General features: G+C 42.5%; 7 protein-coding genes and 2 long non-coding RNA genes across 9 annotated transcripts in view; 6 read left to right on the top strand and 3 right to left on the bottom strand.

Moving 5' to 3' along the window:
- LOC135527746 (myelin transcription factor 1-like) overlaps nucleotides 1-7835 on the bottom strand; it is a 148382-nt gene extending 140547 nt beyond the window's left edge. Inside the window, exons 1-2 of the mRNA XM_064956280.1 lie at nucleotides 7470-7835; nucleotides 5746-5855 (exon numbers count right to left, since the gene is read on the bottom strand). Of these exons, the coding sequence (XP_064812352.1) occupies nucleotides 5746-5845 (100 nt within the window). The 5' untranslated portion in view covers nucleotides 5846-5855; nucleotides 7470-7835. The remainder of the gene's footprint in view (nucleotides 1-5745; nucleotides 5856-7469) is intronic.
- Nucleotides 7836-11507: 3672 nt separating this feature from the next.
- Nucleotides 11508-31421, top strand: LOC135527753 (TBC1 domain family member 22B-like). Its single transcript, XM_064956296.1, has 12 exons — nucleotides 11508-11781; nucleotides 14250-14611; nucleotides 14804-14971; nucleotides 15083-15153; nucleotides 16224-16352; nucleotides 23621-23686; nucleotides 23857-23971; nucleotides 25963-26069; nucleotides 26227-26302; nucleotides 26473-26600; nucleotides 26733-26828; nucleotides 27087-31421. Exons 1-12 carry the CDS (start codon nucleotides 11726-11728, stop codon nucleotides 27213-27215), a joined length of 1503 nt encoding a protein of 500 aa, XP_064812368.1. The 5' UTR covers nucleotides 11508-11725; the 3' UTR covers nucleotides 27216-31421.
- Nucleotides 31422-31864: 443 nt separating this feature from the next.
- LOC135527758 (uncharacterized) lies at nucleotides 31865-39746 on the top strand. The gene is made up of 2 exons (XR_010453471.1): nucleotides 31865-32029; nucleotides 36547-39746. It is a non-coding gene; the product is annotated as an uncharacterized LOC135527758 (long non-coding RNA).
- A 574-nt stretch (nucleotides 39747-40320) lies between these two features.
- Nucleotides 40321-48884, top strand: LOC135527757 (small nuclear ribonucleoprotein G). The gene is made up of 4 exons (XM_064956306.1): nucleotides 40321-40430; nucleotides 41165-41187; nucleotides 48435-48559; nucleotides 48695-48884. Exons 1-4 carry the CDS (start codon nucleotides 40399-40401, stop codon nucleotides 48743-48745), a joined length of 231 nt encoding a protein of 76 aa, XP_064812378.1. The 5' UTR covers nucleotides 40321-40398; the 3' UTR covers nucleotides 48746-48884.
- Nucleotides 48885-49611: 727 nt separating this feature from the next.
- Nucleotides 49612-58957, top strand: LOC135527755 (pyridoxal phosphate homeostasis protein-like). Its single transcript, XM_064956304.1, has 8 exons — nucleotides 49612-49735; nucleotides 52623-52730; nucleotides 54856-54891; nucleotides 54980-55055; nucleotides 55241-55381; nucleotides 57494-57636; nucleotides 57736-57834; nucleotides 58001-58957. Exons 1-8 carry the CDS (start codon nucleotides 49646-49648, stop codon nucleotides 58154-58156), a joined length of 849 nt encoding a protein of 282 aa, XP_064812376.1. The 5' UTR covers nucleotides 49612-49645; the 3' UTR covers nucleotides 58157-58957.
- A 48-nt stretch (nucleotides 58958-59005) lies between these two features.
- LOC135527756 (transmembrane emp24 domain-containing protein 4-like) lies at nucleotides 59006-62557 on the bottom strand. The gene is made up of 5 exons (XM_064956305.1): nucleotides 62334-62557; nucleotides 61930-62030; nucleotides 61493-61618; nucleotides 60890-61036; nucleotides 59006-60625 (listed from the first exon to the last, which is right to left on the bottom strand). The coding sequence occupies exons 1-5, from the start codon at nucleotides 62470-62472 to the stop codon at nucleotides 60476-60478; spliced, it is 663 nt and encodes a 220-aa protein (XP_064812377.1). The 5' UTR covers nucleotides 62473-62557; the 3' UTR covers nucleotides 59006-60475.
- Nucleotides 62558-69512: 6955 nt separating this feature from the next.
- Nucleotides 69513-81906, top strand: si:ch211-207e14.4 (interleukin-17 receptor D). Its single transcript, XM_064956294.1, has 12 exons — nucleotides 69513-69787; nucleotides 70899-70983; nucleotides 74968-75123; nucleotides 76301-76419; nucleotides 76706-76829; nucleotides 77017-77055; nucleotides 77188-77348; nucleotides 77464-77538; nucleotides 77657-77723; nucleotides 79424-79564; nucleotides 79688-79857; nucleotides 80329-81906. Exons 1-12 carry the CDS (start codon nucleotides 69617-69619, stop codon nucleotides 80863-80865), a joined length of 1845 nt encoding a protein of 614 aa, XP_064812366.1. The 5' UTR covers nucleotides 69513-69616; the 3' UTR covers nucleotides 80866-81906.
- Nucleotides 80100-82107, bottom strand: LOC135527759 (uncharacterized). The gene is made up of 2 exons (XR_010453472.1): nucleotides 82020-82107; nucleotides 80100-80703 (listed from the first exon to the last, which is right to left on the bottom strand). It is a non-coding gene; the product is annotated as an uncharacterized LOC135527759 (long non-coding RNA).
- Nucleotides 82108-82827: 720 nt separating this feature from the next.
- On the top strand, nucleotides 82828-103784 carry LOC135527749 (SRSF protein kinase 1-like). Its single transcript, XM_064956293.1, has 15 exons — nucleotides 82828-82899; nucleotides 83590-83644; nucleotides 87088-87224; nucleotides 87901-88009; nucleotides 88211-88298; nucleotides 88488-88682; nucleotides 89373-89538; nucleotides 89664-89689; nucleotides 89830-90067; nucleotides 90372-90839; nucleotides 91016-91116; nucleotides 91856-91963; nucleotides 92578-92647; nucleotides 98990-99082; nucleotides 99382-103784. The coding sequence occupies exons 1-15, from the start codon at nucleotides 82887-82889 to the stop codon at nucleotides 99567-99569; spliced, it is 2055 nt and encodes a 684-aa protein (XP_064812365.1). The 5' UTR covers nucleotides 82828-82886; the 3' UTR covers nucleotides 99570-103784.
- Nucleotides 103785-133178: the final 29394 nt, after the last annotated feature.

The raw sequence follows: 133178 nt of genomic DNA, 5'->3' as shown, positions 1-133178 counted from the left end.
CTATAGTCATCCTGTCCACTATAGTCATCCTGTCCACGAGAGTCATCATGTCCTCTATAGTCATCATGTCCTCTATAGTCATCCTGTCCTCTATAGTCATCATGTCCTCTATAGTCATCATGTCCTCTATAGTCATCATGTCCTCTATGTCCTCTAAAGTCATCCTGTCCTCTATAGTCATCCTGTCCGCTATGTTCTCTATAGTCATTCTGTCCTTTATAGTCATCCTGTCCGCTATGTTCTCTATAGTCATCCTGTCCTCTATAGTCATCATGTCCTCTATAGTCATCATGTCCTCTATGTCCTCTAAAGTCATCCTGTCCTTTATAGTCATCCTGTCCTCTATAGTCATCCTGTCCTCTATAGTCATCATGTCCTCTATAGTCATCATGTCCTCTATAGTGATCCTGTCCTCTATAGTCATTCTGTCCTCTATAGTCATCATGTCCTCTATGTCCTCTAAAGTCATCCTGTCCTTTATAGTCATCCTGTCCTCTATAGTCATCCTGTACTCTATAGTCATCATGTCCTCTATAGTCATCATGTCCTCTATAGTCATCCTGTCCTCTATAGTCATCATGTCCTCTATAGTGATCCTGTCCTCTATAGTCATTCTGTCCTCTATAGTCATCATGTCCTCTATGTCCTCTAAAGTCATACTGTCCTTTATAGTCATCCTGTCCTCTATAGTCATCATGTCCTCTATAGTCATCCTGTTCTCTATAGTCATCATGTCCTCTATAGTCATCCTGTCCTCTATAGTCATCATGTCCTCTTTGTTCTCTATAGTCATCCTGTCCTTTAGATTCATCCTGTCCTCTAAAGTCATCCTGTCCTCTATAGTCTTCCTGTCCTCTATAGTCTTCCTGTCCTCTATAGTCTTCCTGTCCTCTATAGTCATCCTGTCCTCTATAGTCAAACTGTCCTCTATAGTCATCCTGTCCTCTTTGGTCATCCTGTCCTCTATAGTCATCCTGTCCTTTAGATTCATCATTTCCTCTTTAGTCATTCTGTCCTCTATTGTCATCCTGTCCTTTAGTGTCATCCTGTCCTCTATAGTCATCCTGTCCTCTATAGTCAAACTGTCCTCTTTAGTCATCCTGTCCTCTATAGTCATCATGTCCTCTATAGTCATCCTGTCCGCTATGTTCTCTTTAGTCATCTTGTCCTCTTTAGTCATCCTGTCCTCTATAGTCATCCTGTCCGCTATGTTCTCTATAGTCATCCTGTCCTCTGTAGTCATCCTGTCCTTTATAGTTATCCTGTCTTCTTTAGTTATCCTGTCCTCTATAGTCATCATGTCCTCTTTGGTCATCCTGTCCTCTATAGTCATCCTGTCCTTTAGTGTCATCCTGTCCTCTATAGTCATCCTGTCCTCTATAGTCATCCTGTCCTCTATAGTCATCCTGTCCTCTATAGTCAAACTGTCCTCTATAGTCATCCTGTCCTCTTTGGTCATCCTGTCCTCTATAGTCATCCTGTCCTTTAGATTCATCATTTCCTCTATAGTCATTCTGTCCTCTATTGTCATTCTGTCCTTTATAGTCATCCTGTCCTCTATAGTCATCCTGTCCTTTAGATTCATCATTTCCTCTTTAGTCATCCTGTCCTCTATAGTCATCCTGTCCTTTATAGTCAAACTGTCCTCTATAGTCATCCTGTCCTCTATAGTCATCCTGTCCTTTAGATTTATCCTGTCCTCTATAGTCATCCTGTCCTCTATAGTCATCCTGTCCTATTTAGTCATCATGTCCTCAATAGTCATCCTGTCCTCTATAGTCATCCTGTCCTCTATAGTCATCCTGTCCTTTAGATTCATCATTTCCTCTTTAGTCATCCTGTCCTCTATAGTCATCCTGTCCTTTATAGTCAAACTGTCCTCTATAGTTATCCTGTCTTCTTTAGTTATCCTGTCCTCTATAGTCATCTTGTCCTCTATAGTCATCCTGTCCTCTATAGTCATCCTGTCCGCTATGTTCTCTATAGTCATCCTGTCCTCTGTAGTCATCCTGTCCTTTATAGTTATCCTGTCTTCTTTAGTTATCCTGTCCTCTATAGTCATCCTGTCCTCTTTGGTCATCCTGTCCTTTATAGTCATTCTATCCTCTATAGTCTTCCTGTCCTCTATAGTCATCCTGTCCTTTAGTGTCATCCTGTCCTCTATAGTCATCCTGTCCTCTATAGTCAAACTGTCCTCTATAGTCATCCTGTCCTCTTTGGTCATCCTGTCCTCTATAGTCATCCTGTCCTTTAGATTCATCATTTCCTCTTTAGTCATTCTGTCCTCTATTGTCATCCTGTCCTTTAGTGTCATCCTGTCCTCTATAGTCATCCTGTCCTCTTTGGTCATCCAGGCCTCTATAGTCATCCTGTCCTTTAGATTTATCCTGTCCTCTATAGTCATCCTGTCCTTTAGTGTCATCATGTCCTCAATAGTCATCCTGTCCTCTATAGTCATCCTGTCCTCTATAGTCATCCTGTCCTCTTTGGTCATCCTGTCCTCTATAGTCATCCTGTCCTTTATAGTCATCCTGTCCTCTATAGTCATCCTGTCCTCTTTGGTCATCCTGTCCTCTATAGTCATCCTGTCCTTTATAGTCATCCTGTCCTCTATAGTCATCCTGTCCTTTATAGTCATCCTGTCCTCTATAGTCATCCTGTCCTCTTTGGTCATCCTGTCCTCTATGTTCTCTTTAGTCATCATGTCCTCTATAGTCATTCTGTCCTCTATAGTCATCTTGTCCTCTTTAGTCATCCTGTCCTCTATAGTCATCCTGTCTGCTATGTTCTCTATAGTCATCCTGTCCTCTATAGTCATCATGTCTTCTATAGTCATCCTGTCCTCTTTGGTCATCCTGTCCTCTATAGTCATCATGTCCTTTAGATTCATCCTGTCCTCTATAGTAATCTTGTCCTTTAGTGTCATCATGTCCTCAATAGTCATCCTGTCCTCTATAGTCATCATGTCCTCTATAGTCACCCTGTCCTCTATCGTCATCCTGTCCTCTATAGTCATCCTGTCTTCTATAGTCATCCTGTCCTCTATAGTCATCATGTCCTCTATTTACATCCTGTCCTCTATAGGCATCCTGTCCTCTATAGTCATCATGTCCTCTATAGTCATCCTGTCCTCTATAGTCATCCTGTCCTCTATAGGCATCCTGTCCTCTATAGGCATCCTGTCCTCTATAGTCATCCTGTCCTCTATAGTCATCCTGTCCTCTATAGTCATCCTGTCCTCTATAGTCATCCTGTCCTCTATAGTCATCCTGTCCTCTATAGGCATCCTGTCCTCTATAGTCATCCTGTCCTCTATAGGCATCCTGTCCTCTTTAGTTATCCTGTCCACTATAGTCATCCTGTCCTCTTTGGTCATCCTGTCCTCTATAGTCATCCTGTCCTCCATATTCATCCTGTCCTCTTTTGTAATCCTGTCCTCTTTTGTCATCCTGTCCTCTATAGTCATCCTGTCCTCTTTAGTTATCCTGTCCACTATAGTCATCCTGTCCTCTTTGGTCATCCTGTTCTCTATAGTCATCCTGTCCTATTTAGTCATCCTGTCCTCTATAGTCATCCTGTCCTCTTTTGTAATCCTGTCCTCTTTTGTCATCCTGTCCTCTATAGTCATCCTGTCCTCTTTTGTCATCCTGTCCTTTATAGTCATCCTGTCCTCTATAGTCATCCTGTCCTCTATAGTCATCATGTCCTCTATGTCCTCTATAGTCATCCTGTCCTTTATAGTCATCCTGTCCTCTATAGTCATCATGTCCTCTATGTCCTCTATAGTCATCCTGTCCTTTATAGTCATCCTGTCCTCTATAGTCATCCTGTCCTCTATGTTCTCTACAGTCATCATGTCCTCTATAGTCAGCATGTCCTCTATAGTCATCCTGTCCTCTAATGTCATCCTGTCCTTTAGATTCATCCTGTCCTTTAGAGTCATCCTGTCCTCTTTAGTCATCCTGTCCTCTTTAGTCATCCTGTCCTCTATCGTCATCGTGTCCTCTATAGTCATACCGTCCTCTTTAGATTCATCCTGTCCTCTTTAGTCATTCTGTCCTCTAATGTCATCCTGTCCTTTAGATTCATCCTGTCCTTTAGAGTCATCCTGTCCTCTATACTCATTCTGTCCTCTATAGTCATCCTGTCCTCTTTAGTCATCCTGTCCTCTAATGTCATCCTGTCCTCTATAGTCATCCTGTCCTCTTTCGTCATCCTGTCCTCTTTAGTCATCCTGTCCTCTATAGTCATACTGTCCTCTATAGTCATCCTGTCCTCTTTGGTCATCCTGTCCCCTAATGTCATCCTGTCCTTTAGATTCATCCTGTCCTCTATAGTCATCCTGTCCTTTAATGTCATCCTGTCCTTTAGATTCATCCTGTCCTCTATAGTCATCCTGTCCTCTATAGTCATCCTGTTCTCTATAGTCATCCTGTCCTCTATAGTCATCCTGTCCTCTATAGTCATCCTGTCCTTTAATGTCCTCCTGTACTTTAGATTCATCCTGTCCTCTATAGTCATCCTGTCCTCTATGTTCTCTATAGTCATCCTGTCCTTTAATGTCATCCTGTCCTTTAGATTCATCCTGTCCTCTATAGTCATCCTGTCCTTTAATGTCATCCTGTCCTTTAGATTCATCCTGTCCTTTAGAGTCATCCTGTCCTCTATAGTCATCCTGTCCTCTATAGTCATCCTGTCCTTTAATGTCATCCTGTCCTCTATAGTCTTCCTGTCCTTTAGATTCATCCTGTCCTTTAGAGTCATCCTGTCCTCTATAGTCATCCTGTCCTCTATAGTCATCCTGTCCTCTTTAGTCATCCTGTCCTCTATAGTCATCCTGTCCTCTATAGTCATCCTGTCCTCTATGTTCTCTATAGTCATCCTGTCCTCTATAGTCATCCTGTCCTCTATAGGCATCCTGTCCTCTATAGGCATCCTGTCCTCTATAGTCATCCTGTCCTCTATAGTCATCCTGTCCTTTAGAGTCATCCTGTCCTCTATAGGCATCCTGTCCTCTATAGGCATCCTGTTCTCTATAGTCATCCTGTCCTCTATAGTCATCCTGTCCTTTAGAGTCATCCTGTCCTCTATAGGCATCCTGTCCTCTATAGGCATCCTGTTCTCTATAGTCATCCTGTCCTCTATAGTCATCCTGTCCTCTATAGTCATCCTGTCCTCTATAGTCATCCTGTCCTCTATAGTCATCCTGTCCTCTATGTCCTCTATAGTCATCCTGTCCTCTATAGTCATCCTGTCGTCTATAGTCATCCTGTACTTTATAGTCATCCTGTCCTGTCAAATATTGTACATTTAAAACAAATTTAAAAGTAATTTAGGAGACGCTCTAATCCAGAGCAATTAGGGTTAGGTGCATTGCTCGAAAGCATTGCTCAGATTTTTCATCTTGTCGGCTATGGGATTCAAAGCAGCGATCTTTCAGTTACTGGCCCAATGCTACCTGCCAGCCTATACCAGTGTCAAACTGTAAACACATAAAAGGCAATGGCTTATATAAATAATGTTAGAGAGGGAAAATTGGACAGATGAGTCAACTAATTTCCTCCCACAGAAAGAATACTTATATTCGACACACACACATACAAGAAGTGGTCAATACTGTAATATTGAAGAGTTTAAAAAAAGTATAATAACATTTGGGGTTGCAGCTCTTTGTCAGTAGAAACCTATTACCTTACAATCTGTATTGTTGGGTATGTTTACAGTACATCAGCACAAGGATCCTACCTTTCTCTGAGAATTCACAGACCTCCATGACCTTGGCTGAGTCTCTCTGTAGTGTTACAGCTGACACCATAACCTCTAAATCAGACCACTGACCCGGCATCACCGACCTCCTGATGAGAAGACACGCAAAGTTACCCTGCCTCTTCAATAAACAGCATCTTAAATAAGACATCTTCTCGGCACTCTCCCCCTGCCACACAACAAAGAAACTGCTCTTGTATTTTACGACTAGCGCTAACTTTTGCTTATAACTTCTTTATTGAGGAGACATGTCCTTACTACGACTGTGATCTGTGGTTGTCTCACCCAGCTATCTTAAAAGATGAATGCACTAACTGTACAAGGCTCTGGATAAGAGCATCTGCTAAATGACTAAAAATGAATCAATGTAAACATTTAACTGTACTGTTCACAACACCCAACACTGGCACTAATGTGAGTTCTCTGTTTAAAAACAAAGCTTTCACTTTCTCATACCAACAAAATAACCTGAAAACATCTGACAGTGCCCCCTTCGCCCCCAAAAAATACATTACACTTACAGTAAATCTTGATGAAGTTTAGCATTAAAAGTTCACCGAATGATGTGTCTATAACTAGATTTAAAAAAAATGTAACCTTTTGATAAAAAGCTTACCTCAGCTGCAAAAAGGAGTTAAAAAGTGATTTCCTCACTCTTTCTTTACAGTAAACTATTGCTTACAACATGCAGTGTAGTGGCCTAACAGGATAGAAGAAGAAAACGTTCCTATTTCCTGAAAGAATGCTGTCGGAGTGGTTTTGTTGCTACTTAAACATTCATGAAGAAAAAGTCTCAATGCTTTTCTTTCAGAGGGGAGCGCTCGAGTAAAACAAGGGGGTCACACAAACCCAAATATGTCTGGGGGCTGTAAAGCTCTCCTCAAAGAAAAAAAAAATATACAGAATGCACCTCTTTATAGAAGACCAAACACTCCACTTAAACAAATCCCATCCCAAGTCCCAGGGTTTGTCCAAAGTCCACAACCGTGGCTGAACTACACAATACAATGTGCCATTTAGCAACAGCTGGTACTATATAGATTTTGTCTCTAAACCTCAATTTTTTTTTTTTGAAAGAACACATCTTGGTTGTGATTCTGTGACATTTATGGAACTTTGAAAGGCTTACAAAGGCCTGATTGTTCATATTATATTATACATGTAGGCCTAAATATGTTCTCATAATATGGTAAAATGTCACAGACCTAAAACAAAACTAAGCAGCATGAGTAATATGTCCTCATATTCTCCCAAGACCGTTATAACACATATTCCTGTATCCCTCTGAAGTTCAAACTGACTTAGTGTGGAGCCTCATTCTGCCTCAGGCACCATTAACAGTCTCTCATTTCAGAAAACAGAGTTACTTATTGTCATGTCTTGTGACATTCTTCCCAACCATGTTTTTGTCAATCAAGTTAACCCATGCCAAAAGAAAAGAGGGAAAGAGATCACAAGACCTGTTTGAGAGAGAGAGAGAGAGAGAGAAGAAAAAAAAGTTTCTGAAAGTTTTCAAAATGTTTCCCCAGTTGATTTACATAGAGAGTAGGCAGAGTCAGGCAGAGGCATACATTACTGAGAAGGATGCATACATTACCCTAAAACACACATAACAAACACATTACGCTACTCTTCTCACTGTGTCGGAGAAGTTAAAAGTTATTACAGAAAACATAATAGAGTAGGTAGTAAAAACAGTCTACCTGCATTTTGCCAGTTGAAGCCCGTCAACAGAAGAAGGGGAAGAAGAGGAAGATTGCTGTGATTTCCCTAAGCAACCAGACAGAGAAGTCTACCTGATATTTCCCTAAGCAAACAGACAGAGGAGTCTACCTGACATTCAAATATAAGGTGATGTGGAAAGACCAGCTTATTTATGTATGCACAATTCTCATTTCCCTACATTTAAATATAAAAGAGCATTGTAATTTACATGTTTTGTGAAAGCCATTGAGAAACAATATGCTGTATTAAAGGAAATGGAATTAACAATAGCCTACAACTCTGAGTAACACTAATCTACACACTATTTACTTTCACTGGCTTACACTGCTGTGATCTCGGAGCAAACAAAATGAAGTGTGTGACGACTGAGCTACCCAAGCCAAAACAAAATCTACAAACGATTTGGCATATCAACAATTTACAGTAAATAGAGTGGTTCATCTGGTTTCCAGAAAGCTCACAGCTACTTACCATCAGTAAATGTCTGACCTCTTGTGGTAATAAGAACACAATGCAGAACCTGGAAATGGGGAACAAGGTCAACAAATGAGTGTTTTTTGCTTTGCAGTAATCAAAGTCAATGCAACTGATGCTCAGTGTTTCCCCTATATTCATTTAGCAGCGGAGGCCCACTGCTGTAGAATAATATCATGTAATATTTTAGAAAATACAGTACTAGTCAAAGGTTTGGACACCGTTTTATTTATTTTTCATTTTACTATTTTCTATGTTGTATAATAATAGTGAAGACATCAAAACTATGAAATAACACATATGGAATCCTATATTAACTAAAAAAAAGTGTTAAACAAATCAAAATATATTTTTGATTATATATTCTTCAGAGTAGACACCCTTTGCCTTGATGACGGCTTTGCACACTCTTGGCATTCTCTCAACCAGCTTCATGAGGTAGCCACCTGGAATACATTTCAAATAACACGTGTGCCTTCTTAAAAGTTTGTATGTGGAATTTCTATCCTTTTTAATGCGTTTGAGCCAATCAGTTGTGTTGTGACAAGGTAGGGTTGGTATACAGAAGATAGCCCTATTTGGTATAAGACCAAGTCCATATTACGGCAAGAACAGCTCAAATAAGCAAAGAGAAACGACAGTCCATCATTCCTTTAAGACATGAAGGTCAGTCAATCGAGAAAATCTCAAGAACTTTGAAAGTTTCTTCAAAAACATCAAGCGCTATGATGAAACTGGCTCTCATGAGGACCGCCACAGGAAAGGAAGACCCAGAACTACCTCTGCGGCAGAGGATAAGTTCATTAGAGTTACCCGCCTCCGAAATTGCAGCCCAAATAAATTCTTCACAGAGTTCATATAACAGACACATCTCAACATCAACTGTTCAGAGGAGACTGCGTGAATCAGGCCTTCATGGTCAAATTGCTGCAAAGAAACCATCACTAAACAACACCATAATAAGAAGAGACTTGCTTGGGCCAAGAAACACAAGCAATGGATATTAGACAGGTGGAAATCTGTCCTTTGGTCTGATGAGTCCAAATTTGAGATTTTTGGTGCAAACCGCCGTGAGACGCAGAGTAGGTAAAAGGATGATCTCTGCATGTGTGGTTCCCACCGTGAAGCATGGAGGAGGAGGTGTGGAGGTGTGATGGTGTGGGGGTGCTTCGCTGGTGACACTGTCTGTGATTGATTTAGAATTCAAGGCACACTTAACCAGCATGGCTTCCACAGTATTCTGCAGGGATACACCATTCCATCTGGTTTGCACAAAGTGGGACTATCATTTGTTTTTCAACAGGACAATGACCCAACACACCTCCAGGCTGTGTAAGGGCTAAATGACCAAGAAGGAGAGTGGAGTGCTGCATCAGATGATCTGGCCTCCTCAATCACCCAACCTCAACCCAATTGAGATGGTGTGGGATGTGTTGGACTGCAGTCGAAGGAAAATCTGCCAACAAGTGCTCAGTACATGTGAGAACTTCTTCAAGACTGTCGGAAAAGCATTCCAGGTAAAGCTGGTTGAGAGAATGCCAAGAGTGTGCAAAGCTGTCATCAAGGCAGAGGTTGGCTACTTTGAAGAATCTCAAATATAAAATATATTGTTTACTACATGATTCCATATGTGTCATATTTTTGATGTCTTCACTGTTATTCTAGAATGTAGAAAAAAAGTCAAAAACAAAGAAAAACCCTGGCATGAGTAGATGTGTCCAAACGTTTGACTGGCACTGCATATATTTGTGCCAAGACACACAATGTGTCACGCCCTGGTCTTAGTATTTTGTGTTTTCTTTATTATTTTGGTCAGGCCAGGGTGTGACATGGGTTTATTGTGGTGTGTTTTGTCTTGGGGTTTTGTTAGGTATTGGGTTTGTGGCTTAGTGGGGGTATCTAGCATAGTCTATGGCTGTCTGGAATGGTTCTCAATCAGAGGCAGGTGTTTATCGTTGTCTCTGATTGGGAACCATATTTCGGCAGCCATATTCTTTGAGTATTTCGTGGGTGTTTGTTGTCACCAGATAGGCTGTTTAGGTTTTCACGTTACAATTGTTGTTTTGTATTGTTCGTGTTTATTCGTTCATTAAACATGTATGAAAATTACCACACCGCATTTTGGTCCGATCCTTGCTACACCTCTTCGTCAGAGGAGGAGTTAGAAGAAAACCGTAACACAATGGACACAATGGATATTTGTTGGCTCAATGACAGCTAGCATGTCATTCCGCTATCACTAGTAACAATGCACCCCCCTACCCCACACTAGCTGGCACAGCTAAAAAGGCATAAAATCTGTGTGTATTTTTTACCCTTGCCCCCACTGCTGAAACAAATTCTAGGGGAAAGACTGATGCTGTTTTGTTTCTGTTTGGAAAAATAACACCGTCCCTTACAAAGTAACAACCATTTAGCATAAAGTATCATCTTATTAGTGATATAACTAGAAGTAATAGCCTTGTATTTCTATCAATTTCACAATCTAACTTACCAAATCTGACCAAAACAAATCTGATAAACCTTTTTAGACTTCAGCAGAATGAGGCAATGTGTGATGTAATCACTTCCGCGTGAGCTATATCTGATCTTCACCTACACAGTGGGCCAAGCAGATCATATAGTCATCAGCCTATAATAAAACTCTTTACAGGGTATAATCCCAAACTGTGTACAGTATGAATGGATGATAGACCTATGGACAGATTCAAACATGACGTTGTCCAAAAATGCATTGGTGATAACTGGAGTGTAGGAACAATGGCCGAGGGTAGGCCTCAGTAGGCTAGCTCGTTTAATATTATTATACAAGTAATAATAACAAAGCCAAATGTTTGTTTCCCCCTTTATCTAAACTGTTGCATGTTTAAGCAATAAGGCCAGAGGAGGCGTGGTATATGGCCAATATACCACGGCTAAGGGCTGTTCTTATGCGCGACGCAACACAGAGTGCCTGGATCTTAGCCGTGGTATATTGGCCATGTACTATAAACCCCAGGGGCGCCTTATTGCTATTATAAACTGGCTACCAATGTAATTAGAGCAGTAAAAACACATGTTTTGTCATACCCGTGGTATACAGTCTGATATACTGATATACTGTCCGCCAATCAGCATTCAGGGCTCAAACCACCCAGTTTATAATATAATTTAAAAACTGGGTGGTTCGAGGACCTGAATGCTGATTGGCTGAAAGCTGTGGTATACCAGGGGTATGCCAAAATATTTATTGTTACTTTTCTAATTAAGTTGGTAACCAGTTTATAATAGCAATATGGTACGTCGGGGGGTTGTGGTATATGGCTAATGCACCACAGCTAAGGGATGTGTGCAGGCACTCAGAGTTGCATTGTGACAAAGAACAGCCCTTAGCCTTGGTATATTGGCCATATACCACACCTCCTCGGGCCTTATTACTTAATTATAACATGATGGAAGACGCGTGTTCAGAGAAGGTTGACTTCCTTTCGCTATAGTATTCCTATTGGTAAGTGTCTATGCACCTGTTAAACCCGTCCGCCAATCACACGTCCATGTTAATATACTCCAAGATGGCGACCTCCACCGTTCTGTATTATACGGTATCGGCAATTGCAACAAAAGGACATTATTGACACACGTCAAAACTTTTATTTTTGGTTGCTGCAAAGACAAGCCGGTTTAGTATATCGAATCTGAAACGCTAAAATCTTCTCCAATGCTTTGTACATTTGTAGAACTGCGCGCCGTGTTAGACTGAGGGGATTTGCATTAACCGAGCATGGCCACCGACAACATAATTCATTTCTGGAGGAAAAACGCGAAGGTTCCAGGAAGGTATGTTTCAGTTCTCACTCTCGTTAACGATGAATAATCTTTCGTGATTTTTAAGATTATAAATGTGTATTCTGAGAATGAGTTAACTCTGTATTTTAGTGGGCATAATAGCGTTGGTTTTGCGTAATTACAGTGTCATTAAATGTTCATAAAAACACATGCTTAACCTTGTTTGATAGATAGCTAGTTTATGAAGCAGTTGTGCGCAGGTTATCATTTTTCGCCATGAATCTTGTTCTGGGGGCCGCTGTGCAGAGTGGTCACTAGCTGGCACAGCCAAAAAGTCATACAATCGCATTTTAAACCTAACCACACTGCTAAACCTAATAACTAACCCTAACCTTAAATTAAGTCCAAAAAGCTCTTTTCTTGTTTTCATACATTTTTCCTGTACAGCCAATTTTGACTTTGCAGCTGTTCTATGGGGGAATCGCTCAGTTCTGCCTCCAGGACAAGACTCATGACAATAAACATAAACCTTCCCTTTAGGCAATACGGAAGTGGTGGTCTTTGTTGCACATTGGAGCTCATGAGGTAATCTTCATGCCTTTGTCTTGGCTACCATATGTCCACACAACATGTCAGGTGGTCTGCAATGGGCGAATGTTGACATCTAGGATAAGCAGGAAAGACTGAGAAAAGACTTCAGAAACGTCCCCAATACAGTATTACCAAATTGATTTGCATATGGCCTTTCTTGAGGAAACTCTTTATGGCTGGGAAAATTGACAGAAATTGACACAATGTGTCTCATCTCTGGAGGCAGGTGCCAAGGTAATGTGAGTGGTCTCTAAGGATTGGGTGTTGTCTTTGGTGGTAGCCACAATGCAAACACTCGTGCCAAGAACAGGAAGTAACATTTTTCCCAATCCCTGACAGAACAAGCTATGTAATAAGCTGTTATGAGATACCAACCAGACAGGGTTATTGCCATTGTACAAATGAATAGTCTACTAAAAGGTTACTAGATCATGTCGATATCCTACAAAGACCCAGCTGATGAGCCACTTTACTACAACATGAGCTATTATTGTGTTAAAGAGGCAATCTGCAGTTGCTACGTATATATATATATATATATTTTACTTATACTGTATAGCATTAAAATGTATTGCCTCATGGTTAAAACTATAATGTTGATATAATGGATGGTCTGTCCTTGAATTTAAGAGCAGGTATATTTCTCCAGCCCCATCCCTCATCTTCTTACCGAAACAGTGAGGCTTTGTTCTTGTTTTAACTGCTGATTGCCGTTTTAAAGACCCAGTAACTTGGACTAATTTAGTAATCTACAACAGTAGGGCTATTTCTTCTCCAACCGAGCTTGGTTCACATCAGAAACACAAAGGGAGACAGACACACGTGGGGCCGTTGGACTGTGTGTTGCAGGTCTCAGGTCTTGTAGCATCATCAGATCGGTGGTGAGTGGATACTCTCCATGGGGTGTCACTAAGGCTGTCCCCCACGTCACATAAAAACCCGAAGAGAAGAGGTTCATATTTTAGGGGGAGAGTCCTCTGTCTGCCCATAGTGGCTGCTCTGCTTTATGAACCTGGCAAATTCATAACGAGTCCGCTATAATGGCCAACGTTGTCAATGAAAACATGAAAAGAGGCCTCAGTGAGCCCACGTGCTCCCAGTGAAGTGCTGCTAGGCCACTGCTCTTTCCCCTCTACAGTATACAGCCAGTTTATGGAGCGCAGTATCCTCCCCTTGACCCCAGAATCCACTGCACCGCTCTGCATGCAGCCCACAGGGATTCTTTTTCACCCTTCATTCAGCATTTTCTTTTTAGATGTATTTCTATTTGCATGCTTACTTTAGATCGTGGATGTTCGTGTCTATATTGCCAAAAGGCCTTGAACATGTGTGGATGAGAATGGCACCGTTGGTTTGATTGTGCCACGTTAACGCTTCCAAACACACCGGCAGCATCATTGCTTTGTTTTTGTTTGTTGATACACCAGAATTACATTCATTTCCAATGAAACGCTGCGTTTGCCTTGCAGCTTGGCGCGTTGCAGAGGCAGAGGCAGTTGCAGTGCTCGTTCGGTGTGGTGCACACACACACACACACACACTCACACACACACACACACACACACACAATGGATTTATCGAACTCGGTGTGCAGTCAAACTGTCCGCTGTAGATGGCTTGACAGAAACGGTAGCAGGAGGTGAAGTTGGAACTTGTGTTGCAGAAACATCCAGATGATGCTGCGTACTGTTGTGCGTAACGACGTCGTCGGTGTGTTTCGAAGCGTAACACATTGGGCTTTCTTTTTACGCTATTTGTTTTGTTGGCCTTTTTTATGCCATTTGGTCAGCTGTTCCTTTTTGTATTGTATGTTGTCAATGCATCGTCTTGTCTTTACCATGAGAGTGCTGCAGCTACTCAATGGTATCTTCATTGTATCAGTGACACGTAGATTACATTTTTTTTCCTCCCCCCTTTTCTCTCTGCAGGTTTCCTAAAGACACTCCCAAGGGAAACAATCTCAAGTCTAAAAAAGCATCTAGTTTCCACGAATTTGCCCGTAGCACCAACGACGCCTGGGACATTGATGACGAGGACGATGAGGACTTGTTAGCTCCCATTCACCCCTCATCTCTCCCGTCCACCCTGCACTCTGTGCACCATGTGCCTCCTCTTCCTTTACAACAACCCAGTGACACCACCAGGGAGCCAGACACGGGGCCTGCAGACCGGCTGGCTCCCCCAACAGCAGAGGGCTGTCATCAGCAGGAGGAGGACGCAGACTGTGGACAGATCAATGGCAGAGTGGTGGTGAAGTCCAGCAGTGAGGCCCTGCTCAACACCAATACAGGTAATGTGGACACTGGACACTAAAGTCAGGGGTGGGCTGTATTTTAGGAAACATGTCTTTGCATTTAGTGTTCATATCCCATGTGGATGTATTAAATATTCTTCTCATTATCAACTAAACACTGATATTGTTGATAGTCTGCTCTCAGCGACTTGTCCCATGATCCTCCACTCTGGGTCTCTTCCTCCACAGTGCGCTCCACCCTGCAGAAGCAACAGTCTCTCCCAGTTCGTCCTATCATCCCGTTAGTCGCCAGAATCTCTGACCAAAATTCCTCGGGGGCCCCAATCATGACAGTGCGAGACAAAAGCCGATTGGACAAATTCAAATACCTTCTGTCCTGTCCTAACACCGACCTTGGTGAGAATAAACTCCACCTTATAGATTGAAATAACTAATACAAGGCCAATGTTGTGTTTACAATGTATGTACTGTATTCTCATTCTGTCTCCTGGTCCTTGTGATCCACAGAGGAGCTCCGGAAGCACAGCTGGTCAGGTATTCCACGAGAAGTGAGGCCCATTACATGGAGGCTCCTCTCTGTAAGTACCATGATGACCTTTGACTCGCCCTCTATAAGCACCATGATGACCTTTGACTTCCCTTTGTATGTACCATGATGACCTTTGACTTCCTCTCTGTAAGTACCATGATGACCTTTGACTTGCTCTCTGTAAGTACCATGATGACCTTTGACTTGCTCTCTGTAAGTACCATGATGACCTTTGACTTGCTCTCTGTAAGTACCATGATGACCTTTGACTTGCTCTCTGTAAGTACCATGATGACCTTTGACTTGCTCTCTGTAAGTACCATGATGACCTTTGACTAGGCAGGAGATCACACACAAGGAGTATGACGATTGACCCCCCCCCCCACCCTTTGCCCTCAGAGCAGTCTCAATTTGTCAGGGCAGGAACTCTACAAGGTGTTGAAAGCGTTCCACAGGGATGAAGGCCCATGTTGACTCTACAAGGTGTTGAAAGCGTTCCACAGGGATGAAGGCCCATGTTGACTCTACAAGGTGTTGAAAGCATTCTACAGGGATGAAGGCCCCTGTTGACTCCAATGCTTCACACGGTTGTGTCAACTTGTCTGGAAGTCCTTTGGGTGGTGGACCATTCTTGATACTCACGGGAAACTGTTGAGCATGAAAAACCGAGCAGCGTTGCAGTTCTTGACACGAACCGGTGCACCTACTACCATACCCAAAGGCAGTGAAACCTTTTGTGTTGCCCACTCACCCTCTGAATGGCACACAGACACAATCCATGTCTCAAGTCTTATAAATCCTTCTTTAACCCGTCTCCTCCTTTTAATCTACACTGATTGAAGTGGATTTAACAAGAGACATCAATAAACGATCAAAGCTTTCAGCTGGTCAGACTGTGTCATGGAAAGAGCAGGTGTTCTTAATGTTTTGTACACTAAGTGTATTATATATGACAACTGCACACACATGGGTATTTGTTGTGGTATGATCTACATAATCTTGACTGTAGTATTGACCCTTGACTCGTATCACTCTTCTGCCCTGTTCCGGTACTGTTCACATCTTCAAGAGAATATCCTCTTTTCTTCTCTTTCATTGTCGTCCTCTCTGTCATGGTAGGGTTACCTCCCAGTCAACATGGAGCGCAGAGACCTGGTGCTGAAGAGGAAGAGAGACGAGTACTTTGGCTTCATTGAACAGTATTACCACTCCAGGACAGACGACACTTACAAAGACACATATAGACAGGTAATACATGAGTCATCAAAGCACTAAATCCTAACAAGCAATGCTACCCACTCTGGTGAGTCAGTGTTTAAGTACCATATGCCTACTGTAGTGAGTCAGTGTTTAAGTAGGATATGCCTACTGTAGTGAGTCAGTGTTTAAGTTGAATATGCCTTCTGTAGTGAGTCAGTGTTTAAGTAGAATATGACTACTGTAGTGACTCAGTGTTTAAGTAGCCCTGCCTACTGTAGTGAGTCAGTGTTTAAGTTGAATATGCCTACTGTAGTGAGTAAGTGTTTAAGTAGCCCTGCCTACTGTAGTGAGTCAGTGTTTAAGTAGAATATGACTACTGTAGTGACTCAGTGTTTAAGTAGCCCTGCCTACTGTAGTGAGTCAGTGTTTAAGTTGAATATGCCTACTGTAGTGAGTCAGTGTTTAAGTTGAATATGCCTACTGTAGTGAGTCAGTGTTTAAGTAGCCCTGCCTACTGTAGTGAGTCAGTGTTTAAGTAGCCCTGCCTACTGTAGTGAGTCAGTGTTTAAGTTGAATATGCCTACTGTAGTGAGACAGTGTTTAAGTTGAATATGTCTACTGTAGTGAGTCAGTGTTTAAGTAGGATATGCCTACTGTAGTGAGTCAGTGTTTAAGTAGAATATGCCTACTGTAGTGAGTCAGTGTTTAAGTAGGATATGCCAACTGTAGTGAGTCAGTGTTTAAGTAGGATATGCCTACTGTAGTGAGTCAGTGTTTAAGTAGGATATGCCAACTGTAGTGAGTCAGTGTTTAAGTAGGATATGCCTACTGTAGTGAGTCAGTGTTTAAGTAGAATATGCCTACTGTAGTGAGTCAGTGTTTAAGTAGATTATGCCTACTGTAGTGAGTCAGTGTTTAAGTAGGATATGCCAACTGTAGTGAGTCAGTGTTTAAGTAGATTATGCCTACTGTAGTGAGTCAGTGTTTAAGTACCATATGCCTACTGTAGTGAGTCAGTGTTTAAGTAGGATATGCCTACTGTAGTGAGTCAGTGTTTAAGTAGATTATGCCTACTGTAGTGAGTCAGTGTTTAAGTAGGATATGCCTACTGTAGTGAGTCAGTGTTTAAGTAGGATATGCCAACTGTAGTGAGTCAGTGTTTAAGTAGATTATGCCTACTGTAGTGAGTCAGTGTTTAAGTAGATTATGCCTACTGTAGTGAGTCAGTGTTTAAGTAGGATATGCCAACTGTAGTGAGTCAGTGTTTAAGTAGGATATGCCTACTGTAGTGAGTCAGTGTTTAAGTACCATATGCCTACTGTAGTGAGTCAGTGTTTAAGTAGGATATGCCTACTGTAGTGAGTCAGTGTTTAAGTAGCCCTGCCTACTGTAGTGAGTCAGTGTTTAAGTAGCCCTGCCTACTGTAGTGAGTCAGTGTTTAAGTAGCCCTGCCTACTGTAGTGAGTCAGTGTTTAAGTAGCCCTGTCTACTGTAGTGAGTCAGTGTTTAAGTAGCCCTGTCTACTGTAGAGTCAGTGTTTAAGTTTAAGTAGCCCTGCCTACTGTAGTGAGTCAGTGTTTAAGTTGAATATGCCTTCTGTAGTGAGTCAGTGTTTAAGTAGAATATGCCTACTGTAGTGAGTCAGTATTTAAGTTGAATATGCCTTCTGTAGTGAGTCAGTGTTTAAGTAGCCCTGCCTACTGTAGTGAGTCAGTGTTTAAGTTGAATATGCCTTCTGTAGTGAGTCAGTGTTTAAGTAGAATATGTCTACTGTAGAGAGTCAGTGTTTATGTAGAATATGCCTACTGTAGTGAGTCAGTGTTTAAGTATCCCTGTCTACTGTAGTGAGTCAGTGTTTAAGTAAAATATTCCTACTGTAGTGACTCAGTGTTTAAGTTGAATATGCCTACTGTAGTGAGTCAGTGTTTAAGTAGATTATGCCTACTGTAGTGAGTCAGGTTTTAAGTAGCCCTGCCTACTGTAGTGAGTCAGTGTTTAAGTAGCCCTGTCTACTGTAGTGAGTCAGTGTTTAAGTATCCCTGTCTACTGTAGTGAGTCAGTGTTTAAGTAGCCCTGCCTACTGTAGTGAGTCAGCATTTAAGTATCCCTACCTACTGTAGTGAGTCAGTGTTTAAGTTGAATATGCCTACTGTAGTGAGTCAGTGTTTAAGTAGCACTGCCTACTGTAGTGAGTCAGTGTTTAAGTAGCCCTGTCTACTGCAGTGAGTCAGTGTTTAAGTTGAATATGTCTACTGTAGTGAGTCAGTGTTTAAGTAGCCCTGCCTACTGTAGTGAGTCAGTGTTTAAGTAGCCCTGCCTACTGTGGTGAGTCAGTGTTTAAGTAGAATATGTCTACTGTAGTGAGTCAGTGTTTAAGTAGAATATTCCTACTGTAGTGAGTCAGTGTTTAAGTATCCCTGTCTACTGCAGTGAGTCAGTGTTTAAGTAGCCCTGTCTACTGTAGTGAGTCAGTGTTTAAGTAGCCCTGTCTACTGTAGTGAGTCAGTGTTTAAGTAGCCCTGTCTACTGTAGTGAGTCAGTGTTTAAGTAGCCCTGTCTACTGCAATGAGTCAGTGTTTAAGTTGAATATGCCTTTTGTAGTGAGTCAGTGTTTAAGTAGCCCTGTCTACTGCAGTGAGTCAGTGTTTAAGAAGCCCTGTCTACTGTAGTGAGTCAGTGTTTAAGTAGCCCTGTCTACTGTAGTGAGTCAGTGTTTAAGTAGCCCTGTCTACTGCAGTGAGTCAGTGTTTAAGTTGAATATGCCTTCTGTAGTGAGTCAGTGTTTAAGTAGCCCTGTCTACTGTAGTGAGTCAGTGTTTAAGTATCCCTGCCTACTGTAGTGAGTCAGTGTTTAAGTAGAATATTCCTACTGTAGTGAGTCAGTGTTTAAGTATCCCTGTCTACTGTAGTGAGTCAGTGTTTAAGTATCCCTGCCTACTGTAGTGAGTCAGTGTTTAAGTATCCCTGCCTACTGTAGTGAGTCAGTGTTTAAGTAGAATATGCCTACTGTAGTGAGTCAGTGTTTAAGTATCCCTGTCTACTGTAGTGAGTCAGTGTTTAAGTATCCCTGCCTACTGTAGTGAGTCAGTGTTTAAGTATCCCTGTCTACTGTAGTGAGTCAGTGTTTAAGTAGCCCTGTCTACTGTAGTAGTCAGTGTTTAAGTATCCCTGCCTACTGTAGTGAGTCAGTGTTTTAAGTATCCCTGTCTACTGTAGTGAGTCAGTGTTTAAGTAGCCCTGTCGACTGCAGTGAGTCAGTGTTTAAGTAGCCCTGTCTACTGCAGTGAGTCAGTGTTTAAGTAGCCCTGTCTACTGCAGTGAGTCAGTGTTTAAGTAGCCCTGTCTACTGTAGTGAGTCAGTGTTTAAGTTGAATATGCCTACTGTAGTGAGTAAGTGTTTAAGTAGCCCTGCCTACTGTAGTGAGTCAGTGTTTAAGTAGAATATGACTACTGTAGTGACTCAGTGTTTAAGTAGCCCTGCCTACTGTAGTGAGTCAGTGTTTAAGTTGAATATGCCTACTGTAGTGAGTCAGTGTTTAAGTTGAATATGCCTACTGTAGTGAGTCAGTGTTTAAGTAGCCCTGCCTACTGTAGTGAGTCAGTGTTTAAGTAGCCCTGCCTACTGTAGTGAGTCAGTGTTTAAGTTGAATATGCCTACTGTAGTGAGACAGTGTTTAAGTTGAATATGTCTACTGTAGTGAGTCAGTGTTTAAGTAGGATATGCCTACTGTAGTGAGTCAGTGTTTAAGTAGAATATGCCTACTGTAGTGAGTCAGTGTTTAAGTAGGATATGCCAACTGTAGTGAGTCAGTGTTTAAGTAGGATATGCCTACTGTAGTGAGTCAGTGTTTAAGTAGGATATGCCAACTGTAGTGAGTCAGTGTTTAAGTAGGATATGCCTACTGTAGTGAGTCAGTGTTTAAGTAGAATATGCCTACTGTAGTGAGTCAGTGTTTAAGTAGATTATGCCTACTGTAGTGAGTCAGTGTTTAAGTAGGATATGCCAACTGTAGTGAGTCAGTGTTTAAGTAGATTATGCCTACTGTAGTGAGTCAGTGTTTAAGTACCATATGCCTACTGTAGTGAGTCAGTGTTTAAGTAGGATATGCCTACTGTAGTGAGTCAGTGTTTAAGTAGATTATGCCTACTGTAGTGAGTCAGTGTTTAAGTAGGATATGCCTACTGTAGTGAGTCAGTGTTTAAGTAGGATATGCCAACTGTAGTGAGTCAGTGTTTAAGTAGATTATGCCTACTGTAGTGAGTCAGTGTTTAAGTAGATTATGCCTACTGTAGTGAGTCAGTGTTTAAGTAGGATATGCCAACTGTAGTGAGTCAGTGTTTAAGTAGGATATGCCTACTGTAGTGAGTCAGTGTTTAAGTACCATATGCCTACTGTAGTGAGTCAGTGTTTAAGTAGGATATGCCTACTGTAGTGAGTCAGTGTTTAAGTAGCCCTGCCTACTGTAGTGAGTCAGTGTTTAAGTAGCCCTGCCTACTGTAGTGAGTCAGTGTTTAAGTAGCCCTGCCTACTGTAGTGAGTCAGTGTTTAAGTAGCCCTGTCTACTGTAGTGAGTCAGTGTTTAAGTAGCCCTGTCTACTGTAGAGTCAGTGTTTAAGTTTAAGTAGCCCTGCCTACTGTAGTGAGTCAGTGTTTAAGTTGAATATGCCTTCTGTAGTGAGTCAGTGTTTAAGTAGAATATGCCTACTGTAGTGAGTCAGTATTTAAGTTGAATATGCCTTCTGTAGTGAGTCAGTGTTTAAGTAGCCCTGCCTACTGTAGTGAGTCAGTGTTTAAGTTGAATATGCCTTCTGTAGTGAGTCAGTGTTTAAGTAGAATATGTCTACTGTAGAGAGTCAGTGTTTATGTAGAATATGCCTACTGTAGTGAGTCAGTGTTTAAGTATCCCTGTCTACTGTAGTGAGTCAGTGTTTAAGTAAAATATTCCTACTGTAGTGACTCAGTGTTTAAGTTGAATATGCCTACTGTAGTGAGTCAGTGTTTAAGTAGATTATGCCTACTGTAGTGAGTCAGGTTTTAAGTAGCCCTGCCTACTGTAGTGAGTCAGTGTTTAAGTAGCCCTGTCTACTGTAGTGAGTCAGTGTTTAAGTATCCCTGTCTACTGTAGTGAGTCAGTGTTTAAGTAGCCCTGCCTACTGTAGTGAGTCAGCATTTAAGTATCCCTACCTACTGTAGTGAGTCAGTGTTTAAGTTGAATATGCCTACTGTAGTGAGTCAGTGTTTAAGTAGCACTGCCTACTGTAGTGAGTCAGTGTTTAAGTAGCCCTGTCTACTGCAGTGAGTCAGTGTTTAAGTTGAATATGTCTACTGTAGTGAGTCAGTGTTTAAGTAGCCCTGCCTACTGTAGTGAGTCAGTGTTTAAGTAGCCCTGCCTACTGTGGTGAGTCAGTGTTTAAGTAGAATATGTCTACTGTAGTGAGTCAGTGTTTAAGTAGAATATTCCTACTGTAGTGAGTCAGTGTTTAAGTATCCCTGTCTACTGCAGTGAGTCAGTGTTTAAGTAGCCCTGTCTACTGTAGTGAGTCAGTGTTTAAGTAGCCCTGTCTACTGTAGTGAGTCAGTGTTTAAGTAGCCCTGTCTACTGTAGTGAGTCAGTGTTTAAGTAGCCCTGTCTACTGCAATGAGTCAGTGTTTAAGTTGAATATGCCTTTTGTAGTGAGTCAGTGTTTAAGTAGCCCTGTCTACTGCAGTGAGTCAGTGTTTAAGAAGCCCTGTCTACTGTAGTGAGTCAGTGTTTAAGTAGCCCTGTCTACTGTAGTGAGTCAGTGTTTAAGTAGCCCTGTCTACTGCAGTGAGTCAGTGTTTAAGTTGAATATGCCTTCTGTAGTGAGTCAGTGTTTAAGTAGCCCTGTCTACTGTAGTGAGTCAGTGTTTAAGTATCCCTGCCTACTGTAGTGAGTCAGTGTTTAAGTAGAATATTCCTACTGTAGTGAGTCAGTGTTTAAGTATCCCTGTCTACTGTAGTGAGTCAGTGTTTAAGTATCCCTGCCTACTGTAGTGAGTCAGTGTTTAAGTATCCCTGCCTACTGTAGTGAGTCAGTGTTTAAGTAGAATATGCCTACTGTAGTGAGTCAGTGTTTAAGTATCCCTGTCTACTGTAGTGAGTCAGTGTTTAAGTATCCCTGCCTACTGTAGTGAGTCAGTGTTTAAGTATCCCTGTCTACTGTAGTGAGTCAGTGTTTAAGTAGCCCTGTCTACTGTAGTAGTCAGTGTTTAAGTATCCCTGCCTACTGTAGTGAGTCAGTGTTTTAAGTATCCCTGTCTACTGTAGTGAGTCAGTGTTTAAGTAGCCCTGTCGACTGCAGTGAGTCAGTGTTTAAGTAGCCCTGTCTACTGCAGTGAGTCAGTGTTTAAGTAGCCCTGTCTACTGCAGTGAGTCAGTGTTTAAGTAGCCCTGTCTACTGTAGTGAGTCAGTGTTTAAGTAGCCCTGTCTACTGCAGTGAGTCAATGTTTAAGTAGCCCTGTCTACTGCAGTGAGTCAGTGTTTAAGAAGCCCTGTCTACTGTAGTGAGTCAGTGTTTAAGTAGCCCTGTCTACTGTAGTGAGTCAGTGTTTAAGTAGCCCTGTCTACTGCAGTGAGTCAGTGTTTAAGTTGAATATGCCTTCTGTAGTGAGTCAGTGTTTAAGTAGCCCTGTCTACTGTAGTGAGTCAGTGTTTAAGTATCCCTGCCTACTGTAGTGAGTCAGTGTTTAAGTAGAATATGCCTACTGTAGTGAGTCAGTGTTTAAGTATCCCTGTCTACTGTAGTGAGTCAGTGTTTAAGTATCCCTGCCTACTGTAGTGAGTCAGTGTTTAAGTATCCCTGTCTACTGTAGTGAGTCAGTGTTTAAGTAGCCCTGTCTACTGCAGTGAGTCAGTGTTTAAGTAGCCCTGTCTACTGTAGTAGTCAGTGTTTAAGTATCCCTGCCTACTGTAGTGAGTCAGTGTTTAAGTATCCCTGTCTACTGTAGTGAGTCAGTGTTTAAGTAGCCCTGTCTACTGCAGTGAGTCAGTGTTTAAGTAGCCCTGTCTACTGCAGTGAGTCAGTGTTTAAGTAGCCCTGTCTACTGCAGTGAGTCAGTGTTTAAGTAGCCCTGTCTACTGCAGTGAGTCAGTGTTTAAGTAGCCCTGTCTACTGCAGTGAGTCAATGTTTAAGTAGCCCTGTCTACTGCAGTGAGTCAGTGTTTAAGTAGCCCTGTCTACTGTAGTGAGTCAGTGTTTAAGTAGCCCTGTCTACTGCAGTGAGTCAGTGTTTAAGTAGCCCTGTCTACTGCAGTGAGTCAGTGTTTAAGTAGAACATGCTTTGTTTCCACAGATCCACATCGATATTCCGAGGACAAACCCACTAATTCCACTTTTCCAGCAGCCCACTGTGCAAGAGGTGAGCTTCTGTCTCTCAGGTCTTCATACTAGTTGCCTGGCTTGGATATGGACAGTCTGCCAATCCCACTTTTTGATATTCTGGAGAGAAGTTTTGTTACAACGTAATAGACATGACATTTCACTTTGGATTGAATCCTGTCCTGTCTGTGCCGTCATGTGTTCAATCAGGTGTTTGAGAGGATCCTCTTCATCTGGGCTATCCGCCATCCAGCCAGTGGCTACGTCCAGGGAATCAATGACTTGGTCACTCCATTCTTTGTTGTCTTCCTCTCCGAATTTGTTGGTAAGTTTGGCTGGAGGATAAGGATTTTTTTGTAGGGTTTTGATACATTTTTTGTTAGGGCGAATCAAGTCTGACATTTTAAAGTGGAAATTACAAACTTTAGAAGCCATTTTAACCCACGAATACACTACAAGTTTGCATGTCCTCCTGTGCAGTAAACTATTCTCAGCAACAAAAGCAATCAAATTAAGATCCTATACCTGTAGAGGAGGACGGGCTCAGTGTAATGGCTGGCATGGAATAAATTGAATGGTGTCAAAACGCATCAAACCTATAGAAACCATGTGTCATTTATTCCATTCCAGCCATTACAATTTGCCTGTCCTCTTATAGCTCTTCCCAAGAGCCTCCTCTGATGGGTGTCATAGATTTCTGTCCAACCAGATGAGGCTTGTCCATATGAAAGTAAAATGACCTCTGAATCCTCTGACAGGGTGTCCAATTATCTTGTTTTATATTACATACAGAAGGATTAAAGCATACATTTTTCCTGTCTGGTTATTTGTCAGCATTACAAACCAGTTGGCTTCCCTTAGTGCACATGTCAAACTCAAATATATCTATTTTTTTATCAAACCACCCGTGGGACGAATTTAATTGGGTTTGAGTAATACTTTTTCTTTGTATCCCTCCCGGGAAAACGGTCTCAATCGACATTGAAATGACTAAAACCAAATGGAAACTGTAGAAATGATAATGGGGCTACATTTACAGTCTCTTCACTCTGTCCAGATAGATAAGAGTCATCTATAGTCTCTTCACTCTGTCCAGATAGATAACAGTCATCTATAGTCTCTTCACTCTGTCCAGCTAGATAACAGTCATCTATAGTCTCTTCACTCTGTCCAGCTAGATAACAGTCATCTATAGTCTCTTCACTCTGTCCAGATAGATAACAGTCATCTATAGTCTCTTCACTCTGTCCAGATAGATAACAGTCATCTATAGTCTCTTCACTCTGTCCAGCTAGATAACAGTCATCTATAGTCTCTTCACTCTGTCCAGCTTCCTAGCAGTTATCTATAGTCTCTTCACTCTGTCCAGCTAGATAACAGTCATCTATAGTCTCTTCACTCTGTCCAGCTTCCTAACAGTTATCTATAGTCTCTTCACTCTGTCCAGCTTCCTAGCAGTTATCTATAGTCTCTTCACTCTGTCCAGCTAGATAACAGTCATCTATAGTCTCTTCACTCTGTCCAGATAGATAACAGTCATCTATAGTCTCTTCACTCTGTCCAGATAGATAAGAGTCATCTATAGTCTCTTCACTCTGTCCAGCTAGATAACAGTCATCTATAGTCTCTTCACTCTGTCCAGCTTCCTAACAGTTATCTATAGTCTCTTCACTCTGTCCAGCTAGATAACAGTCATCTATAGTCTCTTCACTCTGTCTAGATAGATAACAGTCATCTATAGTCTCTTCACTCTGTCCAGATAGATAACAGTCATCTATAGTCTCTTCACTCTGTCCAGCTAGATAACAGTCATCTATAGTCTCTTCACTCTGTCCAGCTAGATAACAGTCATCTATAGTCTCTTCACTCTGTCCAGCTAGATAACAGTCATCTATAGTCTCTTCACTCTGTCCAGATAGATAACAGTCATCTATAGTCTCTTCACTCTGTCCAGCTAGATAACAGTCATCTATAGTCTCTTCACTCTGTCCAGCTAGATAACAGTCATCTATAGTCTCTTCACTCTGTCCAGATAGATAACAGTCATCTATAGTCTCTTTACTCTGTCCAGCTAGATAACAGTCATCGAAATGAAAGCTAGGCAGTCTGGGAGCATCGAAAATGCCAAAACTCCTCTTTTTTGTGTGCCCATTTTTACGGCAAGAAAAAATAATCATCTTTAAGTGCGGGCCCCAGGACCTCGGTGAAGACCGAATACGGCCCGCAGGGGAAAGAGTGACACCCCTGCCTCAGTGAACTGGAAGTAGGGTTGTGTTTCGCTGACCGTGCGCTGATCGTTTGGGTTTACATCCACAGAGGAGGATGTGGAGAATTTTGACGTAGCTTCCCTGCCTCTTGACACCCAGAGGAACATTGAGGCAGACAGTTTCTGGTGCATGACCAAGCTGCTGGATGGAATACAGGTTGGTAAATGTTAGTCGGCTATTTTTCTGCGTCTGCTCTTATGGTCTTCATTCTGACCCACTGTTGTCTCCAGCAGCAAACCCCCCCTCCCCTTTACAATCACAAATAAAATCCTCCTGGTGACGTGTTGTTGATATTGTTGTTTAATCTGTGCAGGACAACTACACCTTTGCTCAGCCAGGGATACAGAACAATGTGAAAGCTTTGGAAGAATTGGTCAGCAGAATCGATGGTGAGATATGATCTCCTCATGTTGTTACCGTATCTGAGGTGAGATCTTACCTTTTAATTCATATGAAAGTAGATCTCCGGGCTCCCATCATTTTCAGATGGCCTCAGGGTCAGTTTTCATCCTCTGTGTTTTCTCAACCTGCTGTGTGACTGCGTCTTTTTCTCTCACAGAGGACATACACAACTACTTTAAGAGGTATGAGGTGGAGTACCTGCAGTTCGCTTTCCGCTGGATGAACAACCTGCTGATGAGAGAGCTGCCTCTACGCTGCACCATACGCCTCTGGGACACCTATCAGGTGACACACACACACACACACACACATAGATATTTGCATTGAGTCTTTGTATTTAGTTTTGAATGTCTGAGTGATTTACAGAGATGATCTGTACGTGTTCTACACATGCTGACCTGTCGTGTATCCCTGCAGGCTGAACAAGAGGGCTTCTCCCACTTTCACCTCTACGTCTGTGCTGCTTTCCTGATCGAGTGGCGCAAAGAGATCCTCTCCATGGTCGATTTTCAGGTACAATTAATTCTATCCTTTCTTGAGATTTGTTTGAGTGAAAAATACTCGAGTACTTTCTATTTGAAAATGTGTAATTTCTTTTGTATGACCTGACCCCTCCAGTGAAAAGCTCTCATTAAAAACAGATCTGCATATTTCGGTGATTATGACACTGCAGATTGTGACTGAGGCCCACCAAGTTTAATTCACACACTTCCACCCACCCGGTTCCAAACATTGGTATTAATGTCATCAAATGTCTCTTTGGCTTTCCAGGGTCTTCTCATGTTACTCCAGAACCTTCCCACAATCCACTGGGGGAATGAGGAAGTGGGCCTTCTCCTGGCTGAAGCGTACAGACTCAAGTACATGTTCGCTGACGCTCCCAATCACTACAGGAGATAGGCCTCTATGCAATGGTGTAAAACAGATTCTGATATACTGTTAGGAGGAATGTAAGGTTTCCTTCATCTCTTTGATATGACTGGCCGACATATAGCTTGCACACAGGTACAGAATCATTTGCTCAAAATAGGAACCCTCAGACCTTATTTCTACTATAGTTTTCTTGCAGGTTCTCTCTGTTTGTTAAGACTTTTATTGGCAAGTTACATTCCACTGACATTGCAGCGTATTATCTCTGAGACACTGGCTTAGACATCTCAATAGCAGTCTGTTACAATTCATGCGGTAGGCATCGAGTAGGTTCTGGACATACAACACAGCTAATCCTCAACTGACTAGATATCCCCCTTTCCCTTCAACCTTACTCCTATTAACCATAACCTTATGTGAGTTCTGGTATTGAAGCTCTATACTGTTCTGGTATGGGAACTCTATGCTGTTCTGGTATTGGAACTCTATACTGTTCTGGTATGGGAACTCTATACTGTTCTGGTATTAGAAATCTATACTGTTCTGGTATTAGAACTCTACACTGTTCTGGTATTGGAACTCTACACTGTTCTGGTATTGGAACTCTATAATGTTCTGGTATTAGAACTCTACACTGTTCTGGTATAAGAACTCTATACTGTTCTGGTATTAGAACTCTATACTGTTCTGGTATTAGAACTCTATACTGTTCTGGAATTAGAACTCTACACTGTTCTGGTATTGGAACTCTACACTGTTCTGGTATTAGAACTCTACACTGTTCTGGTATTGGAACTCTACACTGTTCTGGTATTGGAACTCTATACTGTTCTGGTATTGGAACTCTATACTGTACTGGTATTGGAACTCTATGCTGTTCTGGTATGGGAACTCTACACTGTTCTGGTATTAGAACTCTATACTGTTCTGGTATTGGAACTCTACACTGTTCTGGTATTGGAACTCTACACTGTTCTGGTATTGGAACTCTATACTGTTCTGGTATTAGAACTCTATACTGTTCTGATATTAGAACTCTATACTGTTCTGGTATTGGAACTCTATACTGTTCTGGTATTAGAACTCTATACTGTTCTGGAATTAGAACTCTACACTGTTCTGGTATTGGAACTCTACACTGTTCTGGTATTAGAACTCTACACTGTTCTGGTATTGGAACTCTATACTGTTCTGGTATTGGAACTCTATACTGTTCTGGTATTGGAACTCTATACTGTTCTGGTATGGGAACTCTACACTGTTCTGGTATTAGAACTCTATACTGTTCTGGTATTGGAACTCTACACTGTTCTGGTATTGGAACTCTACACTGTTCTGGTATTGGAACTCTATACTGTTCTGATATTAGAACTCTATACTGTTCTGATATTAGAACTCTATACTGTTCTGGTATTGGAACTCTATACTGTTCTGGTATTGGAACTCTACACGGTTCTGGTATTGGAACTCTACACTGTTCTGGTATTGAACTCTATACTGTTCTGATATTGGAACTCTATACTGTTCTGGTATTGAAGCTCTATGCTGTTCTGGTATTGCAGCTCTATGCTGTTCTGGTATTGCAGCTCTATGCTGTTCTGGTATTGCAGCTCTATGCTGTTCTGGTATTGGAGCTCTATGCTTATCTGGTATTGAAGCTCTATGCTGTTCTGGTATTGGAACTCTATGCTGATCTGGTATTAGAACTCTACACTGTTCTGGTATTGGAACTCTACACTGTTCTGGTATTGAAGCTCTATGCTGTTCTGGTATTGAAGCTCTATGCTGTTCTGGTATTGAAATTCTATGCTGTTCTGGTATTGGAACTCTATACTGTTCTGGTATTGCAGCTCTTTACTGTACTGCATAAATGAATGATATTTTAATCCAGAGGGATAAATACTTGGCCATCGGTTTATGGTCTTTTAAATTCAAATTCATACTGGCATTAATCAGTATTGGTTGTCTCAGAAGTTTTAACATATACTTGAAAGAACTCTGAATGGATGATGAATGTTTAAGTGATCATCGTTCAAGTTTCAGATAGAATATATATTGAGTTATTTGGATTTTTATCAAACAGAGTTTTGTGGTAAAGCTAGTCCGCATATTTGACCACTTTGTCCCCACTTGTTCCCTTCATGACTCAATAGTCCAGTAAAAGGCCAGTCTGAATATCTACTGAACAAATTGTCCCAATGTAGTACAACGTGATACAGGAGGTGTCACAGCTGTTACTAATAGCCGCTCTGTAGACCAGGAAAAGGTACTTTATTTCAGGGCTTATCTATAGTGGTGCCATATTGAATCACAAGGCCTCAATGTGAATAGGGTGAGAATGGGGACCGTGTGTTTTTAGATGCTGTATTATTGTTACCACTTTGAGCTACATGTTCAGTTCATCTGTATCTTAGGTTATGTTTATCTCAACTGATTACTAGCTATTTTGCTGTGTAATTCTCAGGCTTAATTTCTTCACATTCAGATTAGTCACACTTTCCTTTTTAGATTATTTGAAACTGTGGCACATATGAAAGTTGCTCAATTGGTTCAAAATGAAGTTGAAACTGATGAGACCTTCAAGTAATGTACATTTAAGAGTATCTGACACTTTACCAAATGTATATTTTGTATGTTTGCGGTGTCCGTAACATGCGCTGAAGATTTTGCATTGTTTGTTTCCTCTTTCTGAATATATATACAAAGCAACCAGTGCAATCTAAATCAACAATCTGCAACACGATGTAATGACCATCCAGGAAGCTCTTCAGAAAGGAGAGAAAATGACTGTTGTTCTTCCCTGTCTGTTGTTTGCAACAGCATCTACTCTTATTTAGTACGTTTAACTTAAACACTTGTATGTAAACTTTAATAATATAGAAGTGAAAATTGTGTATATTAAGAATTCAAATGTTAAGATTTGTTTTTCAGTAAATGAATGTGTTTTGACTTGCCTCTGAGGGTTGTCTGCTAATGCTGATGTTGATATTCAAAGGCAACTTATAGTAGCCCTCCCGAGGCCCTACACAGTTACTTGATCTGTTGGAAACTGTGATATCAACACAGCTGTATTTCAAGTCTGTAATGATGCCTTTGTTATAAGCATTTGTAATGCACTTTGACTAGCATAGAAAACTGAAATGTTATCATTTGCCCTGTTTTGTTTGTACAGCATTTGTGTTTCAATTTAAATATTGGGGTTATGTAGTAGCTTACCTGCTGTGACCACACTTAGGGGACATAAAGCAGGAAATGGTAATTACATTTAAACAATGGAATGTGAATATGTTTTTATTTTACCAACCTTCATAACCATTTCTCTGCTATGGTACGAAAGGTTTGACAATCATTATTTAGATTTTATAATTCTTGTATTGGCATTGAGGTTCAAGTTTGTGAAATGGACATGTGGATATGGCATTGAACAATATGGAATACATTTGTTTTGTCAGATTTTAGTGACCCTATGACAACCTAAAAAAAAACAATGTTTTAACTGAAGTTCGGGTTTTTAAATCATCAGTACGAGGACAGTGACCTTGGTGGTATTAGACCTGTAATGATATGAATTAACTTCATGATACTGAGGAAACAGAAGTGCCATAACTTCTGTACCAGTATTGTTCTCATTTTGGTTTTCAAAGATCACCATGTAGTTCAATTAGGATTTTTCTGCAATTTAAATCATCTAATTTAATCATTCTACTTTTGATTTCTGCATGTTCCCAGTGGACATTTTACCATGTCTTCTCAATTCAGGGTTTTTGTAGAACAAATTCAGACTCATGCTCGTTGTTGGCATTTTCAAATATATAATGATTACTTTGTGTATTTGAATATTTACCTTTCAGCCTTAAAAGTAAACTATGCTCTGTCCTCGTGTGTTTATTTGCTCCCAAAAATGTATGACTTTATTATTTAAATTTAATTCATTCCTCATTTGTATTATTCAATCCGTGTCCCGTGTTGTTTTAGGGTCATTCAAAGGTTTCACTGTATTTAGGTTTTAAAAACATGGTGTACAGCAACGTAACCTGAATTCCTTGTCTAAAATTCATCTGTAGTCTTTCAGTTTTAATTTTCTTATCTTCAATGCCAAACTATTTGGCCAATAATGTTTTCATTCAGTTCAATGCTTCTGTAGTCAATACTGGTTTTAGCCTTAAATGGAGGAAATATTACAGTAATCTGCTGTATATAAATGTTTTGTTTATATTAAACGATTGTTACCCTTTGTTTTGACTTGAGTCATGGTGTTGTGCATAAGAGGGGTCATGGGAGAGGATGCATACCTCACCTCATTGAAATACATATGATAAACTCAGATGAATGGAGGTAAGTGAGCAGATTTTTTGTTGTTGTTGCATTAAATGCCCACATTGATTTCCACATAGAGAGCAGAGTTAATTTGAAATGCCATGCTAAATCTGAACATTTACACTTTGCAACACTTTGAATGTACATACTAAATCTGGTGTTTTTTATATACTCTCTGGATAAATCTAATATTTAAATATTTTACTGTGCACTTCATTCTCTAATCATAAACCATGGGGTTCAACTCTACCATTATTACCAACTTTCCTGAAGCCATTTGTGTTCTTGAATGCCTCATTGGTCGAAAAGAAAGTACCAGAATGCAAAGTTTTGTAGTCCTACCAAAGCTCAAAAGTACACAAACAACTTGGCTTCACTTTGGAACACATGGCTACGGTGCTGCACGGAAATGAAAACAACGTTTTGGTATCCAAGTATTTATCTTAAAAAATTAAAATAAATGACTTCCATTAAACTTGTTGGAAACGGATATGTCGCCAATATTCAGATTTGTTTGACCAAAAAAGGTAGGCTAATTGCGTTGCACGTTTTAACATTCTGCCTTGTTTTAGCTAGCTAGTTAGCCGACTAAACTCCACAATGTCGATGGCTAACAGTATCATCAGTGTGGACGTCACTAAATGTTTTTTAAACTACTGATTTGAGCACCCAAAGATCAGCCCGCAATTACGAATAACAATATTGTGTTTAATTGCCGGCTATTCGTTGTGTGCTAAAATCAGTAGTTAAAAAAAATGTATACACACACACACGCATATAAACGTAAATGTGTGACATCCTAAATCGTGGAGTTGAGGTTAATAGCCTAGTTAACGCTAGTAGCAATAGCGATTTCCTGCATAATGTTTCATTCGATTTGCTTTATTACCACGTTATCACTGCACGTAGCCTGTTTTTGTTGTTGTTTCTATACAGGCGGTAAAGCTTTTCAGTCGTTTAGAAATGGGGAAATGCCTACACTCACCTACCACACAGTTCACCATTACATTACACAGAAGTCATTGGACGAAAGCGTTTTGTTCAGACCCCTGACGCTCGGTCTGAACATTGAAACGCATCGCGGTTTTGGAAACATACATATCTTTCATGGCAGGGAGAAATCATTTTTTTTAACAACTAAAGGTTAAATTGATAACACACCATTTTTATAGGATTCCGACACGGGTTATATTTCCATGTTATATAGCACTTGTTTACAGAAAACGGATTGAAGATAGTGGACTACCTGGGCTAATTGTAACTACCTGCGTCTCCGAACACCTGTGTGCTATCAGAATATGTTCTTCACAAATGTGTTACTGACAAATGCTGTCGGCTGCAACGGTGTTAAAACAGTGTACAAGTAGTGTGTATTTTGCGTTCGTGAAATTATTTTGATAGGATATGAAAGTAGAGGGATTATGTTTCTAGAGCCGTACCGCAATTGACAATCAATTCACATTTAGATGAAGTATTTGGCTGTTTTGGCATTGAGTACATTTGCCTTTATAACAAAACATGTAATGGTCTTACACTATAAGGAGTAATGTTAGGCTCCTTTAGTCTATCATTGGGCTACCACCCAGCGAGCCACATTTGCAGTGGCTGCTGGGATTCAATTTTTACCTTATGTCAGTAGCTATACAACAAGTTATTGCTCACTTATACCCTTGAATCATATCTCTGTGGAAAGCTTAGATACACATTTCCAGAATGTTCAGGTCAACAGAAATGTAACCTTTGATCTCTAGGGTACATGTCAGAATTATCTGTATAAAAATGGCTTTAAACACGGAAACCCTGATTCATTTTAAACTTTTGTTTGACAAGTGGTTCTAACTTCTGAAATGATATAAGGAACTTTGAAAGCATCAGCCACAATAATTGTTTAAAAATCGCCCATATTGTGACATTTAAAATGGTGGATGCTTAGCCATAGAATTCCATGTAATGGGGCAGCTATATTTTTGAATTTCAACTTTGGTGACAGAGGCACCGAATTGCGCACACGGCTAGAACAGGGGTTTAAAAAAGGATTTGTACATAATCGGGCCATCACAGAATTCACCCATTAACTTCCCCTTAATCCCACATTCATTTTCCCAATATGGCTGCCAAACAACTCAATTGGTGTCTTATTGGCTTTCACATGGTGATACCTGTATATAATATACAATATAGTATGCACAGAAATATCTTAATGTTCATATAGTGATGTAGAATACACAACCACATGAGCCAGGTGTGCCAGATTATGTGAAGTTGTCAAATTATTCACAGAATGTTTTTTTTATGAGGACTATAAACCATGCCCTGTACATTCCATTGCAATGTACAGTAGTAAAATCCAATGTTGGGCCTGTTGAGGCCAATTACATGTACTTTTTAGTATTGTAGTAACAGACCAATCTGCTATGGCCCCATAGTAAGAACACATTTTCATCTAGACTAGCCATGTGTAATGGTTTGCTGCTCTTACAATCCCATGAAAACCTATTGGCATTACTGTGGAATCTTTACATTGTAATGTATGCAGCAAGGTTCTAGTCCTCTGCTTTTTTGGGCACATTCTTACCAGAATTCTGTGAATAATTTAACATCCTTATAGATACACACACAGTAGGGAGAACAAGTATTTGAGGCACTGAAGGTTTTCCTACTTACAAAGCATGTAGAGGTCTGGAATTGTTATCATAGGTACACTTCAACTGTGAGAGATGGAATTTAAAACAAACATCCAGAAAATCATATTGTATGATTTTTAAGTAATTAATTTGCACTTTATTGCATGACATAAGTATTTGATACAGCAGAAAAGCAGAACTTAATATTTGGTACAGAAACCTTTGTTTGCAATTACAGAGATTATAAGTTTCCTGTAGTTCTTGACCAGGTTTGCACACACTGCAGCAGGGATTTTAGCCCACTCCTCCATACAGACCTTCTCCAGGTCCTTCAGGTTTCGGGGCTGTCACTGTGCAATGTGGACTTTCAGCGCCCTCCAAAAGATGTTCTATTGGGTTCAGGTCTGGAGATTGGCTAGACCACTCCAGGACCTTGAGGTGCTTCTTACGGAGCCACTCCTTAGTTGCCCTGGCTGTGTGTTTTGTGTCGTTGTCATGCTGGAAGACCCAGCCACGACCCATCTTCAATGCTCTTACTGAGGGAAGGAGGTTGTTGGCCAAGATCTCGTGACACATGGCCCCATCCATCCTCCCCTCAATACGGTGCAGTCGTCCTGTCCCCTTTACAGAAAAGCATCCCTAAAGAATGATGTTTCCACCTCCATGCTTCACGGTTGGGATGGTGTTCTTGGGGTTGTACTCATCCTTCTTCCTCCAAACATGGCGAGTGGAGTTTAGACTAAAAAGCTCTATTTGTCTCATCAGACCACATGACCTTCTCCCATTCCTCCTCTGGATCATCCAGATGGTCATTGGCAAACTTCAGACGGGCCTGGACATGCGCTGACTTGAGCAGGGGGACCTTGCGTGCACTGCAGGATTTTAATCCATGACGGCGTAGTGTGTTACTAATTTTCTTTGAGACTGTGGTCCCAGCTCTCTTCAGGTCATTGACCAGGTCCTGCCGTGTAGTTCTGGGCTGATCCCTCACCTTCCTCATGATCATTGATGCCCCACGAGGTGAGATCTTGCATGGCGCCCCAGACCGAGGGTGATTGACCGTCATCTTGAACTTCTTCCATTTTCTAATAATTGCGCCAACAGTTGTTGCCTTCTCACCAAGCTGCTTGCCTATTGTCCTGTAGCCCATCCCAGCCTTGTGCAGGTCTACAATTTTATCCCTGATGGCCTTACACAGCTCACTGGTCTTGGCCATTGTGGAGGGGTTGGAGTCTGTTTGATTGAGTGTGTGGACAGGTGTCTTTTTATACAGGTAACGAGTTCAAACAGGTGCAGTTAATACAGGTAATGAGTGGAGAACAGGGGGGCTTCTTAAAGAAAAACTAACAGGTCTGTGAGAGACAGAATCCGTACGGGTTGGTAGGTGATCAAATACTTATGTCATGCAATAAAATGCAAATTAATTACTTAAAAATCATAGTTGTGATTTTCTGGATTTTTGTTTTAGATTCTGTCTCTCACAGTTGAAGTGTACCTATGATAAAAAATTACAGGCCTCTACATGCTTTGTAAGTAGGAATACACTGCCGATTTTGCAGATTTCAAATACTTGTTCTCCCCACTGTATGGGGCTCCCGAGTGGTGCAGTGGTCCAAGGCACTGCATCTGTGGCATCACTACAAATCCTGGTTCGATTCCAGGCTGTATCACAACCGGCCGTGATTGGGAGTCCCATAGGGCGTCGCACAATTTGCACAGCATCGTTAGGGTTTGGCCGGGGTAGGCCGTCATTGTAAATGAGAATTTGTTCTTAACTGACTTGCCTAGTTAAATTTTTTTAAATCTGGCACACCTGGCTCATGTGGTTGTGTATTCTACATCACTATATGAACATTAAGATATTTCTGTGCATACTATTATATTTCATACAGGTATCACCATGTGAAAGCCAATAAGACCCCCCATTGAGTTGTTTGGCAGCCATATTTCATATAATGACATTGTTTGTCATATGGGGAAAATATAAGTGGATGGAGGGATGAAAGAAAGAAAGAATGATCGCACACGCATTTTCCAACTAAGGGACATAAACCTTGAAAAAAAAATCCCTATGAGACAACATCGGTCCAAGTGAGTCTGACGGCCCAAATTTGGGGGTCTGGCTCATGGACTATCATTGGTAGCTACGCGTCAAGGGGGAATATACCATTTAGCAACCGCTTTTATCCAGAACCATTTAGTCACGCGTGCATAGATTTTTACATATGGGTGGTCCCGCGATTTGAACCAACTATCCTGTTGCAACAGAGAGGGTGACAGATATACACCCTGTCTCTGCAGCCAACCATTAGTGCTATAAAAAGAGAGAGCAGGGAAATGTTTTGTCGGCTATAGTTAAGTTTTCCCTTATCAGGATAATGAACATGTCTAATAGACTGTCCTCTGTACCTCCCAAACAGGTGCCTTGGTTGAAGATGGATGCTGTTCCCTGCAGTTGGAACACTACAAGAGTTCAGGAGTCATTTGCTCGGACTAAGCCTGCCTCAGACACTCTAACAAAGCTGGCAAAACTGGTTGCACAAAAGCAAGATAGTCAAAGCCAAAACCAACTACTGCCTGATGTGTGCCCGTGTGTGTGCGCACAGTGCAGCCAGGGATTCTCTGACATGGCTGAGTTATTGCACCACCAGCAGGGAGAACATGCCTTACGTAAGTGTCATTGCTGCCTTTCCTGTGGCAAAGAGTTTTCTCTCCTATCCTCTTTGCAGTTGCACAAGTGCATTCATGATGCTGCTCCTTGTCAGGTCTGTTGTGGTAAAACCCAGCTCGGTGCTCCATGCAGTGCATGCAAGGCTTCAACCTCAGACTCTCAGAGTGTCCGGGATAAGTCCCTTTATCACCAGTCCCACCATCATGATAGCAGATCATATGCCTGTGCCCCGTGTGGTAAAAGCTTTAGCCAAAAGCAATCTCTGCTTCGCCATCAGCAGGCTGGCTGTAGTAAATCTGCCACGCGAACTGCAAAAGTTGTCAGCCCTCCCGCGGACTCTCCCTCGCCCGAATCTGCCATCTTGGACTCCTCTCCCCCTGACTCTCCCCCAACCGATGCCCCAGATCCTGACAGGCCAAGTCAATGCCTGCTTTGCACCAAGAGGTTTCGCTCAGGGGCTGGCCTTGCATGCCATCAGCGATCCACCCATCGGAAGGAGTGGATCATCTCCAAGTATCCTCTACTAAAAGGAGGATGCACAAATGGGGTTCATAGATTATCGAAGCAGATGGCTGGGCCACCCCAACCAAAAAGAAGTGGCAGAAAGAGCCAGCTCCTCTCCTGTCGTTCCTGTGACAGGGTCTTCCTAAGCACTGCCAAGCTGTACTTGCACAGACAAGAGTCCCACAGCAGAGAGAAGGATATCAGAAGAGATCCAAGGCCGCTGATTAGCAAGCGGAGGAAAAGGGAGACTTACCCATGTGACGTTTGTGGTAAAGTGTTCTTGCACCATTTGTCACTTAAAGCGCACGTCAAAAATCATAGTCGAGAACCACCAAGCCATGTTCAGCAGGTTGGGAAAGCAGCCAAGGAGACCAAGTTAGGTGAGAAGACGCCAAAAAAGCCTAAAGGCAACATATCACGGAGGGTGGGAGGAACATTGGTCAAGGCTCGCAGAGGGAGACCAAAGAAAATTCCAGAAGAAGAGGGAGAGTTTCCTTGCCCGTCTTGTGCTGAGGTGTTTTCTTTGCAGTCTGCCCTGAAGGAGCATGAGGAGTTGCATCAGCCGACAGGGAGTATGAGACACTGCAGCGTGTGCAGTCAGGGCATGGGTATCTCTAAGAAGCCTGGGGCCAAGCTTCGGAGGGCCTACCATTGTGTTCCCTGCTTGAAGGCTTTTCTATCACTGGATATTTTCTTACAACATTGCCAAGATCACCTCGTTGACAGTGGCGATGAGGAAGGGAGCAATTTATGACCCTGACAGCAAAATGTGAGATGATGTACTCTTCCTTTTTTTTTTTTTTTTTTTAACAAGCTGTACTGAGTTCCCAAGAGAATATTATGTGTTCATGTACATCTAAACATATGTTTAGACCAATCACCAGAATAGCTGTTTGAATGTAATTCATATCAACAGGCGATTCAAGTTGCAACAAAACATTTTTTTTTTGTGTGTGTGTCCTGTCTGATACCATTCATTTTGTGACTGACCAACAGTGGTACGCTGTGAAAGCAGTACAGAAACAGTCTTACTAGGCCTAAATCCTCTTGATCCTAAATCCTCTTCATTTAGACCTTTTATATTCCTTTGCAAATGTTGGATCGGATCCAACCATCCATTTGTCATTATGGTTTAAATTAAATGAATATACGCAATAACTCATTTAGTATTGTTGCTGCAGCAGTTTTTTTTAAATCTCAATATCAAATAATTTCTGGTTAACAATACTTTACTGTGTTTTTTGTTTTCAATTCAAATGGTCAAAATGGAGCAAAAATAGCTTCTTAGCAAAGAGCAATTTCTCAAGCAAGAATTTAGCTAGGACTGTCTGGAAGTGGTCTGAGTGGGGAGGGAAAAACTGAACGCTGTTATTGGGATTGAGGTTTGGAACTCTTTCTTATTTGCTATTAATTAATTTACCCCACACAAATTTACTCCATGACACCAACACTGACATTTCAGGCCGTCTCTCCAAACAGCTCTTACACTAAAAGGGCATTATCATAATTTTCATAATTTCACTGTATTATTCCAGCCTCACAGTGTGGAAAGATACACGGAGTGTAACAAACACTATGAACTCCTTCCTGATATTGAGATGCCCCTCCCCCCTCTCTCCTTTTGCCCTCAGAACAGCCTCAATTTGTCGGGGCAGGGACTCTACAAGGTGTTGAAAGCGTTCCACAGGGATGCTGTCCCATGTTGACTCCAATGCTTCCCACAGTTGTGTCAAGTTGGCTTGATGTCCTTTTGGGTGGTGGACAATTCTTGATACACACGGGGAAACTGTTGAGCGTGAAAAACCCTGCAGCGTTACAGTTCTTGACACAAACCGGTGCGTCTGGTACCTACTACCATTTTGTGACAACTATTGGTAAGAGTTGACAATGCGGTGGAAAAACATTGAACTTTTAGATTTTTTTTTATTTGGTACAGGAAAACTTTTTTACTTTTTTTTTTTAAACTCTTGATGACATTGGACTTGTGTGACACTGATTTAGCATTAATTTACTAATTATTTATCTCTGTCCGTCTGTCTGTGTGTGATGCATACTCATGGAGCCAGTTAAGACAATGTGACGTAATGTAACATGGATATTATGCAAAACAAGCAGTGATTGCAACCTTGCTGCTACTGTTGGTTAGAAATTAGTTTACCGGGTTATCCATTTTCTGCAGTTTAGTAAACCAAAAACAGAAGAAAATAAGACATAAAGGGAGACCTTGAGCTTCAACACTCTCTTAGTTGTTGTGGAAATAGACCCACTATGCTGTTTTACTTTCTGCATCTATGTCATATCGCTGAGTCTACCTTTTTTAAAGAAAGTCATGTTTTATTTAGGGGAAAAAAGGTTTTTAAGTTTCTACTTCTGGAAAGTGCCTTTTGTGTCCCGAGTTAGCAACCTTGTCTTAGAAAATACCTCATTAAAAGTATTCTCCCATGATGTTTTGTGTTGACTCCATTAATCTTGTTACAGAAAACAACAACATTGCTATATTATTAATTTGATACAATACTGTATATATGCACAATCTCCATTACAACATAAGAAAGGATCTTGGGCTTGAAGAGTTGTTCACATGTCTCACTGCCCTGCATTGTAAAATGTGATTTGTTGATTTACGTGGCACGTTTTTACACAGATGCAGATCGTGAAACTATCCTCAATCAATAAATAATTCAGATTTATAGAGTGAGAAATGTTATGTGGCAAAGTAAATAGGCACACATTTCAAACAACTTTTCTGTCAAGGTAGTTCTGCAATTTATATAAAGAGAGAACTCTTCAATGATCTACTCCCATACAGTAGAGCAGCATCGTGCTTGCTTATGTTAGAGGAAGTTTGCATGAGGTTATTTGAAGTACAGAGTTAGGTAGGAGGATTTAGAAATGTGGAACTAATGTTGTAAACCGCAATTGACCACACACTCCAGCACAGTAGGTGACGGCATGCACCTTAAACGTTAGTTTGCGGAACGCCATTATATCGTAGAAGAAGAATACGTTTTCCGGTTCCTGTCGTTGCGCATGCTTTCTCCTTTTTTTCACAAAAGGAAGTGTCACGAGCTGAAGGCCCTCAACAAAAAGAAGAAACATGAGTAAAGCACACCCACCAGAGTTGAAAAAGTGAGTTATTAAAACAAACAAAAAATACATATTCATAGTTGGTTTTCGATCCAGTGTAATTTCTAATATTTCGCTGTTTATTTTAGATAATGTGGCTAGCAAGCTAACAGGTAGCTACGCGCTAGCAAAAAGCTACCGGTCGTCGGCAACTAGTTAAATGGCTAGCCAACGTTAGTTATTGAATGAAACGGTTAGATAACTAAACCATGCATTCATTGACATTTAATTGATGTACGAATATCATTAAGTCTGCGCTCTTGTCGCATTAAAATGTTAGAATGGAGAACTGTGTGATCCACTAAGTTATACTGACAGTCAGATTTAGTTTCGCACTGTTGTGGGAGCAAGAATGCCAACTTTCGGTATCAACAGCCAATCTAGTTGGGTCTTGGAAGCCATTGTGAGCTTCGATTGGTCAATCACGACCCGATGTCGCCGAGTATTTGAATAATGTTTAGTTTATTCCATTTTTTTCTCAAAGGTTCCCCAGCCCACTTCGCTTTGAAAATTAATGGCATTTCCGTTTTCATCGTTCCCAACGTGCTATATGGATCTCTTGTGTAAAAATGTTTTATTTTAAAAACGTTTGATGCTTTAGCGAAAAACTCGTTATTGTCCAGCTTCTAGTGAAAATCAGAGCCATGGACCAGAGCCAAACCGTCTCTGGTGTAGCCAGACAATCGGTGGCGTTGCGATCTCTATTAGCAACTAATATTATTTTTTCCCCATTTCAGATTCATGGACAAGAAACTTTCATGTGAGTACCGATTCTGAGTGTTTATGGTTGTGCTGAGTTGAACGGACAAACCTCATCTCTTTGCTTGCAGAGTTGAGACTAATGTTGACAAACCCAATTAGGGCTGGGCCAAATAGCCTTAAAATCATATCTAGATTATGGGCAGCTCACAATACACACTGTGGACACCTGCTTGTCGAACATCTCATTCCAACTTCACAGACATTAATAAAGAGTTGGTCCCCCTTTTGTTGCTACAACAGCCTCCAATCATCTACTAAATGTTGGAACATTGCTGCGGGGACTTTCTTCCATTCAGACACGAGCATTAGTGAGGTCGGTTACTGATGTTGGGCAATAATAGGTGTTCCAAATCATCCCAAAGTTGTTAGATGGGGCTGAGATCAGTGCACTGTTCAGGTCAGTGAAGTTCGTCCACACTCATCTTGACAAACTATTTCTGTATTGACCTCGCATTGTGCACGGGGGCATGTCATGCAGAAACAGGAAAGGGCCTTCCCCAAACAGTGCCCACAAATTTGGAAGCACAGAATCGCCTAGAATGTATGCTGTAGCGTTACGATTTCACTTCCTTGGAGCTATTTTTTTATTTGTTTTATTTAACCTTTATTTAACTCGGCAAGTCAGTTAAGAACACATTCTTATTTTCAATGGCGGCCGAGGAACAGTGGGTTAACTGCCTCATTAAGTGGCAGAACGACAGATTTTTACCTTGTCAGCTCGGGGATTCAATCTTGCGACCTTTCAGTTACTGGCCCGACTCTCTAGGATACCTAGGCTCTAGGCTACCACTAGGCTACCTGTCGCCCTACTAAGGGGCTAGCCCGAACCATGAAAACATCCCAGACCATTATACCGCTCCACCAAACTTTACAGTTGGCACTATGCATTACGGCAGGTAGCGTTCTCCTGGCATCCGCCAAACTCAGATTATTCTGTCATCACTCCAGGGAACGTGTTTCCACTGCTCCAGAGTCCAATGGCGGTGACCTTTACACCCTTCCAGCCGACGCTTGGCATTGTGCATGGTGATCTCAGGGTTGTGTGCGGCTGCTCTGCCATGGAAACCCATTTCATTAAGCTCCCATCGAGCAGTTTGTGGCGACTTTGCTTCTAGAGGCGGTTTGGAACTTTGTAGTGAGTGTTGCAACTGAGGACATATGATTTTTACGCGCTTCAGCGGTCCGTTCTGTGTGGTCTACCGCTTCACGGCTGAGCCGTTGTTGCTCCTAAACGTGCCTTTTGTTGCTCCCGTGTGGCGCGGCGGTTTAAGGCACTGCATCTCAGTGCTAGAGGCGTCACTACTGACCCTGGTTCCATTCCAGGCTGTATCACAACTGGCCGTGATTGGGAGTCCCATAGGGCGGCGCACAACTGGCCCAGCGTCGTTTGGGTTTGGCGGAGGTCGGCTGTCACGGTAAATAAAAATTTGCACGTAACTGACTTGCCTTGTTAAATAAACATATCCACTTCACAATAACAGCACTTAACAGTTGACCGGGCCAGCTCTAGCAGGGCAGAAATCTCACTAACTTACTCTTTGGGAAGGTGGCATCCTATGACGGTGCCACGTTGAAAGTCAGTGAGCACTTCAGTAAGGCCATTCTACTGTCAATGTTTGTCTGTAGAGATTGCATGGCTGTGTGCTCGATTTTATACACCCGTCAGCAACGGGCGTTGCTGAAATAGCCAAGTTTGCTGATTTTGAAGGGGTGTCCACATACTTTTGTATATGTATTGTATCTACATAATAAATAAATAAATGTGCAACAAAGCTTATAGAGAATAAAGGTCAAACAATCAGGAATAATCCAATGAATTCAGGGCTTGTAGAATTATACCTAGGTTAAATATAAGCCTTCTACAACCATAAGATAAGACCCACTAGTTTACAGGGGTTGCATTAGCTTTTCAAAATGCAGACCTTTAAAAAAATATATATTTTAATGAAATGCGCCTGCATTTTATATAAAGTCAATAGTGTTATTTAAAAGAAAATGTTTTTAAACTTGCCAACAATTGAGTGATAAGGGGCGAGCAACTATATAGTTTTTCTAAACACTAGTGCAACACATTGAGAAGAGTATTTTCATCAGATGACAACAGTGCATCTCTGTTTTGCCTAGCAGCTATACAGGAGGAAATTGGCTTACAATAAATGTCTCCTGCCAATTCAATGTTCCCTCTAAGCTGAGCGCCTCCCCCGCCAATTCAATTTTCCCTCTAACCTCCACTGGGCTGCCTGGCATTAGAAATAGCATCCTGCGCAGAGAAGCACAAGATTGAACTCCTCAACTTTCTAGAGTTTTCTCCGTTAACAATATCAGTGTTTCCCTTTACTGTGGGTTATTGTGATCAATTCAGTACAATATTAGCCACTTTTAAATGCAGCCTAACAAAACAAACTATGCATGGGATTTTGTTGTAGGCACAATGGATTTGAGTATGCAACTAGACCATTGCCAAATATGGATCTGTGCCGTTCACTTTGAACTGGACTGTGTTTACACCATGAGCGGTTGTGAGTAGATGCGCTTATTTTGAGATCAAAGCGAGAGCTGTATGTAGCCACGTGCACATTTGTTCATCTCCTTTGCTAGTGGTGAGTTATTAGCCCAGTTCTAGATAATATCTAGTCGGCAATGGAGGAGTGATTGCATCTTACAAGAGCACAAAACATGTACATTTCTAGACATCTTCAAAAAGCGAGCCCCTTAAAGAGCATTTATTTCTGTCTTAAAGGGGAAGTGTTGTATTTTGAGACAGGCTTGAATAAGCTATGTAGCCAATACTCAGAGGGAGCCATTTGTCTGATAATCTGTAATAATGTTATGTGAATAATGCGTTTTATAAAGTTTCTTGCATCAAACAACACATTTTCAGTCACCTTGTCTGAAGGACAAGTGGATAAACAGGCTAATGTCAAGCCCTGCGTGGTTTTTTTTTTTCAAAAGTCTCATGGCATGTAGACCTACATTGAACACCACACATTGGTTGCTACTGTAGGCTGAATGATCAAACAGCTATTTCCATGTTAAAATGTTATGGGATGCATTTTCTCCATTGTTTCTTATGGTAGGCCACTCTGTTAGGTCTACATTATGATCAAATAGTCGCTGTTAACTGTAACTTAAAGGGGGTACAGCTTCAGTGTTCCAAGTAAACGCGCACAAAATTTTCACATTTAAGTTTGTGCATTGCAGACCTTAAATTTGCTCAGTGCTGGAAAAAATAAGAGGGAACGTTGCTGACAATGAAAAGGCAATTTTTATGTTATTTAAATGTATACATTTTATTATTTTTGCCAAAAATGATCAGTCCATCATATTTCTAATGTTTATCACAGAATGTAGCTAGCTACATTTCCTAATGTTTTGCGTGAAGTTAATTTTGCATTTTAACTTGCTATCGGAGGAATGTACTGGAGAAAAAATTGCCTACACATCAGTCAGAGAACTGTCTGGTGATCCAATGATGAGAGCAAAGATAAGTAGCACGAAATGTGTTCATTTACATTCATGATTTAGCGCGAACTCTGACTGAAGCCAATCAAAATGTACAATAAGAAGCATTTTAGATCTGCATTTTCTGTTTGTATAAAAACAAAAAATGTCGCCAACAACGAACCCTGCTTTTTGCCGTCACTGATCTGGCTTTCAAGTCAGTATGAAAAATGTATTTTTGTTTTTTACACATTTTATCAGAAATATACCAATGACTCACTTCAGGTAGCAGGTGTTCTAGAACATTAACACTTTTCATAAACAATATCTCTAGCACAAGCCCACATGCTAGTGAGTAGCCAGCTAATCTTTTATATTTTAAAGCCAGCTTGGAGCTATTTGATTTTGCTAACAAGGTAGAACAGTTATGAATACACCCTCCTGTCTGTCTCCAACTGTTTGAACAACACGGCCTGTTCATTTTGTTTTAGATGTTGAATTCAAGTGCTCCAACCTGGATAAGATGATGCTCATTTTTCAGAATGAGAACAGGTTGCCAGTTCCTTGTATAATTGAGCAATTTTGATGCTCATTGCACATGTATAAAACAGACGAGACGGCTAACACAACAGCATGTGGATAAAATGCTGCTAGCTGCAATACCGTGTGCGACAAACTGGACGTGAACACAAACGTGTTAATTCATACGTTAAGTTTTTAGTGTGTGCTGTATTTTTTTTTTTAAATGGCTGAGACATGAGAGTATCATTTAGAAGGGCAATCAACCGATTCGTTTGGACCAAAATAAATTGACAATAGTGAGTTCAAACTGCTTGTCAGAGAGGAAGAAGTAATCTTTTGTAGTTAAGGGCGCGGTGTCTGAGTGGAACAGGGGGGCGCGATGTCTGAGTGGAACAGGGGGCGCGATGTCTGAGTGGAACAGGGGGCGCGGTGTCTGAGTGGAACGGGGGGCGCGGTGTCTGAGTGGAACGGGGGCGCGGCGTCTGAGCGGAACGGGGGCGCGGCGTCTGAGCGGAACGGGGGGGGCGGCGTCTGAGCGGAACGGGGGCGCGGCGTCTGAGCGGAACGGGGGGGCGCGCGGCGTCTGAGCGGAACGGGGGCGCGCGTCTGAGCGGAACGGGGGCGCGGCGTCTGAGCGGAACGGGGGGGGCGCGGCGTCTGAGCGGAACGGGGGGCGCGGCGTCTGAGTGGAACGGTGCACAGAAGGAGCAAAGGAGACGAGACCTGAAAGAAACAAACGCTCATAAAAACATTTTTTAAACTAGATTCTTATGATACATGCATTTGGAGCATTGTGCTAAAATTTTAATTTGATAGTGCAATCAGAAAAGTATTCACACCTTGACCTCTTCCACATTACGTTACGTTATAGCCTTACAACAACAAAAAACACACAATACCCCATAATGACAAAGCGGAAAAACAAGTTTTAGAAATAATTGCAAATTTATATATATAGAAACAAGATGCACCCGAGCTCAATTTCGAATATATATATATATACACAAACAAACAAACATGCCTAATTTACATAAGTATTCAGACCCTTTGCTATGAGACTCGAAATTGAGCTCCGGTGCATCCTGTTTCTATTGATCATCCTTGATGTTACTTGATTGGATTCCAACCTGAGGTAGATTCAATTGATTGGACCTGGTTTGGAAAGGCACACACCTGTCTAAGGTCCCACAGTTGACAGAGCAAAAACCAAGCCATGGGGTCGAAGGACTTGTTCGTATAGCTCAAAGACAGGATTGTGTCGAGGCACGGATCTGGGGAAGGGTGCTAAAACATTTCTGCAGCATTGAAGGTCCCCAAGAACACAGTTACTGCCGTCATTCTTAAATGGAAGAAGTTTGGAACCATCAACTCTTCCTATAGCTCTGGCCAAACTGAGCCATTGGGGGAGAAGGGCCTTGGTCAGGGAGATGACCAAGAACCCGATGGTCACTCTGACAGAGCTCCAGAGTTCCTCTGTGGAGATGGGAGAACCTTTCAGAAGGACAACCATCTCTGCAGCACTCCACCAATCAGGTCTTCGTGGTAGAGTGGCTTTGGGACAAGTCTCTGAATGTCCTTGAGTTGCCCAGCCAGAGCCCAGACTTGAACCTGAGCCAACATCTCTGGAGAGACCTGAAAATAGCTGACTGAGCTTGAGAGGATCTGTAGAGAAGACTGAGAGTAACTCCCCAAATACAGTTGTTCAGGCTATAATTGCTGTCCAAGGTGCTTCAACAAAGTATTGAGTATGTGTGTCTGAATACTTATGTAAATGTGATATTTCAGTTTTTGGCACATTTCTAAAAACCTGTTTTTGCTTTTTCATTATGGCCTATTGTGTGTAGATTCATGAGGGGGTCATTGAGTCAATTTTAGAATACGGCTATAACATAACAAAATGTGAAAAAAGTAAAGGGGCTTGAATACTTTCCGAAAGCAATGTATATCACCCAGCCCTAAACCTAATTTACATTTTCTTGGCCATATAACTTGTTGGACTAAAATGAAAAGTGGGTCCAACTTGTCTTTATTTTATTTATTTAACCTTTATTTAACCAGGCAAGTCAGTTAAGAACACATTCTTATTTTCAATGACAGCCTAGGAACAGTGGGTTAACTGCCTGTTCCGGGGCAGAACGACAGATTTGTACCTTGTCAGCTCGGGGGTTGGAACTCACAACCTTTCGGTTACTAGTCCAACGCTCTAACCACTAGGCTACCCTGCCGCCTCAGGGATCATCAACTAAATTCAGCCGACAGGCCGTTGTATTTTTTTTTTTTTTTTTTCTTGCGCGGATGTTCGAGGTGGGCTGGAATGCAATAAGGCACGAGGGGTGTGGTATATGGCCAATATACCACGGCTAAGGGCTGTTCTTAAGCAAGACGCAATGTAACTCGGAGTGCCTGGATACAGCCCTTAGCCGTGGTATATTGGCCATATACCACAAACCCCTGAGATTCCTTATCGCTATTATGAACTCGTAACCAACTGTTAGGTTCTATTTTTCAGAGTACAAACTCCCAAGCTTTAAACTAAGTTTATTCTGCCCTGAGGGTCAACACACAGCTGCATTAGACAAAGACATGGTTTCATCCATGGTAGTATACATACCCCACCCTGGGTGGAGTCTCCTCGTTATCGCCAAACATTGCATCAATGTTGTCTGTCAGGGAGTTGAGTGATGTGGTCCTTAAAACGGTTCCTCCCCTTATCTGTACTGCCACGTGTTTTCCCTGCACTCAGCCCCTCCCAAGCTTCATTATGGAACCCCTCATGTCTCTTTTATAACTAATGATTAATAATAGATAAAGCTCAGAAATCCTGTTTTCCCTGCACTCAGCCCCTCCCAAGCTTCATCATGGTACCCCTCATGACTCTTTTAGAACTAATGATTAATAATTATTAAAACTCAAAAACCAAACCTATCACAATATAATTAGAGCAGTTAAAATAACTGTTTTGTCATACCCGTTGTATACAGTCTGTCAGCCAATCAGCATTGACCTCAAGCCACCCAGCTTATAGTTACAAATAATTTGTAGACTGCAAGAAGCCCAACACATATGTTTGACAAAAAATAAATAATTTCAAACCTTGCTTACATTGGTATACAATCACGTGTCTCTCTATGCTTGAACAGATTTCTTATTTAAATCACTCAAGCTCATTTCCTGGTGTTTTTACAGTCTTGTGTATATGAAACCGCCCGCGGGCAGCCAGTTTGGGGAACCCTGCCGCACTGCCTCAACTGTTCTTACAGTTATACATTTTTCTCCCTCCAGTGAAGCTGAATGGTGGCAGGCAGGTCCAAGGAGTCCTGCGAGGATTTGACCCCTTCATGAACTTGGTGATGGATGATTGCTTGGAGATGGCCCCTGGGGGAATACAGAACACCATAGGCATGGTGGTCAGTACCCAACAGCGTTGTTAACTACACTATCTCTTGTGACAGACACATTGTGCTTTTATTCTCAATGTTATCACATACCTGTTTTTTTTCCTTCAAGTAAATATATATATTTTTTTCTCCCCTGATCTGTAGGTAATCAGAGGAAACAGTATCATTATGTTGGAGGCCCTTGAGAGAGTATGATGAGTTGGGATGGCAGAATCGTCTTCAAGAAAGTGGAATAATGGACCCTTTTCTATCTGGATACGTTTACAGATGTTTAATTTGGAAATGTTTTGAATTGTGAAATCTTGTGAATAAACTTGGATATTTGTTTTCTTTATTTTTGTGTAATTCTGTTTTTAGCCCTACATGTTTCAAGCACTTGATTGATTATTCTTGACAATGTGTGCATACATAGGCGTTTATCAGAAGTTATATTTAGAAAGGCATTGCGCGAACGCTAGTTGACAACTTTCTTCAAACTGCACGCAGAGACATAAAAATGGTGCCCACGAATAAGAGCTAATTTACTCGAACCGAGCCTGACATTCTACATTGGGTTAGGGAAAGTATTTTATTTTAGGGTATGGACAGAGCTCTGCTACCACTAAATTAATAAAATTTCGATACTGAGCCATTCGCTGCTCTACAGTCATCTGACTAAGATCATAAGTGTCAGAAGGGCTTCAACCTCGTCAAATATAAAACGAGAGATTATTACACAGAAAATAGCGTTCCTTGCGTTTTGTCGAAGTTTAGTGACGAAAAGTAGCTAACTGCTCTCATGCCTCGTCATTGAGCAGAGCCAGCATTGCTATATGGATACTCAGCCGCCATGAGCAGAGAGCCAGTGACCGGTGCAGCTAATGGATTTACTAACAGAGTCGATTTATTTCTGGTTTCGTGCGGGTCTCATAGTTCAACAAACACCCAGCTAGATAGTGTGCACTAGATTGAATTGATGCGGAATGGTTTATCAATAGACAACACAAGGCGTCGCCCACTCACCTCCACACAAGCGTTCTATAATATAGAAAGGACTTTTATTTTGACAGGTTGATAACGTTGCTGTTGCTTACGCACGGTCGGTGGATTGAGGGTATGTGGAAAGTAGGAATGTCGGAGGAGGTTGGAAAAGCGTTACAAGCGGTGGTAGACAGGGTAAATCAAGCCGCGGCACGTCGACCCAAGGTAAATCCAGTTCAATATTTTCTTGGGAAGAACCGGTGTATATACTTTAGATTTGTCATGTCGTGAGAAATGGTCTAATCATTTAAGTGTCGAGGGTCGGTGGACCAGTTATGCAAGGAAAAACACCAACCTTTGAATTGAGAAAGCACACCATAACATTCACATTACATTTTGATACGTGCTGATTATTTTACTGCAAACTCTTTAAAGGCGCGCGCTGCATGCAACCAGTTTGCGCGTGGAGGGTTCTAGAGGATCTGCTGCTTTTATAATTTTGATGTAAACGTCAACAATGTTTTGTAAACGTTGCAAAACATTTCTTCATTCAACTTCCGTTCACTCCTGATCGTAAGGAATGACCGTTTTGATTGGTTTAATTGAGACCATCCCCACCACCATTCGAAAACAGTAGGTATACTAGAAGTTGATAGACTCCTTCCAAAATTCAAATTGATGTATCAGACCACACACACACAGAAATTAGATGGAGCAACTATCAATTCCAGCCAGGGTTCATTAAATTCACTGCTGCACAATTTTTTTTGTTATTTTTTTTATTTCACCTTTTATTTAACCAGGTAGACTTCGCTGAGAACAAGTTCTTATTTACAACTGCGACCTGGCCAAGATTAAGCAGTGCAGCACAAACAACAACACAGAGTTACACATGGAATAGTCAAACATACAGTATATATACAGTGTGTGCAAATGAGGTAGGATACTGGAGGTAAGGCAATAAATAGGCCATAGTGGCAAAATAATTATAATATAGCAATTATACACTGGAGTGATAGATGTGCAGAAGATGAGTGTACAAGTAGGGATACGGGGTGCAAAGGAGCAGAAATAAATAAATGGGTAACAGTATGGGGATGAGGTAGTTGGATGGGCTTTTTACAGATAGGCTATGTACAGGTGCAGTGATCTGTGAGTTGCTCTGACAGCTGGTGCTTAAAGCTAGTGAGGGAGAGATCCAGCTTCAGTGGTTATTACAGTTCGTTCCAGTCATTGGCAGCAGAGAACTGGAAGGAAAGGCGGCCAAAGGAGGAATTGGCTTTGGGGGTGACAAGTGAAATATACCTGCTGGAGCTCGTGCTGCTATGGTGACCAGTGAGCTGAGATAAGGCGGGGCTTTACTTAGCAAAGACTTAAAGATGACCTGGCGCCAATGGGTTTGGCGACGAATATGAAGCAAGGGCCAGCCAACGAGAGCATACAGGTTGCAGTGGTGGGTAGTATATGGGGCTTTGGTGACAAAACGGATGGCACTGTGATACACTGCATCCAATTTACTGAGTAGGGTGTTAGAGGCTATTTTGTAAATGACATCGCCAAAGTCAAAGATCGGTAGGTTAGTCAGTATTACGAGGGTATGTTTGGCAGCATGAGTGAAGGATGCTTTGTTGTGAAATAGGAAGCTGATTCTAGATTTAATTTTGGATTGGAGATGCTTAATGTGAGTCTTGAAGGAGAGTTTACAGTTTAACCAGACACCGAGGTACTTGTAGTTGTCCACATATTCTAAGTCAGAACCGTCCAGCGTAGTGATGCTGGTCGGGCGGGCAGGTGTGGGCAGTGATTAGTTAAAGAGCATGCATTTAGTTTTACTTGCATTTAAGCCCAGTTGGAGGCCACAGAAGGAGAGTTGTATTGCATTGAAGCTCGCCTGGAGGTTAGTTAGAAAGTCCAAAGAAAGGCCAGAAGTATACAGAATGGTGTCCTCTGCGTAGAGGTGGATCAGAGAATCCCCAGCAGCAAGAGCGACATCATTAATGTATACAGAGAAAAGTGTCAGCCCGAGGATTGAATCCTGTGGCACCCCCATAGAGACTGTCAGAGGACCGGACAACAGGCCCTCCGATTTGACACACTGAACTCTGTCTGAGAAGTAGTTGGTGAACCAGGTGAGGCAGTCATTTGAGAAGCCAAGGCTGTTGAGTCTGCCGATGTCAATCACCGCATTCTCAGTGTCGAAAGCCTTGGCCAGGTCGATGACTACAGCTGCACAGTATTGTCTCTTATCGATGGCGGTGATGATATCGTTTAGGACCTTGAGCGTGGCTGAGGTGCACCCGTGACCAGCTCAGAAACCAGATTTCATAGCGGAGAAGGTACGGTGGGATTCGAAATGGTCGGTGATCTGTTTGTTAACTTGGCTTTCGAAGACCTTAGAAAGGCAGGGTAGGATAGATATAGGACTGTAGCAGTTTGGGTCTAGAGTATCTCCCCCTTTTGGAAGAGGGGGGTGACCGTGGCAGCTTTCCAATGTTTGGGGATCTCAGATGATACGAAAGAGAGGTTGAACAGGCTAGTAACAGGGGTTGCAACAATTTTGGTTGCAACAATTTTGGCATGCTTGTTTAAGATGGTGAGGAAAGCACTGTTAAAGAATAACCAGGCATCCTCTATTGATGGAATGAGGTCAATGTCCTTCCAGGATACCCGGAACAGGTCGATTAGAAAGGCCTGCTTGCTGAAGTGTTTATGAAAAAATATATATACATGGGACATGACAAGACGAGGGACAAAAAGACGTCTGACTGCTACGCCATCTTGGACAAACAATGAAACATAATACAGAGTAGACAGACAAAGACAACCCTTTCAGATTCTTGTCATCGTGATTGTAAGGAAATGCCAGCATGCTAAAATAAGTGCATTTGGACAGCATACCTTGGTTGTGTTCAGGAAGGCACAATGTTTTACATGTTACCAGTACAGCTAACACAATACAGTTTTCTACATGACAGAGGCTTTCCTGTTCTGTATTGTCCCCTAATATGTCTTCCTGAATGAGCCTCAGATGTCGGCTGGGTTCATATAACAAATAATTTATTTACAATATATATTTTTTTGCTTTTCTTTTTCCTCTGCTCTCCCACCCAAGACGTTGCCCGCGGTGCCGCCCCGCCTGGTAGCTGTAAGTAAGACGAAACCACCTGACATGGTGATCGAGGCGTACCGAAAAGGACATCGCAACTTTGGTGAAAACTATGTGAGTGTCATACTGAGTATTGTACACTGGTCCTCTAGCTTAGTTAGTAGAGCATGGTCCTTTGTAGTTCAGTTAGTAGAACATGGTCCTCTGTAGTTCAGTGGGTAGAACATGGTCCTCTGTAGTTTAGTTAGTAGAATATGGTCCTCTGTAGTTCAAATCAAATGTATTTATATAGCCCTTCGTACATCAGCTGATATCTCAAAGTGCTGTACAGAAACCCACCCTAAAACCCCAAACAGCAAGCAATGCAGGTGTAGAAGCACGGTGGCTAGGAAAAACTCCAGAGAAAGGCCAAAACCTAGGAAGAAACCTAAGAGAGGAACCAGGCTTTGTGGGGTGGCCAGTCCTCTTCTGGCTGTGCCAGATAGAGATTATAACAGAACATGGCCAAAATGTTCAAATGTTCATAAATGACCAGCATGGTCAAATAATAATAATCACAGGCAGAACAGTTGACACTGGAGCAGCAGCACGGCCAGGTGGACTGGGGACAGCAAGGAGTCATCATGCCCGGTAGTCCTGAGGCATGGTCCTAGGGCGCAGGTCCTCCGAGAGAGAGAAAGAAAGAGAGAATTAGAGAGAGCATACTTAAATTCACACAGGACACCAGATAGGACAGGAGAAGTACTCCAGATATAACAAACTGACCCTAGCCCCAGACACATAAACTCCTGCAGCATAAATACTGGAGGCTGAGACAGGAGGGGTCAGGAGACACTGTGGCCCCATCCGATGACACCCCCAGACAGGGCCAAACAGGAAGGATATAGTTCAGTTAGTAGAACATGGACCTCTGTAGCTCAGTTAGTAGAACATGGTCCTCTGTAGTTCAGTTAATAGAACATGGTCCTCTGTAGCTCAGTTAGTAGAACATGGTCCTCTGTAGCTCAATTAGTAGAACATGGTCCTCTGTAGTTCAGTTAATAGAACATGGTCCTCTGTAGTTCAGTTAGTAGAACATGGTCCTCTGTAGCTCAATTAGTAGAACATTGTCCTCTGTAGTTAGTAGAACATGGTCCTCTGTTGCTCAGTTAGTAGAACATGGTCCTCTGTAGCTCAGTTAGTAGAACATGGTCCTCTGTAGCTCAGTTAGTAGAACATGGTCCTCTGTAGTTCAGTTAATAGAACATGGTCCTCTGTAGTTAGTAGAACATGGTCCTCTGTAGCTCAGTTAGTAGAACATGGTCCTCTGTAGCTCAGTTAGTAGAACATGGTCCTCTGTAGTTCAGTTAATAGAACATGGTCCTCTGTAGCTCAGTTAGTAGAACATGGTCCTCTGTAGCTCAGTTAGTAGAACATGGTCCTCTGCAGTTCAGTTAATAGAACATGGTCCTCTGTAGTTCAGTTAGTAGAACATGGTCCTCTGTAGTTAGTAGAACATGGTCCTCTGTTGTTAGTAGAACATGGTCCTCTGTTGCTCAGTTAGTAGAACATGGTCCTCTGTAGCTCAGTTAGTAGAACATGGTCCTCTGTAGCTCAGTTAGTAGAACATGGTCCTCTGTAGCTCAGTTAGTAGAACATGGTCCTCTGTAGTTCAGTTAGTAGAACATGGTCCTCTGTAGCTCAGTTAGTAGAACATGGTCCTCTGTAGTTCAGTTAGTAGAACATGGTCCTCTGTAGTTCAGTTAGTAGAACATGGTCCTCTGTAGTTCAGTTAGTAGAACATGGTCCTCTGTAGCTCAGTTAGTAGAACATGGTCCTCTGTAGCTCAGTTAGTAGAACATGGTCCTCTGTAGTTCAGTTAGTAGAACATGGTCCTCTGTAGCTCAGTTAGTAGAACCTGGTCCTCTGTAGCTCAGTTAGTAGAACATGGTCCTCTGTAGTTCAGTTAGTAGAACATGGTCCTCTGTAGCTCAGTTAGTAGAACATGGTCCTCTGTAGTTCAGTTAGTAGAACCTGGTCCTCTGTAGCTCAGTTAGTAGAACCTGGTCCTCTGTAGTTCAGTTAGTAGGACATGGTCCTCTGTAGTTTTTGTAGGAAAATCGGCAGTGTATCAAATACTTGTTCTCCCCACTGTACATGATGGGAACATGTTGTACAGTTCCACATAAAACCTTTATTAGTAGTGTGAAGACATTTGCGGCTTGACTTTATTTCTGTTCCTTTTACCTCTCGCTTTTAGGTGAATGAACTTGTGGATAAAGCTTCAAATCCTCAGGTGTGTTGAAAGGTCACATTATTATTTACCATATGTAATATGTCTATCCAGCAACCAATAAAAGAAGTATATTTCTGTCCTAACCTAGATTTTAGAATCATGCCCAGAAATCGAGTGGCATTTTATTGGCCATTTACAGAAGAATAATGTCAACAAACTTTTGGGTAAGTAATATGTCACATCTTGTGCAACATTCTATGCCTCCATATCTCTAAAGCTTTTAACATCAACTTGCATGTCTTCCTATACCCAGCGGTCCTTGTCAAAAAGAAAGCTTTTTTGAACACCATTCTGTAGAAGCCTTCAGTAACACTGGCATATCGTAACTCTGCCCACACACTTCCCACAGGTGTACCAAACCTGTTCATGGTGGAGACAGTGGACTCTGTCAAGTTGGCCGACAAGGTAAACAGCTCCTGGCTGCGGTTGAGAACAACTAGTACGCAGACGTTAAAGATCATGGTTCAGATCAACACCAGTGGGGAGGAAAGTAAGTGTTCACACCAGGGGTTGGAACCCCAACATTTTTTCCCCCAATCGTTTTGTTCTGAACAGAACCATCATTTTTTTGTTGTTGTTACGTTACACTGTTCCGACCAGAAAAATAAGGTTCTGAACTGGTTCGAACAGCCAAAAAAGTACCACTTTATAGCTTTCCTTTCTGTTCCTTTTTAAACCTCTGAAATATACATTTATTTTTACATTAAGCTTGTTATTAAATTACCAATCAGTGTGGATAGAGCAGCTTTCTGTGGAGTGGATAAGCAATTTAATCTGCATAGGAAATCCGTTATGAACAAACTTTGCAGTGAAATCATGGTTTAATCCTATTGAAAGACAAACACACACTGTGCTGCCAGTCACAGTGTCGGGCACGAGATGCATCAGGAATTTTGAGGGTGAGGATGGAGGAAGCTTGCCTTGAAGTGCTGGGCATCCTGTTATGACATGCATTATTGGAATTAGGCCCGCAGAATTATAGCTACGGAGCAGCGGCTTCTATGAAGGAACTTTGAGTGTCTTTGAACTACCGAGTTGATTTAATGTTGGACCAGAGCTAGCTAGCCTACAAGCTTGTGTGTGCAGAGCGGCACCAGAATTTAAAATAAAACATTTACCTTTTTTGTAGTTAATAAATCCAATGTGAAACGTGGTAACTATAGTATCAAATAGCATTTGAAAAAGTCTATTCATTCTTCTCTAATTAAACATCTCTCCCTAATTTCTGAATTACACTTTGTCAGTTGGCTACAGTAACCTTTTTATTTGACCTTTTATTTAACTAGGCAAGTCAGTTAAGAACAAATGACGGCCTAGGAACAATGGGTTAACTGCCTGTTCGGGGGCAGAACGACAGATTTGTACCTTGTCAGCTCGGGGATTTGAACTTGCAACCTTCCGGTTACTTGTCCAACGCTCTAGCCACTAGGCTACCCTGCCGCCCTATGCTTACATGGGGAGGGGCAGGTAGCATATACACCGACCGACTGGAAAAGATTTCCAACTGGCAGGCAGATGCTGGAATAAGTTTCTGTGTGACAGAGTGAGGGCTTTGCTTAGACGCTTTGTTGCGTTTTTTTGTGGGACTGGAATCAAATGCTCGGAACGTGAAATAACGTTACTAACCGGTTCTCATGCTTTTAAAATTACGGTTCTGTTCCAGAACAGCGCAGATCACTTTCGTTTTCAGATCGGGTTCTGTTCCTCAAATAATTTTGTTATTTTCTGTTTTTTGGTTCTGTTTCATGAACCGGTTTCAACCCTTGGTTGAACCACGCAGGTTGGTATTTATTGAGGTGACTCATGTACTGGAGGAAGCACTGCAGAGGTCACTAGCTGGCACATCCGCAATGTCATAAAATCTGCTTTTTAAATTTAATCCTAACCCTGACCATAAAATAAGACCAAAAAGCAAATTTTTGTTTTTAATATTTTATCCGACATATATATCTAGACAATTTTGACTTTGCAGCTGGCCCATCTAGTAGAAATCACTCAGTTCTGTCTCAAGGGCAACAATCATGAAGTCAACCTGATTCACAGACAGATACACAAACTACTGTTCCACACGGTATACAAAACATTAAGAACACCATCCGAATATTGAGTCCCCCGCCTCCATTATGCCCTCAGAAGAGCCTCAATCCGTCGGGGCAGGGACTCTACAAGGTGTCGAACGCGTTCCACAGGGATGCTGACCCATGTTGATTCCAATGCTTCCCACAGTTGTGTCAAGTTGGCTGGATGTCCTTTGGGTGGTGGACCATTCTTGATACACACGGGAAATTGTTGAGTGTGAAAAACCCAGCAGCGTTGCAGTTCTTGACACAAACGGGTGCGTCTGCACCTACTACCATAACCAAAGGCAGTTATACTTGTATTCTTGCCCCTCTGAATGGAACACATACACAATCCATGTCTCAAGGCTTATAAATCCTTCTTTAACCCGTCTCCTCCCCTTAATCTACACTGATTTTGAAGTGGATTTAACAATTGACATCAATAAGGGATCATAGCTTTCACCTGGATTGGCCTGGTCAGTCAAAGTCATGGAAATAGCAGGTGTTCTTAATGTTTTGTACACTGTGTGCATTACCTCTAGGTAAACATGGACTGCCTCCTGGCGAGACCGTGACCACAGTGAAACACATTTTATCCAAATGCTCTGCCCTACACTTCTCCGGACTCATGACCATTGGTCGCTATGGTTACGACCTAGCTGATGGCCCGAACCCAGATTTTCAGGTATTTGACTGTTATGATTACCCTAATGTTTTATGTTAAGGCTTTTGGTAAACATCTATAGGTGTGTGTGTGTTAAGTCTGCTGCGCATCACCAACCAGGCTTTGCTGAGTCGGCGACAGGAAGTGTGTGCCGGTCTACAGCTGCCGCTTGAAGATGTGGAGCTTAGTATGGGCATGTCCACTGACTTCGAACACGCGGTCAGTTCCACTGTTCCAGCCTTCTTAATGGCTAATACAATATGTTCTTAACATATTGAATGATCAAATATTGATCAGGCTACCCATTTGCAACTCGAATGCTCATGCTGTTTGTACAAGTTATACCCTTCTGACATATATCTCCTCTTCCATTTCCTCCTTTTAGATTGAGGTGGGTTCAACCAACGTTCGAGTGGGTAGTACTATTTTTGGTAATAGGGATTATCCCAACACTCCCACTCCCAGTCCAGAGAGAAAGTCAAAGGTTCCTACGGAAGAGGCAGCCAAGAAGATGGAGCGTCTCACTGTGACAGAACAGTGATGTTTCTCCTTCCTACACTCACAACAGGCTGAAAAGGATTTAGTATTTTATGAGATTTTCTGGGGGGAGAAAAAACAACAGCAGGTTTCCACAGTATGTCTTTATGATGTCTTTGGTTGATGTAGTAGTTTTCTACAGAGCCCATTCATTTATTTGAGCATTTTGGGATGACGTTCGATCTTTTAAGTTGACATTAGACATAGATTCTCATTAATCAATTGATGGTAAGAAGTTCCCTACCTCACATCTTGATCTTGTGCCAACCCTAGATTCAATAGATACCGTTTTACACGATAACGGAAATAGAGATCATTTGGAGAGTCAAGCAGAGGTCGACTCTCTCGACTCCCCCTTGTCATGACGTATGGTATGAGTCAATTAAATTGTTTTGTATGGTGTCAGATATTTGACGTTTTTATAATTGATAAACCAAATTAGAAAACGTCAGGTAAAGAATGATTCATACCATATGTTTACATTGGCACATTATTTCATTTTGTGTGATGTCAGTGATTCTTCTGGTCTGAATTATTTGTTGGTGCAGTAAAAAGATTTAAGAATGAACCTATGCAAAGAGGAAATAGTTTTAGTTTGTTCTGTTATGAGATTTTCTATCCTATAGTTATTATGGAACAATAATGCTGTAGTTACCATCAATGTAAAACTAAATCCATAACTAAGGGTGATAATGAACACATTCAGTGAATTGTATTGCAAAACATTCACTTAAACAAGATACAGGGTTAAATTGATACTGAGGAAGGTGACACGCAATAAAATATTTATTGAAAATAACATGTTGTTCGAAAAAAATCCTGTTTAGGGAATGTTACATAAACAGACCACAGATGGGAATCAAAAACGTTTTCCATTTTTATTGTGTACATTGAAATGACAGCCAACCAAAAGTAAAAAACCTTAATAATGACAAATGAAAACCTTGAGACGTTACTCCTTGTCATAACACTACAGTATTTGTATTCACATCTTACTGATATCTAGCTTGTAACCTAAACCCTTGTTCCGTTTTGAATAACTCAAGGGTATTTTATCATGGGCATTCATTTCACAACATTCAAATTTAATCTGCACCTAATTTAATTAGTTGGTCTTTTTTTTTAACGGGGCTGTTTGGACCTCTGGAAATATAAATAATGTCATATTTTCTGGAATGATACTGCTCTTCAACAGATGGTAAGGTTGTGGATGCCATTCTACTTGTGAACTGGTGTTTGGGCGTGAACAGGTTAGTCATTAAGATATCCCTATTATTAGCTATGTTACAATCATGTTAGTAGACTAAAACACAATATAGTCCAAATAAATACAAGTGTTTTAAACCAAAAGTATTAAGTTTTCAGAAAGACCAAGATCTACAACATACTAGTAATGTGGATCTGACTGCTTAGTTCGAAGTGACACAAAAATGATATGTTTACTTTTGCCATGGCTTATATGTACAGTCCAACAAAGTTTTATACAACAACTACACAGCAGTAGACCTAATACAACAAAATGGACACAGGTGCTGCTTACTCCTTAACACAATAATTAAAATCACTGAATAATAATGGCCAATACAAAACGCACTGGATGGCATCAATTCATTTGCTTCCCAGGTTTAAAATGGGCAATCTGCAGTTGTTACATTTTTAGACTTACAAATTAATATGTACCCATTGATTATTGAATAACTTACAAATGCCTCATGAGCTTAGTTCAACTGTTGTACCTCATCAGAACCTAAAATAAAAGCTTGTTTTACTTCATTGTTTGTAAACAATTTTGATCTCAAAGTTGGTCAGTCCTTGAATTTATAGCTTTGCCTAAAAATTTGAGTGTGGTTAAATTTCTCCAGCCCTATCCTTCAGCTGCAGATTGCCCATTTAAAAGGGCAACTCCACCACTTCTCAACCTCCTTTATCTCCAGCATAATACCATTGTGACATATGTGAAATGGCACATTTGTTTATTTTAAAAAATTAAGTGAAGTTCTACCTGATGACATCAAAAGTTAACATTTTAAAAACTGATTTTCAAACATTTGTGGTGACATGGGGAGCAAGAAAATAATTGCAGGTTTGGAAAATCACTTTTTACTTTTAACCCACAGAGAAGCATTTTTTTTTTTTAGTTTTAGGACCTTATCAATTTAACCACAAATGAGCTGGTTTCACATATGTACACTTGAGGTTGAAAGTGGCGGAATTGGCCTTTTTAAGCATCTACTAAATCACATCAACACCTTGTCTCTCTGCCAGTCAGCTCTATATGGGTGTGATGCCTGTCTTAAACTCAATCAGTGATGGATCGTGAGCATTACACCAACTTCTTGGCCTCAAAGAAGCTCTTGAGGTGCTTCATCTGCCAGATGCCAGTGACGATGAGAATAAGCGTCTGAGCTATCGACCACCAAAGCACACGCTGGTTGGTGCTCTCACTTGTCATGCGGAACCGCTCTTCACGATACTGTTAAAAGAGATACACAGACAGTCACGAGAACATTGAACACACAAGGGGAAGTCCTCACGATACTGTTAAAAGAGATACACAGACAGTCACGAGAACATTGAAAACACAAGGGGAAGTCCTCACGATACTGTTAAAAGAGATACACAGACAGTCCACAACATGGATTTGTATGGCATGTTTAAATACATTTCAAGATTTTATTATCACATATGTTGTAGCTTAGTCTACATTTCTGAGTTGAATAACTATCTTTCAACTCACCCGCTGATAGTTCTGCTCTTTCTGGATTTGTTCTACTTGGTCCAGTAATTGTCGAGCTCTCAATTGCAGCTCTGTGAGCTTGTCTTTTGCTGCGATTTCAGGGTAGTTGTTGGTATGCTCACCAACCTGAATATCCAGGTGGACTCTCTGTAAGATAGAACACAATGTTATAATGACAGACTTGTGTATGTGTGTCGTTCAGAGGGTGAATGGGGGGCAAGGAAAAAAAGGTGTAAGTGCCTTCGAAACAGGGTGTGGTATTCGGTACCAGGCGCAATGGTTTGAGCGTGTCAAGAACGGCAACGCTGCTGGATTTTTCCACGCTCAACAGTTTCCCCGTGTGTATCAAGAATGGTCCACCACCTAAACGACATCCTGCCAACTTGACACAACTATGGGAGGCATTGGAGTCAACGTGGGCCAGCATCCCTGTGGAACGCTTTCAACACCTTGTAGAGTCCATGCCCCCGACGAATTGAGGCTGGTATTCTTAATGTTTTGTATCCTCAGTGTTTTTACTGCTTTGTGGCAGGTTATTTTGTTGTAAGCAGAACATTTTTCTGAACAACACCATTCTGTATGAAGAACACATCCCACTCATACCAGTTTGCCACCAGCAAACAGGGCCATCTTGGTGGAGTTGGAGTGCAGGCAGATTTGATGCTCGCCTGGTGTATGGGATGTGAAGGTGAACCGTCCGTCTGACCCATACTGACGAGACAGGATGATCTAGAATAAGAAGGGTTTGGAGAGAAATAGAGACATGCCGATGAAATATACGTGGAGGCATTGTGTGCATGAAGACGTAATATTTAGATTTGTCTTGTGTATATGTATTGTGTGATGCAAAATGAATTGCCTCATCGAGATCATTCAAGTTCTGAATATAAAAACTGTAGTGACTGTACACATTTCAGAGTGTGGTACCTTTATTTCTAATCTCTCATGGATTGACAGCGTAAATTACGCAAAATTTTTGTTCTGGGTTAACCTGAGATTACATTACGTCTAATGTCTTTTCTCAATGATGAACAACTGACCTTAGTATCTGGATCCTTGATCTCCACATGCATTCCAAGGCCAGGTGTGGCTGGGAGGAACGATCCGGTCTGCTTGTCCCACAGCTGGGTCCTGTATTTCCCTAATAATAGAGAGATGACAAATAAAATAATCTTATGAAAGCTATTCCTCATATCCTCAATAGATGGCCTACTCCATCTCAAATAACAATACACTGCACTGGCTCACCACATTAAATATTCTCATATTTTGTAGCTAGCTCGAAAACTCTATATTTATTAATACCCATGTGATAGATATTTTTCCTCCATCCGGAAATGAAAGACATGCATATGCACTAACTGACTGAGTAAAAATAGCCTATGAGCCAGAAGCAGCTAGATACCTAGCTAGCTAACGCTAAAACCATAGCTAGCTAACTTACCAATAACCATAGTTTCATCTGGAATTTCCTCTATAAAGCATTTTTTCTCCGTCTCCCCAATGTGAAAATAGAGAGCGTAACTTGGAGAGAGCCAAGCAAATAATATGATAATTCCGGCGCCGGGTATAGTGAGCATCATGTCAAAACAGCTTTGTTGTCACCATCAGCAGAGTCAGCGCAGTAGATGCTGGCGATGAGTCGTTCGCGAACAAACTCCTTTTTTTTTGTTGAATGGATCTCTTTGGTGAAATTGGGAACCGAACCGCATCGGTGAAAGAGCCGTTCATTTGGTTCCCTGATTTGCATACTGCTACTACTGCTTTTTGAGCTCATATCAAACGTTTTTCTGTAGATAATAAAAAATAATGATCCAAAATAGGATGAATCCGCACTGCAGAAACAATAAATAGTGGGGAGACGGCGTCAATCTGATCCGTTTGGGAGACAAACGAGCCGGCTCTTTTACGTGAACGGAGCCGATTGAGCCGGCTCACTAAAAAGAGTCCGAATGCCCATCACAAGTAGACGCAATTAGCTGCTGCTGTACTTTTATTTTGAAACCCCGTCGGAAGTGTTTTTATTATTTTTACAGGATCACACACTACCCAGAATGCACTTCGTCGAGACAGATCTTGGTGGCGTTATGATGTGGTGATATCTCGGCATCTACAATTGCATTTTGCTGTGGGACCTTATAAAACGATGGTTAGATGTTGTAAAGACAATTTGTCTGTGGCATTAAGCTACTTGTTTTCTGATTCAAATATATGGCTTAGTACAAAGGTGCAGAAAGCGAGGCTGGAAGAGCCATGCAGCTGATTTTGTTTTTTAAAGCGTGAAAGAGAACAACGTTCACAGCTAAAGGAGAAAATTGCTAATGTCAGTCAACTTGTTAACGTTAGTTAGCTAAGTAAGGTTATTATTCTTGCATATTCAATACTTTGCAGTTACTGAAAGCCTTCAACATGACCTATTTCCACCCCTCTTAACTATCTGAATGTCTCCTGCATCAAGTCCAACATCAATAAAAGTTCAAAGCTCAATTATGATGCGGTGGAAGCAGAGCTCAAATCCAGCACTGTTGGTAAGTATTGTAGCTAGAAGTTAAGAAAAATAATGGTATTCTTGTATGTCAGGCACAGCTTTATTACTAGAATGAATGTTTCAATACGTGATTGTGAAGAGTGCAATCTTACTGCAATCGTGTTTTATCTTGTCAGGCCTGGTGACATATGAAGGCCAGGCAAGAGGCTCTTGTGAAAGAAAGAGAAAAGCAACTGGCCAAGAAAGAGCAAACAAAGGAGTTGATGCTGTGTGTTACTGTATTCCCCGAGTTACTGTATTCCCCAAGTTACTGTATTCACTGCCACTTTTGTCTGTTATGATCTCTGTGACTCATGATTGTGTACGAAGAGTCTTCTGTCGAAAGCTGTTGTCAGTATCTCGTCTCTGCTCTCCTGTCTACCACTAGGAAGCTGGAGAAGAAGAGACAGGAAGCCAGTTTATCCTTTAATCCTGAGGAAGAGGAGGAAGAGGACGGTGAGTGGTGGTAATAATAAATCAGGTGCTTATATCCACAATACTTATGTATATTAGCTGATTAGCTGTTGTTGTCTCACCTGTTGTTTTAGCTGGCTCTCTCAATTCAACACCTGTGATCACTGTATGCCTCGCTGTATGTCTCTCTCAAATGTCAATATGCCTTGTATACTGTTGTTCAGGTTAGTGTTAGGGAATAATCAGAATTTGTTCGTAACATATATAAGATGTTTTATATTCATCATGTGTTTGTAAGTTACTTCTCATCAGAATGGTGTTTTTGTATAATACTGTGGCGAGGTTGCAGTTATCTGTTCTATGTCAAGACTAAGTTGCATGGGCCACAGAGAGGGGAGAGGTCAAAGTGTCATCATGTGTAAACATATCTTTTGCTCCACAATGTCTGTGTGCCTCTGTGATCTTGTCCAGGATTGGTTGTATTTAGAATTGGTTGTATCTAATGACAATTTGATATATGCATGTTGATATGGAGGATTGGTTTATGATTCTGAGTTTGAGAAAGGAGACAAAACTGAATGATAATTTATAGCCAACTGTCTGGCTAGGGGATACTCCTCTCTGGAGTAAAGTCTTTTCTTTGTGTAAGTTCCTGGGACCTGTGGATTGTCATGTCGTCGAGGGGGGGGTGGATCTTCACTATAAAGGATCCCATTTGCCATTGTGTGGGGGCTCTCAACTTTTCAGTAGAGATACTGAAACTGTTGAGAGTCACAGAAAATGCTATAGAGCTCATATAATTAAAGATGGACTTTGATAACTAACTCTGACTTGTGTGTGTGGTTTGCTCCCATGATTTGGTAAATAGAGGAAATTTTCACAACATTAGTTATCATTGTTTTAGTTTACAATGGACCCCCTAGTTCCACTCTTCATACCTCTGATACCTCCTTTGTCCCACCTCCCACACATGCGGTGACCTCACCCATTACAACCAGCATGTCCAGAGATACAACCTCTCTTATCATCACCCAGTGCCTGGGCTTACCTCCGCTGTACCTGCACCCGACCATACCCCTGTCTGCGCATTATGCCCTGAATATATTCTACCAATTCCAGAAATCTGCTCCTTTTATTCTCTGTCCCCAACGCTCTAGGCAACCAGTTTTGATAGCCTTTAGCCGCACCCTCATACTACTCCTCCTCTGTTCCGCGGGTGATGTGGAGGTAAACCCAGGCCCTGCATGTCCCCAGGCACTTTGTTGACTTCTGTGATTGAAAAAGCCTTGGTTTCATGCATGTCAACATCAGAAGCCTCCTCCCTAAGTTTGTTTTATTCACTGCTTTAGCACACTCTGACAACCCTGATGTCCTTGCCGTGTCTGAATCCTGGCTTAGGAAGACCACCAAAAATTCTGAGATTTCCATACCCAACTATAATATTTTCCGTCAAGATAGAACTGCCAAAGGGGGAGGAGTTAGCCTGCAAAGTAATATCATACTTTCCAGGTCCATACCGATATGCAACTGTTCAGGGAAGTCAGGAACCAATACACGCAGTCAGTCAGGAAAGCAAAGGCCAGCTTTTTCAGGCAGAAACTTGCATCCTGTAGCTTTAACTCCAAAAAGTTCTGGGACGCTGTAAAGTCCATGGAGGACAAGAGCACCTCCTCCCAGCTGCCCACTGCACTGAGGCTAGGTAACACGATCACCACTGATAAATCCATGATAATCGAAAACTTCAACAAGCATTTCTCAACGGCTGGCCATGCCTTCCTCCTGGCTACTCCAACCTCGGCCAACAGCTCCCCCCCCCCCCCCCACGCAGCTACTCGCCCAAGCCTCCCCAGCTTCTCCTTTACCCAAATCCAGATAGCAGATGTTCTGAAAGAGCTGCAAAACCTGGACCCATACAAATCAGCTGGTCTTGACAATCTGGACCCTCTATTTCTGAAACTATCTGCCGCCATTGTCGCAACCCCTATTACCAGCCTGTTCCACCTCTCTTTCATATCGTCTGAGATCCCCAAGGATTGGAAAGCTGCTGCGGTCATCCCCCTCTTCAAAGGGGGAGACACCCTGGACCCAAACTGCTACAGACCAATTTCCATCCTGCCCTGCCTATCTAAGGTGTTCGAAAGATCACTGACCATCTCGAATCCCACCTTACCTTCTCCGCTGTGCAATCTGGTTTCCGAGCCAATCACGGGTGCACCCCAGCCACGCTCAAGGTACTAAATGATATCATAACCGCCATCGATAAAAGACAGTACTGTGCAGCCGTCTTCATCAACCTGGCCAAGGCTTTCGACTCTGTCAATCACCATATTCTTATCGGCAGAGTCAGTAGCCTCGGCTTTTCTAATGACTGCCTTGCTTGGTTCACCAACTACTTTGCAGACAGAGTTCAGTGTGTCAGTCTCTATGGGGGTGCCACAGGGTTCAATTCTCGGGCAGGCGCTTTTCTCTGTATATATCAATGATGTTCATCTTGCTGCGGGTGATTCCCTGATCCACCTCTACGCAGATGACACCATTCTGTATACTTCTGGCCCTTCCTTGGACACTGTGCTATCTAACCTCCAAACGAGCTTCAATGCCATACAACACTCCTTCCGTGGCCTCAAACGGCTCTTAAACGCTAGTAAAACCAAATGCATGCTTTTCAACCGTTCGCTGCCTGCACCCGCACGCTCGACCAGCGTCACCACCCTGGATTGTTCCGACCTAGAATATGTGGACATCTATAAGTACCTAGGTGTCTGGCTAGACTGTAAACTCTCCTTCCAAACTCGTATCAAAGATCTCCAATCTAAAATCAAATCTAGAGTCAGCTTTCTATTCCGCAACAAAGCCTCCTTCACTCACACTGCCAAACTTACCCTAGTAAAACTGACTATCCTACCGATCCTCGACTTCGGCGATGTCATCTACAAAATAGCTTCCAATACTCTACTCAGCAAACTGGATGCAGTTTATCACAGTGCCATCCGTTTTGTTACTAAAGCACATTTTACCACCCACCACTGCGACCTGTATGCTCTAGTCGGCTGGCCCTCGCTACATATTCGTCGACAGACCCACTGGCTCCAGGTCATCTACAAGTCCATGCTAGGTAAAGCTCCGCCTTATCTCAGTTCACTGGTCACAATGGCAACACCCACCTGTAGCACGCGCTCCAGCAGGTGTATCTCACTGATCATCCCTAAAGCCAACACCTCATTTGGCCACATTTCCTTCCAGTTCTCTGCTGCCTGTGACTGGAACGAATTGCAAAAATCGCTGAAGTTGGAGACTTTTATCTCCCTCTCCGACTTTAAACATCTGCTATCTGAGCAGCTAACCGATCACTGCAGCTGTACGTAGTCCATCGGTAAATAGCACACCCAATCTACCTACCTCAGCCCCACACTGTTTTTATTTATTCACTTTTCTCCTCTTTTTCACACCAGTATCTCTACCTGCACATGCCATCTGATCAATTGTCACTCCAGTGTTAATCTGCTAAATTGTAATTATTCGCCTACCTCCTCATGCCTTTTGCACACAATGTATATAGACTTTTTATTCTACTATGTTATTGACTTGTTAATTGTTTACTCCATGTGTAACTCTGTTGTTGTCTGCTCACACTGCTATGCTTTATCTTGGCCAGGTCGCAGTTGTAAATGAGAACTTGTTCTCAACTAGCCTACCTGGTTAAATAAAGGTGAAATAAAAAAAAATATTATTCTTGTCTAAGAACAATCAATTAATAGGGACTTTTATCTTATAAAGATTTCCCTGACAAGAAAAAGTAGTTAGGGAAGAACCCAGATGTGGACACCAGTTTCCTGCCAGAACGGGACAGAGAGGTGAGGCTTATGCATACACGAGCCACCCTCGTCTCTTTCTTATGGTTGAGCCATGAACACTGACCTTAACCGAGGCAAGCGAGGCCTGCAGTTCTTTTAGATGTTGTTGTGGGTTCTTTTGTGTCCTCTTGGATGAGTCGTCGCTGCGCTCTTGGGGTAATTTTGGTTGCCCAGGCCACCCCTGGGAAGGTTCACCACTGTTCCAAATTTTCTCCACTTGTGGATAATGTCTCTCATCGTGGTTCACTGGAGTCCCAAAGCTTTAGAAATGGCTTTGTAATCCTTTCCAGACAGATAGATGTCAATTACTTTGTTTCTCATCTGTTCCTGAATTTCTTTGGATCGCGGTATGATGTCTTGCTTTTTGAGGTCTTTTGGCCGACTTAGCTTTGTCAGACGGGTTCTATTAAAGTGATTTCTTGATTTAACAGGTCTGGCAGTAATCAGGCCTGGGTATGGCTAGTGAAATTCCCCAAAAATGTGATTAACCACATTAAATTCATGATTTAACAATGGGGCGCAATTACTTTGTCACAGGGCCATGAAGGTTTTCGGATAGCTTTTTTTCCCTTAATAATTAAAATGATCACTTAACTGCATTTTTTTTTTGTAATATTAAAATTTGTTTGATGATCTGAAACACTTAAGTGTGACAAATGTGCCAAAAAAAATTAGAAATCAGGAAGAGGGCAAATACTTTTTCACGGCGCTGTATGTGATTGGTATCGTAGGTTTTTATTTACAGCTCTCTGGCTGTTTCTGTTTTGTCTCTCATTTTCTCACACGCCCAAATTAATAATCAAAGGAATGTTGCATCAATTGCTAGATAGATTATTATCATGCATAGTGGCTCGTGATTTATGGCCATTTTCAAACCGCAACAACAGCATTGTTTCATAGGTATGCTCCACATGAGGACGAATGGGTGTCAGTTTTTTAAAGTGCGGCATGCATGGGCCTGTTCACTTTCAGTTGTTAGTTCATAAAACATGTCAGAAATGGCCGAGGCAACTCCAAAATAGGCCTCGTAATAATTCTAGTGGAAAATTGTGTTAAAAATGGAACTGAAATTAGGAGGTCGATCGTAAAATGTGCAGTAATTTCTTGTCTTTCAGATCCGGTGAAAATATTGCCTTTCGGGATCATTCTGGACCCAGATTTTATTTTCATGTTTAACTATGTATTGTCAGATGCATTCTCCTTTCAGATGAATACATTGCATTAACTTTAAAACATTAGGTTACTCTTCATTGTTACTCCTCTACCTTTTTTATTTACATTGTTGTTGCCTAAATCATGAAACCATAGTGATCTCTTCACCAATAACATAACAGTCCTGTTGAAGAAATATTCCCTTTTTTTTATACAAATAAACCTACACTTGGATGCTGTCCACTTTGTTGATATAAATTAGATTATATTAGATTATATCAACTAGGGGGTGAGAAGGATTACTTTATCCTATCCAAGGAATACCTAGGATAGGATAAAGTAATCCTTCTCACCCCCCCCCCTTAAATGATTTAGATGCACTATTGTAAAGTGGCTGTTCCACTGGATGTCAGAAGGTGAATTCACCAATTTGTAAGTCGCTCTGGATAAGAGCGTCTGCTAAATGACTTAAATGTAATGTAAATGTAAAATGTATTTATATTATTTAAAAATATATATTTTAATTTGTCCTTGTTGTTTTTAAGTGTCATGAATGAGAATATGGTTTGGTTGGCTCTTGGAGACTAAACAGTTAAGGCGTGCAGGTGCCTGTGTTTTTCTTTGCCCTTTAGCTTCAAGATACCACACCCTTGTCTCTTTCACTCTCTCTCACGCACTCACCCCGATGTGTCAACTTCATAGCGTTCTCCATGCTGTACATACAAGGACCCGACAACACCTATTGTTTCACAGAGAACGGATATACAGTCCGATTGGGAGATGTTTGAGTCCAAGTGCTTCGCTTTTGGGCACTGCTATGTGTGCTTTGGCGGCATGCGGAGATCCAAGCTCATCTTGCTCCAGGTCCTGACTCTGAGTCAGTACCTCTGGGCCCAGGAGGACCTAACGGCCATGTCGCCACAGGACTGCAGTCTGGAATGTGTCCTGCAGGTAAGCCTCCACACACATGAATTAGGCCTCTGCCCACTACCTGACTTTCTATATCTTTCACAAGATGTTTGGCTAATTTTCTCTGCTATTGTTGTACACTGAAGGGTAGAAATCAGACTGGGTTATTAAGAAAGGGGGTACCGAGTCAGTACAAATTAATATTCAACTGAAATGTGTCTTCCGCACCTCTGAATCGGAGAGGTGATGGGGGGGGGGGCTGTCATAATCGACATCCAGGTTTTCGGGGGAATGGTGGGTTAACTGCCTTGCTCAGGGGCAGAACGACAGATTGTCACCTTTCAGTTACTGGCCCAACGCTCTAAACCAATAGACTACGACTTGTACCAAAAAAGTTGATTTGATTTGAGGAAATAATCTGGCAGCTGCAAAGTTTCCTGCACCTCAGATAAGAAATACTGAAGGTAAAATGCTTTGTTTTCTGCCGCTACACACTTGTATTACAAATCGTGTTGTCAAGAGTTCTTGACAAACCTGCTATGTCCTGTTTACTAAATGCATAATATGCATTTTCTGGTTATTTTATTGGTTTATAATCTAAAATATTACTAAGGTAACTGACCAGCGAAGGCCCGTGACATGCAGGATTAAAAACAAAAGGGCTAAATTAAGGACAACCTCTTTAAATGGACTGCAGAAGTACACAATTCTTAATCCCAGTAAATAGTCAACTGTAGAGATGATTTAAAGTAGTCCAGTGATTGATCGTGTTACGTTTTGCCCTACAGTACAATATGTACATTTCTCTCATCTGAAGTGATATATGCCATTTAACAAGCAGATGCTTTCATACAAAGTGATTTACAGCCATGCATGCAAAGGTAGTAGGCAAGATGGAGGCCTTTAACCTACCTAGTATACTACCCATCTGACAAGTGAGAGCCCGGGCTCTCTGGCTGTTTCTGTTTTCTCTCTCATTTTCTCCAGCTGTGTGTTGTCTCTTAGACTAGCAATGACTCCCGAGGACACAGCCAAAAGGAAAAGGAAAAGACAGGATGGCTCCTCCTCCTCTCCTTCACCACTATGTTTACCTATTCACGGTGTCACGTACAAGTCCTTTATACACACCCTGTCCTCTCACACACCATCTTAGGGGGGTCCAGGATGTGTATACTGCAGAATCAGCAGAGAAGATGTTGGAAGAACTCTAGGCGTTCCCTCTGTCGAGGCTTTTGGAAGTAAGTGTTTGACTGGTCTGACTAAACAGGTTCTCATCCTACAGAAATTATTCACATCTCTTTTACTTTTTTTTCCTCCACATTTTGTTGTTACAGCCTGAATTTAAAATGGATTCAATTGAGAAGTTGTGTTACTGATCTATACACAATACCCCCATAATGTCACAGTGGAACATTTTTGAGAAATTAATAAAAACTTGAGTCAAATATTCAAACCTTTTGTTGTGGCAAGCCTAAATAAGTTCAAGAGTAAAAATGTGTTAAAATAGCTTAATATGTTGCATAGACTCATTCCGTGTTCAATAATAGTGGTTAACATTCATTTTGAATTGAGTACCCCATCTTTGTACCCCCACACACACGTTTATCTGTAATGTCCCGCAATCGAGTAGTGAATATCAAGCACACATTGAAGCACAAAGACCGGGGAGATTTTCCAATGCCTCTCAAAGAAGGGCACTGATTTGTAGATGGGTACAAAAATCAGATGCTTAATATCTCTTTTACCATGGTGAGTTATTAATTGGGCTTTGGGGATGGTGTAACAATACATCCAGTCATGACAAGGATACAGGCGTCCTTCCTAACTCAGTTGCTAGAGAGGAAGGAAACTGCTCAGGGATTTCACCATTAAGTCAATGGTGCTTTTAAACGCGTTACATTGTTTAATGATGGTGATATGAAAACTTAGGATGGATCAACAACATTGTCGTTACTCTTCAATACTAACATAATGACAGAGTGAAAAGAAGGAGGCCTGTACAGAATAAAAATATATGCCAAAACATGCTTCCTGTTTGCAACAAGGCACTTAAGTAATACTGCAAAACATTTGGCTAAGAAATTAACTTTTTGCCCTGAATACAAAGTGTTATGTTTGCCGCAAATACAATACAACACAACACATCAATGAATACCTCTCCAGATATTTTCAAGCAGGGTAGTGGCTGCATCATGTTATGTTACACTGGCCATCGGCAAGGACTAGAGAGTTTTAGAGGGTAAAAAGAACCGGAATACAGCTATAAGCACAGACAAAATCCTAGAGGAAAACCTGATTCAGTCTACTTTCCAACAGCCAATAAGAGACATTCACCTTTCAGCAGGACAATAACCTAAAACGCAAGGCCAAATCTACACTGGAGTTGCTTTCCAAGACGACATAGGAACATTCTAAGTGGCCTAGTTACAGTTTTGACTTAAATCGTCTTGAAAATCTATGGAAAGACTTGAAAATGGTTGTCTAGCAATTATCAACAACTTGACAGAGCTTGAATAAGTTTAAAAAAGATTGGACAAATGTTGTACAATCTAGGTGTGCAAAGCTCTTAGAGACTTACCCGAAAAGACTTGAAGAATCATTAATGTAGATGCTAGCATGATTACAGATAAACATGAATGAATTGTGAATAATAATAATGATGATGAGTGAGAAAGTTAGAGGCATAAATATCAAGCCCCCACAGTTGTGTCCAATTGGCTGGATGTCCTTTTGGGTGGTGGACAATTCTTGATACACACAGGAAGTGGTTGAGTGTGAAAAAACTCAGCAGCATTACAGTTCTTGACACAAACCGTTGTGCCTGGAACCTACTACCATACCCCTTTCAAAGGCACTCATATTTTTGTGTCTTTCCCATTCATCCTCTGAGTGGCACACAAAATCCATGTCTAAATTGTTTCAAGGTTTAAAAATAGTTTTGTAGCCTTGTCTCCCCTTCATCTACACTGATTTGAAGTGTATTTAACAGGTGACATCAATAAGAGATCACAGCTTTCACCTGGATTCACCTGATCAGTCTATGTCATGGAAAGAGCAGGTGTTCTTAATGTTTTGTATACTCAGTGTATACATATATATATATATATATATATATATATATATATACATATATATATATATACATACATACATACATACATATACACACACACACACACACACACACACACACACGTATTCAGACCCTTTCTATTTTTCCACATTTTGTTACATTAGTCTTATTTTAAAATGGATTAAATGTTTTTCATCGTTAATCTACACACAATACCCCGTAATGACAAAGCGAAAACAGTTTTTTTAGAAATGTTTGCAAATGTATTAAAAACAGAAATACCTTATTTACATAAGTATTCAGACCCTTTGCTATGAGATTTAATTGAGCGCAGATGGATCATGTTCCCATTGATCATCCTTGATGTTTCTACAACTTGATTGGAGTCCATCTGTGATAAATTAAATTGGTCGGACATGATTTGGAAGGACACACACCTCTCAGTATAGGATCCCACAGTTGACAGTGCATGTCAGAGCAAGTCATGAGGTCGCAGTAATTGTTCGTAGAGCTCCGAGACAGGATTGTGTCGAGGCACAGATCTGTGGAAGGGTACTTAAACATTTCTGCAGCATTGAAGGTCCCCAAGAACACAGTGGCCTCCATCATTCTTAAATTGAAGAGGTTTGGAACCATCAAGACTCTTCCTCAAGACGCCCAGCCAAACTGAGCAATCGAGGGAGAAGGGCCTTGGTCAGGGAGGTGACCAAGAACTCGATGGTCACTCTGACAGAGCTCCAGAGTTCCTCTGTGGAGATGAGAGAACCTTCCAGAAGGACAACCATCTCTGCAGCACTCCACCATTCAGGCCTTTATGGTATAGTGGCCAGACGGAAGCTACTCCTCAGTAAAAGGCACATGACAGCCCACTTGGAGTTTGCCAAATGGCACCGAAGGACTCTCAGACAATGAGAAACAAGATTCTCTGGTCTGATGAAACCAAGACTGAACTCTTTGGCCTGATTGCCAGGACAACGACCCTAAGCACACAGCCAAGACAATGCAGGAGTGGCTTCGGGACAGGTCTCTGAATGTCCAATCGAACATCTCTGGAGAGACCTGAAAATAGCTGTGCAGTGATACTCCCCATCCAACCTGACAGAGCTTGAGAGGATCTGCAGAGAAGAATGTGAGAAACTCCCCAAATACAGGTGTGCCAAGCTTGTGGCGTCATACTCAAGAAGACTCGAGGCTGTAATCTCTGCCAAAGGTTCTTCAACAAAGTACAGAGTGAAAGGTCTGAATACTTACACTACCGTTCAAAAGTTTGGGGTCACTTCGAAATGTCCTTGTTTTTGAAAGAAAGGCATTAAAATAACATCAAATTGATCAGAAATACAGTGTAGACATTGTTACTGTTGTAAATGTCTATTGACCTTACAGTGAAATGCTTACTTGCAAGCCCTTAACCAACATTGCCGTTTTAGGAAAAATAACTTGTGTAAAAAATAACTGAGTTAAAAAATTAAAAGTAACACATAATTAAAGAGCAGCAGTAAAATAACAGTACCAAGGCTAAATACGGGGGGCGCCGGTACAGAGTCAATGTGTGGGGGCACCGGTACAGAGTCAATGTGCGGGGGGCACCGGTACAGAGTCAATGTGTGGGGGCACCGGTACAGAGTCAATGTGCGGGGGCACCGGTACAGAGTCAATGTGCGGGGGCACCGGTACAGAGTCAATGTGCGGGGGGCACCGGTACAGAGTCGATGTGCGGGGGGCACCGGTACAGAGTCAATGTGGAGGCTATATACAGGAGGTACCGGTACAGAGTCAATGTGCGGGGGGTACCGGTACAGAGTCAATGTGCGGGGGCACAGGTACAGAGTCAATGTGCGGGGGCACCGGTATAGAGTCAATGTGGAGGCTATATACAGGGGGTACCGGTACAGAGTCAATGTGGAGGCTATATACAGGGGGCACCGGTATAGAGTCAATGTGCGGGGGCACCGGTTAGTCGAGGTAATTGAGGTAATATGTACATGTAGGTAGAGTTAGTCAAGTGGTCCGAATTTTTCAAATGCACTGTGTGTGTGTGTGTGTGTGTGTGTGTAAATATATCTCTCATTGTATAATAAACACTGATTTAAAATACAGCAGTGTGTTCCATGTTAATCATTGCTGTTATTATTCTCCTGAATTTCCCCAGGTTGTGTTCCGTGGCCATGTGTAGTCTTTCTGGGTGGACAGAGCTCTGTGTGCCAGCATTATGTCCATGCTCCACACGATGTGACTGTAGAGTTCGTAGCTGATGACAACACTAAATATGACACTGTCGTTGTCTCCTGGCAACCCAGCCAGTTTGGTAAGATACAAACACAAGATACAAACCCTTTCCTGTAATCATCGATCGTCTATTGTAGATCCAACATAGTGGTCATTTATAACGTGGTTGTTTGTGATGTCACTCAAATGGAATATGAATTCATAGAATGAAAAGGTACAGGCCGAGATGGCATCAAGCTGAATATACAGTGATAATGGTGACTGTCATTGTGTATTGCCATAAAAATTACATTAATGTCAATGAATAGTATTGCCATGCATTCCTGTGTATGTTAGTTGACTCACACTTTACTGTGTATGTTAGTTGACTCACTCTTTACTGTGTATGTTAGTCGACTCACTCTTTACTGTGTATGTTAGTTGACTCACTCTTTACTGTGTATGTTAGTTGACTCACTCTTTACTGTGTATGTTAGTTGACTCACTCAACTGTGTATGTTAGTCGACTAACTCTTTACTGTGTATGTTAGTCGACTAACTCTTTACTGTGTATGTTAGTCGACTCACTCTTTACTGTGTATGTTAGTTGACTCACTCTTTACTGTGTATGTTAGTCGACTCACTCTTTACTGTGTATGTTAGTTGACTCACTCTACTGTGTATGTTAGTTGACTCACTCTTTACTGTGTATGTTAGTTGACTCACTCTTTACTGTGTATGTTAGTCGACTCACTCAACTGTGTATGTTAGTTGACTCACTCTACTGTGTATGTTAGTTGACTCACTCTTTACTGTGTATGTTAGTCGACTCACTCTTTACTGTGTATGTTAGTTGACTCACTCTTTACTGTGTATGTTAGTTGACTCACTCTTTACTGTGTATGTTAGTTGACTCACTCAACTGTGTATGTTAGTCGACTAACTCTTTACTGTGTATGTTAGTCGACTAACTCTTTACTGTGTATGTTAGTCGACTCACTCTTTACTGTGTATGTTAGTTGACTCACTCTTTACTGTGTATGTTAGTCGACTCACTCTTTACTGTGTATGTTAGTTGACTCACTCTACTGTGTATGTTAGTTGACTCACTCTTTACTGTGTATGTTAGTTGACTCACTCTTTACTGTGTATGTTAGTCGACTCACTCAACTGTGTATGTTAGTTGACTCACTCAACTGTGTATGTTAGTTGACTCACTCTACTGTGTATGTTAGTTGACTCACTCCTTACTGGCCTTGTCCCTGTGTTTGTTCCAGGGATCTCCTTCCTCAGAGGGTTCCAGGTCTCCCTTCAGGCCTTGGGAGGATCTCATATGGCCTGTCAGCTTTTTCTCTTTCAAATCAATATTTCTCTCTCTGCCTCACACGCCCAAACGGTAGGACACTTTGCTAACATGACACCATTCCTCAAAATTTGTCATAATCTTTTTGTTTAAAAACACATCTATGAAAAAGGTGGATAAAACCCAGTACAACCTCAATACCAAGTTCTTATAGACGTTTTCTATACTATTTTTTTTTTCACTGAAAGGTAGTGAACGTGATGCTACTGTAAAGTGAAACTGTTTAAAGTCAGAATGTGAGACGTAATTGGACCAGTAAAGCAGGGTTTGTCTTGTCAAGATTCCCAACACGTTTAATAGGCTTTATTGGGTGTTGTAGGTGTACCAGTCAGACACCTTCTCCCGTCTAATCCTGGGGGCCCAGTATGCTGTCACTGTGATGGCCCTGCCAGTTCCTGAGTTGTGGGATAAATTCTATCACAGCACAATGTTCTCCACACGCAGTAAATCTTCCTTCTCAATATTATACAGTACCACATCAATGGAACACAAGAACGTTGTTCACTAACACTGTTGGCTTCATCTATGAGAAATATTTTTTATTTTGTAAATTTACAATCAACCATAATCCAGTCAAAAAAAACAAACAAAAAAAGTTGTAAACGTGTGAATTCCCTTGCTGTTTTGCAGCATGCCCAGAGAAAAACGGACTTGAACATTGCAAGAAAGGTGAGAAATAAAACTCTGCTGCGTTTGTTAAAACTCGTTTGTTTACAATCTTATGAACCGCTCTCTTGTATTGCATTGGTTCATTTTGTTTGTAAACGTTTTGTTGTTGTTGTTGTTTGTTTTCTGTTATAGATTGGTACCCAAAACATATAGAAGTTCAGCAGGAAGAGCATGACGTTATTGTGACGTTCAACCTTGCTCCCCCACATTTTGCAATCAACCGCTACTTCTCATTATGTTATGGAGAGGGGCGGCGCGGAGGAGGGGGCCTGAAGAGATACATCATTAAACCTGTGAGTGAGAGCTATTGATCAAACTATTTTACACGTCTACGTGGAGAATGATTTACTGTCATTATTAGTCTGCCGTGTATAAAGATTTCTACCTTTCTATTGTTACTTTCTGTAGAATTCCACAAAAAACAGAACTCACTACAGTTATCATCTCCAAGGCCTGATGGGAGGGTTCAACTACACGTGTGAGGTGAGTCATTAAAAATGTTAGCCAACTCCTACTCTATACAAACTTATAGTTACAGACAATGTTGCCATAAATAACTCCTCTTTTTTATTATTATTATTATTATTTTTTATCATCACAGATTGCAGTTGATGAGGTAGACGCTGTAAGAAAAACATTCAATGTTCAAGTGATGCAGATTAAGCAAGGTATGTTCCAATCAAAACCAACATTTATGCAAGTTATACACTTTCTTGTAGATATTTTTTTGCTGTGTACTTAGCGTAGGTATGAGAGATTATTATTTTTTTTGATTGGTTTATTTTATTTCTGTGTCATACACCGATTGGTATGGCCTTTAATACACTGCTTCTTTAAGTACTTGCGCACAAAACTAAATGATATGCAGAATGAATCATAAAGTATGGCCATAAATCACCCTGTCATATTATGCAAACAATACACTTCTCCTTCTCCCCGAGGCTTTGAAAAGAAATTGAGCAATGTCAAAATCTCCCTTTCTGAAAATGAGAAACAGTGTAATGTGTGTATAACAGTATAGAGCATATCTAGCTATTTATACTGAACAAAAATATAATCACAGTATGTAAACTGTTGGTCCCATGTTTGATGAGCCAGAAATGTTCCATCCACAGAAAAAAAAGCTTATTTCTCTTATTTTTTTGCTGCAAATTTGTTTACATCCCTGTTAGTGAGCATTTTACAAGATAATCCATCCACTTGACAGGTGTGGCATATCAAGAAGCTGATTAAATAGCATGATCATTACACATGTGCACCTTGTGCTGGGGACAATGAAATGCCACTCTAAAATGTGCAGTTTTGTCACACAACATAATGCCACAGATGTCTCATGTTTTTTGTGACTGTGCAATTGGCATGCTGACTGCAGGAATGTCCACCAGAGCTGTTGCCAGAGAATTGAATGTTAATTTCTCTACCATAAGCCACCTTCATTGTTGTTTTAGAGAATTTTACGGTATGTCCAATCAGCCTCACAACCGCACACACTAATGTAACCACGCCAGTCCAGCACCTCCACATCTGGCTTCTTCACCTACGTGATTGTCTGAGACCAGTTACCTGGACAGCTGATGAAACTGCAGCTTTGCACAACCAAAATATTTCTGCACAAACTTTCAGAAACCGTCTCAGGGAAGGTCATCTGCGTGCTTGTCGTCCTCTTCAGGGCAGGCTGGAGAAGTGTGCTCTTCATGAATGAATCCCGGTTTCAACTGTACCGGGCAACTAACACAATTTCATTTTATATATGGCAATTTGAATCCACAGAGATACCGTAACGAGATCCTGTGGCTCATTGTTGTGTCATTCATCCACCACCATCACCTCATGTTTCAGCATGATGATGCACAGCCCCATTTTGCAAGGATCTGTACACAATTCCTGGAAGCTGAAAATGTCCCAGTTCTTCCATGGCCTGCATACTCACCAGACATGTCACCGTTTGAGCATGTTTGGGATGCTCTGGGTCGATGTGTACGACAGCGTGTTCCAGTTCCCGCCAATATCCAGCAACGTTGCAGAGCCATTGAAGAGGATTGGGACAACATTCCACAGGCGACAATCAACAGCCTGATCGACTCTATGCGAAGGAAATGTGTTGCGATGCAAGAGGCAAATGTTGGTCACACCAAATACTGACTGGTTTTCTGATCCACGCCACTACTGTTTTTTTTAAAGGTATCTATGACCAACAGATGCATATCTCTATTCCCAGGTCATGTAAAATCCACGGATTAGGGCTTAATAATTTAATTTCCAGTGACTAATTTCCTTATGAACTGTAACTCAGTAAAATCTTAGAAATTGTTGCCTGTTGTGTTTTATATTTTGGTTCAGTGTATTTAGTCTACCTTGCTCCCCTCAGAGCCACCTCCCACGGCCACTCCATCCCTGACCCTGCTGCTCCCTCTTGGCGTTGCCCTGGCAGCCGTGTTAGTGGTGGTATTACTGGCTGTTGTCTGGAAGAATCCCAGGCAGATGAGGAGGAAGACAGAGATAAATCCAGGTCGGCATTTTTACATTTCACTAACGATACCAATGTTTTCTTTACATGTGCAGGTCAGACATACAAAGGATTTCCTCTAACAAGAACATGGTAATACAATATATATTTTTTTGTGGTTTTCAGAAATAATCGAGCAACATCATGACAAGAAAGGGAACGAGGAACATGTGTCACTGACCAGCAGGTTAACTCCGCCTCGACTACTGATTTGCTACAGCAGCGATGACGGCCATGCGCATGTCCGAGCTGTAATGCAACTAGCAGTCTTCCTGCAGCAGCACATGGCAACACAGGTAACACTGGGAGGAAAATATCAGTATGACAGAACGCCGTGCAACGTTTAATTCAACACAAACGATTCTGTACTGAACGACCAGTTGAAGAATGTTGTGATTATAGTGGCCCAGAGAGTGATTGTGTGTGCCGTGTTGGACGTGATTTCAGATGGTCACATCCATATTGATCAAGCCACCCCTCGCCACAGCCACCAAACAGGAGCAAACGTTCCTCAAAGGCTGTTGAAGAATGGTACACATTGTTTTGGCGGGAAACGTGTTATTTTATTTCAAACCATTATGAAACACCAATCTTTGAACCCAAATGGAATGCACGCCTGCCCTGGTCTGTGTTAAATAAATAGAGAAAAAAAAAATATTGGTTGAAATTGCATTTTAAATGGACAAATGTAAATGTTATTTATAATATATTATATTATTTGTTTTATTATCATTATGATATTATTTGTTGTTGCATTGTCGCGCCAGGTGTTTCTGGACCTGTGGGATTCTCTAAGCTTGGCAGAGGAGGGGATCATGGGATGGCACTGCAGGAGGATCCAGGAGAGTGACTTTGTTCTGGTCATCTGTTCCCGGGGACTACAGAGGCGTCCAACGGAGAGAGATGCGGGGGAAAGCAGAAGCACCACTGCAGCCGTAGTATCCCTGATGGGGGAAGAGCTTGGCCGTGCCAAAGCCAAGGGGAGAGACATCTCCAAGTACATGGCTGCTATATTTGAGTACTCTGAGGAGAAGGACATCCCTGCCGAGCTGGGGTTTGTGTCACGCTACACCCTACCGAGAGACTTGCCTCTGCTCTTCTCCCACATCCATGGTGTGGCCCTACATAAGCCCGGGAAGTATCTGAGAATAGAACACATTACAGAGGAGGGTTACACAAAACTGCCAGCCGGTGCTGCTCTACAATGGTCTATATATGAAGCTGGCATGGCATTGACTAATCATCAGGAATCATGTGATGAATGGGGAGGTAAATGTCAAGACAATCATGTGGAATGTATTTGAGCATCCCAGTTGGGCCCTGCACTGCAAACTCCGGGACAATTGACATATGACAACTGTATTACCAGTATTATTAAAGCACTTCTTTCCAAAGTGATCCTCGATGGGGAACTATTCTGTGACTACTGAGCCGGGATAAGCTTTTAAAAATGTCCTTGCTTATACAATACGTTAGGAGGAATATATTATTGGTGTGTTATGTGTGCTGTGGTTAGGGTTGGCCATGGGCTATGGTGGATCATTTTAGATTCCCTACAAATAATCTGAGAATAACATCAGACACAATCTATACATTTTCATGAGATGTTTTGGGAATTACCACACTAACATATCACACAAGCAAACACCTGAGGCTATCCAGATCTCTACACCGCTGACGTAGATGGAGAATTATTTTTGAAATGGGGAAATATAGGCTGAAGAAATTCTGATTGTGAACATGTTTGATGCCATGCGATTTTAATTAACTAAATATAAAATCCAGATGTATTTTCTTCTGGTACTGATAATATTTATTTACATGAATTATATTTATGTAGAATGCTATAGCCTGAACAGCCGCTAGTGGTCGCAGTTTACCTGTCTATTTACCTGTCTCACAATCTGCAGGCTAGGATATAAACTAAGAGAGAATATAAACTAATTTGACAGTCATTTCATTGTCCAGAAAAAAGTATGAATCAAATTAATATAGTTTTTTATTTGCAATAGGCTACATTTTATGTTATTTCATATGTTATTTAAATGAAGAAAGCTGCGGAATGGGAAACAGGATTGATTGCCTTGACAGATGAATAGGTTTTCTCATCTCCGTTCTGCTAGCAGCAGGAAGTTATGCTGGATTTTTTTTCTCTTAAAATAAGAGTCCCCCTGCAAAGACACTAAACATTAGGAAAATCGATTTTCGAAGCACCCTAGTGCAGTGAAACGTGTTGCACAGCGTTGCAACAATCTTGAAAAAATAGATATATCAGCATTATTATTTGGAAAGTTTACACGAATACTGCTATGTTCAACTCTATTTAAATAGAGGGGTATGACGTGCTGAATGAAAAAATAATGATTATATATATATATATATATATATATATATATATATATATATATATATATATATATATATATATATATATAAAGTTAATAAAGCCGCACACAACCTTGGTCTCTTGTTTGTTTTCTTGAGTAAGGCAGATCCAAAATGCAGGTGTTTCAGTCGAGCTCAGTGCTTTCTGTGGTGGTAGGTCGGGCCAGCAGAAAATAGTAGCATTGCGCCGTGATTGGCTCACTATTCTGCCACTCATGGGGACATTACGCAATCGCCTGGCTTCAGTCCTTTAGTAATGGTAGATATCCAAAATTTCAGTCTTCTGGGTCCTACCACAGAGTTATATTACAAGTGCACTTCCAAGAAGGATCAAGGTCATTGGCCACAGAAATTAGGTCAAATCACGTTATATGTACAGTAGCTTTGATTGGACTGATCATGTCAACATCGTACTTTCTCTGAGCTAGCAGTCATCATCGTGAATCAAGTCTACGAGCAAATCCTTTTTAATCCTTGTCATATGAAGAGAAATAATGAAGAGGAAATATAGATATAACGAGTGGCGGAGAGGTTTGGAACTCTTTGTTATTGGTCTATTAACCAATTTATCACGCCAACGTCACCATGTTTTGCTGAAACTCCCACCCTGGTGATTTAGAAGGCCCTGTGTAGATTGCATTTTCAACCAGCAACTACTGTATCAGCAAATAACACTGAACTTTTTCAAGCTTTTACAGTGTTAGTTTTATCAGCTGCTGTACAATATGACATAAAACACAGGAAAAACGTATTTTGACTGCACTGGGCCTTATCATTAAAAAAAAAAAAGTTGGATAAAATATTTTTTTTAAAGTCAGTTTAACATTGCAATGTTGAAACGCGGGCTTTTAATCTGAAGGTTTCCTCATTGCCATACTATAGTGACGTCATCGTTTGTGCTGCTGGCAGAACGAACGTCTCTGAAACTACCGGATCCAACATGGAGAGGAAAGGTAATCTTCATAAAGACACAAAATACAAACGTTTAATCAGTTGTGTGTTAACATATTAATAACAAATGTCAATGGATGTCGTTTTTTAAAAAAGTGACAGTTCATTATATCGACATTCTTTATGTACGAAGTGTTTTGTGGAACTGCATCTCTTGCTAAGCTGAACGCATTGGCTCAGCTAGCTACCTTTTTTACTAACTAATTAGCACCGTCAACCTGACCCTACAATCATGTCTAACTGCTTCTATTTCATGTGCTTTTCATGGAAAAAGTAATTCAGTAAACGTGGAGGGAATAATGCAATATTTATACGACAGATCTTCAGTGAGCGTTGGTGCCAAACATCTCAGTGGCTCTTCCTGTTTTTAAAAAGAGGACGTTACTGAATATTTTCAATCACTATCTTCACTTGTGTAAATACGAACCAGAATTGAATTTCATTCTGTTTTCTGCGACAATAGCTAACAAATGTTTGCTAACGTTAGCTAGCTAGCTAATCATTTAGTTGATACCTCAGCCAGCTTTCAAATGTCTTTGGCTAACTAACGTTAGCTAGCTAGCACATCACGTTCAACCCAGATGAAGAAACATATAGCTCCTAAAATACGGGTTCACCAGAAATGGGATAGTTAAGTTAGCTAGATATTGAATAAATGTGGTGTTTAAAAAATAAATCCTTTGCATTTACAGTTCTAGCACTTCAAGCAAGGAAGAAGAGGGCGAAAGCAAAGAAGTCGAGCAAGAAGTGAGTAATTGTGTAGTGTACTGTTAGCATGTCTCGCTACATTTGACACAGGACATTTAGTTTGACCATAAGCATTGAATCACGTTTCCATTGGGTCCTGCAAAAGGACTGACTGTGGTCCAGCATGTCGACGAGAGCCACAATTACTACCACACTTCACTTGCGGCAGATGTCGTGATGTCGTGTATTTTTAGTTTTTTAAATAAATTGTCAGTTGCCTGTCAAATTCAAGTACATCCGTTTTCTACCACATACCATAAGCACCAGTTAATTATTTTATTTAGGAATGAAACTATATGAGATGTATGAAAAATGCAATGAATGTTGTTTTTTGTTGTGTGAATTTTCGGGTAAAGACTATAGATGGCACCTGTCCCTCGTTTCCATAGCAGCAGTTAATTAGTTGGCTTTGAGTGTGCCTGGCTTATTCTCTGTAGTCAGAAGGAATGCAGCATATCTGGAAAGGTAATGAGCTAATAACGTCAATATTTACATATTGACACAAACTTGCCATCACATCAGTGTATGGTATCGTGAGTGTGACCACGACATGTCTATGGTAGATATGGACATTTGAATGCATAGAGCAGGGCTACGCCTGGGGCACCAAAGCACTTCTGGGTTTTGTTTCCATCGGCTTGTTAATTTGCACGCAGTTAATTGGTGTCCTAGGCCTACACTAAATCAGTCCCTAAGTAGGAGGCGAGATTGAAAGCTGGCAGAAGTGTATTTGGCCTCGAGGGCCTGATTTGTGAGTAGCACCTGCACAAAGTTTAGTACAAATGTAGGTGACACTTGGGCCTGCCCTGAACAAAAAATATACCTAAAAAAAAAATCCTACAACACCCATTTTCAATATTCTGAATGATGTTGAGTATTTTAGTTAATGTTCCTATAGAACGGATTAAGATCTTTGTGGTTTACCCAACAACAGCCAAGCCAACCCACACTATGCCAGCAGACATCCTTTCTGTAGGCCCGATATTATGTAATGCCTAGCTGTTGTGCTGCTATTTAGAGCAGCAGGAGAACGATGAAGTCCTCAGCACGGGCCAGCTGAAGCACAACGTTATGGATAAGGGAAAACGCCCTGCCCTTAAAGTTGTTATTGGTTTGTCAGGTCCTCCTTTTGCTGACCTAAACAATGCTAAATAATGTATAAATCATTCATAAATCACATTTTAAACATTACATAAAGCAAAATGACTCAAGTTAATGTTGTCCTTCAAAACAATGGATTTGCACACATATGTGTGAAGGTTGTTTTATAGAGGATTATGCAATGGGTGGGTCTAATCCTGAATGCTGATTGGTTAAAACCGCATTCCAGCTGGTGTCTAGTCCACAAATTACAGTTATTCTGGCTGCACTTTTTGACGTGACTAAGTTAGCCATAGTTGGCTAGCTAGCAATGCAAGGGATATGGTTGTTGCCAGCCAGTATGGCAATGGAATATTTAGAACAAACGACTGGGTCGCGTCTCTGGTAACCAAACCGATAAAACGAACGACCAGCCGGCTTGGGTAACAACCCTAGATTTGTGTCGGAACTTTATATTGTGGAAGGATGAATTGGTATGAATATATTTATCAAAATGTTCTTAATGAAAAAATATTTATAAAAAAAGTCATAATTTATTTATTTCATCTTTATTTAACCAGGTAGGCAAGTTGAGAACAAGTTCTCATTTACAATTGCGACCTGGCCAGGATAAAGCAAAGCAGTTCGACACATACGACACAGAGTTACACATGGAGTAAACAAAACATACAGTCAATAATACACTATAAACAAGTCTATATACGATGTGAGCAAATGAGGTGAGATAAGGGAGGTAAAGGCAAAAAAAGGCCCGGTGGCAAAGTAAATACAATATAGCAAGTAAAACACTGGAATGGTAGATTTGCAATGGAAGAATGTGCAAAGTAAAAATAATGGGGTGCAAAGGAGCAAAATAAATAAATAAATTAAATACAGTAGGGAAAGAGGTAGTTGTTTGGGCTAAAATATAGGTGGGCTATGTACAGGTGCAGTAATCTGTTAGCTGCTCTGACAGTTGGTGCTTAAAGCTAGTGAGGGAGATGAGTGTTTCCAGTTTCAGTGCTTTTTGTAGTTCGTTCCAGTCATTGGCAGCAGAGAACTGGAAGGAGAGGCGGCCAAAGAAAGAATTGATTTTGGGGGTGACTAGAGAGATATACCTGCTGGAGCGTGTGCTACAGGTGGGAGATGCTATGGTGACCAGCGAGCTGAGATAAGGGGGGACTTTACCTAGCAGGGTCTTGTAGATGACATGGAGCCAGTGGGTTTGGCAACGAGTATGAAGCGAGGGCCAGCCAACGAGAGCGTACAGGTCGCAATGGTGGGTGGGTAGTATATCGGGCTTTGGTGACAAAACGGATTGCACTGTGATAGACTGCGTCCAATTTGTTGAGTAGGGTATTGGAGGCTATTTTGTAAATGACATCGCCAAAGTCGAGGATTGGTAGGATGGTCAGTTTTACAAGGGTATGTTTGGCAGCATGAGTTATGGATGCTTTGTTTACGAAATAGGAAGCCAATTCTAGATTTAACTTTGGATTGGAGATATTTGTAATAATGCCCTCAAAGCCGGTGTTTGGAGGATACATCAGCATCCCCCTCACATCTGATTGGTTTGAAGGGCATTCTAGAGCGTGCATTATTTCCCTTTATAAACTGGGTGGTTAGATTCCTGAATGCTGATTTGCTGACAGCCGTGGAATATCAGACCATATACCAAAACTAGCAAGTATGTTGGTTTGGTTACCAAGGCAACTACGGTAGCTGTATCTAGTAAACGTTCTAGCTACTTCAGTGGATGTTGAACACATTTCTAGACGCAAATGTGTTAAGTTATAGCCATGGTATAAAAGGCATAATCACCTCGGGGCTCTATGCGTTCTCTGGAAAATAATGCAACTCACTGGAATATTGTTCACTGTTTTCCATAGACCGCCGAGCCCCCCCCTACACACACACACACACACACACACACTGATTATCCCTTACAGTTAGTGGGCTGTCACTCTACTGTGAGATGTCGTGAATGGAAAGGGTGACAGTCCTGTATTAAATGTTTGTGTGTTAAATGCCATGCAAGTATCACTCGTTTCTGGAAAAACGTCACGTTTTCTCTTGAAAGATGGTTATAGAATGTAGATCTGATACTGTGCTGTTGTACAACAACATATCATCTTAGTGCCATTAGTAATATACATTAGTAGGTCTGCCAGGAATACCAGAATGTTTTGTCATGTACTATTTTCTGTGACTGAAAATATATTATTGAAACGAGTTCCACTAGTGATTTTTAAGGAAAGGGGGAAAAGTTGAACACTGAACAGTATTGGTAAATATTGTCACAGCCTGTGCCAAGTGCTCAGGAAGAAGGTCTCTAACCATTGTTATGCATGTCCTCCATCCAGACAACCAGCCCACCCCAGGGGTGCAGCACCCCAGCAGCAGCCCCAGCCAGAGGCCTCTCCCCAGGAACCAGATGAGCCTGAGGAGATCTTAGGCTCTGATGATGAGGAGCAGGAGGATCCCAATGACTACTGCAAGGGTGAGGGGGTGACTGCGGCGAGGGGGTGACTGCGGCGAGGGGGTGACTGCGGCGAGGGGGTGACTGCGGCGAGGGGTGACTGCGGCGAGGGGGTGACTGCGGCGAGGGGGTGACTGCGGCGAGGGGGTGACTGCGGCGAGGGGGTGACTGCGGCGAGGGGGTGACTGCGGCGAGCGGGTGACTGCGGCGAGGGGGTGACTGCGGCGAGGGGGTGACTGCGGCGAGGGGGTGACTGCGGCGAGGGGGTGACTGCGGCGAGGGGGTGACTGCGGCGAGGGGGTGACTGCGGCGAGGGGTTGATTGCGGCGAGGGTGAGGGGGTGACTATGATGAAGTGCCCCAGCTCGTCTCTAGGGAGTTCCTGCAGTGTCTGCTTTCTTTCTGAGTTCTGGCTGTGTGGATAGAACTGACCAGAAAGTTACGTTCCTTCCCAATATGTGAAACTTGTCACCGGTTTCAGGCAGAGCCAAGAGTTTAAAGTTGGCAAAGTCAACCAACTCATTGTATGACTTTTTAAAAGTATAATGTTATTTAATTATTAGTCCTCTCTAGTTATAATACAGTAACTTGGGAGTCCTCAATAGTCTACGTGCTTACTTAGGTTATTTTGGACTTTAGGGCTGAGCCAATGACTCGTTTGAATGATGTTCTCTTATCTCCCTCTGCTGCGTTTCTAGGTGGCTACCACCATGTAAAGATAGGAGACCTTTTCAATGGGAGGTACCATGTGATCAGGAAGCTGGGCTGGGGGCACTTCTCCACTGTGTGGCTGGCCTGGGACATACAGTAAGATCACTTCTCATATCATTGTCTGTGAAGGCCTGAGACTGCATCACACTAGATTCTGATCAACACATACTCACAATACCAGAAGCAGTATTTGTTAAATCAACTTTTTTGTTGTTGCTGAAATAATCCTATATTGCATAGAATCAAACATACATCGTCTTCCGTGTCAGCTTGACTCACTGACTGTTTGTTTTGTAGGGTGAAGAGGTTTGTGGCTATGAAAGTGGTGAAGAGTGCAGAGCATTACACAGAGACGGCTGTAGATGAGATCAAACTGCTCAGATCTGTGAGTACTAACTTGGTCAATCATACTCACCAGCATGACATCAGCCTGATATTGTCGTCTGTGAAAATGCATCCTTTTCTTCCTTGTCCCTTTGTTCACCTTTTCCTTTCAGACATTTTTGTTCTGATAAGTTTTTTTTTCAATTTCCTGTTTTTTTTTTGTGTGTGTGTGTGTGTGTGTGTTTCGTAGGTGAGAAACACGGACCCTGACGATCCCAAGAGGGAGATGGTGGTTCAGCTACTGGATGACTTCAAGATCTCCGGCGTCAACGGGACTCATGTGTGCATGGTGTTTGAAGTGCTGGGGCACCACCTGCTGAAGTGGATCATCAAGTCCAACTACCAGGGCCTTCCTCTGCCCTGCGTGAAGAGCATCATACGCCAGGTAATACAACAGGACGTAGTCCTCCAAACCTAATCCTCCAAACCTCGTTACGGGTCAGGATTGGGCTCAGTTCCATATCAATTCAACTAAGATTCCTTATTTCCTCCATTGAAAAGCAATGAATTGAAATTGAATTGGCACCAACCCTGCTACTGATCCTTCACCTCATTGACCTTGTAAAGATTCATTTAAAAAATGATTCAGTCCTATTTTTTTTTTTTTTTATGTCTTATTTACTTAAACTATCACATGACCTCTGGCTGAAGGGAAATTGATTTCCAGACTTCCTTGACCAATGACCAAGAGGGATGGCATTATGGGACTAGTAGGGTGAGGGGATGACTGCGGCGAGGGTGCTTCTACACCTGCATTGTTTGGGGTTTTAGGGTGGGTTTCTGTACAGCACTTTGAGATATCAGCTGATGTACGAAGGGTTTTATAAATACATTAGATTTGATATTACTGAGTGGTGCAGCGGTCTGAGGCTCTAGAGGCGTCAATACAGCCCCGCCCTGGTTCGATCCCGGGCTGTATCACAACCCGGCTGTAATCAGGAGTCCCATAGTGCGGCGGTGTCTGTGTTAGGGGAGGGTTGGGCCGGGCGAGGACCGAGGACGTCATTCTAAATAAGAATTTTTTTTCTTAACTGACTTGCCTAGTTAAATAAAATAATTGGTGCCCATTGTGCAGGTTCTCCAGGGGTTGGACTACCTTCACACCAAGTGTGAGATCATCCACACTGACATCAAGCCAGAGAACATCCTGCTGACGGTGAATGAGCCATACGTGAGGAGGCTGGCCGCGGAGGCTACAGAGTGGCAGAAAGCAGGGGCTCCCCCTCCCTCAGGGTCCGCAGGTAGGGGTTAAATCCAAGCACCCCACATACGCACCGCACAGACAGCAGCACTCGTGCGAAAGTTCCCCAAAATGTGGTACTTTGGTGTACAGAAGTATGTTGATTTGTCTCTGTTCTGTTTTCAGTCAGCACAGCGCCAGCTCCAAAAGCAGTAAGTCTCTCCTTTTCACTCATTGCCTTTTTCTTACAATTTCAGCCATTCAGTGTTACTGTGCTACTGCAACCACAACCAGTAGCTATTGTATTCAGTAAACCCTGTTGACGTCTGTCCTGCTGCTTCCTCCTCTCCAGACGACCAAAATGTCCAAGAACAAGAAGAAGAAATTAAAGAAGAAGCAGAAGCGTCAGGCGGAGCTGTTGGAGAAGTGCATTCTGGATCTGGAGGAGATGGAGAAGGCTCCAGAGAGGGGGGAGGAGGAGGATGATGAAGAGGATCCGGAGTCTCCCGTATCTCCCAAGCAGCAGCGGCCATATTGTGCTCCTCTCAGACAAGTCTCCTTACAGGAAGTAGCCAGTCAAGACACAGCAGGTGACTTTCTGTAATTCAATTCAATACTACTTTGTCACTCAAGGGGACGTTAGTATTTTTCGATCATGGGCCTGGAGATCCACACTGGGTTGTACAGGCTTTTTGCTCAGCAGTGATGCACCTGATTCAACTAATCTACTAATTATCAAGCCCTTGATTAGTTGAACCAGTTGAGCTGGGACAAAAGTCTGCACACCCAGTTGGGTCTCCCAGATTAGGATTAAGAACACAGAATTAGACTAATTAGAAGGGAACTACTAGTCCAGCCTCCCCTAGATCTAATGTTATTGTCTCATTCACCCAGGATGCATTGCGGGTGCGGAGGTGACGTGGTTAGGACCAGAAGGGATAACAACAGACGCAGAAGTGAACTGTAACGGTCTTCATCCTGAGGACAATGAAACGAAGGAGAGGAAGGCACAGTGGAGAGAGCAAGACCAACACAACGGTAACGTAGACCAAACAGGGGATTGTCCTCTTCTTCAGGAGTCTCCACCACCTCAACCCGTGTATAACGGCCTGGTGTCCCCGGATACCCCAGAGAGTGAGGAGGGGAGTGGAGCGCCGACCAGGAAGGAGGCTGAAATAGAGACGAAAGCATCCGAGACTGAGACGAAAAGCTTTGGTGGCCGGGAGGAGCTATCGTCCGAGGAGCAGAAGAATCAGGAAAGGAGTCTAGTGGAAGTCACAGAGGAGGCGCAGTGCAGGAGTTGTGGAGAGGAGGCGCTGGAGAACGTCCAGTATGGAGGAGAACAGGAGAGTCTGAAGGATGGTGAGAAGACGGGTGTCAAAAATCACATATTTGTATATTTAAACGGGCGGATTTTGGATTATTATGCTAATTAGATTTTGGTGTGGGCGTCGACTATAGTACAGTATTCCTCCTTTATTTGACGGTCAGATCAGTGTTGTAATGGCAGGTTGCTGAGTTTCTCTCTCTCTCTCCAGCCAAATTAGCAGCGGGGAACCTCCTGGTGAACCCTCTGGAGCCACTCAACGCAGACAGACTGAAGGTCAAGATAGCAGACCTGGGCAACGCCTGCTGGCTGGTGAGTATCTGTGTGCAGATGACCTAAGGGATTTCCTGCTTAAGTCTTTCCCTCGACATCGGAATAATCCCCCCCCCCCCCCAAAAAAAAAATCAGAACTCCTCCCCAGCTGCCGCTCAATCAATCTTTTTTTTTTTTTTTGAACACTGCTTGAACCCAGTTCTGCAATAGCAGTCTCATTGACCTGGAGCCCCCTTTCCCCTTGACCTGGCTCCCCCTTTCCCTTGACCTGGCTCCCCCTTTCCCCTTGACCTGGCTCCCCCTTTCCCCTTGACCTGGCTCCCCCTTTCCCCTTGACCTGGCTCCCCCTTTCCCCTTGACCTGGCTCCCCCTTTCCCCTTGACCTGGCTCCCCCTTTCCCCTTGACCTGGCTCCCCCTTTCCCCTTGACCTGGCTCCCTTTCCCCTTGACCTGGCTCCCCCTTTCCCCTTGACCTGGCTCCCCTTTCCCCTTGACCTGGCTCCCCTTTCCCCTTGACCTGGCTCCCCCTTTCCCCTTGACCTGGCTCCCCCTTTCCCCTTGACCTGGCTCCCCCTTTCCCCTTGACCTGGCTCCCCCTTTCCCCTTGACCTGGCTCCCCCTTTCCCCTTGACCTGGCTCCCCCTTTCCCCTTGACCTGGCTCCCCCTTTCCCCTTGACCTGGCTACCCCTTTCCCCTTGACCTGGCTACCCCCTTTCCCCTTGACCTGGCTACCCCCTTTCCCCTTGACCTGGCTCCCCCTTTCTCTCGACTCCGCAGCACAAGCACTTTACAGAAGACATCCAGACGAGACAGTACCGTTCTCTAGAGGTGCTGATTGGCTCTGGCTACAACACACCAGCTGACATATGGAGTACAGCCTGCATGGTAAGACTGGACAACAACACACTTTACATTCAAATAAAACAAAAACATTTAAAACCAGTAAATAAACAGAAAGTAGAAGACATTAATTTAGTCATTTCCTTGCTGTAATTGGATGCAGTCTTGGATGGATTGCGACGCTACGACAGACTAGAATTCCCTTTTGCCAGCCATGTGAATTTCCCCACTTGGGATAATTAAGCAATAAGGCATGAGGGGGTGTGGTATATGGCCAATATACCACGGCTAAAAGGCTGTTCTTATGTACGACGCAACGCGGAGTGCCTGGAGTATATTGGCCATATACCACAAACCGCTGAGGAGCCTTATTGCTATTATAAACTTGTTCCCAATGTCGTTAGAGCAGTAAAAATAAATATTTTGTCATACCTTGTGCTATACGGTCTGATATACCACGGCTGTCAGCCAATCAGCATTCGAACCAGCCAGTTTATAATAGAGGATAATTGACTCCGATGGAAGAAAGAGGGACATCTGTACAAGAAGGAGATCCTATTTAGAATGGCTTTCCAAGATCTTCCTCCCTACACGTACACTGTCTGCTTCCTGCCATTAGTCTGTCTGTGTGTTGTTGTTTGTTGTGTCCTTCTCTGCAGGCGTTTGAGCTGGCCACTGGGGACTACTTGTTTGAGCCTCATTCCGGGGAAGATTACTCCAGGGACGAAGGTAGTTATGCAGCCGAATATTAATCTGCTTGATTTGAATGTATGTTTAATAGTTTAATTTTAGAAGGTTGTCTCTGTGCTAATCTTACGTACTTGATTCTAATAATTAGCTGGCTTATCAGCTGAATCCGGTTATTTACAAATGGGGTTGGAACCTACAGGAGGGTAGCTCTCCAGAAACAGGGTTTAAGAGCCCTGGTGTGAACCTACAGGAGGGTAGCTCTCCAGGGACTGGATTGGAGACCCTTGGTGTAAACCTACAGGAGGGTAGCTCTCCAGGGACTGGATTCGAGACCCTTGGTGTAAACCTACAGAAGGGTAGCTCTCCAGGAACAGGGTTGAATAGCCCTGGTGTTAACCTACAGGAGGGTAGCTCTCCAGGGACGGGATTGGAGACCCTTGGTGTAAACCTACAGGAGGGTAGCTCTCCAGGGATGGGATTGGAGACCCTTGGTGTAAACCTACAGGAGGGTAGCTCTCCAGGAACAAGGTTGGAGACCTTTGGTGTAAACCTACAGGAGGGTAGCTCTCCAGGGACGGGATTGGATACCCTTGGTGTAAACCTACAGGAGGGTAGCTCTCCAGGAACGGGGTTGAAGAGCCCTGGTGTGAACCTACAGGGGGGTAGCTCTCCAGGAACAGGGTTGAAGAGCCCTGGTGTAAACCTACAGGGGGGTAGCTCTCCAGGAACAGGGTTGAAGAGCCCTGGTGTGAACCTACAGGAGGGTAGCTCTCCAGGAACAGGGTTGAAGAGCCCTGGTGTGAACCTACAGGGGGGTAGCTCTCCAGGAACAGGGTTGAAGAGCCCTGGTGTGAACCTACAGGGGTGTAGCTCTCCAGGAACAGGGTTGAAGAGCCCTGGTGTGAACCTACAGGGGGGTATCTCTCCAGGAACAGGGTTGAAGAGCCCTGGTGTGAACCTACAGGGGGGTATCTCTCCAGGAACAGGGTTGAAGAGCCCTGGTGTGAACCTACAGGGGGGTATCTCTCCAGGAACAGGGTTGAAGAGCCCTGGTGTGAACCTACAGGGGGGTAGCTCTCCAGGAACAGGGTTGAAGAGCCCTGGTGTGAACCTACAGGGGGGTATCTCTCCAGGAACAGGGTTGAAGAGCCCTGGTGTGAACCTACAGGGGGGTATCTCTCCAGGAACAGGGTTGAAGAGCCCTGGTGTAAACCTACAGGAGGGTAGCTCTCCAGGAACAGGGTTGAAGAGCCCTGGTGTAAACCTACAGGAGGGTAGCTCTCCAGAAACAGGGTTGAAGAGCCCTGGTGTGAACCTACAGGGGGGTAGCTCCAGGAACAGGGTTGAAGAGCCCTGGTGTGAACCTACAGGAGGGTAGCTCCAGGAACAGGGTTGAAGAGCCCTGGTGTGAACCTACAGGGGGGTAGCTCCAGGAACAGGGTTGAAGAGCCCTGGTGTGAACCTACAGGGGGGTAGCTCCAGGAACAGGGTTGAAGAGCCCTGGCCTACAGAGAAGAGCTGTTTTGGATTCTTGGCATTAACCGTTTGCATACTGTGAAATGCCTTCCGAAATATTAATAGGTTTTCATTCAATCTCTTCTTGTCACTTTGGGATTTTACTTGGCCCTAAATATTCATAAATGCATTAACGATTTAAAAACCATACATTATGCAGTAGGTGGTGAGTACAATTCTGTGCAATGCATTTCATGGTACAATATTGATTAGTTGACAGTGAAGACTACAGTGATTTTATAATTGGTTTAATAGCCATCTGGACACATTGTTTTAGCATGTGTCTGCTAGAACAATGGGCCTGTTCATCACTGTAGCCATCTGGACACATTGTTTTAGCATGTGTCTGCTAGCCTGGGCCTGTTCATCACTGCAGCCAGCTGGTCTATCATTGTCATACCATGTGTTTTTAATAGGAGAGATGAAGTTGTTGACTATAGAACGTCGTGTAGCTATAGTCAAATCCTAAAGGGCCAGTTTCCCGGATTATTTTAAAGACTTGACTTGGACTGGAAAGTAATGTTCAGATTTTACATTGAAAGTGTTTTTTTTTTTGTGTTTTTTTTTTTTTATAGTCCGAAGGAAACCTGCTACCTGTTATTATGAACCTATCCACCCCTCTTTCACAGCTCTTCTGCTACATAATAACCTGCTAGGTGTTTATTGGACATTATTGTTATGAGTCATGTGATGTTCAGTACCTACCTGCATTCCTGTGTTAATTTTCTACCTCGTGACAAATGGAGCTATATTTCTGTCAACACTGCACATATTCTCCAGTTCCCCACGCCCTCTACTCATCTGCCCCCCCCCCCCCCCCACGCCCTCTACTCATCTGCCCCCCCCCCCCTCTACTCATCTGCTAGGCTTTTTGCTCATACTTGCGTACGTTGAGTAACTTTTTAATAAAAAAAAATCAATTTGGCACAGCTTGATTTGATTCAGTGGCACGTTGGGTATTTGCAGAGGTAGGTGGAAGCTAGCCCAGGGCTAACTGTCATAAGCTACAACTCTCCATCTGCTACGGCCACGTGTTGACTACTCACACCTTGAACCTGAACACCTTGTTATAGATTGGCCCGACGTTGTGCATGTGGACACATATTACTCTACTTGTGAGTACCAGAAGTACCTTACAAGAATCATAAGCTAAAATGTAGAAGTTGAGGACGGTCCTCACTGTTTTTAAAGGCTATTATAGGGTTAGGTTTAGTGAAAAATAGGATTTTGAATGTCAAGTATAGTAAGACATAGGTCTGTGAGTTGATCTGAGGATCTTCTAACCCCATGTCCGGTCTTTCTTACTGGCTTGTAATGTCTGCGTGTTGCAGACATGGTCTTCCTTCTGCTCTGTGACTTCGGTCTACTGAAACTAGTTTCTGCCGTAGAGAGAAATCTACAGAGAGGATGGTGTTAAATGGATTATCGCTATGGTTTCTGACAGCTCTGTTCCAAAGACCGAAGGTGTCCAGTTGGTAAAGACACTGTGGTTGTCGTCTACGTGTGCTTCATGTCATACTACGTCCTCGTTGTCTTAATAGTGGTTTTTATTTAAGCTTTTACTTAAGCATTGAAGAACAAGTTGTTAATTACACCGGCCAAACCCGGACCAAGCTGGGCCGATTGTGTGCCGCCCTATGGGACTCAATCACGGCCAGTTGTGATACAGCCTGGAATTGAACCAGGGTCTGTAGTGACGCCTCTAGCGCTGAGATGCAGTGCCTTAGACCGCTGCGCCACTCGGAACCCCAAAATATGCTGCTGCTTGGCTCCGTTCTGCTTCTTTCTTCCTCTCTGCTTCCTCCTGGCTTTCTCTCTTCCTCCACATTATCATGTCTCTATCGCTCACTTATTTATATATCAATAAAAATCTCTGATTTATTAAGTTGTTGGGGAAAGTTCCGCACCTCTATGCACAGAGTGGGAAATTCTCCCAGGAATGGTTTGCTTACTGTGGCCAGCACTGGGGGGTGTGGGGAGGTAGAGCAGGTAAGGTCCTCTGACAGCGGTACTGTGTGGGGAGGTAGAGCAGGCAAGGTCCTCTGACAGAGGTACTGTGTGGGGAGGTAGAGCACCAAGGTCCTCTGACAGCGGTACTGTGTGGGGAGGTAGAGCACCAAGGTCCTCTGACAGCGGTACTGTGTGGGGAGGTAGAGCACCAAGGTCCTCTGACAGCGGTACTGTGTGGGGAGGTAGAGCAGGCAAGGTCCTCTGACAGCGGTACTGTGTGGGGAGGTAGAGCACCAAGGTCCTCTGACAGCGGTACTGTGTGGGGAGGTAGAGCAGGTAAGGTCCTCTGACAGAGGTACTGTGTGGGGAGGTAGAGCACCAAGGTCCTCTGACAGAGGTACTGTGTGGGGAGGTAGAGCACCAAGGTCCTCTGACAGCGGTACTGTGTGGGGAGGTAGAGCACCAAGGTCCTCTGACAGCGGTACTGTGTGGGGAGGTAGAGCAGGTAAGGTCCTCTGACAGAGGTACTGTGTGGGGAGGTAGAGCACCAAGGTCCTCTGACAGAGGTACTGTGTGGGGAGGTAGAGCACCAAGGTCCTCTGACAGCGGTACTGTGTGGGGAGGTAGAGCACCAAGGTCCTCTGACAGCGGTACTGTGTGGGGAGGTAGAGCAGGCAAGGTCCTCTGACAGCGGTACTGTGTGGGGAGGTAGAGCAGGCAAGGTCCTCTGACCAGCGGTACTGTGTGGGGAGGTAGAGCAGGCAAGGTCCTCTGACCAGCGGTACTGTGTGGGGAGGTAGAGCAGGCAAGGTCCTCTGACAGAGGTACTGTGTGGGGAGGTAGAGCACCAAGGTCCTCTGACAGCTGTACTGTGTGGGGAGGTAGAGCACCAAGGTCCTCTGACAGCGGTACTGTGTGGGGAGGTAGAGCACCAAGGTCCTCTGACAGAGGTACTGTGTGGGGAGGTAGAGCAGGCAAGGTCCTCTGACAGAGGTACTGTGTGGGGAGGTAGAGCAGGCAAGGTCCTCTGACAGCGGTACTGTGTGGGGAGGTAGAGCACCAAGATCCTCTGACAGCGGTACTGTGTGGGGAGGTAGAGCACCAAGGTCCTCTGACAGAGGTACTGTGTGGGGAGGTAGAGCACCAAGGTCCTCTGACAGAGGTACTGTGTGGGGAGGTAGAGCACCAAGGTCCTCTGACAGAGGTACTGTGTGGGGAGGTAGAGCAGGCAAGGTCCTCTGACAGCGGTACTGTGTGGGGAGGTAGAGCACCAAGGTCCTCTGACAGCGGTACTGTGTGGGGAGGTAGAGCACCAAGGTCCTCTGACAGCGGTACTGTGTGGGGAGGTAGAGCACCAAGGTCCTCTGACAGCGGTACTGTGTGGGGAGGTAGAGCACCAAGGTCCTCTGACAGCGGTACTGTGTGGGGAGGTAGAGCAGGCAAGGTCCTCTGACAGAGGTACTGTGTGGGGAGGTAGAGCAGGCAAGGTCCTCTGACAGCGGTACTGTGTGGGGAGGTAGAGCACCAAGGTCCTCTGACAGCGGTACTGTGTGGGGAGGTAGAGCAGGCAAGGTCCTCTGACAGAGGTACTGTGTGGGGAGGTAGAGCACCAAGGTCCTCTGACAGAGGTACTGTGTGGGGAGGTAGAGCGGCAAGGTCCTCTGACAGAGGTACTGTGTGGGGAGGTAGAGCACCAAGGTCCTCTGACAGAGGTACTGTGTGGGGAGGTAGAGCACCAAGGTCCTCTGACAGCGGTACTGTGTGGGGAGGTAGAGCAGGCAAGGTCCTCTGACAGCGGTACTGTGTGGGGAGGTAGAGCACCAAGGTCCTCTGACAGCGGTACTGTGTGGGGAGGTAGAGCACCAAGGCCCTCTGACAGAGGTACTGTGTGGGGAGGTAGAGCACCAAGGTCCTCTGACAGAGGTACTGTGTGGGGAGGTAGAGCAGGCAAGGTCCTCTGACAGCGGTACTGTGTGGGGAGGTAGAGCAGGCAAGGTCCTCTGACAGCGGTACTGTGTGGGGAGGTAGAGCACCAAGGTCCTCTGACAGAGGTACTGTGTGGGGAGGTAGAGCACCAAGGTCCTCTGACAGAGGTACTGTGTGGGGAGGTAGAGCACCAAGGTCCTCTGACAGAGGTACTGTGTGGGGAGGTAGAGCAGGCAAGGTCCTCTGACAGCGGTACTGTGTGGGGAGGTAGAGCACCAAGGTCCTCTGACAGAGGTACTGTGTGGGGAGGTAGAGCACCAAGGTCCTCTGACAGAGGTACTGTGTGGGGAGGTAGAGCAGGCAAGGTCCTCTGACAGCGGTACTGTGTGGGGAGGTAGAGCAGGTAAGGTCCTCTGACAGCGGTACTGTGTGGGGAGGTAGAGCAGGTAAGGTCCTCTGACAGAGGTACTGTGTGGGGAGGTAGAGCAGGCAAGGTCCTCTGACAGCGGTACTGTGTGGGGAGGTAGAGCAGGCAAGGTCCTCTGACAGCGGTACTGTGTGGGGAGGTAGAGCAGGCAAGGTCCTCTGACAGCGGTACTGTGTGGGGAGGTAGAGCAGGCAAGGTCCTCTGACAGCGGTACTGTGTGGGGAGGTAGAGCAGGCAAGGTCCTCTGACAGCACCAAGAGACCCAACTGCTACATTCCAAATGTCAACACTTGTATACTACGTAGAATCAGAACCACTTTAAATCCAGTCTCTGTCATGTGAAGGTGTTCTCTGCTTAGTTTTAGGCAGTGGTCTTTGTACTGTTTGACAGGTAGTTATAGAGATTGTACACCCCCAAAATAAAAGGGACTGTACACCCCCAAAATAAAAGGCTGATTCCTCAGTGCTGTCAGACTGACCCCTTCACCCAGGGTGGGCTTGTGACTGACTCTCTCTCGTTCTTCTATTCCCCCGGTCTCTGTCCTCTCGTTGTGTCGGTGCAGACCATATCGCATTGATCATCGAGCTGCTGGGGCAAGTCCCACACAAACTCCTAACAGCTGGGAGATATTCCAAGGATTTTTTCACCAAGAAAGGTAAAGCAAAGTGGTTATGTAAAGGTTTTTAAATTACCTTTCTCTCCTTTGTTTTTTAATCTATGCGTGTATTTCATAGTGCCAAATTTTTTTGGGGGGGGTTGGATTTTCTTGTATGCTGCAATTTTAAAGGAATGCTTTTAGTAACAGTCGTGTGTGTGTGTGTGTGTGTGTGTGTGTGTGTGTGGGTGGTGGTGGTGAGTCTTGTCGTGTGCTGTGGTTACGTGAAACCCTGTCTGACTGGCTGTCTCGGTCTAATCCTTCTGTCTCTGAGGCTGACTGTCTCTTCTCTTTCCTAGGGGACCTGAAGCACATCACCAAGCTGAAGCCGTGGGGGTTACTAGAGGTGCTGCAGGATAAGTACGAATGGTCCATAGAGGAGGCTGATTGTTTCGCTGACTTCCTCCTCCCCATGCTGGAGCTGGTACCAGAGAAGAGGGCCACGGCCGCGGAATGCCTGCGCCACCCCTGGATCGCCCCCCAGTGACGGCCCCCCAGTACTGCAATGCAAAACACCTAGGGCCTGTTCAGTCGGCAAACGTTTTTGAATGTTGCAGCTAATTCAAATGACTGGAGCTGACTTAACTCATTTTTCTACTCGTCATTGAGGCATGTTTGTTCTCCGCTAAGGAGTTCTATCCGAACGTTCCATAACGTTTTGCCCTGCTGAATGCGGCACGGCCTGCTTTGCCCCTGATGAAACCTTCCAACCACTGTAATGTAAAACCCTGGGGCTATGTTCAGGTGTATGTAACCTCCAGTAAGCCCAACTCCGGTCCTCCAGTAAGCCCAACTCCGGTCCTCCAGTAAGCCCAACTCCGGTCCTCCAGTAAGCCCAACTCCGGTCCTCCAGTAAGCCCAACTCCGGTCCTCCAGTAAGCCCTACAGCAGCCTTTTGTTGTAGACCTGGACAAACACACCTGATACAGCTCATTGAGGACCTGATGAATAGTTGAATCAGGTGTGCTTATCTGAGAATGTGTACTGTTGTGGAGTTGGGAAATGACTCCAAATGTGAAAGTAGCGTTTCACATCCCTGAATTACATCCCTAGACGTATACTCTCTAGTGGAGACATCTGGCCACTGGGATGCAAATTAAACCTCTTACAAGAGACTTGTTGCAACAGATCACTTTCCAATTGGATCATCTGAGATGGCTATTTATTTTGGGTTTGTATTCTTACATTTTGTTCTTATTGTCATCAAGGACTCTGTCTTTTTTTAAATATTTGTTTCTCCTTTTCTTTTCTTTTGTACTGATGTTTAAGAAGCCAGTAGACAACACTGACCATAAACCAATCATTTTGATGGTCCAGAATTCTGTGCTCTGTACACTTCTCACCCATGTACACAAAGTATGTGGACACCCCTTCAAAATTAGTGGATTTGGCTATTTCAGCCACACCTGATGCTGACAGGTGTATAAAATTGAGCATGCAGCCATGCAATCTCCATAGACAAACATTGGCAGTAGAATGAATGGCCTTACTGAAGAGCTCAGTGACTTTCAACGTGGCACCGTCATAGGATGCCATCTTTCCAAAAAGTCATTTTGTCAAATTTCTGCCCTGCTCGAGGTGCCACGATCAGCTGTAAATGCTGTTGTGGAAACGTCTTGGAGCAACAACGGCTCAGCCGCAAAGTGGTAGGCCACACAAACTCACAGAACGGGACCACCGAGTGCTGAAGCACGTTTAAAATCATCTCCTTGGTTGCAACACTCACTACCGAGTTCCAAACTACCTCTGGAAACAACGTCAACTCCATATTAATGGTTTTGGAATGAGATGTTCGTTGAGTAGGTGTCCACATACTTATGTAGTGTAAGATAACTTGTGATTCTCACCACCATCTTGCTTTGTTCTACCCCAGCACAAGACCTGGAGCAGAACACTAGTGCCCTCCACCACTTTTCTCTGTCATATAACTTGATACCACTTGGTTTTTTCCTCTGATAAAGGCTAACTAATGTGTTACACCTTCACCCATAAGGCATTTTGTTTTGTATTAGGAAGTTGCACACAGGGCAAACGAACATGAACAAACGTGTAGGTTGCACTCCACTCTCTTTTCTGACTGAACTATTTCTAGTTCTCCACAGGAAATTAATTTAGAGGACCGTCTCGCTGTTCGGATCAGTAAAATCCATACCACCTTGTTTGTACAGAATCTGTTATTGTTCTACCTTGTCATTGATTCATTCTCATCGGATCAGAGACTGGTTTTCTCATGTTTTGTGGGTTTCATTAAGTAATATTATGTTCATAAGAGACCCCCCCCCCATCCAAAATAAGAGATTTTGAAAAAAATAAAATTGTCTGTGAATATATACCTGTACCAAAGAGTTGTTCTGTATATTACAGCCATGTAGAGTTAACAAATCCTAGGTGTCCGAAATGGCACCCGCTTCCATTTACGGTGCATTCAGAAAGTATTCAGACCCCTTCACTTTTTCCACATTTTATATTACAGCGTTATTCAAATAATGGATTAAATTAGATTTTTTCCCCTCATCAATCTACACACAATACCCCATATTGACAAAGCGAAAGTAGGTTGTTAGAAATGTTTTCACATTTATTTAAAATTAAACTATCACATTTACATGAGTGTTCAGACCCTTTTCAGTACTTTGTTGAAGCACCTTTGGTAGTGATTACAGCTTTTAGTCCTCTTGGGTATGACGCTACAAGCTTGGCACACCTGTATTTGGGGAGTTTATTCCCTGCAGATCCTCTCAAGCTCTATCAGGTTGGACGGGGAGTGTTGCTGCACAGCTATTTTCAAGTCTCGATAGAGATGTTCGATAGGGTTCAAGTCCGGGCTTTGACTGGGCCACTCAAGGACATTCAAAGAGTTGTCTTGGCTGCGTGCTTAGGGTTGTTGTCCTTGCATTCTGGCCAAATAGTTCAATCTCGGTTTCATCAGACCAGAGAATCTTGTCTCTCATGGTCTGAGAGTCTTTAGGTGCCTTTTGGCAAACTCCAAGCAGGCTGTGCCTTTTACTGAGGACTGGCTTCCATCTGGCCACTTTCATGAAGGCCTGATTGGTGCTGCCAAGATGGCTGTCCTTCTGGAAGATTCTCCCATCTCCACTGAGGAGCTCTGGAGTTCTATCAGAGTGACCATCGAGTTCTTGGTCATCTCCCTGACCAAGGCCCTTCTCCCCTGATTGCTCAGTTTGCCAGGGCGGCCAGCTCTAGGAAGTGTTGGTCGTTCCAGCTCTAGGAAGTGTTGGTCGTTCCAGCTCTAGGAAGTGTTGGTCGTTCCAGCTCTAGGAAGTGTTGGTCGTTCCAAACGTCTTCCATTTTAAGAGTGATGGAGGACACTTCTTGGGGACCTAAAATTCTGCAAACATTTTTTGGTTCCCTTCCCCAGATCTGTGCCTCAACACAATCCTGTCTCGGAACTCTACTGACAATTCCTTCAACCTCATGGCTTGGTTTTTGCTCTGACATCCACTGTTAACTGTGGAATCTTGTACAGATAGGTGTGTGCATGTCCAATCAATTGATTTTTACTACAGGTGGACTCCAATCAAGTTGTAGAAACATCACACGGATGATCAATGGAAACGGGATGCACCTGAGCTCCATTTTGAGTCTAATAGCAAAGGGTCTGAATACTTATGCAAATAAGGCATTTCAGTTTTCATTTTTAATACATTTGCAAAAAATGTCTAAACCTGTTTTTGCTTCATTATTATGGGGGATTGTGTGTAGATGAGGAAGAACATTTATTTAATACATTTTAGACTAAGGCTTTAACGTAACAAAAATGCATCTGCAGAGAAGAATGGAAGAAACTCCCCAAATACAGGTGTGCCAAGCTGGTAGCATCTTACCCAAGAAGACTCGAGGCTATAGTCTCTGCCAAAGGTGCTTCAACCAAGTACTGACTAAAGGGTCTGAATACTTATATACATGTGATATCAGGTTTTCTATTTTAAGACATTTTGAAAACATTTCTAAAAACCTGTTTTTGCTTTGTCATTATGGGGTATTGTGTTTAGATAGGTAGTTGGGGGGGCAATTTAATCCATTTTAGAATAAGGTGCCAACCTAACAAAATATGGGACAAGTCAAGGGGTCAGAATACTTTCTAAATGCACTGTGTATAGTGCACTACATGGGAAGTAGGGTGCAATTTGGAACGGACCCTACTATGTCTTAGCTAAAAAAAAATATTAGTAAATGTAAAGTTTTAGTAACGCATTCGGAAGAAGCGTGCAAAGATCTTTTGTACGCATGTCCATCAGCTGTTCAATGGCACTGTCTCCTAGAGGTCTGAACTCAAAAGAGTTTGATATCACACCATTTTTCTTACATGAATGTCACTTGATTTGTCTTGCCTCCCGAGGTAAAACCCACTTGGTCATTGGGTAAATACATATTTTCTGGATCTACTACATGTACCTGTCTCGTTGTTATTACATGATTAGAGATCCGTTTTTGTTTTGGTGCGCCCACCATGCATCAGGTCCGCGATGGTCATGAGGTGAAATGTGTATTTTTGGGATGTGAGCACTGTTTGTTTTGACCTGACGAAGATCTGTTTTGGATCGAAGCGTTGTCCATAAAGACGTGAATTGGGAGCTTTAACAGTGTGTTCTTCTGTACCAGTAATCTTTTATTAGCCCAGCACCTATGTTTTTAAGTATGTGCGTATGAACATAAAATAAAAAGACTATTGATAATTATACAGGTATATTGTATACAGAAAGCATTGCTAATTATCAACATGATGAAGTAAAACTGCATTCAATTACCAAGGCTCGAAAAAGGGGGGAAAACCACATGAAAACAGGGTCCCAATGGATACAGTAAGGTCCAATCAACTCCTCTAGCATAATGAGTAATACAACTGTCCTCTAGCATAATGAGTAATACAACTGTCCTCTAGCATAATGAGTAAAACAACTGTCCTCTAGCATAATGAGTAATACAACTGTCCTCTAGCATAATGAGTAATACAACTGTCCTCTAGCATAATGAGTAATACAACTGTCCTCTAGCATAATGAGTAAAACTGTCCTCTAGCATAATGAGTAAAACAACTGTCCTCTAGCATAATGAGTAATACAACTGTCCTCTAGCATAATGAGTAAAACAACTGTCCTCTAGCATAATGAGTAATACAACTGTCCTCTAGCATAATGAGTAATACAACTGTCCTCTAGCATAATGAGTAATACAACTGTCCTCTAGCATAATGAGTAATACAACTGTCCTCTAGCATAATGAGTAATACAACTGTCCTCTAGCATAATGAGTAATACAACTGTCCTCTAGCATAATGAGTAATACAACTGTCCTCTAGCATAATGAGTAAAACAACTGTCCTCTAGCATAATGAGTAATACAACTGTCCTCTAGCATAATGAGTAATACAACTGTCCTCTAGCATAATGAGTAAAACAACTGTCCTCTAGCATAATGAGTAAAACAACTGTCCTCTAGCATAATGAGTAATACAACTGTCCTCTAGCATAATGAGTAATACAACTGTCCTCTAGCATAATGAGTAATACAACTGTCCTCTAGCATAATGAGTAATACAACTGTCCTCTAGCATAATGAGTAAAACAACTGTCCTCTAGCATAATGAGTAATACAACTGTCCTCTAGCATAATGAGTAATACAACTGTCCTCTAGCATAATGAGTAAAACAACTGTCCTCTAGCATAATGAGTAAAACAACTGTCCTCTAGCATAATGAGTAATACAACTGTCCTCTAGCATAATGAGTAAAACAACTGTCCTCTAGCATAATGAGTAAAACAACTGTCCTCTAGCATAATGAGTAATACAACTGTCCTCTAGCATAATGAGTAATACAACTGTCCTCTAGCATAATGAGTAAAACAACTGTCCTCTAGCATAATGAGTAAAACAACTGTCCTCTAGCATAATGAGTAAAACAACTGTCCTCTAGCATAATGAGTAATACAACTGTCCTCTAGCATAATGAGTAATACAACTGTCCTCTAGCATAATGAGTAATACAACTGTCCTCTAGCATAATGAGTAAAACAACTGTCCTCTAGCATAATGAGTAATACAACTGTCCTCTAGCATAATGAGTAATACAACTGTCCTCTAGCATAATGAGTAAAACAACTGTCCTCAAGCATAATGAGTAATACAACTGTCCTCTAGCATAATGAGTAATACAACTGTCCTCTAGCATAATGAGTAATACAACTGTCCTCTAGCATAATGAGTAATACAACTGTCCTCTAGCATAATGAGTAATACAACTGTCCTCTAGCATAATGAGTAATACAACTGTCCTCTAGCATAATGAGTAAAACAACTGTCCTCTAGCATAATGAGTAATACAACTGTCCTCTAGCATAATGAGTAATACAACTGTCCTCTAGCATAATGAGTAAAACAACTGTCCTCTAGCATAATGAGTAAAACAACTGTCCTCTAGCATAATGAGTAATACAACTGTCCTCTAGCATAATGAGTAAAACAACTGTCCTCTAGCATAATGAGTAAAACAACTGTCCTCTAGCATAATGAGTAATACAACTGTCCTCTAGCATAATGAGTAATACAACTGTCCTCTAGCATAATGAGTAAAACAACTGTCCTCTAGCATAATGAGTAAAACAACTGTCCTCTAGCATAATGAGTAAAACAACTGTCCTCTAGCATAATGAGTAATACAACTGTCCTCTAGCATAATGAGTAATACAACTGTCCTCTAGCATAATGAGTAATACAACTGTCCTCTAGCATAATGAGTAAAACAACTGTCCTCTAGCATAATGAGTAATACAACTGTCCTCTAGCATAATGAGTAATACAACTGTCCTCTAGCATAATGAGTAAAACAACTGTCCTCAAGCATAATGAGTAATACAACTGTCCTCTAGCATAATGAGTAATACAACTGTCCTCTAGCATAATGAGTAATACAACTGTCCTCTAGCATAATGAGTAATACAACTGTCCTCTAGCATAATGAGTAATACAACTGTCCTCTAGCATAATGAGTAATACAACTGTCCTCTAGCATAATGAGTAATACAACTGTCCTCTAGCATAATGAGTAAAACAACTGTCCTCTAGCATAATGAGTAAAACAACTGTCCTCAAGCATAATGAGTAAAACAACTGTCCTCTAGCATAATGAGTAATACAACTGTCCTCTAGCATAATGAGTAATACAACTGTCCTCTAGCATAATGAGTAATACAACTGTCCTCTAGCATAATGAGTAATACAACTGTCCTCTAGCATAATGAGTAAAACAACTGTCCTCTAGCATAATGAGTAAAACAACTGTCCTCTAGCATAATGAGTAATACAACTGTCCTCTAGCATAATGAGTAATACAACTGTCCTCTAGCATAATGAGTAATTCAACTGTCCTCTAGCATAATGAGTAATACAACTGTCCTCTAGCATAATGAGTAATACAACTGTCCTCTAGCATAATGAGTAAAACAACTGTCCTCTAGCATAAAGAGTAAAACAACTGTCCTCTAGCATAATGAGTAAAACAACTGTCCTCTAGCATAATGAGTAATACAACTGTCCTCTAGCATAATGAGTAATACAACTGTCCTCTAGCATAATGAGTAATACAACTGTCCTCTAGCATAATGAGTAATACAACTGTCCTCTAGCATAATGAGTAAAACAACTGTCCTCTAGCATAATGAGTAAAACAACTGTCCTCTAGCATAATGAGTAATACAACTGTCCTCTAGCATAATGAGTAATACAACTGTCCTCTAGCATAATGAGTAAAACAACTGTCCTCTAGCATAATGAGTAAAACAACTGTCCTCTAGCATAATGAGTAATACAACTGTCCTCTAGCATAATGAGTAAAACAACTGTCCTCTAGCATAATGAGTAAAACAACTGTCCTCTAGCATAATGAGTAATACAACTGTCCTCTAGCATAATGAGTAATACAACTGTCCTCTAGCATAATGAGTAATACAACTGTCCTCTAGCATAATGAGTAATACAACTGTCCTCTAGCATAATGAGTAATACAACTGTCCTCTAGCATAATGAGTAATACAACTGTCCTCTAGCATAATGAGTAATACAACTGTCCTCTAGCATAATGAGTAATACAACTGTCCTCTAGCATAATGAGTAATACAACTGTCCTCTAGCATAATGAGTAAAACAACTGTCCTCTAGCATAATGAGTAAAACAACTGTCCTCTAGCATAATGAGTAAAACAACTGTCCTCTAGCATAATGAGTAATACAACTGTCCTCTAGCATAATGAGTAATAAAATTGCCTTTAGCATAAAAAGTAATTAAACTGCCCACGAGCATAATAGAATGGCCTAGTCAAAGCCCAGACCTCAATCCAATTGAATTACAGTCTTGTGGCTGTAATTGCTGCAAAATGTGGCTCTACAAAGTATGACTTTGAAGGGGGTGAATAGTTACACACATTCAAGTTTATTTTTTTTGTCGTTTCGCAATAAAAAAAATATTTTGCATCTTCAAAGTGGTCGGCATGTGGTGTAAATCAAATGATACAAACCCTGCAAAAATCTATTTTAATTCAAGGTTGTAGGGCAACAAAATAGGAAAAATGCCAAAGGGGGTGAATACACTGTAGGTGTCAATCTGCACTGAAACAGAATCCACAGTGTTGTTGTCATCGAGTGAGGGCTGGAATCCACAGTGATGCTGTCATCTAGTGAGGGCTGGAATCCACAGTGATGCTGTCATCTAGTGAGGGCTGGAATCCACAGTGATGTTGTCATTGAGTGAGGGCTGGAATCCACAGTGATGTTGTCATCGAGTGAGGGCTGGAATCCACAGTGTTGTTGTCATCGAGTGAGGGCTGGAATCCACAGTGTTGTTGTCATCGAGTGAGGGCTGGAATCCACAGTGTTGTTGTCATCGAGTGAGGGCTGGAATCCACAGTGTTGTTGTCATCGAGTGAGGGCTGGAATCCACAGTGATGCTGTCATCTAGTGAGGGCTGGAATCCACAGTGATGTTGTCATTGAGTGAGAGCTGGAATCCACAGTGTTGTTGTCATCGAGTGAGAGCTGGAATCCACAGTGTTGTTGTCATCGAGTGAGGGCTGGAATCCACAGTGATGTTGTCATCGAGTGAGGGCTGGAATCCACAGTGTTGTTGTCATCGAGTGAGGGCTGGAATCCACAGTGATGTTGTCATCGAGTGAGGGCTGGAATCCACAGTGATGTTGTCATTGAGTGAGAGCTGGAATCCACAGTGTTGTTGTCATCGAGTGAGAGCTGGAATCCACAGTGTTGTTGTCATCGAGTGAGGGCTGGAATCCACAGTGATGTTGTCATCGAGTGAGGGCTGGAATCCACAGTGTTGTTGTCATCGAGTGAGGGCTGGAATCCACAGTGATGTTGTCATCGAGTGAGGGCTGGAATCCACAGTGATGTTGTCATCGAGTGAGAGCTGGAGTCCACAGCGTTGTTGTCATCTCGTGAGAATAGCACTGAACTCATGCCACCTCTGAAACAGGAGAGATTTCACTTGGGGGTCACAGACTGGACAGGGTAGGTTGGTCATCTCACCTCTCCTGGACAACAGGGATGACAACTTCAGTCACTGGGGGTTACAGCCAGGGGCCTGTATGACTGTTCGTGAGCTAAAGTTGCCTCGAGGCCGGATAGAGAGGAAGGACAGCAAGGGCATGTTGAAACGGCCTCTAGGTCAGCACCTAGCTATACATGTTGGCTCAGCAAACACGGGATGCTACACATTAAAATGTGCAGGTTAGTGAGGCTAGAATCTTACAATCTCACCTGATGCAAACTGAATCCACCCACAGATCTTGTTAACACTCCCGGTGTTAAAACCAGAACACAGTGAAACAGACCATACAGCACACAGCAGCATGGAGGTACCTACGGAGAAGAGGGCTGTTCTAAAGGGATGGATGTGAAGTTCAGACAACTTCCTTTGTGAAGAAGAAGGCGGGAAAGGGGGGTGAGGGGAAGGAGAAGTAGAAGGGGGAGGATGAGAAGACATTGTTTTTCAGCACTTAGTGTGAGTCACTGTCTGTTTGAGTTTCTCTTCGCTGCCATCTCGTTTTCATCTCCGTTTGGTCGTCTGCCAGACAATTCCAAGCATCCAGATTCATTTGTCATATGAAGTTATAACTGAATGAAAATTACCGTCACACTTATGTCCACAAAACAAATCATTCCTAATTCAAGTCCCCATCTATTGAGAGCTGAGGTTGTTCCCACTGGGTACACACTGCTTGAATCAATGTTGTTTCCATGTCATTTCAATTAAATTACTTTGAACCAAGGTGGAAAAGGGGTTGAATTTATCTCTGTGCCCAGTGGGTTCTCTCTGCTTTTCTTTGGCTTGTCCTGAAGTCTGTGAGAAAATCAATGTTCTGCTGGATCTGGACAGCAGCTCAACATTTCAGAACCAAGGACAGCGCGCCTTCACAAAGATGGTGGATAAATGAAGATGTCTTTCTCAGGCTGTTTACCATTAAAAAAACGACAACACCGTTCCTGTCTCTTTAAGCTTTGTCAAAATCGACTTTTCATAGCAGGTTTAGGAGAAGTTACGCAGCAGGTTAGGGGAATTAGGTTAAGGTTAGGAAAAGGGTTAGGGTTAGCTAAAATGTAAAGGAGTCCAAGAAATTTGACTTAGCTTGGGAAGAAATCTCATACAATGTCTGACTCTGTCGCTATCAATTGATCTGTTGACTTCCCATAAAAGAGGATATGCATTCATGGGTTGCACCTCTGTCATGTCGTCACCATTTGTTCAATCAATGTTCTACAGATGCCGCAGCATATTGATGTCCGACTTAAGGTTAGTGCTTAGTTAGTGCTTAGTCTAACCCATTATAATTATTATAATTAAATAGTCTACTCAAAAGATGTCAAAAGTAGAATTAAACTATGTAGAATTGCAGGAAATTAGCTTAAAAACTCACATTTCCTCGGTCCTTTAAATAAACAAAATCAAGCTGGTGGTTTATTTAATATATTTTTCAAATGTGAAAAAGGGGGCCCTGGGTGAAAAAACGTTTGGGAACCCAGTCAACAGGGTGGGACTTCCTATTGGTTAAGGAAATATCACATAATTCCTTCCAGGTCACCAGGGGGGCTGAGCCAATGAATTCTACTCATAAGAAAACATTCCGAAACTGCAGGTGGCATTAATTGCCAACCTTGGCTTTACACACTACTCTGGACGGCTCTGACTTAGAATACTTGGACAACTACAAATACTTAGGTGTCTGGTTAGACTGTAAACTCTCCTTCCAGACCCATATCAAATATCTCCAATCCAAAGTTAAATCTAGAATTGGCTTCCTATTTCGCAACAAAGCATCCTTCACTCATGCTGCCAAACATACCCTTGTAAAACTGACCATCCTACCAATCCTCGACTTTTGCGATGTCATTTACAAAATAGCCTCCAATACCCTACTCAACAAATTGGATGCAGTCTATCACAGTGCAATCCGTTTTGTCACCAAAGCCCCATATACTACCCGCCATTGAGACCTGTATTCTCTCGTTGGCTGGCCCTCGCTTCATACTCGTCGCCAAACCCACTGGCTCCATGTCATCTACAAGACCCTGCTAGGTAAAGTCCCCCCTTATCTCAGCTCGCTGGTCACCATAGCATCTCCCACCTGTAGCACACGCTCCAGCAGGTATATCTCTCTAGTCACCCCCAAAATCAATTCTTTCTTTGGCTGCCTCTCCTTCCAGTTCTCTGCTGCCAATGACTGGAACGAACTACAAAAATCTCTGAAACTGGAAACACGTATCTCCCTCACTAGCTTTAAGCACCAACTGTCAGAGCAGCTCACAGATTACTGCACCTGTACATAGCCCACCTATAATTTAGCCCAAACAACTACCTCTTTCCCTACTGTATTTAATTTATTTATTTTGCTCCTTTGCACCCCATTATTTTTATTTCTACTTTCCACATTCTTCCATTGCAAATCTACCATTCCAGTGTTTTACTTGCTATATTGTATTTACTTTGCCACCATGGCCTTTTTTTGCCTTTACCTCCCTTATCTCACCTCATTTGCTCACATCGTATATAGACTTGTTTATACTGTATTATTGACTGTATGTTTGTTTTACTCCATGTGTAACTCTGTGTCGTTGTGTCTAACTGCTTTGCTTTATCCTGGCCAGGTCGCAATTGTAAATGAGAACTTGTTCTCAACTTGCCTACCTGGTTAAATAAAGGTGAAATAAATAAATAAATAACACATGTTTCAACAACACCCTCCAGGGGGCAGTGTTCACCCTTTCAGTTTGTTTACCAAGTCATAGAAGTAGTAGTAGAAGAAAATTAAATACTTTCAACTGAGATGGCATGAGAGGCACTGCTCTCACAGATGCCATTCAGAGGTGGGAAACGACAGTCCTCAGGGGCGTGGTTGGTGTCACACTTGGTGTCACCAATCAGGTCCCCTGAGGACTGGAATTGCCCACCCCTGTGTGGAACAGATACAAAGATGCGATGTCTGTCTTAAGTCTATGGTCTGGTCTGCTTAGTTCATTGACCGTATAAGAACAAAGAAAAAAGGAGTGAGTGAGTGAGATGTCTTGTTTCCTCTGTTGTCTCTGGCCTTTACCCACCTGATGATACAATGTCTCCGGTCAGAGTGAAGATGATAGTTATTAATGATATTTGCATGATTTACAACAAGTAATGGTAGTTTAAGTTTCCTCGGTTTAGTCATGCTAAGTGCTTCTTGTTAAGAGTTGGTGTGAGGTATTGAATTATTCAAGGTAAGGAGATGAGAGGCGGTAGGAGTAAGGTGACAGAACTTGTTGCGTAGTGGAACCAGATACACCTAGCCAGGTATTATTCTTTTGATCGATTTATAAGATATTTGACTAAGTATTAAACGTCTCAATTCTCCAATGTGATGTGACAACGTCAACATAGTTTACAAATGCAAAAAGTAGTTGTTTAAAAAAAAACATGACTGCAACAATATTAAAATGTTCCTTCTTCTGTGCTTGTGCATTAATGTGTTTGGGTTTGTCCAACACATGGACCAGATCTACTGTCGCCCAGTCAGGAATCTCACACTTGAAGATGCAATGAACGAATCTGATCTGTGATGGAATGTTTTCCTGTGTGGAATCATGTCAAACATTTTTGTTGTTGTTGCTGTAGTTGCCAAAAATAGGACCTAATAGTCTGACTAAAGCCACACATCGCTGATACTGTACTTAATGTCCCTGGGTGTTATATTGAGGATGTGATTATATTTCACTCCCTGGTATAATATGTGTACTTGTACTGTATGTGTGTTTTCCCACCACTACAGAAGAACGGGGAGGAGATGTGTGCCAGCAGAGTAGTGTAGTCGGCTTCCACCGACCCGAAGGCACCAATCTGCCCCGCTGTGTCCTCCCTATCTGCCGAGAATCAGTGCTCCTGGTACGCGCGCGCGCACACACACACACACACACACACACACACACACACACACACACACACACACACACACACACACACACACACACACACACACACACACACACACAAAGAAGAGATATAAGGGATTTTGTTCAAGCCTACTTGAATTAGGGGACCATGTAAAAAAAAATAAGACATGGACAACAGCTCTCTCCAGTGGACATATGTTGTAGCACGACTACTACCACTGGACATGGATGGAAAGATTTTGCTCTTTTCTCTATAGCACCTGCCATGAATGCTATCCAAACTGACCATGTTGACAGTGATGAAAAGGTGTCATAGAGATGTACACAGCCAATCTGTAAATAGCACACCCAACTACCTCGTCCCCGTATGGTTATTTATCCTCTTGCTCTGTTGCTCCCCAGTATCTCTACTTGCACATCATCATCTGCACATCTATCACTCCAGTGTTAATGCTTAATTGTAATTATTTCGCCTCTATGGCCTATTTATTGACTCACTCCCCTACTCTTCTACATTTGCACACACTGTACATCAATGTTTCTATTGTGTTATTGACTGTACGTTTGTTTATGTGTAACTCTGTGTTGTTGTTTTTGTCGCACTGCTTTGCTTTATCTTGGCCAGGTCACAGTTGTAAATGAGAACTTGTTCTCAACTGGCCTACCTGGTTAAATAAAGTTGTTCTCAACTGGCCTACCTGGTTAAATAAAGGTGTTCTCAACTGGCCTACCTGGTTAAATAAAGGTGTTCTCAACTGGCCTACCTGGTTAAATAAAGTTGTTCTCAACTGGCCTACCTGGTTAAATAAAGTTGTTCTCAACTGGCCTACCTGGTTAAATAAAGGTGTTCTCAACTGGCCTACCTGGTTAAATAAAGGTGTTCTCAACTGGCCTACCTGGTTAAATAAAGTTGTTCTCAACTGGCCTACCTGGTTAAATAAAGTTGTTCTCAACTGGCCTACCTGGTTAAATAAAGTTGTTCTCAACTGGCCTACCTGGTTAAATAAAGTTGTTCTCAACTGGCCTACCTGGTTAAATAAAGTTGTTCTCAACTGGCCTACCTGGTTAAATAAAGGTGTTCTCAACTGGCCTACCTGGTTAAATAAAGTTGTTCTCAACTGGCCTACCTGGTTAAATAAAGTTGTTCTCAACTGGCCTACCTTGTTAAATAAAGTTGTTCTCAACTGGCCTACCTGGTTAAATAAAGGTGTTCTCAACTGGCCTACCTGGTTAAATAAAGGTGTTCTCAACTGGCCTACCTGGTTAAATAAAGGTGTTCTCAACTGGCCTACCTGGTTAAATAAAGGTGTTCTCAACTGGCCTACCTGGTTAAATAAAGGTGTTCTCAACTGGCCTACCTGGTTAAATAAAGGTGTTCTCAACTGGCCTACCTGGTTAAATAAAGGTGTTCTCAACTGACCTACCTGGTTAAATAAAGGTGGAATAAAACAATAAAAACTCCTGTGGTGAATTTCAATGACAACAAACATAAGTGTGCAAGTGGTCTGAAGTGTAAAGGGAACATCACCAACACCAACTTTGCCAACTGAGAAGACTCCAACGCCAAGAAGCCCAACACCAACTGAGAAGACTCCAACGCCAAGAAGCCCAACACCAACTGAGAAGACTCCAATGCCAAGAAGCCCAACACCAACTGAGAAGATTCCAACGCCAAGAAGCCCAACACCAACTGAGAAGACTCCAATGCCAAGAAGCCCAACACCAACTGAGACCAGCATCAACTGAGACCAGCATCAAGATGACTTCCGGGTTAATAAAGCTCTCTCTCTCTCTCTCTCTGTCTCTCTCTCTCGCTCTCTCTGTCGCTCTCTCTGTCTCTCTCTCTGTCTCTCTCTCTGTCTCGCTTTCTCTGTCTCGCTCTCTCTGTCTCTCTCTCTGTCTCTCTCTCTGTCTCTCTCTCTGTCTCTCTCTCTGTCTCTCTCTCTGTCTCTCTCTCTGTCTCTCTCCCTCTCATTTTCTACCTCTGGTTTGTTGGGCATTCCTAGGGGGAAATGACTGGAGAAAATAATGGGGTTTTGGGATAAAAAAACAGTTAACACAGACTTAGGAAAAATAAAATGGAAATGGAACCGCTACATAAGCTGCAACATTTTCACATCATTACAGTTTTTCTCAATTGCTAAAACACAATAACCTTGCTCCATTTCCTGAAAACATTAAACACAAAACCTCAACTTCAAGCACTATTTACATAACCTCTGACTCCTCTTGCAAAATGAAACATTAGCCTCAAAACAGTTTTACCTGTGTTCAAAATCAAACACTGCTCTCAAATCATAAACAAAGTGATCAAAATGATATACACTCTCAAGCAGTCAGTAAACAATACACCGAAAAATAGAAAACACATTGTTCAAAACATACAATTCTCAGGGAGAAGTACATTTTTAATAAAAAAAATATTCATATTTTTCGATCATTGTCCTTTGATGAACGAAAACATGTTCTATCATAGTAGCTCAAAATTGATCAGAAATTACTACTCTGCTTTGCTTTTTGCAATTTTTTTTTTGGTTCTTCCTCCTCCTTGTACCCCTATTTTTACAGTACTGTACCCTGCATCTCCCAAACGTGTCCTTTGTCTCTGTGATACTGTAATTCTTGTTGTTTGTTGATATGAACCTGCAACCAGTCAAAATCTATTGAGCAGTCAGTACTGTTAATAAATGGAAAGCACAATGTTCAGGTCCATACAATTCATCCATTGTATAGTATACAGCCTACAATGCACTGTACTACAGTATACAGCCTACAATGCACTGTACTACAGTATACAGCCTACAATGCACTGTACTACAGTATACAGCCTACAATGCACTGTACTACAGTATCCATTCTCAGACTTTCTCCTTCCCACCTTCAACAACCTGTTTGCTCTCTGAACTGGCTTATATTGGTTGTGTCGCAGCATTTGAAACAGGTTAAATCAACTTTGAGTGGTTGTGTTCAATCAATGACATGTCTTCTCTATTTGTATTTGATTGTTGCCACTTGTGTTCACCAGCGTGGATGACATGTGCATTAGAGTGCAGAATGTGTTTTGAGAATGAGAATGTGTTTAGAGTTTTGCTGAAAAGTCTAAGTGAGATCTGCAAATGGTGTTTTATCATGTGAAATGGTTTAAGGTATTGACAACAAACTGCATAATTGGCTAAATGAGCCCACATGAGCCCACACATTTGCGTATGACACCAGTGCAATGGATGCATTTAAGTTAAGTCTGATAAACATATCGGACTGGGTTTATATTTGAAATGATGATGATATGACGATATGATGGTGATGATATGACGATATGAAGATTATGATGATATGATGGTGATGATATGACAATATGATGGTGATGATATGACGATATGATGATGATGATATGACGATATGATGGTGATGATATGACGATATGATGATATGATGATGACGATATGACGATATGATGATGATGATATGACGATATGATGATGATGATGATATGACGATACGAAGATTATGACGATACGAAGATTATGACGATGACGATATGATGATGATGATGATGATATGACAATATGATGGTGATGATATGACGATATGATGATATGACGATATGACGATATGATGATATGACGATATGATGATGATGATATGACGATACGAAGATTATGACGATATGATGATATGATGATGATATGACGATATGATGTGATATGTTTAATCTTCACATACAGTAAAATAAAGCATAAAGATGCTGCTCAGAACTAGAACAGACTCTTTCCATGGCTCTCTAACTTTTAATGCGTTCAAATCCCCCCACGTTCCCTATTTTATCTTTCAGCTGATAAGATTTCAGCCACTAGTGACCCAGCGTCGACCGGGTTTGGCCGGGGTAGGCCGTCATTGATAATAATAATTTGATAAAACAGGTTAACTGACTTGCCTAGTTAAATAAAGGTTAAATAAAAAATAAAAAATAAAATATTCTGCCCTACCAAGCAGAAGGCAGTAACTGCTCATAGTGTGGAACTGAGAAACATGTATTTATTTACCTTGGTTTCACAGTAACGTTATGCAGTTACTGCTAACATGACCCCCATTTTCTCCAAAACAAAACACAAACACAAGCATTCAGATCACAGACAAATCAGTATGTGTGACAGGTGGGCTTTGATGGCGTTGTAAAGAGGGTTAGGCCTTGGACTGCCCTGTGATTGCGGGGGATTGTGTGTGTGTGTGACAGGCGGGGCTGCTTTAAATGCCTCTACTGAGGGTCAGGCATAGGCTATAGCTATTTGCTGGTTTACTTAGCTTCGCCATTGTCTGGCTGACAGACTTGTCAACAGCAGCTACAACTCAATCACTCTGCTACGACTCACTCACTCTGCTACGACTCACTCACTCTGCTATGGCTCACTCACCCTGCTACGATTCACTGACTAACCCTGCTACGACTCACTGACTCACACTAATATGACTCACTCGCCCTGTTACGACTCACTGACTCACCCTGCTACGACTCACTGACTCACCCTGCTACGATTCACTGACTAACCCTGCTACGACTCACTGACTCACACTAATATGACTCACTCACTCTGCTATGGCTCACTCACCCTGCTACGACTCACTGACTCACACTAATATGACTCACTCACTCTGCTATGGCTCACTCACCCTGCTACGACTCACTGACTCACACTAATATGACTCACTCGCCCTGCTACGACTCACTGACTCATCCTAATATGACTCACTCACCCTGCTACGACTCACTGACTCACCATAATATGACTCACTCGCCCTGCTACGACTCACTGACTCACACTAATATGACTCACTCGCCCTGCTACGACTCACTGACTCATACTAATATGACTCACTCGCCCAGCTACGACTCACTGACTCACCCTAATATGACTCACTCACCCTGCTACGACTCACTGACTCACCCTAATACGACTCACTCACCCTATTACTACTCACTGACTCACCCTAATACGACTCACTCACTCTATTGCGACTCACTGACTCACCCTAATATGACCCACTCGCCCTGTTATGACTCACTGACTCACCCTGCTATGACTCACTGACTCACCCTAATATGACTCACTCACCCTATTACTACTAACTGACTCACCCTAATACGACTCACTGACTCACCCTAATATGACTCACTGACTCACCCTAATATGACTCACTGACTCACCCTAATATGACTCACTCACCCTATTACTACTCACTAACTCACCCTATTACGACTCACTCACACTGATATGACTCACTCACCCTATTACTACTAACTGACTCACCCTAATGCGACTCACTCACCCTAATACTACTCACTGACTCACCCTAATACGACTCACTCACCCTATTACTACTCACTGACTCACCCTAATATGACTCACTCACCCTATTACTACTCACTGACTCACCCTGCTATGACTCACTGACTCACCCTAATATGACTCACTCACCCTATTACTACTAACTGACTCAGCCTAATACGACTCACTCACCCTAATACTATTCACTGACTCACCCTAATACGACTCACTCACCCTATTACTACTCACTGACTCACCCTGATATGACTCACTCACCCTATTCCGACTCACTGACTCAACCTGATATGACTCACTAACTCACCTTAATACGACTCACTCACCCTAATACGACTCACTGACTCACCCAAATACGACTCACTGACTCACCCAAATACGACTCACTCACCCTATTGCGACTCACTGACTCACCCTAATATGATTCACTCACCCGAATACAACTCACTGACTCACCCTAATATGACTCACTCACCCTAATATGACTCATTCACCCTATTACAACTCACTGACTCACACTAATATGACTCACTCACCCTATTACAACTCACTGACTCACCCTAATACGACTCACACACCCTAATACGACTCACTCACCCTAATACGACTCACTCACCCTATTGCGACTCACTGACTCACCCTAATATGATTCACTCACCCGAATACAACTCACTGACTCACCCTAATATGACTCACTCACCCTAATATGACTCATTCACCCTATTACAACTCACTGACTCACACTAATATGACTCACTCACCCTATTACAACTCACTGACTCACCCTAATATGACTCACACACCCTAATATGACTCACTCACCCTATTACAACTCACTGACTCACCCTAATACGACTCACACACCCTAATATGACTCACTCACCCTAATACGACTCACTCACCCTATTGCGACTCATTGACTCACCCTAATATGCCTCACTGACTCACCCTTGTCGTGTCTTTGGCATAATTAAACTGAAGATTAATCTTTATCAAATGAATCTCTGAAATTATTATTACGCGATTAAACTGATTAATCATGTAACTGTAATTAACTAGGAAGTCGGGGCACCAAGGAAAATATTCAGATTACAAAGTTATAATTTTCCTAATATAACTTTTCAGATATTTTCATATCTGATCAATAGTCTTCTGATTAATTAATTATTCTTTACCTCACGTTAGTCTCATTCCAAACGTCGTAAATTGTTGGTTATCTGTGCGAACCCAGTCTTCACTATGAGTCATGAATACATCAATTGTCTGAAATAATTTATTTATTAACCAACTAAACAATCACAGAAGCGCACACACAAACAAACAAAGTATATATGGTTACAAGAAATGATTGTAAAGTGGCTGTTCCACTGGATGTCAGAAGGTGAATTCACCAATTTGTAAGTCGCTCTGGATAAGAGCGTCTGCTAAATGACTTAAATGTAAATGTATGTAAATGGGAATGTGCCCTAGTGGGCTAAACCGGCATGGCGGCTTGTTAGACAAAAGGGCATTGGGGGTCAGCTGAGAAGTCACTACAGAGTTGATAATTATAACAATTGAAATGCTAATCCTTGACACATGAACACTTACTCATTCGGGAACAATTGCAATCAATATATATATTTACGCTCAGTGTGTCATCGGGGTCTCTGTTGAAAAGTTTGTTTCTGTTGGAGAGTTTCTCCACCCTCTCTGTCGTGGTTAGAATGGATAGTTCAGAGTGACATTCATTCATGTCGTTATAGATAGATGTTTCGGCGGTTGTCGTTCTTCGCGTTCAATGATTCCGAATTCCTAGCTGCAGACTAGTAATTAATATCAAAGACTTGTTCTTATTCTGTTGGTATCGATAGTCTAAGAGTTTAACCACGTGGGATGGTTTAAGGATTCAGCAGTCTGGTCTCAAACCTTGGCCCTCTCATTATCGAGATAAGCTGGTCTGCAACCTTTGTCCTCTCGTAATTGAGAGCAACATGGTCTGTTGAGAAATTCTCAAGGTGGGTTTTTTATTCAGAATTGCAGAAAAGGGCCTGCCCCAGGATGCCCGACCATAACTGTGCTCATGGGCGGTCCTCTGATTTAGTTAAACTGGAGTTTCCTTCACTAAACAGTCCAAAATCACAATACACAATTTCACAAACAGTATCATCCTCACTCATTCATCTTATACAACAATTAGATGTAAGCCTCATATCTGAGGCTATTATATACGTAAACATCGTTATGGTAATGTGGCCGTATTGTCTCCCAGGAGTTTCACAAAATTGTACCAAACGGACCAGTTCGTAGCTGGATTCTTCACCGATCTTTTATACCTTCTCCAGAACATAAATGTTGCTTGGTTCTCCAGTTCTGTGAGGTGGAAGAAATTCCTTTGTTCTCTCTATGAAACTACTCTCTCTCTATACTGTGGCCATGAGGAGATAATCTCCTCAAGGAATTTACAACCTCTCTCTGACCACAGCAGCCTGGGTGTAGGAGACAGGGAGAGGGGGATGGGGCTTGCTGTACCCAAAGAGGGCAACGTCATGTCCCTAATACGACTCACTGACTCACCCTAATACGACTCACTGACTCACCCTGCTGCTAGTTATTTTGTGATGATCTATGAATTCTACTTTTTGACACCTTTATTGAATGTATTGAGCATAACAGTCTCAAGCCCACTTTGAAACAATGTATAATTACATTACTACCCAAACCTGGGAAAGACCGTAGATATATTGATAACTTTAGAACTATAATTTTACTAAATAACGATATAATCTATTTTCACATGTGTTAGCCAGCAGACTAAAAGAAGCCAGATTGAGTCTCATTTACAATCTGGCTTTTTGTAAAATAGGTCCATACGTAATGTGGACCTGATAGACTATGGTGAAATGATAGATTTATTTTATTTTTTAGATTTTTGGAAAGGCAGATCCCCCCCCTAGCTATTCATTTAGTTAACCTCTTCTCAGAAGCATCAGGTTTGAGTCTAATTATGAATAAATGTGAGCTTATGGCCATACATGACCATCCATTAATTTCATTTCGTAATATCCCTATGAAGTACAATTACATTTCTGGGAGTTGATGTCACAAAGGACGGTGATGCAAGTGTGAAATCAAAATCTTGAAAAACGTTTATTGAAAGCTGAAGCTATTGGCTTCAAAGAGATGTATCTATACTGTGCAAAAATATAAAACCACAACATGAAAGAATTTCAAGGATTTTGATAAATTACAAAATCCCCCTCCCTTACAGGGACTATTGGTCATGTTTCAGGAGCTGAAATAAAAGATTGCAGAAATGTTCTACACGCACAAAAAGCTTATTTCTCTCAAATGTTGTGCACAAATTTGTTTACTTGTTCCTCCCTGAAAATGTGCCTCAGGCAATTTTATGAATTAGTCTTCATTATTGTGTCTGTCTCTTTAGATGGTAGGATGCTCTTTTGATTCTAATCTGATCCCAGATCTATTTGAGTTTTGTCAGACCAATTAGAACTGATTCACTCTGGCTACGTTTACACAGGCAGCCCAATTCTGATCGTCAAAAGACCAATTAGTGGTAAAAAATATCAGAATTGGGCTGCCTGTGTAAACGTAGCCCCTTTGTCTGTTATTTTATAGTGGTTTAATCATTTTAATTAGGCTGCTTATGAAGTAGATCTTGAGCAATTAATAACATATCAGATGATGATAATTGAAATCTGTGAATAAAGGCCAATTTCACATACCTTCACTGCACAAGTGATGCATTTAAAGCTTTGTCAAGACATCTTGTCACAGCATACGTTTGAGATCTAGATGTATAACACCAAATGAAAGTGTTTGGGATCAAACATTTATGGACAGAATAAATCATGTCGTTAAACGTTCTCTCTGGCATTGATTTCTTATAAATGGACAGGCTCCCAGACTGGGAAATACATAGCTACATCATATTTTATACCAGCAGATGTCCAAAATGGCACCCTATTCCCTATATAGTGCACTGCTTTTGACCAGGGATCATGGCACCCTATTCCCTATATAGTACACTACTACGGGTTAACAGTTGTGCACCATAAAGGGAATAGGGCACCATGTAAGATGCATCCTGGGTAATCCAATAGAAGGGCAGAAGCATTAGAAAATGCCACCTGGCACAGTGGCAGTTCTAATAAACATGGCGGTTTTATTACATTTACAGACCAGCTTTCCTCAGGCAGAGCTACGCTAATTTATCTGTGTGATTGAAGACTCCAAATGTTGCATAATCCGTTGCTGTGTGGTCACCTTCGGATTTCAGTCGTTGATCTCCTCACAGTGACAGTTTCCTTTCCAAACAACAATCCCACGCTTGTTTATCCATGTGGTTAAGAAACACTGACATATCATCATCAGTCTTCCCAAATACCATTCAAGGCAGAAAATGAGGAGAACAGAACAGTATTTGAGGAGAACAGAACACCATCTGAGGAGAACAGAACACTATCTGAGGAGAACAGAGCACTATCTGAGGAGACCAGAACAGCATATGAGGAGAACAGAACAGAACAGCATATGAGGAGAACAGAACAGCATGTAAGAACAATATGAGGAGAACAGAACAGAACAGCATATGAGGAGAAAAGAACAGAACAGCATATGAGGAGAAAAGAACAGCATATGAGGAAGACAGAAATGAACAGCATATGAGGAGAACAAAACAAAACAGTATATGATGAGAACAGAACAGCATATGAGGAGGACAGAAGAGAACAGCATATGAGGAGAACAGAACAGCATATGAGGAGAACAAAACAGCATATGAGGAGGACAGAAGAGAACAGCATATGAGGAGAACAGAACAGAACAGCATATGAGGAGAACAGAACAGCATGAGTAGAACAGAACATAACAGCATATGAGGAGAACAGAACAGAACAGCATATGAGGAGAACAGAACAGAACAGCATATGAGGAGAACAGAACAGAACAGCATATGAGGAGAACAGAACAGCATTTGAGGAGAACAGAACAGAACAGCATATGAGGAGAACAGCATATGAGGAGAACAGAACAGCATTTGAGGAGAACAGCATATGATGAGAACAGAACAGCATATGAGGAGAACAGAACAGTATATGAGGAGAACAGAACAGCATATGAGGAGAACAGAACAGCATATGAGGAGAACAGAACAGCATATGAGGAGAACAGAACAGCATATGAGGAGAACAGAACAGCATATGAGGAGAACAGAACAGTATATGATGAGAAGAGAACAGTATATGAGGAGAACAGAACAGTATATGAGGAGAACAGAACAGCATATGAGGAGAACAGAACAGCATATGAGGAGAACAGAACAGTATATGAGGAGAACAGAACAGCATATGAGGAGAACAGAACAGCATATGAGGAGAACAGAACAGAACAGCATAGGAGGAGAACAGAACAGTATGTGAGGAGAACAGAACAGTATATGAGGAGAAGAGAACAGTATATGATGAGAAGAGAACAGTATATGAGGAGAAGAGAACAGTATATGAGGAGAAGAGAACAGTATATGAGGAGAAGAGAACAGTATATGAGGAGAACAGAACAGTATATGAGGAGAACAGAACAGCATATGAGGAGAATATAACAGTGATAAGTCATCGGATTTTAAAGTGAGAGCAGAAAAAGAAATGAGAGAAATTCATTTGAGTGCAGCAGCCACACATCTATTCCCAACATCCCCCAGCATCCCCTACCATCCCTCAGCATCCCCCACCACCCCCCCAGCAGGGTACACCAGAGTTCTAGAACTAAATGAATTGGAAAGCAGCAGCCACACATTTATCCCCCAGTATCCCCCAGCAGGGTACACCAGAGTTCTAGAACTAAATGAATTGGAAAGCAGCAGCCACACATTTATCCCCCAGTATCCCCCAGCAGGGTACACCAGAGTTCTAGAACTAAATGAATTGGAGTGCAGCAGCCACACATTTATCCCCCAGTATCCCCCAGCAGGGTACACCAGAGTTCTAGAACTAAATGAATTGGAGTGCAGCAGCCACACATTTATCCCATTTAATGTAGTTCTAGAACTACATTAAAGAAATCCAGGCACAGCCCATGACTTCCTAGGGAGGGAACCTGTATCACCAGCCTTTTCCGTCCCAATTGGCACCCTAATCCCTTCATATTGCACTACTTTTTACCAGGGACCTTACTGCCCTAGTCAAAAGTAGTGCACTATGTAGGGAATATAGTGACATTAAGGACGCAAGCCTTCTAGTAGAGAGCCTGTGTAGAGAACCTGTACAGCCAACCTCTTAAGCCCAGAGGGGCTATGAGAACATAATAAGTCACTATATTATTCTATATTTAATTCTATAGTCTACGCTACATCTAAAGAATAAAGGTCCCTATAGAGGGCTTGCAGTTCAATCACAAATCACCTTGCACCCGTATCAAGCGCCATGTTGGAAGACCAAACTCAGTCTGTTGAAAGTCCTCCAATCGATCGTCCACATAGCTGGCTGCGTTCTGCTACCTTCAGAAACTTTGGGAAGATTGTCCATTATTTCGTTTTTCTAAGGAACCAGAAAATGGAGGCAGTGAGAGAACCTGTTCAAGAAAGTAAATATATGTTGAAAGTGATCCAAAATGATATATTATTAGCTAGCTTGCTACAGAAAGGCTAACTCAAATGAGCTGCTAACGGAATGTTCGCTAGTTAGCTAACTTCACATACTGAATAGCTAGTTGGCTACGTGAAATAAACATCACCAGCTTTCTAAAGTCATATCAGCTAGTTAGGTATCTTGATGCAGTTATCTTTGTTACTCCAAATGCATTTGTAGCTAGGTAGGTAGCTATCTGACAGCCATGGAAGAGGGTGAAAGGTTTAGCTAGCAGTTCCAGCTGTCAGAGAAGGGAGAGTAGGGTACTCTGGATAGGGCAGGTAACTTTGTGGGAGGACATTATGAAAATATTCTCCAGTTCCAGTCCCTAGCGAGAAAAACTGAGGACAGAGAGAGAAACCAACATAATCTTGTGTAATTTTAGCATAAGCCTGTTTCTTTGTGATGTTTTCTGAACTTAGATACAGAGAGCACACCCTGTCTGCAGAAGACGAAGTCCCAATGAATGCCCCAAGAGAATAAGGGTGCATCATTGTATACCATGAATGTTAAACTCAGCAAAAAAAGAAGCGTCCTCTCACTGTCAACTGCGTTTATTTTCAGCAAACTGAATATGTGTAAATATTGGTTAGAACATAAAAAGATTCAACAACTGAGACATAAACTGAATAAATTCCATAGACATGCGACTAACAGAACTTTAATAAACGTTTGTGTCCCTGAACAAAGGGGGGGGGGGTCAAAATCAAAAGTAATAGTCAGTATCTGGTGTGGCCACCAGCTGCATTAAGTACTACAGTGCATCTCCTCCTCATGGACTGCACCAGCTTTGCCAGTTCTTGTTGTGAGATGTTACCCCACTCTTCCAGGAATGGCCCTAGCCCTCACCCTCCGATCCAACAGGTCCCAGACGTGCTCAATGGGATTGAGATCCGGGCCCTTCACTGGCCATGGCAGAACACTGACATTCCTGTCTTGCAGGAAATCACGCACAGAATGAGCAGCATGTCTAGTGGCATTGTCGTGCTGGAGGGTCATGTCAGGATGAGCCTGCAGGAAGGGTACCACATGAGGGAGGAGAATGTCTTCCCTGTAACACACAGCGTTGAGATTCCCTGCAATGACAACAAGCTCAGTCTGATGATGCTGTGACACACCGCCCCAGACCGTGCAAGACCCTCCACCTACAAATCGATCCTGCTCTAGAACACAGGCCTCGGTGTAACGCTCATTCTTTCGACGATGAACGTGAATCTGACCATCACCCCTGGTGAGACAAAACCGCGACTCATCAGTGAAGAGCACTTTTTGCCAGTCCTGTCTGGTCCAGTGATGGTGTGTTTGTGCCCATAGGTGACGTTGTTGCCAGTGATGTCTGGTGAGGACCTGCCTTACAACAGGCCTACAAGCCCTCAGTCCAGCCTCTCTCAGCCTATTGCGGACAGTCTGAGCACTGATGGAGGAATTTTGTATTCCTGGTGTAACTCGGGCAGTTGTTGTTGCCATCCTGTACCTGTCCCGCAGGTGTGATGTTTGGATGTACCGATCCTGTGCAGATGTTGTTACACTTGGTCTGCCACTGCGAGGACAATCACCTGTCCGTCCTGTCTCCCTGTAGCGATGTCTTAGACAACTCACAGTACGGGCATTGCAATTTATTGCCCTAGCCACATCTGCAGTCCTCATGCCTCCTTGCAGCATGTCTAAGGTACATTCAAGCAGATGAGCAGGGACCCTGGGCATCTTTCTTTTTGTGTTTTTCAGAGTCAGTAGAAAGGCCTCTTTAGTGTCCTAAGTTTTCATAACTGTGACCTTAATTGCCTACCGTCTGTAAGCTGTTAGTGCCTTAACGACCGTTCCACAAATGCATGTTCATTTATTGTTTATGGTTCATTGAACAAGCATGTGAAACAGTGTTTAAACCCTTTACAATGAACATCTGTGAAGTTATTTTGATTTTTACGAATTGTCTTTGAAAGACCTGAAAAAGGGATGCTGAAAAAGGGATGTTTCTTTTTTTTGTTGAGTTTATGTTTGCAATTGTTGGGAACAAAAAGGCAGTTTAAAAGTCACACAATGTATAAACCTATTACTTCTGCAGCAGGCCAACAGGGTGCTGCAGAAGTAATAGGTTTATACATTGTGTGACACCTGCAGGGTGTGCAGGCTTCTGTTCCAACCCAGCACTAACACACCTGATTCAATGTATCAAACCTAATGAGTTGATAGTCAAGTGTGCTGTTACTGGGCTGGAATAGAAGTCTGTTCCTCCAGTAGATATATTACTGGGCTGGAATAGAAGTCTGTTCCTCCAGTAGATATATTACTGGGCTGGAATAGAAGTCTGTTCCTCCAGTAGATATATTACTGGGCTGGAATAGAAGTCTGCTCCCCCAGTAGATCTGTCATCAGTGGAGGGAGGTTGGACACCTCTGGTATTGAATTTTGTTTTTGGTTCACCTGAAATGATGTTTTAGTAATGATATCCTACTTGTAACAAAGGTATCTAACCTTTACATATGAGTTAGCTTACTTGTACACTTTGACATTATGTCAAAGCATTGATTCTTTGAAGTTAATTGTTTAAACTTGTTTTAATTGTTAACTAAACTATTATTCAAGATTAACTAGGGTCAATGTTGATTAATCACAGATTACAATCCTGCAATAAAGCAGGAAATGGAATCTGTCTCTAATCTGTCTGTGTTTTATTTTCAAATGAACATGACCTTTTTGTTCAGTCACAAGCTCTCCAATTAGTTGTATTTGATTTAAAAAGCAAATGCAGGATATCAGCCATTTGAACCCATTTTTCAGCTGATAATGCCATGTAAATGCCACTGCAGCCATAGGCCTACAGCGGTGGTTCCCAACTACATCCTCCAGTACCCCAACAGCCCAACTACAGTCCTCTAGTACCCCCCAACAGCCCAACTACAGTCCTCCAGTACCCCCCAACAGCCCAACTACAGTCCTCCAGTACCCCCACAGCCCAACTACAGTCCTCCAGTACACACAACAGCCCAACTACAGTCCTCCAGTACCCCCAACAGCCCAACTACAGTCCTCCAGTACCCCCACAGCCCAACTACAGTCCTCCAGTACCCCCCAACAGCCCAACTACAGTCCTCCAGTACCCCCAACAGCCCAACTACAGTCCTCCAGTACCCCCACAGCCCAACTACAGTCCTCCAGTACCCCCCAACAGCCCAACTACAGTCCTCCAGTACCCCCAACAGCCCAACTCCAGTCCTCCAGTACCCCCCAACAGCCCAACTCCAGTCCTCCAGTACCCCCAACAGCCCAACTCCAGTCCTCCAGTACCCCCCAACAGCCCAACTCCAGTCCTCCAGTACCCCCAACAGCCCAACTCCAGTCCTCCAGTACCCCCAACAGCCCAACTCCAGTCCTCCAGTACCCCCACAGCCCAATTACAGTCCTCCAGTACCCCCACAGCCCAATTACAGTCCTCCAGTACCCCCACAGCCCAATTACAGTCCTCAGTACCCCCACAGCCCAACTACAGTCCTCAGTACCCCCACAGCCCAACTACAGTCCTCCAGTACCCCCAACAGCCCAACTACAGTCCTCCAGTACCCCCAACAGCCCAACTACAGGTTGGTTAGCCATTTGGCTGTTGTTGTCAGCAGAATGAATGCAGTGGTCTTCCAACATGGCCGCCAGGGGGAGTCGTGCGTAAACTGCAAGCCCTCTATTGGAATTCAGAGGACCATCTCTCTAATCCTGCAGAAACTAATCTTGACATTGTAGAGACAGTGATCTGATCAGTATGTATTCCTATTATCTTGTGATTATGTTTGATCACATTAATAATTCAGAAAGCACACAATACTCCCACGGGTTGGTGGAAAGATGAGCCTGTTCTAACCCGAGAACATAGTGGAAAATCTACTGTTGAACCATCAATGGCCTGTCCTCACAGTCCATGTCAAAGTTAATCTTGAATCAGCACTATGGACAGCACCCCGCAAAGCTTCGTGTGCAGCACCCTTCAGAGCTTAGTAGGCAGCACCCTGCAGAGCTTAGTAGGCAACAACCTGCAGAGCTTAGTGGGCAGCACCCTGCAGAGCTTAGTGGGCAGCACCCTGCAGAGCTTAGTGGCCAGCACCCTGCAGAGCTTAGTGGCCAGCACCCTGCAGAGCTTAGTGGCCAGCACCCTGAAAAGCCAGATCTCATGTACTGTATTTGTTGAGGCTGAGGCTTGTCTGTAGGGTTGAGTCTGAGTCCTGTCTGTAGGGTGTGCAGCACCCTTCAGAGCTCAGTGTGCAGCACCCTGCAGAGCTTAGTAGGCAGCACCCTGCAGAGCTTAGTGGCCAGCACCCTGCAGAGCTTAGTGGGCAGCACCCTGAAAAGCCAGATCTCATGTACTGTATTTGTTGAGGCTGAGGCTTGTCTGAATGTTTGAGAGTGAGGCCTGTCTGTAGGGATGAGGCCTGTCTGTAGGGTTGAGGCTGAGGCTTGTCTGTAGGGTGAGGCCTGTCTGTAGGGTTGAGACTGAGGCCTGTCTGTAGGGTTGAGGCAGAAGCCTGTCTGTAGGGTTGAGGCGGAGGCCTGTCTGTAGGGTTGAGGCGGAGGCCTGTCTGTAGGGTTGAGGCAGAAGCCTGTCTGTAGGGTTGAGGCGGAGGCCTGTCTGTAGGGTTGAGTCTGAGTCCTGTCTGTAGGTTTGAGGCTGAGGCCTGTCTGTAGATTTTAGGCTGAGGCCTGTCTGTAGGGTTGAGACTGAGGCCTGTCTGTAGGGTTGAGACTGAGGCCTGTCTGTAGGATTGAGAATGAGGCCTGTCTGTAGGGTTGAGGCTGAGGCCTGTCTGTAGGGTTGAGAATGAGGCCTGTCTGTAGGGTTGAGGCTGAGGCCTGTCTGTAGGGTTGAGGCCTTTCTGTAGGGTTGCGTCTGAGGCCTGTCTGTAGGGTTGAGGCACTGTTTCTCAGTGCTTTGAGGTGTCACTACAGCCTGGTTTGAATCCAGGCTGTATCACAACCGGCCCTGATTGGGAGTCCCATTGGGTGACGCACAATTGGCCCAGTGTCGTCCGAGGTCTGCCCGGTGTAGGCCGTCATTATAAATAAGAATTTGTTCTTAACTGACTTGCCTAGTTAAATAAATAAAGGCTTGCAATGTGTACTACACAATAGATTTACTGTAAAATTGAACTTGCATGTCTAGTACTGCCTTCTTATATCAATTAGAATTGTTCCAACACTAAATGTCGAGCAGCGCATTCATTTATACCAATCATAATCATATCAACACACCATTAATGGCGAATATGGCTGTTGATAAGTAGAGGAGCCATGAATCCCTTTCAGTAGCAGCATTCATAATTCCTCTGGCAGACCAGCTGTGAATTACACAGACGGGATTCAGTCAAAGCTGGATGAGTCAGAGCCCAGCAGTTCCCTGTGCGAGCTTCTCTCTCGCCCCCCCCCCCCTCAATCCCATGGCTGTGTTTGCCTGTCACAGACATCAGGACCCTCCTGTGAACACTCTCCCTGACCCAGTCTGTAATCCCTACATGTTTCAAGCAAAGAATTCCAAGGTAACCTGTCTAAATGACTATCTCCCCTTGACACTCACATCTGTAGCCATGAAATGCTTTGAAAGGCCAGTCTCGGCTCTCATCAACAGCATCATCTCAGACACCCTGAACCCAGTCCAATTCACATACCACCCCAACAGATCCACAGATGGCTCAATCTCTACTGCACTCCACACTGCCCTCTCCCACCTGGACACGAGGAACACCTATTTGAGATGCTGTTCATTGACTATAGATCACTGTTCAACACTATAGTGCCCTCCAAGGTCATCACTAAGATAAGGACCCTGGGATTGAACATCTCCCTCTGCAAAGAGACCCTGGACTTCCTGAGGGGATACTCCCAGGTGGTGAGAATAGGCATAAAACACATCCGCCACGCTGACACTCAACACGGGGGCCCTTCAAGGGTGCATGCCTAGTCCCCTCCTGTACTCCCTGTTCACCCACGACTGCGTGGCCAAGCACGACTCCAACTATCATTAAGTTTGCTGACTAGACATTTACATTTACATTTAAGTCATTTAGCAGACGCTCTTGGTGGTAGGCCTCTTCTCTGATTTGACAGCGTATAGCAGGGGTGTCAAACTCAATTCATGGAGGGCCTAGTGTCTGTGGGTTTTTATGTTTTTTCCTTTCAATTAAGTCCTAGACAACCAGGTGAGGGGAATTCTTTACTTTAGCGAAAACCTGCAGACTTCCATTGGAATGAATTTGATACATGTGGCCTATAGGGAGGAGGTCAGAGAACTGGTAGTGTGGTGCCAGCACAACAACCTAGCCCTCAACGTCAGCAAGACAAAGCAACTGATTGTGGACTACAGTAAACAGGGGGCCAAGCACACCCCTATAGTGGAGAGCTGTGGTCGAGAGCTTCAATTTCCTCAGTGTCCACATCACTGTTATGACTGTCTCTCCTTGGTGAGGATGAAAGGCACCAGATCAGTTCGACAGATAGCCAGAACCTCCCCCTCTCTCCCACCAGAGAGGAAGGGGGAGTTGGGCCGGTTTTATGACTTAACGCGGGTCGTAAACTTTCTCTCACTTGCCCTTAAGTAGTGAAAAAAGGAATGTGTTGTGTGTAGGGAGACACTCTTGCCTAAGAACTGTAACATCAAAAGATCATTAGTTTTGAAATCCGAACGTTTGGAATGGCTGGTGGGGATCGTTTTGTGATATCATTTTGTGATATCATTAAGGATGGTATAACCAAGATAACTGTAACTCTGAAAGTGTACACATCCTAGTTATCAGGCTTGCATCTAAATGTGGTATAAAATAAATGATTAAGAACAACAATACTTTACATAAGACAGAAATATGATTTTAGCTCTCTAAATGAGATAATGGCTTTTCATATAAACCTGGAACCAGTCATTAACCACACCTATGGGAGCACAGACATTGTGTCAACAGGACAGAACGCCCTCCAAGGCCAGACTGCATAAAAGGACTCGCTGAGAATTTAAATACAGACAAGAGAACGTGAAAACGTGGTCCCCATGTTGAAATGGGTAAAACTGCAAGACCAGAAAATGATAAGACCCTCTGAAACTCTCGACAAGTGACGAAGGTGAAGACTAGACCAAAAATTCATAGTCTGCAGCTGGTATGTAATGTAGTCCAGGACAATTGACCAAAGACAGGAGGGAAGAACAGATCCCTCTCACCACCGTGTGGTACACCTGAAGGATGCATTCTAAGAACACTCCAAAACAATAGAAGCCTACAAGGACATTGTGACCTCTGGTGAACAACGACTTACATCAAACGACTCCCCATAGACGGACAGAGTGGTTTCAACAGAGAGATGACAGAAAGACAACTACTTGTAAATATATGTTGCATTTCTAATCCGAATCAACGGTTGTTAGGGTGCTAAATATTCATATTTATGGTAAGCGTAGTTTCCAAATGTATGTACAATAAGTCCACTATCTTTGTCTCTCCCGCCCTTTATCTTCCCCACCCCCTTTCCATTGTGTAACAAGCCGTCATATCGGGTCAGTCCACTAGGGACTGTTTTCATTGCATTATGTTAGCAATCAATAACCTTTACCGTGTGTGTTTATGTATTTCTGTGTGATTATTTAGTTAGTTAGTGAATAAATAATTAAGCCTATTTGTCTATTGCTGATTCATCACTTAGTTTAGAGTTCGTGCAGATTTACGAGGTCAATGACATTCAGAATGAGACTGACGTGAGGTATTAATTAATAGTTGACCTTTATTGATGTAAGAGAGATAGTAACCTGGTAAACAACTGTTCCCATGGTGCCCCAAATTCATAATTACTTAATTGTTACATTATCCATTTAATCGAGAAATAATTAAACATAGGTAATTGTTCGATAAATAGCAGTCATCACATTAGCGATAGTCATGTCACGACATCAGTAAGGATCTATCATGGTCCACACACACCAACACAGTTATGAAGAAGGAACGACAATGCCTCTTCCCACTCAGGAGGTTGAAAAGAATTGACATGGGCCCTCAGATCCTCAAAACATTCTACAGCTGCAACATGAGAACATCTTGATTGACTGCATCACTGTTTGGTATGACAACTTCTTGGCATCCGACCGCAAAGCGATACAAAGACTCCAGCCAAGTCATAGGCTGTTCTCTCTGCTACCGCACGACAAGCGGTACTGATACACTAAGTCTGGAACCAACAAGACACTGAACAGCTTCTACCCCCAAGTCATAAGACTAAATAGTTAGTCCGGGTAAAGGACCATTTGCCTTTACCCGGACTAACTGGGGTTTTAGGCTGGGTTTCTGTACAGCACTTTGAGATATCAGCTGATGTACGAAGGGCTATATAAATACATTTGATTTGATTTGCCGAAACTGAACCTGAATAGAAACTGAAGCGATATAGCTAGCTAACAACCTTCTCCATGTGGAAAAAAATGGTGGACAGAGACGTGCTAGCTACTCTTTCTACAAGGAATCTGCCTCCCAAAAAAAGATTCTCCCACGTGGGTGTGACACCTTCTTCTGCTGCTACACTGATGCTTGGATTCAACCTGGTGATCTGTTCACCGTCTGCCCTGGACCATCTCCCCTGTCTGATACAGGTACCCCGCCACACTCCCCCCTCTCTCCCGAGCTTTCGCTCACCTCCAGTACACACACTGTTAGGGCGAGTGAACATACAATGGCTAGACCT

Source organism: Oncorhynchus masou, chromosome 33, assembly GCF_036934945.1.
Source record: "Oncorhynchus masou masou isolate Uvic2021 chromosome 33, UVic_Omas_1.1, whole genome shotgun sequence".
NCBI classification, from domain to species: Eukaryota; Metazoa; Chordata; class Actinopteri; order Salmoniformes; family Salmonidae; genus Oncorhynchus; species Oncorhynchus masou.
Note: the sequence above shows the minus strand (reverse complement) of the source record. Positions and strands in the feature narration are given on the sequence as shown.

Excerpts from the sequence above, each read along its gene's own strand:
- LOC135527753 (XM_064956296.1), top strand. The coding sequence starts at position 11,726 with ATGGCCACCGACAACATAATTCATTTCTGGAGGAAAAACGCGAAGGTT. Across the intron at positions 26,070-26,226 it reads AGCTGCTGGATGGAATACAG|GACAACTACACCTTTGCTCA; the intron begins GTTGGTAAATGT and ends TAATCTGTGCAG. Across the intron at positions 26,829-27,086 it reads TCTCCATGGTCGATTTTCAG|GGTCTTCTCATGTTACTCCA; the intron begins GTACAATTAATT and ends TTGGCTTTCCAG.
- LOC135527757 (XM_064956306.1), top strand. The coding sequence starts at position 40,399 with ATGAGTAAAGCACACCCACCAGAGTTGAAAAA. Across the intron at positions 40,431-41,164 it reads CACCCACCAGAGTTGAAAAA|ATTCATGGACAAGAAACTTT; the intron begins GTGAGTTATTAA and ends TCCCCATTTCAG. Across the intron at positions 41,188-48,434 it reads CATGGACAAGAAACTTTCAT|TGAAGCTGAATGGTGGCAGG; the intron begins GTGAGTACCGAT and ends TTCTCCCTCCAG.
- LOC135527756 (XM_064956305.1), bottom strand. The coding sequence starts at position 62,472 with ATGATGCTCACTATACCCGGCGCCGGAATTATCATATTATTTGCTTGG. Across the intron at positions 62,031-62,333 it reads AGATGAAACTATGGTTATTG|GGAAATACAGGACCCAGCTG; the intron begins GTAAGTTAGCTA and ends CTCTATTATTAG. Across the intron at positions 61,037-61,492 it reads TGTTTGCTGGTGGCAAACTG|AGAGTCCACCTGGATATTCA; the intron begins GTATGAGTGGGA and ends TCTATCTTACAG.
- LOC135527749 (XM_064956293.1), top strand. Across the intron at positions 83,645-87,087 it reads GCAAAGAAGTCGAGCAAGAA|ACAACCAGCCCACCCCAGGG; the intron begins GTGAGTAATTGT and ends TCCTCCATCCAG. Across the intron at positions 89,539-89,663 it reads CCCTCCCTCAGGGTCCGCAG|TCAGCACAGCGCCAGCTCCA; the intron begins GTAGGGGTTAAA and ends TTCTGTTTTCAG.
- si:ch211-207e14.4 (XM_064956294.1), top strand. The coding sequence starts at position 69,617 with ATGTTTGAGTCCAAGTGCTTCGCTTTTGGGCACTGCTATGTGTGCTTT. Across the intron at positions 76,830-77,016 it reads CACAATGTTCTCCACACGCA|CATGCCCAGAGAAAAACGGA; the intron begins GTAAATCTTCCT and ends GCTGTTTTGCAG. Across the intron at positions 77,539-77,656 it reads GGTTCAACTACACGTGTGAG|ATTGCAGTTGATGAGGTAGA; the intron begins GTGAGTCATTAA and ends TTATCATCACAG.
- LOC135527755 (XM_064956304.1), top strand. The coding sequence starts at position 49,646 with ATGTGGAAAGTAGGAATGTCGGAGGAGGTTGGAAAAGCGTTACAAGCG. Across the intron at positions 49,736-52,622 it reads CCGCGGCACGTCGACCCAAG|ACGTTGCCCGCGGTGCCGCC; the intron begins GTAAATCCAGTT and ends CTCCCACCCAAG. Across the intron at positions 55,382-57,493 it reads CAACACCAGTGGGGAGGAAA|GTAAACATGGACTGCCTCCT; the intron begins GTAAGTGTTCAC and ends CATTACCTCTAG.